Below are 144,179 nucleotides of genomic sequence, written 5' to 3'. Positions count from 1 at the left end.
CAATCTAGTTGGAAGCCTGGGCTACATGAGAACCTATTTCAAGAAATAAAATCCGCCAAACTAGGCAGTGTTCAACTGCACTTGCTACTTTTACAGAGGACCTGGCATGGGTTCCCAGAACCCTCATGGCAGCCTACAACTGTCTGTAATTCCAGTTCCAGGGGATTTTAAAGGCATTTTTCTGGTATCTGAAGACCCCCAGCATGCATGTGATACATGTACATACATGGATATGAGGAAATATCATTTTAAAAATCACCCAGAATGAGTGGTCTACACTATATCCTACTTGCAAAAGGATTTCCCCCTTGAAAATCCTGTAATGGAATTTTACCTGAGAGACTCATCTTTATTATAATCAGTTATTCCTGGGTCATAATTGAATTGGGGGTGGGGAGGCGGAAAACACTCCCCAGATAATTTTTTGAGTTACCAGTTGGGTTCCACAAAGAAGTCAAGTGTGAGGCACTGCAGTCAGTGTCTAACAGCCCTGAACTGATGAATAAGCGAGCAAAATAAGCACTCTGTCCTTCCTGTGTTATAGGGTCACCGGGAAAATCTCATGCTCAGGCCAAGCCACCACATCTCCAAAGGCTTTGGTTAACCTCAGGGTAAAGCTGAACTACCCAGGCCCAGTTTTATGAGGCTTGGCGAATTGGCTGGGTCCCTGTGAGGTCACTTCCTTGCTGCCTCACCCGCCACCCCTCTACCCACTTCCATTCACAAGTCGTGGCCTTTCCTGCACCTCAGAGCTTCTTATCATTGCTCACAACAACTGCTGAGCCTTCACTGGACTCAGGTGTTGTCGCCATTCCTATTGAATTCTACATTGCCATCATCCCCAAGCAACTACTCCACTCATTAGCAGTCACTCCCAAGTCCTCTCTTCCTCAATTTCCCAACAACCCTATTCTTTGTCTTCCTGGAATTACTGATTCCACAAAAATAAAATCACACAAAACATGACTTGTTTCTTGTACTCTTTTCCTTTAACACCGTTTTGTTTTGAAGATTTGCCTATATAATAGCATGTATCAGTAGTCTGTCAGTCTTAACTGCTGAGTAATATATTCCATCTTATGGACATACTACATTTTGTTTGTCCAGTTATCAATTGGTAGGTAGATGTTCCCATTATTTCCTCTTTTTTTTGATATTGCGAACAATATGAGTATTTGGTTACAGGTTTTTTTGTGTGTGTGAGAATGTTTTCAAGTTTTTGGCTTTGTGTTGTTCATTTTTCATGACTGGGATGAAATACCCAAGAAAACAAAATAACAATGGGTTGATTTTATTTAGGTTCTTGATTTGAGATGTTTCAATTCACCATCAGTTCACCCTGTTTCTCTGACATGTACGCAGTGAAAAGGAGCATGATGGAGGAAGCATGGGGTGGAGCAGAGTGACAACTTCTGGGAGACAGGAGGGACCGGGGACAGATCTATACTTCAAAGCCTCGCTGCCAATGTGACCTTTCCTCCAATCAGGCGCACTGCCTAATGGCCTCTTCATGAATTAACCTATACACAAAGTTAGCAGCCTCATGGTACAAACACTTTTTAAAAGCTCATTTAACAACACATGCAGGTGCCATGTTCAGTCACAGCCATCCTTTCTGCTGCTCTCTCTCCTCCGCATTTCCCATAAGCTCCTTCCCTTTCCTAAAAGTCTGCCTTCTTCTCAAGCCATCTCCCTGCCCCTACTCCCAGTACATATGAGTAAAAACACGTTCCACTTTCTTTCCCTTGTCTAGTTAATCTCACTTAACATAGTAAACTCCTGTTCCACTCATCACTTACAAATGACATGATTTCATTCCTCCTCATTAGAGGTAAATAAAGCTCTGTTGTTGACCCTGGCACCTAAGCTGACTCCATATCTTGACAATGGAACAGTGTGTATACACACACACACACACACACAATTTTATGTATATTATAAATGTAGTATGTGCATTATATATATATGTATGTATAATATAAATAGTATGTGTATTAAATAACACACATATTACATATGTAATATGACTGATTTTCTTTTAGTGTTCAGTGATGAGTCTAGAGACCACCCATTTTGTCAAGAGGGAAACTACATTCATACATATGATAGCTGAGGCTTGTCTTGAAATTCTCCTGCCTCTGCTTACGTTCTGGGATTAACAGCCTGTACCACCACACCTGGCTCATTTCCTAAATTTTAAGTGTAATTACATTACGTTTTTAATTTCAAAAAGCATATAAAACACTGATACCAACAACACGAAATGGTTCTTAAAGTCTGTATGGCTCAAGTGGAGATCTCTGATTTCCTTGTCTTCTAAGACCAAACTCACAAATGACTGCTGTCATGAACACTGCTTATGGAACACACTTGCTGCAAATTTCACCATCCTATGTCCCACCAGCCAAACTGGGAGTTTTATAGAGTACTTGACAACAATTTAATTGCTCTTAAGAAAAAAAAAAGACAGGAAATGCCTATCTACATTTAAATTTTCAAAAATTATATATGTATATGCCCATATATGATGGGGGATATCCTTGTGTATATATGTTTCTCTTATTGGTTGATGAATAAAACTGATTGGCCAGTAGCCAGCATAAAGCATAGTCAGGGCCACCAGATGAGGAGAATTCTGGGAGGAAGGGAGAGACAGGCAAGGAGACACCATGCAGTGGAGGAAGGAGTAGCAGGTTTAGACCCTTCTCCAGTAAGAAAAGACCACATGGAAATATTTAGATTAATAGGAATGGGTTAATAATTAAGAGTGAGCTAGCCAGTAAGAAACCCTAGTCATCGTCCAACAGTTTTATAATTAATATAGCATCTGTGTGTTTATTTTGGGCGAATCAGTTGCAGTCCCAAGGAGAAGAGAAACCTCCATCTTCACACACACACACACACACACACACACACACACACACACACACACACACACCAGTTTCTTGCCAGCATGTATAATGTATACCTGTATGTATACCTGTGCACCACATGCATGTCTGGTGCCCTTGAAGGCCAGAGGAAGTTATGTGACTCCCTGGAACTGGAATTACAGACAGTTATAAGCTACCGTGTGTGTGCTGGGAAGTGAACCCCAGCCTCCAGAAGAGCAACCAGTGCTCTTTACTACTGAGCCATCTCTCTAGCCCCTGTGCACCTTGGGACACCATGCAAGAGATGAAAAGTATACTTGTTGCCTTTGAAAGTGGCCCCTTTGGTAGTTCTGCCTGTCAGAAATCACAAAGGAAAAATATAAGTGCTTTAAACTTTCTTTCCTAATTCCAGGAGCCTGCTGATTCCATCCCTGTTTGGACATGGGCTTTGGATAAGCAGTAATCATGGGCATGTCGGTATAATTTTACCAATTAAAAACTTTCAGATTTCCAACACAGTCTCCCTGTCTGGCAGGGAGTCATCGCCCAGGGATGCACAGGGTTGAGAAAATATGACACCCACACGTCCCATGTGATCACAACCCCGGCATGTGCCAAACACAGCAGAAGCTGCTTGTGGAGTCTAGGCTGGAAGGACAGGAAACCCAGGCTGGAAAGCCATATATGTCTACTTCTAAAGGACATTGTCATTGCACTTGCAGCAGGGGCTGAGTTTGACTTCCCTAGCAGTCATCTGCATGCCAGGGTTCCTCAGTAAACCCCAAATCCCCAAAGAAAGCCTGGTCAAAAGAAACATTGTTTCACCAGGCTCATCCTTTGTACTTCACAGTGCCTCCCCACTCCGGTCCATCCCTCTCTTCCCCTCCCCACTCATGTCCATTCCTCTTCCTTCCTTTTCCAGTATGGCCTCCACCTTTCATTTCCCCTGAGGGCAGCTCTCACAAGTCAGTGGGGAAGGGTAGTGGTTAGGGAAAGACACCATAAGCAACAGCTTGTGGGGAAAGCAGGGCCCCTCAGGAAGCACTTAGTCCACTTTTGATAATCCTGACCACTCTGAGGAGTGTTGGGTAGACTTGTGGTAGATCCTTCTACAGGAATATATTGACTATTTTTGTCATGATTAGACTTGGCCTATGTGCAACTGGGAGCGGTGGGGGTGGGGTGGAGAGGGGTGAGGGTGGTGGGGGTGGGGAGACTAGCAAGGTCAAGTGCCATTCTCCTTCTATCACACCAAGGTACACATGCTCAGTGACTCATCGCCATTGGTAGGAAGGAGTGTTGGCTAAGACTTGCACTGTAGCCTACTCTTTTCCCACTTTCTAAAGGACGTCACTATAGTCAGCTTGCACTGAAGGAGGAGAGCTTAGACTCGTACAGGAAATCTGTCCTATTGCTCCCATTTCACGACGGCTTTATGCCTTGAGTCATCATCCATTCGACTTGGTTTTGCTTGCTCTGCCTGTTGATTTAGCATAATTGTTAACCCATGAAAAATTAGTCTGACAGCCTAAGATGTGAAAACTAGAAACACTTCCCTTCTGGGCACTAGTTAAAGAGCTACCGGTGGTTATATGGAATGTTTTACTTCAAGTTAAAAATTTTAAACTAGCTTGGAGATTCAGGCCTCAAAAGGGAAGCGACTTTCAGAAGTCTCTTGGCCGATGAAACACCTTCGTGGGGAAACGTGCTTGCTGCCGCCAAGCCTGGTGACCCTAGAATACACGATGAAAGATGAAAGGAGCGAACTGACTCCCATTAGCTGTCACCTGACCTCCACGTGTGTGTACAAGCCTATGAGAGTCCTTACTTTAAGAGCTAGACCTCCTCCCCTCACCTACAGTTATCTAGACTGAACAACTTTTTCCAAACAGAATTTGATAGAAGTGCCTGTGTGTGGCTTCCAAGACTGTCAGTATGGAAGACCCCATGGCCTTCTTTGTGTCTGCCATGGATCACTTGTTGTGAAGGAAGCTAGCTGCTGACACATACGCTTGTGAGGATCCCCAGGCTGCTCTCTGGGGACAGAACAAGAGCTCCTGTCAACAACAGCAGGGACTGAGGTCTTTGTCAAAGTGGATGAGCCGCTTCCCACCATCTCCCAGACAGCATCAAGCCTGCAGCCTGGGCTGGTGTCTTGACTAGGCTCTGGTGAGCTTCCCTGAGCTTTAAACTATCCAGCCAAGCTGTCTCCTAGGCACTGAAATGTGAGCTGGTGCACACTTGATTTTTGTTTTCAATTGCCAAGTCTTGGGGTTATATGGCAACACATAAGTAATAAATTATAATGTTACATTTATGATATCTAGCAGTGAGACCCTTCAGAAGATCCGACAAAACACCTTTGTAAAAGTTGCTTCCCTGCATATTACAGTGAGTAAATAAATTCAAATTGTAATGTCTACTGTTAGTAGGGCCTCTGGGAGATAGATTAACATGATTCAATGCCTCTGAAGATGACAGCTGAAATGAATACTACACTCCTATTCCTAGGGCAAGAGCCAGAAACAAGAGAGCCTCACACTGACTCCATAATGATATTCCTATCAGCAGTATTTGTGCTAATGAGAAAAGACTCAGAGACCCCAAAAAGATGGAATCGCTAAGCTCGTCTGAATATGGTGCATGTATTATCACTGTTAATTATGTAAACAGTCCGTGTTTAATCCCCAGCATTTCAATAAATAAATGAATAAAATATAAATAGAAGGATTTGTATATTCATTTACATATACACATGTATGCAGCATGTGTATTCTATGGCACATGGAGAGCAGAGAATATTCATTTCCATGTATGTCAGCATTCTATGACATATGGAGGGCAAAGAACAACTTGCCACAGTCAGTTCTCTCCTCCTGGGATTAAACTCAGGTCACTAGGCTTGGCAGCAAGTGCCTTTACCAATTGAGCCATCTCACCAAACCCAGAAAATTCTTTAAGAGCTGGGAGTGGTGGCTCACACTTATAACCCCAGTACCTAGAGGCAGGGACAGCAGAATGGCCAAAAGCTCAAGCCCATCTAGTTTGCACTTCAAAACCTGGTCTCAGAAACAGAATAGAACAAAACAAAATCAGAGCTATACAATCATATGTATAGATAGGTATGTAGGAAAGTAGATAAATAGAAAAGATGGATAGATAGATAGATAGATAGATAGACAGACAGACGGATGATAGGTAGGTATATAGGTAGGTAGATAATAGATCCCTTTTCCCACCATGTTACATGTAAAGTGGCTGTAAAACCTTCTCCCTAGCTACTAGGAAAAAAAAAGAAAAGGCGAAACCCCACCCAGCAATATTGGCAGACCTGACCAATTTTAAAGTGTCATCAAGCAAAGTCCTTCCCTCCTATGTCTCCTTACCTCCACTGCCCTATAAGCAAACAGAAAGACTCAGTTCCCTTCCCTGACTTCCTGCTGGTTGCAGCAGGCAACCAGTTTCCTGGAGGAGGAGCCTTCTACCAGGTAAATCCCAGACTGAGAACACTGGCAAAGCTTGCCATGCAGAAAATTTAAGTTCAAATGGATCAAAGACCTCAACATTAATCCAGCCACCCTGAACCTCTTAGAAGAGAAAGTGAACAACTTGGTATAGGAGACCAATTCCTGAACAGAGCACCGGTAGCACAGACACTGAGATCGACAATTAATAAATGGGACCTCTTCAAAGTGAGAAGCTTCTGTAAGGCAAAGGACACAGTGGACAAGACAAAAATGGCAGCCCACAAAATAGGAAAAGATTTTCACCAACCCCACATCTGACAGAGGCCTGATTTCCAAAAATATGCAAGTAACTCAAGAAACTAGTTACCAGTAATCCAATTAATACCAAATAATCCAATTAAAAAGTGGGGTACAGAACTAAATAGAGAATTCTCAACAGAGGAATCCAAAATGGCTGAAAAACACTTAAGAAAGTGTTCAACATCCTTAGCTATCAGGGAAATGCAAATCAAGGCAACTCTGAGATACCATCTTCCTCCTGTCAGAATGGCTAAAATCAAAAACACAAATGACAGTTTATGCTGGAGAGGATGTGGAGAAAGGGGTACACTCTTCCACTGCTGGTGGGAGTGCAAACTTGCACAGCCACTTTTGAAATCAGTATGGTGATTCCTCAGGAAAATGAGAATCAGTCTACCATAAGATCCAGTAATTCCACTCTTAGGCATATACCCAAAATATGCACATTCATACAACAAGGACAACTGTTCAACTATGTTCATAACAGCATTATATGTAATAGCCAGAACCTGGAAGCAACCTAAATGCCCCTCAGCTGAAGAATGGATGGAGAAAGTGTGGTACATTTACACAATGGAATACTACTCAGCGGAAAAAAAAACAATGGAATCTTGAAATTAGCATGCAAATGGATGGAACTAGAAGAAACCATCCTGAATAAGGTAACCAGTCACAAAAAGACAAACATGGTATGTACTCACTCATATATGATTTTAGACATAGAGCAAAAGATCACCAGCCTATAATTCACACCACCAGAAGAGCTAGGAAACAAGGAGGACCCTAAGAGAGACATACATGGTACCCCCCCCCCAAGAAAGGAAAGGGACAAGATCTCCCAAGCAAATTGGGAGCATGGGGGAGGGGAGAGGGAGTTAGGAGGAAGAGAAGAGGAGAAGAGGGCATGATGGAGCAGGATGATTGAGTCAGGGGAAGAATAGAGGAGAGCAAGAAAAGAGATACCATAATAGAGGGAGCCATTATAGGTTTAAAGAGAAATCTTGCACTAGGGAAATGTCCAGAGATCTACAAAGATGACCCCAATTAACAATCTAAGCAATAGTGGAGAGGCTATCTTAAATGCCCTTCCCTGATAATGAGATTGATGACTACCTTACATGCCATCCTAGAACCTTCAACCAGTAGCTGATGGAAACAGAAGCAGACACCCATAGCTAAACACTGAGCCGAACTCCTGGAATCCAGTTGCAAAGACGGAGGAGTGATGAGTAAAGGGGTCAAGACCAGGCTGGAGAAACCCACAGGGTCAGCTGATCTGAACAAGGGGGAGCTCATGGACCCCAGTCTGATAGCTCGGAAAGCAGCATAGGACTGACCCAGACCCCCTAAATGTGGTGTAGTTAGGAAGCCTGGGCAGTCTATGGGGCATCTGGTAGTAGAACAGCATTTATCCCTAGTGTACAAATAGACTTTGTGAGTCCATTCCACACAGAGGGATACTCCCTCAGCCTAGACACATGGGGGAGGGCCTAGGCCCTGCTCCAAATGATATGATAGACTTTGAAGACTCCCATGGAAGGCCTCACACTCCCTGGGGAGCAAATAGGGGATGGGATGGGGATTGGGGGGGCAAGGGATTAGGGAAGGGAGAGGGAACTGGGATTGACATGTAAAACAAGCTTGTTTCAAATTTAAATTTTAAAAAAATTATCAAAAAGAAAAAGAAAAACAAACAAAAAAACAAAAAGCAAAGAAAACTGTTGTTTATATCACAGGGATGCAAAGAATGAGCGATGGTGGCTCACGGGCTGAAAGCAAGTGTTGCACAGCACATGTGAGGCCTGGGTTTGGTTTCCAGAACCATGCACTTACCATGTTTAGGGAATAGCCCGGTGGATGAAGGAGAAGGAAAGCACTACTGAAGCCCAAGGAGCTCTAGGAACCCCTCAGCTACCCCACCCTCCATCACCTGAAGACATAAACACATGAACCCCTCAGCTACCCCACTCTCCATCACCTGAAGACATAAACACATGAGCCCCTCAGCTACCTCACCCTCCATCACCTGAAGACATAAACACATGAGCACTCCCTATCTGGCTCCATAGGAGACACCCAGTTCAAACAGAAGATAACAGCAATGAACTGACTCAACCAAATAAAACTGGCATTTAGCACGTAGAACGGGTGCCACCTTTGTTATAGATGCTAGACTGGTACACACCAAACTGTGATCAGTGATTGGCTTGGGCTGGTTAGAAGCAACTGATTATGCTTTTTGTTGTTATGGGTCTTCTCATATAACATACAGCTGTTATTTCTATATTTTTAAAAATATGAAGGGAGTTGTAAGGCCAGGCCTGATGGCACGCACCTATAGTCTAAGTTGAGGCTTAAGCCAGAGAATCACTTGGGCTCACAAGTTCAAGATCTCCCTGAGCAACATGGTGAAATCCTATGTCAATAGCAGGGATGGAAATGTAGCCCAATGGTAAAGTGCTTGCCTAGAATGTGCAAGGTCCTAGGTTCGATGCCCTGTACAAAACAAACAAATAAAAGACCAACTACAATGTATAAAACACAGCCATTTATTTACTTATTTTTTGAGACAGGGTTTCTCAGTGTAGATTTGGAGCCTGCCTTGGTGTTCACTCAGTAGACTAGGCTGGCCTTGAACGCACAGAGATCTGCCTGTATCTGCCTCCTAAGTGCTGGGATAAAAGGCATGTGCCACCACCACCAGGTACAATCTTTTATTGAACATGAAATCTTAAAGATTTTTTTTCCCCTCAGAAACTGAGTAATGACACAAGTGCCTCAAAATCTCATACTCTGTTTTTAAATAAGCCAATTAATTATTGTCTGCTCCACTTGAATACTTAGTATGTATTGTGTATGTATACGTGTGGGTGCAGGTACATGTGTGAATTTGGGTGCACGTGTGAGTTCAGGTCTCCCACAATTGCCTATTCTCCTAGGCTAGTTGGCCAGAGAGCCACAGGGACCCACCTTCTCAACCTCCCCAGCTTTGGGGCTATGAACATGTGCTATCACATTCAGTTTTATTATGGGGGTTCTGGAGATTAAACCCAGACCCTAATGGTTGCACAGTAGGCACTTTACCCATCGAGCTAAATTTAAGGTTTTTGATGTTTTAAAAATGTTACCGTGTAAATAATATATAAGAAATCCCTGTTAACTAGAATAATATATTAATCAAAATGATCCAATTCCTCTGGAATGAGGCTGGACAGTCCCAAGTTTGAGAACAACCTAGGCTACCTAGTGAGTTAGAGGTCAGCTTGGGCCACCCAGCAAGACCCTGCTTTCAAAACAAAACAAAAAAAAAATTAAAAAAAAAAAGACCATACAACAACAACGAAAAATTCCAAACCTAGCAGGTAACAGAATATTTGCTATAATGCCTGCCATTGCTCAAATTCCTTCCCTGGGAAACAAACAATGGCTATGGCACTCCTAAGGTGCCCCCACACCAAAACCAGATACATTCTAGGTTTACTCTGGAGAGCTAGTGAGAGCCAGAATGTATTGGGCTTACTTCCGCAGCTGTGGGTGAGGGGTCACAGACAAGGGCATGGGTGGCCTTAAAGCAACCACACAGGAAGGCCTATACCCAGCATAGATGCCTGCATAGACGTCCCCTACCCCTAGTCCTTCCCAATTCATACACTTTCAGCTTTCCCCCGAGACTTATGTGCAATTAAGGCAGAACTGCATACAACTGGTTGGGAGGAGGGGCTGGATACTCTAGGAGGGGCCCATGACCCTCCCAGCCTCTTTTGTGTCAGGGAAGACCAGCAGTCAGTACGCCCAGCTTGATGACAGCTAAACTCATGAGGACGATTATGATAGCGGCACTTTGTCTGAGTCAAGAGTCAGTCCTGTGTAACACCTTCCATCTTCTGTCAGGAATACCAGCTGTCTATAACTTCACAGCCATTTTCCAACATGCTGTAGATTTAAATTTTGAAGAGAATCAGGTTTTATCTTCTTAATCCAGGAAGATAAATAAAGACATGTGGAGTTTTGAATTTGAGAAATGCCACACAAAAGACCCTCAAAAACTGACTTTGAATCAATGCCCTTAGTAACAGGGAGAGGGCACCAGCCCTGTTTCCAGGATGCCGCTCCACCTGCCTCTGATCTTCCAGGTGGTCCTGAAGAAGCTTATAGAAGGGAACAAACACCTGGACCCAGGAGGCCCTGCAGGTGTAAGGTGACACACAGGGGGACTATAGGGTTTTGGTCAGGTGGCACCCGAAGCAACTTAGGCTTCAGATGTCTTTGTCCTGTGCCTAGATAATCACTCCTTTCCCTTCCTCAAAGGATTCTAGGCTGTTCCAGGGGGAGGAACTTCTGTGTGGTTATAGAGCCAGCTGCCTCATGCCTTCCTTCCTAAAAAATCCGAGAGCCTTTGTAAGTAAACACAATAAATCTTCTGGAGAAAGAACAGAGACACAGCCAATTTGGTGTCCCATTATCCACGCTATAGGATATGCATGCCAGCAGTACAATAATAGAGAACACCACACACTGAAACTTCATAACTGTCAAAAACTTTAACAGGTACCAAGTTGTCTTGAGGTTTTAGCTCTCCCTCTGTGGATTCCTAATTCTGCAATTAGCAGACAGGAATAAAGACCAGAAAAGGATGTGAGAGCATCCTTGTTGGATACCCTACTTCCGAAGGACTGTGCACCACTGGAAAGATGGTTCCAGGACCCAGCTTATGGCAGGTCTCAACAGTCACACTTGCGGAACCAGGATGTTATTTTTGTGATAAATGTACAGAAAGGTGGTCCTCAGTTACACACTGCTACAAGGCGCTATTTAGCTGGGAGACACCCAAAAGACAGAGAGTAAAGGACCATTATGCAAACAGGCGGCCCCAGGAGAAAGTTGCCAGCCTTCTGGGTTTCCCTCCACTTGCTGCAACATTAGTGATATCGCGCATTTTAGACCTGCCACCCTGACCTCTCTTACATTTTTATTTATTGTATTGGGGGAGGGCAATGGGACAGGGAGGCATGTCTGTCTCGGTGTGTATGTGGAAGCAAGGGGAAGTGAGCTAGATCTGAACCAGGTCCTCAAGCTTAGTGACTCATGCCTTTACCCACTGAGCCGAATGTCTTCCTGGTTCACTTCTCCTGTCTTGATGCACACATCTGTTACAGTGCTAGAGTGACTCCAGCCACTCCACTTTCACAGCTCCTATCTTTAGCAACCAAAGAGCCCTGGAAGGGAGGAAGGCTGAAATGGTATCCTTAGGGCAAACTAGATGCTCAACAAATTCCCAGTAAAGATATCCAGATGTGGCAGCATGGCTGAAGTTGCAGTTATATAAGGGACAGAGGCAAGGGCATTGTTTGAGCCTAGGAGCTTCGGGCTAACCACACAGCAAGACCCATCCACCTCATCTTTTTAAATAGGGAAAGAAAACCAGCAACAAGAGTCAGCCTGGTATATTTATATGAATTGAAAGTGTTTTCTAATATTCAAAGTCTCAAGGTAAAATCAAAACCCTTCATTTAAACACATGGGCAAGAGGATCAGGAGTTCAAGGCCACCCTGAACTTGAGACATTGTCTCAATAAGAGCAAAAATGGAAATCAAACACTATGATGAGTCAGCACTTGTGAGGTCTGCGCAAGCATTCTTGGATTCTAGTGAAGTGGCCATGCCTACATTTGGTGGCCTTCACCATGAGTCTTCTTTACAGCTTAGATTTGAGCGGTTTTTTGAGGGATATGAGCAACCTCACCAAGAAGGTAGTAAATATGGGCCTCCAGCTGAAGGAATGTAGGAGTGGGTAGGGCCTTACCCCCCCCTTGCCCCATAGGCGTGGTGCCCCTAGGTGCAGGGAATCCAGCGGGAGAAGTCAGCAGAGCATTCCTGCCTGAGCCCTCCCCACCTGGACTTTGCAACATGAGTTCTTTCACCTTGCCCTCCACCCCCTCTTCTGCCCTGACTCCACCCCCTTGGCCTGCCCCAGCATTGTGACCCTGTAAGACAGTTCACCGGGTCAGGTACACTAGACACATGAACAAAGGCTTGAGAGACAAGTCCTGAGAGCCAACAGGGATGTGTTCTGACCACAGAGCAACAGCCAACACTAGGGCTATGTGGAGCTACACACTGAAGTAGGCAAGAATGTGGAGGGACCAACGAAGCTGGTTTCTTGGGAAGGCCAGTATCATCACTCCTGGCAGGAAGCAAGCCCTTCCTGTTTCCCCAGCCCACCCCCTCTCATTCTCTCTCATCTTTCAGAACACTTGGCTTTTACTTCTGGTATTTGGAGTGTTATATTACATTAGTTTGTCTTCATTCCTGATACATATGCCTTCCCCCACTCTTGCTTATTATCACAAGCTTCTCCCTGTTGCAACTCAGCTTTGGAAGACAACTTGGGAGCAAGTCAAGGTAGAAGTCAGCCAGGAACAAATAGTTTAGATTTTTTAGCTTCTATCTATGGAAGAAAGATCATGTCCTGATCATCTTTTAAACCTCACAGCATTGTGTAAAGTATTTGTTGGGTAAGTTGATCCAGTTGTGACAAATATGGTAACCCACTGGTTTCCCAAAGCAGCTGTTCACTGGGTTATTTACATAGATGTCATTGTGTAAACTTTTCATTTTCCCACACCCTCCTCCCCCCACCCCCATTATGTTTTCTGATTTGATTTTCCAGTTTCACCCTTAAGGAGGGGATGAAAAGGCTATGTGATTGGAAATGCTTAAGGAATTGATTATCTTTTTGATAAAATGTGATAGGGCCAGGCACTGGTGGCACACGCCTTTAATCCCAGCACTTGGGAGGCAGAGGCAGGTGGATCTCTGTGAGTCCAGCCTGCTTTACAGAGCTAGTTCCAGGACAGGCTCCAAAGCCAGCCTGTCTCAAAAAACAAAACAAAACAAAACAAAACAAAACAAAAAAAAATGTGATAGGAGTTGTAGACATTCAAATAATACCCATGAGGTTCAAAATTCTATCCCTGGGAAAATGGAGAGAGATGGAGAAAAGAGATTGATTTTAGCAACATCAAGTTAAACTACAAAGAAACAAAGATTTGACAATCATCTAGCCCATTGTGTAAAAACATTAGCAATAATCAGCTGGGTACAATATAATAAATTATAATAATCTGCTGGTCTTTTAATGCAGGAAAATAAACAAAAGAAACAGAAAAATACTTAAATACAGCATCATTGCCACCACACATGAAAGTATTTCCATAAAAAAAGTAATCTCTGATTGAACATTGAACTTTCCAGCCCTCTTTGGATTTACACTCTGTGATTTGCAGTCCTTATTCTTTGATTGCAGCTAGGGACCTGCACCGCTCCATCTTCCTGAGAACTGAACTTGACTCTTCCTGTTAGACATTCAGTACTTCAAGGCTAATATTTAATCTTAATTGGCAAAAAGTTTAGTGCAAATAAAGTTATACTTAGCAGCTTGACACAGTTCTGATGGTTTTAACTCTTTCTGTTTTCCCAGAGTGACCCCAGGCATCTCTTCTTGTGAGTACCAACTTTGACCCTGAACCCTCTAAGAAGCTGTCAGAGATGAAATCATCAGTCATTACACAAATGAAGAACCAAGCTGCTTTTACACTTGGGAAGTTCACTTTGGGTTGGTACAAACAAACAAACAAAAAACAAAAACTAACAACAACAAACACAAACAGGGCCTGAATGGTGTCATTTCTCCAGAGAGTGGAGTCAAGGTCATATCTGATCTCTTGTGTCTGTTTCTCTGATCACTGGCAAAGATACTCAGAGAAGCAAGTCATCAGTTTACACCAAGCAACCATAGATGTTGTTCACAGGAAGGCACAGGACTGGGTAAGTCTCTTCAATCAGATTCTACACTCTCCAGTAACCATTTTCTTTGACTGGTTGGAATGCCAAAAGGCGCATAAAGAAAATGAAGGGACACCATCTGACTTCAAACCTGGTTCTTTCCACTCATCCAAGATTTATTCTGGAGATGAACAGAAGCCAGAGTGCTACCAGCCAGAGAAGAGCATGAGCTGTGTCAGATCCACAAACTGCCTCTCTCTGATGCATCTGTTCCCTTTCTAGTAAGGCCTGGCACTGCCTCAGAAAACACTGTGCATTCCGTGCCTGGACCCTTGGCTGGCTCAGGAGAGAGGGACACTTCCCAGGCTGGAGTGCCTGGCTCTGCTTTGCTCTACATTTCATGGCCCAAACGTATGTATGAGCTTTCAAGAAGTTGAGATGACCCTTGAGGACACCATTTCACTGGCCCTTTTCCTTTCTCTTTACCAACTCCTAGCAGTTTCTGTTTCTCCTGGGTTCTCTCACCTACTTAGTAGCTTGCAGGGGTGGGGGTGCTTTGCCTTCTAGAGAGCCCACCTCAGTCACTATATTCTTCTCTCTCCTTTGGGGTGTGGAATTTCTCATACTGGCTGGCCATCTTCCATTTGTTGTGCTGGGTTTTGAGCAAAGCAGCCAAGGAAGTCTTCCGGGTGACATTTCTAGACATTTCCCGACTCTTGACCTTCCTGGCTGGGGAGGAGCTTTGAACTAAGGGATATACAGGGAAGATGGGTTTGCCCCGGGGTGCACCCAGGAGCTGCCATGTTTCCCCAGTGACATTACTGGTCAGATATTGCCAGGGCTTCTTGCCGCTGCAGTCCCGGACATTCACCCGGGAAGCCAACCTTTGCACTAGCAATTTGATGACTCCCTGGTGGCCATGAATAGCTGCTAGGTGCAGCGGGGTATAGCCACAACTGGACCTCACATTTACATCTAGTACAATCCCTGCCTTCTGGGTTCCAGAGATAAAGTCCTGAAGGGCACGCAGGTCACCATGCTTGGCTATCCAGTGCAAGGCTGTGTACCCTGTCAGGAAGTCTCTGTGCAAAGCCAACTGGGGGTCCTCCAAGAACAAAGCCTGCACACGAAGCCAGGAGCCACTGGCAAGCCTCACAATCCATTCATGTTCCCTGGTATCTAGGGGAACAAGGGACGACCTGTGCTCAGGAGGTCTGTGGGGTATCAAGGCTGCAGATCCATTCCTGCTGGGGACCCACGAGGTGTGTGGCTGACCTGCCACAGCATTAGCGTCTGTCAATTTCTGTACCAAGACAATATCCACCCTCGGGCTGGGCAGGGCTCCTGCCTTGGAAGGTTTCCTGGACCGAGGTGGGCGCCGGTTCCTTTTTAACAAGTCCTCATCAAGATGTTCCTCATCAGAGGAAGATGAGGATTTGGTTCTCCCAGTTCGAGCACTCCTCCTGAGAGACCTCCGGAACCTGGGGGCTGGCCAGGGTGAAGCCTCCTGCGGGTGATCTCCAAGGCTTTTGGCCCCTGTTGGGACCTTCCGAAAACTGGGCGCATTCCCTTTGTACCTGAGGCTCCGCTGGATCCGACTGGGGCTGCCTTCATTTGAAGACACAGACAGGCCCTCAATAGAATCTCTGAGCTCTCCCCAAGAGGAGGTTCCCAGGACAGGTTGCAGTCCCTCTTCGGGGGTTCCGGCAGACTCTTTGTGTTCACTGCTGCTCTCTTCACTGCTGTGACTCTCTTGATCCACAAAGTCATTCAGATCCTGGAGGGACAGCTGACAACGAATGCTTCGAAAGATAGTGGGTGGAGGGTTCCCGGGCCAGAATTCTGAGGACTCATCAGGAACCATGGGGAGGAGAGAATCACAAGACGGTACGAGCTCTGGCAGCGCCAAGTATTTCTCCGAGACCCCAGAGGCGGTTTCCGAGGGTAGCTGGAGGAAGTCGTCTGGCAACACCGACCAGGCACGCATAGGCCCCTGGTTCCTGGCCTCCGGCATCTGCGGATATCTGGCTACCCACTCTCGAGTGCGCTGTTGTTGCTGCTGCTGCTGCTGCTGCTGGGTTGAATGGTTCGGGGAGCCGGCGGTAAACAGCTCCAGCGGTTCACTGGAGGGAGCCTGGAGGGGCGGGAGCGCGGGAGGAGACGTGGGGCTCCCAGCAGGCTCGACGGCGGCCGGAGGCCAGACCAGCGTTGTAGACACCGGTGCTGGCTCAGCCACGGTTCCTTCCCGCAGCCACCCCGGAGCTCCGAGGTCACCCCCGGCAGACGCGGCGGGCTCTGGCTCCTCGCAGGCGGCCGCAGGGTCCTCGAGATCTCCGGGCTGAGGCTGTCGCGTGGTGTCCCCCCAGCCATTCTGCTGGCATTCCCAGCAGCAGCCGCCCCGCATCTCCACCGCCGCACACCTGCCTCTGGTCTGAGCAGCCGCGGGCCCCGGTGGCCTCCGGCTCGGGCTGTCCCTCGGGCAGTGCAGTGCCCTGGCCGCCTCCCGCGCGCTGCTGCCTGCTAGCTCATCGCCACCTGAGCCCACCCGGATCGAGGTATCTACCGGCAGTTTCTGCGCCTCCGGGTCACGCGGGCGGCGGTGGCCCTGCTGCGGTCCCTCTGCAGGGGTGGGTCGCTGCAAGCCCTCCTCCCCGAGCAAGTCCCTGTACCTCCTCTTGAGCACCACATACTTGGTGCCGTCGGGGTCCTGACGCACTGCGGCCACCGAGTTCACGAAGCCCTTGAAGAGCTCGCGACGCTGCTGCAGCTGGCCGGGAGGCACGTGAGGGTCGCGCAGGAAGCCCCTGAAGTGGCTCACGAGCTGGGCGTTACGCACTCGGCCCCCGGCCTGACACAGAAAGTCCAGCAGTGCCTCTTGGCTCAGCTCTCCGGCCATCGTTGCCAGGTCCCTGGTCGCCGGGGCGGCTGTGTCTCGAGCTCCCAGCACACTCCCACTCCGACAGAAACCCGGGCCTGGCGAGTGTCACCTGCGTCCGGGGCGGCGCCACCCGCCTCCATCAACCGCAGAGACCGGCGCTGCCCGCATCCCCGAAACGCTTCGGGTGGGCCGAGGGTCCCCAAGCTCGGGTACCCCAGCTGAGTCCCCGCGCGCAGCCCCGGTGGCAGAGGGCGGCTCCCAGTCCGCCCTTGAGCGACGCTGGCCTGTGGCAGCTAGTCCCCGCAGCGAAAGTTCCCGGGATAGGTCGGAGTCGGTTTCACCTGCGCGCTGGCTACGCCTCCCAGGCTCTGGGGGAAGGGCCCGGCCCGCCTCCTTTACCTCCGCCCTCTGAGGTGTCCCCCAACCCCCGCCACCCATCCTGGGTGAGTCAGGCTGGTCCAGCTGGGGACAGCGTGGGGCGGTGAGGCCAGAACGAACGGCTCTGCAGGAGGCACGGCCTCTCCCGGGTCCGGAAGGTGCAAGCAGGTAGGCGACCGATTGTCCCTCAGAGTGCCCTCCACACAGGAAACAAAAGCTGAGGTCGGCTCCCTCCCTCTCTCCCCGTGGCACAATTTACAAAGTCCACCCGGTTTGGGGCGGGGGCAGGGGGTCCATTAGGCAGGCTCACCACTGTTCCTCTTTCTTGACGCGGTCTGGGGAGTGGCTTGGGGTTCCCAGTGGCGGGATAGGGACCCGGAAACTCCACCTTGATCCAGACCAAATCTGTTTTGGTTCGGAAATAACAAGATACTGGGAAGGTCTCTCCCAGGGCACTGGCTTCAAGGAGTTCAAATACACCTCCCTGAGTCTGTGCTGAGGGCGAAATCACCGAAAACTACTACCCAAGGTTTGTTTGTAGCTTTCATTTTCCTGCATTTTTGTCTTATAGTTATAGCTCAGTGGGAGGGAGGGCGGGTTCACTGTCAGAGACTTTATTGCCTGGGAAGCCAAAATCTACAGGAATTATGTCTCCCCAGCTAAGGTATTTGATACCCAGGGCTGTTTTGTTTTTATTTAGTCTAAGATTTGTGAGCAGAAGAGATTCATTCCATCTGTTTCATACTGGCTTCTTGGTGAAACCTTTGCTCTGAGAATGGAACACGTGACAAAGGTCTGATACCACCCCAGTGTGGATGCTCTCTACTCTAGATCTGTTCAAGGGCTGTGTGGTCCAGCCTGATTCAGCGTCTCTTCAAGACTGGAACTAAGTATTTCCTTAGCATCTTCTGAGGAGGGGAGAGTTAACGCACTCCACTTTCTCGGTAACAGCCGCTACTGCCCTCCATTTCTGTGTGGTTTGGGTACTTCTCCTTTATCTTGAATCCATCTACAGTATCTACTGCAGCTCCAAGCCCCCTCCGTCCTTAGCTGTCCCTTCCAGCCTCTCCCCAACTGTCAACGCAAAGCAAAGCCCCTGTCTCAGCATCCTCTTTGACAGCCACGTTTCGATAAACTCTTTAAAAGAGAGAGAGAGAGAGAGAGAGAGAGAGAGAGAGAGAGAGAGATTTGACACCTCTTCTCCTGTTCTCATCTTTTTTACTTTGTTTTGCAATTCTGAATCTCTCACTAAGAATATCTCCAGCATGTTGGTCCTACAATTGTCAACACATTTTAATATGTTCTTCTATTCCCCCACCCCAGCCAGCACTGAGGATCGATGGAACCCAGGGCCTCACTTTTGAAAGACACTGTCAGTACCACAGACCAATCTCAGTGACTGTCAGATAGGCCACATCCAAAGTGCTTTATTTAAAATCCCAACAGTATCCTGGTACTTTTCCAGGAATGACTTGGAATCCTTGGCTTTAAATTATCTAGGTCAGAAAGAAAGACTGTCTATTTGGGGCAGTTTCTAGAATTGAAATCCAGTAGTGGGTTGACATCAAGAAACGGTTCCGACTGGTGGCACCATATAATTTAGAGGACTTACAGTATATAGTAAAACAAATGTTTTCTCCTAGACCTCAGCTCTCATATTTATTTACTGGTGTTCTGTCTCAGTGGGATTCATGGGTGTGGGAGAGGTCCAAATGGAAATCTGAGGTAGACAAGTCAGACAAGTCAGAAGAAGCTCTCTTTGGTACCTTGCACAAATACATGTGCCGAGTTGCACAAGTGGCCAAGAGGTGGAGTGGAGTCCTGATTTGCAATACTTTAAGACAAGAGGAAAAAGGGGACAGGAAGACTATAAAAGTTTGGGGGTAGAATTATTAGGTCTGCAGTTGGTTTCTGGATACCCAAGTGGTTTTTAGTGTCCTCTTGCTTGTCTTAGGGTAAGGGGATGGTTAGCTGGAAGGCTCTACATCTTCTGTAAGGAAATCTCCCTGCTTTCCTCATATTTAGTTCATTATTTCCAAAGGTATTCTTTGGTTACATTGCTGAGCATTGTTAGAAATGGGTTTTACATATAAAGAAGAATGTGTGCTAGAGAACTCTGTGTTGGTATCAAAAGACCAGAGAAATGACATGGCTTTACATGCTACCTGATTTAGGAGCAGCACATACCACAAGCTGGGTGGGGGAAGTGGGGGGTGTATGTGAAGGAAGAACTCAGGCTCAGCTCAGTGAGTGGCCACTTGCATTTTTTAAAAAAGTGAGACCTTTAACACAGAAGACACTTCTGGGGGGAGGGCTCTAGCTTCACTTAAATATTTTGGGAAACTAGCTGCAAAAATAGCTGCTTGACTTTAAGGTAAAGGGATGCAAAAGTGTAGGAAGGTGGGGGCCAGAGGAGGAAAGGTTAGAGAGAGGGAGTAGAGAGTCCCTCTCCCTGAGGCAAAGCCTTTTAAGAATTTCCAAGAGAGTCACAGCTAGATTAGATTTGTGCTTTAGAAAGATCTGGAGGGCCTAGCAGTGGTGGGGCGCGCCTTTAATCCCAGCACTCAGGAAGCAGAGGCAGGCAGATCTCTGTGAGTTCAAGGTCAGCCTTGCCTACAGAGTGGGTTCCAGGATAGCCAGGACTGCACACAGAAACCTTGTCTCAAAAAACAAACAAACAAAAGCAAAAAAAGATATGGAGGTAAATGTTAATTTGGAATTATGGGTAAAAAGAATATGTATCAGAATGAGTTAAAAAAAAAGAACACAATGTACAGCTGAATTTAACCAACCATCAGAGATATCAAAATGTAAAAATAAATTCATCTTAAAATACAGGAATTTCAAAATAAATAAATACATAAGCCTGGTACATGCCTTTAATTCTAGTATTCAGAAGGAAGAGGCAGGTAGATCTCAGTGAATTAATTCCAGGTCAGCCAGGAATACATAGAAGTCAAGACATGCCAGGGAACTAGTTCTTGTAGACCAGGCTGGTCTCAAATTCCCAGAGATCCGCCTGCCTCTGCCTCCAGACTGCTGGGATTAAAGGCGTGCACCACCAACACCCGACTAAAAACTTATTTCTTTAAAGAAGAAAATATTAGCTGGGTGGTGGGGGTGCACACCTTTAATCTCAGTGCTCATGAAGCTGGGGCAGGTAGATCTCTGAGTTTGAGGACTACCTGAGTGCAGTATGTCGTTACTATTTCTTATTGGCTTAATAACCTTACAAGTAATTGACTATATAAGAATATGTTATTTTCATTTGAAAACTTAGCAAAGTAACAAGGCTGTATATGGCGGTGCACCTTTTTAACCAGGGAACAGGAACAGAGGAATTGTGAGCTGAGACCACATCTCCAAAGTTAAAACAGTGAGTGAAACAGTGAGTTAAACAGGGAAACCACATCTCCAAAGGGAAAAAGAGAGAGGGAGGGGAGGGTGGAGATTGAGTTTCCCAAGGAGGAAGCTTCCAAATGCTGCTGAGATGCCCTGGGAAGAGGAGGAAAAGGTTTGCGTTCAGCAGAAGCTGAGAAAGGTGGACAGATGGATTTAAGGGATATTTAGGAGGTGAATTCAATTGGACTTGGCACCAGAGTCAACCAGGGGATGATGAACAAGCTTGGCAAGCTCCCGAGCAGCTGAGAGATGGTTGGCATCATATCTGCTTAGAGAGAAAATAGAGAAAAGATGATTTGTGAAAATACATAAGGATGGTAAATTCAGCTTGGGGCATACTAAATTTGAAGGGCCATAAGAATAGAAACATCTAGAAGATAGCTGGCAATATAAATTTGGGTCACCAAAGGTATGTCATTCACACCTATAAATGGTCATTTAAAGCACAGGAGAGAAAACTGCTTACCAATATACAGGCAGGAGGGTAGGTGCAAGAGGTCGAAATGGCAGTTCCCAGAGAGAAAGAGGAAAAGTCTTCTGTGGGGACTTGGAAGGGACCCCAAGAGGGAAAGGAACACCTGTGTCTCTGAAGAGCCAAGCAGGACGGGCAGCTTTCTAGAGACACTGCCAAGGCAGATAAGAAAGGAAACAGGACCAGAGCTGGCAGGTTTCTGGGGCTGATCTGGAACAGTGTCAGAACAGTGATAGGGACTGATGGCAGGTCACAGAAACCTGAGGGGCAGTCGAGACAGAGAGTGTGGGGGGGGGGAGGACTGAGCCACTATCCTTGGACAAAAGGGAAGAAGGCAGACTTCGGTACAGAGTACATCATCAAATCACGCAACCTAGCTTTTAAGACAGGATATGCTCTTGCGTTTATGCCAAGGGAAGATCTAGATTGGAGTGAATATCAGATGCAGAAGTGGGGGGTAGAATTGGAGTCCAGGGTTCAGGAAGAGGAGGGAGCCCTGCTCCCCCATTAAGAACAGAGAGACAGGACAAGGAATAGCTCCATGATAGAGCATGTGTCTGGCATGCACAGTCTTTGGCTCCATCCGCAGCCCGAGGACACAGGAAAAGAGAAACAGTAGGAATTGCATTTGGGGGCTCCAGATGTCACTTAGTTGGTGGAATGCTTATGTAGCATGCACAGGGGCTTTGATACCCAATACTATATAATCCAGGCATAAACTTGGCATGACTCTTGCCTGTAAACCCAGCGCCGTGGAGGTAGAGATGGGAGGATCAAAAATTCAAAGTTATCCTTGGCTATGTAAACAGTTTGAGGCCAGCCTGGGCTGCATAAATGGGTGGAGTGGGGCACCTAATGAGAGGGGGCTCCTTGCATTTATATCTTCTCTTCTGCTCTGCCCCCAGCCTTTATTTATTTGTCAACTATTTATTGAGGCTCTGTGAGATGTACATATTAGGGGACTGAGAGTATAGTGGGGAATCAAACAGGCAGACCAACCTTTATTCTCAGGAAACGCAGACTTGAGTGGCAACATATGTAGAACAAACAGAAAAGTCCACTACTGGTAAGTGCTCAGACACAAAGTCAACCGGTGTGAGGTGTGATGAAGCAAGGGCAAGCAGGGAAAGCCTGGCAGACACCACAGTGATGTAAAAGCAGCTGGGAAGGGGGGAGGAGCAGGCTAGAAAGAGCACTCCCCACAGAGATCTCTGTGTCTCTGTCCCTATTTCTCCTTGTCCCTCAAGTCATACACACACAGGAATCTACTCTCGCGATATTAGAGCTTAGACACAGGAAACGGCAGTGGCAGTATCGACAGAGCCCCTCTCCCTGGGAGCCTTTGGGGCCCTTTCCTAGCCCTGGGAGCGGCCTGGCTAATGTAGTAGCTTGTACCTGTACCACTGCAGGCTCTGGCCCCACTCCTGTTTCTCCACACCTCCTCCTCTGTGTCCTCCTCTTCCACTTCTCACAGGGACTTGTGTCTTTTGGGTTATAGCCAAGGCCACACTCCACAAAGCAGTGGTTGCATCTGCTAGCTTGACCTTTAAGGCATTAATCGCAGGTTCTAGGAATCTTAACCCAAGAGTGCCTTTTCATTGCTTTCCTTTCTCTCTTCACCCCAGGTAACTTGGATTTCCTTCAAGATCTGACTCAGCTATCACTGACTCGAGGGATCTACCCTCACCCTCTGTCCCAGCATCTTCTGACTTTAATGACGGTGATTGGGCTTGTGGTATTGGCTGACCACAGTGTGAGAACTAACCATGGGCAGCCATGTCTTAAGATGTGTTCGTTTTTGCATATTTTCTTTTATAATGTATACTTTGGTTTGTAAAATTCATATAACATTGATTCATGTATTGAGCAGCTTTTTTGTTGCTGTGACAAAAATATCTAAGAAAATACCTAAATAGAGGAAGAGTCCATTTTTGGTTCCTAGTCCATGGCTGCCTGGGCTCTGGCTTTGGGCCTGAGGCAGGGCTGAATGTCAAGGCAGAAAGCACATTACAGTGTGAATATGGTTATAACAAATTCAAGTTTTAATTTTAACAACTTTTTGTCTTTATTGATTACATGGCAAGCACATGAATGCCACGGGGTTTCATTTTTAAATGAAGCTATGGGTGGTACTTATTAGTCATCAACTAAACATGTTATTAAAATTTGGTATTTATATACTACAGTTGGCACGTATCGGAGGAGAACTGAGGATACTAATTTAGCATGCTATTAATAAGCCTGGCAGCCCCAAAAGTCCTTGGCAAATGCACTTAGGCAGATAATTGGATTTCCCCCAAATTTCAAAGGCTAATTTCTTTTTTTACACATATTTTTATTGTCTTGGAGAATTTCATATAATGTATTTGAGTCATACTCATCCCTACCCATTTCCTCCTCGCAGACTCATGCCCACCTCCCATTCCTACCTCTCTTGCTCTCCTTTTAATGCTTTTTCCTAAATAGCTAGTTTCTTACCACATAACAGCTATTATATTGAGGCAGCTGAGGTATTGAGTACAGTTTTTATTGCTATATAATTATAAATGGATGCCTGGTTTAGTTTTTTTTTTTTAATTAGGGTATGCAGTGAGAAGGCTTAAGTGGGTAAAGCCACTTACTAACACCTCTTGACCTGAGTTCAATTCCCCAGACCCTCATAGTAAAAGGAAGGAATTGATTTCCCAAATGTTATCCTCTGTCCTGTGCATTGTGCTTTATAGGGGAGCTACAGGGAAAGTACGGTCAACAAACAGGGATATAAGCAGGACCGATGAGAAGCTGCCTGACATTCGTGCGTACATCTGCTAGGACCAGGCTCAGCAAAGAGTGAGTGACAGAAACTAATGGTGACATTAAAATAGAAATCATTTTCCCACAGACCCATGGGCAGCCCAGAGCTGGTATAGCTGCAATTGTCATTTGCCCAGACACCTGCCATTTTATGTTCTACATGTTCTCAAAACAGGGTTTCCAAGCAAGAGTTTAATTTGCTGTTGCAGCATGGGTCATCGTATCTGAACTCTAGCTGGTAGGAGGAAAGGAAGACAGAGAGGAGGACAAAACTGATGTCTGAAAGAAGTTGAACATAGGCAGGGTATTGGTGGCGCATGCCTTTAATCCCAGCACTCAGGGTACAGAGACAGACAGATCTCTGTGAGTTCAAGGCTGGCCTGGTCTACAAAGCTAGTTCTAGGACAAGCTCCAAAGCTACAGAGAAGCCCTGTGCTGAAAAACTGAAAGAAAAAAAAACAAAAAAAGTTGCACATAGCCAGACATAATGGTGCATGGCCATAATGTTGATGTCTGGGAGGCTGAGACAAGAAGATCATGATTTTTGTTGGTTGGACTAGACCACACACCAAACTCCAGCATAGCCTGGAATACAAAGTAAGACCATGTCTCAAATATATTAACTACATTTGTTATATATGTGTGTTATATACGATATATATAAAAGATATGTAAAATGTTTTACATTTTATCTATTATTCCTGTGTATAAAATAGACAGATGTTCATGTGCTTGCACATGTATGCCATAGTGTGTGTGCATGCTGGTCAGAGGTCAACTTCACATGTGGTTCCCTCATTCTACCCTGAGTCCCAGGGATTAACCTGGGTGGTCAGGCTTATGTGACAAGCTAACAAGCCATCTTGCCAGTCCAAGAAAGATACTTCAAAATATAAATAAAAATGAAAAAATAGTATTGTATACAATACTGCCAATTACGTTCCAATGTCCAGCATGTAATCTCATGGCCACATGTAGGTGGGGAGGTTGGGAAGAATAACTCTTTGTTTTGGATAGGCATGCCCTCACTTAAGAACAACAAGTGCATTATTTCAAAACTGGCTTTATCACCTGAAGCAATATAGGCCTTTTGGGCAGGTCCTGTTTATTGAATGACATCATCATGAATATTTCAGGTCTCTTAGCCTCTATAGGGCCCAGACACCTAAACACCAATCACACCCTCTCTGTCATAGTATCACTCCTATACATCTGCCCCATAGGGAGGGGCACTGTCCTTAAACTTTAAGTTTCTGTGGGAGGCATCACCATCATTTTTCAAAGAGACTCTCTGCAGTATGCTGAATCAGGCTTCTTGGATGACCCCTCCCCTCTACCTACACACATGAGACACCAGGTCAGTGTCTGACCCAGGCTAAGCCAAACAAAATCTTTTCCTAGGTTTTAAAAATCAGTACCAAGGAGAGAAGGTTTAGTTCCTAGGTGAGATAGAAGACCTGTGTCATCAAAGTATTGCTGGATCCTCTTCGAGACAGAAGACCCCTTGAAGGTTCTACCAGCCCCAGTGTTGAGCTTGAGGGGGGAGTTGATTTCCAGATCACTTGGAACCATGTGATTTCCAGAGATATTTTTAAGATACCATTATATCTGAATGGTATATATTTTAGATATATATCATTATATCCAAACTGGTATATCCTTATGCCAGTGGTTCTCAACATTCCTAATGCTATATGGCCCTCTAATACATGTTATGGTGACCACCAACCATAAAATTACTTTCATTGCCCTTTTTCCTCTTCGGCTGCCTCAAGATGGGTCACCAGCAGCTCTACTGGAGTCACCTGCAGAAGTCTGGCCAGGGCTCTCGCTCTTGCCGAGTCTGCTCTAACCGCCACGGTCGGATCCAGAAATATGGGCTGAACATGTGCCGTCAGTGCTTCTGTCAGTACGTGAAGGACATAGGCTTCATTAAGTTGGACTAAGCAACCTAGAGTGGATTATTCAAGACTCTACCCAGTGAAACAGATCATGCTAGTCTTTGTACATAAAGAATAAAAAAATGAAGACCTCGAAAAAAATTACTTTCATTGCTACTTCATAACTGTAATTTTGCTACTGTTAGGAATCATAATCTAAATATATCTGTGTTTTCTGATGATCTTAGGAAACCCCTGTGAAAGGGTTGTTAGAATCACCAAAGGAGTTGGGACCCACAGGTTGAGAACCACTACCTCATACACACTACACCATGGAAGAAACCTGAAGAAAATATTCTAGGTGAAAGGTGAAATCTCATACAACTACACATTTTGTCGGATTCCTGCTATATGAAATATGGAAAGCAAATAAATCCATAAACAGGGGGTAGGTTTCTGGTGAGCGATAAGGAGCAGGAGGAGTAAATAATTCTAATGGCTTGTGGCTACATTTTTCCCATCACCTAGCCTTAATAAATTCCCACCATATTAGGTAAAACTAAATAGGCTACATGAAAACACACACACATGTCCATAACTTCAATTTTTAATAATTTCTGTATTATTTTGAATTTATGTGAATGGGTGTTTTGTTTGTATAAATATCTTTGTGAGGGTGTCAGATTCCCTGGAACAGGAGTTACAGACAGTTATGAGCTAGGAATTGGGTGGGTGCTGGCAATTGAACCCAGGTCCTCTGGAAGAGCAGCCAGTACTCTTAACTCCTGAGACATCTCTCCAGCCCCCCAAAACTTCAATTTAAAAAATTTTTAAGTGTATCACACATGTTGTTTTGAACTACAGATTGGCAAATGAATATTGAGGTTTTGGGTTTTTGTTTTCCAACAGGATTTCTCTATGTAGCACTGCCTGTCCTGGAACTCACTCTGAATACCAGGTTGGCCTCAAACTCAGAGAGATCTGCCTGTCTCTTCCTCCCAAGTGTTGGGATTAAATATGAATGCCATCACTACCCAGCAGAATATTGACTTTTTAATATGAAAGCAGATATGTGTGTGCCCATTGTCAATTGTGTGTTCAGGGAGTCTTCATATTGTTATCATGTTCTTTTTAACCCACAGTAAGCTTGAGTGTATGTATGTATATATGTATGTATATGATATTTTTATTGATTATTTGGGAATTTCACATCATGAACTCTAATCACATTCACTTCCCGATCCTCCCAGGCCTACCCCCTGACCCTTGTGACCTCCCCCAGAAGAAGAAGGGGAGGAGGAAGAGGGGGAGAAAGGGAGAGAGGGCAAGCAAGTTTAATTTGTGTTGTTCCTATATTCACTGGATCACGGTCAAACTTCCATGGCCAGCCCCTAAGTGCTATTATTATGATTTAACAAAAACCATCTATACTTGCTCCCTAAAAACCTTGGGAACTCTGAGTCTCTTGTCATGCCTCTATGACCTCTGGCATCAACAGGTGTGTCCTTTGTTGCTCCTACTAAGACCCTTCCTGCCTTGTCTGAACTTGTGCCAAGGCGGTGAATCAGAATAGACCTTTAGATGGGCTCAAAGATGAGCTAGTCACACCAGGAAGGCTGAGAACATAACTAGAGGGTTGGAGTTGTTGACTGCCATGAACTAGTTGCTTTTCTTACCACTGTGACAAAACTCCTGACAACTTAAGGAGGGGATTTATTCTGGCTGATGGTTTCAAGGGATATAGTTCATCAGGTTAATGGAGTGTATCTATCTGTCAGTAGTTGTGAGAACCTCGGGTGGTATCTCCTCCTCAAATTTTAGTGTATTAAAAAGCAAAGAAATGGAATAAGAGCATCCACAAATGATATGTAAATGATTAATCATGGCTGTGTTTTAATAAAACTTTATACACACACAAGCACCACCAGACAGACACCAAATGTCCCAGAACATGAGCCTGGGGGTAACATTTCACAGTGGTATCATGCACCCACTTACACCTCTGGGGAGGGAAAAGGGGTCGCAGAATGAGTCTAGTCACATGGCTAGTAGTTAACTCATGCCATGCAATGTCAAGCTGGGTCATGTCACCTAGGAACAGAGCTGCAATGTGGAGCGGGCTCATGTCACATACCTAGGGAGAGAGCTGCCATCTCTCCTTCAGACTTCACTAAATTGTATTAATATGGGACTGTTTCTAAAGCTGGGCATGGCTCATGCACCTGTTATCCCAGCAGAGGCAGGGGAATCAAAAGCTCATAACCAGCCTCCTCTACATAACATGTTTAAGTCTAGCCTGGGCTGCAAGAGACCCTACCTCAAAATAAAAACAACAATAAAAAGAAAAGAATAAGAAAAAAAATTACAACACAAAACAAGCCTGTGGCTGTTTCTAACTCCCACCTCTTACAACAGGATGGCGCTCAGCACTTGCAGGGTTCTGACTTGGAGCAAGTCCTCAGTTCTGAAGCAGAATGGAGTCCTGTGAGCAGAGATTCAGATCTGTGGGTACAGAGGGATGACTGCTGGGTGCCCAGCTGCTGCTGAGGCAGTGTTAAAACACACTGGGCAGCAAGCATTCCAATGTTCTTGTGAATACTACCAGCAAGAACTTAGATCTTGAGTCCTGAATAGAAACCACTGTGTTACCAGAGACATTTCTTTCTTTCTTTTTTACTATTTTATGTGCATTGCTGTTTTTTTCTGCATGTATGTGTGAGGGTGTCAGACCTTGGAGTTAGACAGTTGTGAACTGTCATGTGGGTGCTGAGAATTGAACCTGGGTCCTCTGGAAGAGCAATCAGTGCTCTTAACCACTGAGCCATCTCTCCAGACCCTACTAGAGACATTTCAAGTGAGATTAAGGCAGTGCTTCTTGACTTATGGGTATGAGACCCCTTTGGGAACTGAAGAACCCTTTCACAGGGGTTACATATCAGATATCTTGCATATCAGATATTTACATTACTACTCATAACAGTACAAAAGTACAGCTATGAAATAGCAAAAATAATTCTATGGTTGGGGGTCACCACAATGTGAGAGCTGTATTAAAGGGTCTCAGTGTTAGGAAAGTTGAGAATCACTGGATTCAAGTATTGCCTTTTTTAAAGGTGTATTTATTCTATGTATATGAGTTTCTTGCCTGACATTTGTTAGTGTTCCATGTGCAAATTTCAATCTACAGTCAGAAGAGGGTACCAGATCCTCTGGAACTGCAGTTGTAGATGGGTGGTAAGCCATTCTGGTTGCTGGGAACGGAACCCATGTCCTCTGCAAAATCAGTAAGTGCTCTTAACCTCTGAGCCATCTCTCTAGCCCCAGTATTGACATTAAAAAATTACTTATTAGGCTGGACAGTGGTGGTGCATGCCTTTAATCTCAGCACTTGGGAGGCAGAGGCAGGTGGATCTCTGTGAGGCTAGCCTAGTCTAGAGTGAGTTCCAGGACAGCCAAGAGTGTTTCACAGAGAAACCCTGTCTTGAATCCCCCCCTTCCCAATTATTTATTTATTTTGTGTGCAAGGGTGGTGTGAGGAGTCCATTCTCTCCTTCCTATATTCCTAAGGATCAAAGTCAGGTCCCCAGGGTTGACAATAGGTATCTTTTCCTACTGAGCAATCTCTCCTGCCCATGACAATTATTTAGAGTTAAGCCATTTTGTTTCATCTTGTTTTTTGGTTTTGCTTTTGTTTTTCAAGACAGGGTTTCTCTGTGTAGCTCTGGTTGTACTGGAACTTGCTCCATAGACCACGTTGGCCTTGAACTCACAGAGATCTGCCTGCCAAGTGCTGGGACTAAAGGCATGCACCACCACCAACCTGTTTGTTTGTTTGTTTGTTTGTTTGTTTTGAGACAGAGTTTCTCTGTGTAACAATCCTATCTGCTTTATAGCCCAGGCTCGCTGTGAACTCACAGAGATCTGCCTCCCAAGTGCTGGGATTAAAGGCATTTGATACCACTGCCATGCTGAACTAAGTCATTCTTAACTACACAAATGCTACAAGGTATACAATAAACTATAACAGCAACAATAAAAACAACTGTCTCTTCTTATTGTTCTGTTGACCCCATCAAAGATAACCAATCTGGTTTACACAAAATTGTTTTGAGGTATAGATCTGGCTGAAGGCTTTGTTAGCCACTTGATTCTGTTTTCTTCCATCCAAGTCTGCGGGGAACTTGGAACAAAATAGCCACTGCTGTAGAGTAACTAGGCTTGCCCCTCTGAGGGTAACAAATTATATTTCCTTCATCAGAAATCTTGCTTACATTGATTCTTTTAGAGGAATTGATTGTTTCCATACTTGCTTCCAACCTCCTCTCCTACATAGTTCCCTATTACTCAACTTGGTAAATTTTGTTTCAGGCCAGGCTCCTGGACCACACCCAACTGAGATAAAAATCAAAGAGGAGGCATTCTTATTAAAGATCTATGTCACAAACTAAAACTAGATTGTTCTCAGAACTTTTAAGACACCAGGAGAGATAGAATAAATAGCAAATTTTCCAAAAAGACCAATTTGAGCAGGGAAACCCTGCTCTAATCCTCACCCCTCCCCTTGGTAAGGAGCAGAAGTAAGCTGATATGAAGGATTCCTTGGTGGCTGGAGGAGGATTTTCTATTACTTTGTTTCCCTGTTCCTGGTTAAAAGGAAAGTAACTAAACTAGCCCGAGGTGGGGCTGGAGGCAGGTTGGTCTGGTCCAGTGCCTGAGTAGCAGGTCTCAGGCTCTGGTTCCATCTGCAGCAGCACACAGAATCATGTCCTTTGGCAAATGCCTGTAACTCCAACACTCAAAGAGTGGAGACAGGGGGATCAGAAGCTTACCTCCAGTCCCTGCGGGAGCATCTCACACTGGGAGATGAAGGGCAGCCAGATATGAGACCCTGTGTACCTGGCTTCTTTTTTAGTCATCAAATCATGACACAGAGGTTAATTATTAATTACAAATGCTCAGCCTAGCTTAGGCTAGCTAGCTCTTTTAACTTAAATCAACCTGTTTCTCTTTACCTATCTTTTGCCTCGGGGCTTTTTACCTTTTCTTTCTGCATAACTTAATCCTCCTGTCTGACTGATTGGCAGCTGCATGGCTTCATGCCCTAGGCATGTCCCTCCCCTCCATTTCTCATTCCTCTCCCAGTCTAGATATCTCCTCTATTTATTCTCTTTGCCTGCCAGCCCTGTCTATCCTTTCTCCTGCCTAGCTATTGGCTGATCAGCTTTCTATTAGACCAATCATGTGTCTTAGGCAGGCAAGGGGGGAAAGAGAAGCAACACATCTTTACATAAGTAAACAAATGCAGCATGAACAATGTAATACACCTTTACACAGTTAAAGTAATATGCCACAGCATAAACAAATGTAACACTTCTTTGTCCAGTTAAAGTAACAACCATGTCTTTAAAAATGAATTAAACGCCTTTGCTCTGCCCATTGCGTTGAAACACACAGTCTACTTTACAGAGTGAAAAGTATTACCAGATGCTAGAATCATAAATAAAACCATTTAAGATATGCAAGCCACTGATCCAAGCTAGTGAGAAATCACTGACTCAGGTCTGACAAATGGGGAGCCTGCACAAGACCAAACTAGACTCCCTTAATAGAGGTGAGAATGGTGTGCCTGGGACAATATATGAGGCCACTGGCAGTGTGTCCAAGACCTAACACTAATGCACAGACTGACTTAGTGGAGCCCATTCTATATGGAGAGACACCTTGCCCAGCCTAGACAAAGGGGTGTGTGTGTGGGGGGGGTTGAGCTGCCTTGGTCCTGCCTCAGTGAGATGATGGGACAGACTTAGACTCTGTAGGGGAGGCCTTACCCCTCTCTGAGAAGCAGATGGGAGGTGGGGGGTTGAAGAGTGGTGAGAGGAGGAGGGGGAGGAAGGAGGGGGAACTGGGACTGGAATGTAAAAAGTAAATTAAAAAAAAATTTTTTTAAAGATACACAAGCCAAACTGTTTAAAACCGGCCTTTAGGACATCCTTCATTCCCACAAAGGAAGGGTATTAGAAATACTTTAAAGACTTTAAAGGGACAAGAAATAGTTCATTATAAGGAAATTACATCTCTCTAGGAACAAGGGCTATTACATATTACCTCTGTATAATCAAATGAAGGACAACACTTTTTAGATTTGAAGAAGGACAAACAGTCAAACCAATTCATGAGGCACAACATAGACTAAATATTTTCAAAATGACCACTTTAAAATAGGTTTTTTGAAAAACTTACTTTTTATTTTCTGAGTACAGTTGTTTTGTGTACATCTGTCTGGGTACGTATGCAGGCCTGGTACCCATGGAAGGCAGAAGAGGGTGTTAGAACCCCTGGAACTAAGGCTACGGATGGCCCACGGTTGTAAGTCACCACGTAGGTGCTGAGATCGGAGCCCAGCTCTTCTGGAAAGCAGCTGCTGCTCTAATGAATGCTCACCCCCAAGATAGGTTTTAAGAAGCTGAACCAGGTGTGGTGGTACACAAGTTTGATCCCAGCACTGGAGAAGCAAATGCAGGCAGACCTCTGTGAGTTCAAAGCCAGCCTGGTATATACTGAGTTCCATGGCAGCCAGGGTTACATAGTAAGAAACTGTCTTTTAAAAACAAACAAAAAACAACAAAAACAAACAAACAAACAAAAAACCAATAACAACAACAACAAAAAACAAAGTAAAGAAGTAGCTAAGGTGTAAAAGGTAGTAAAGGTGTAAAAGGCTGAAGTCCTTATTACAGTGGAACTTGATCTTACTAAATTAGTTTAAAATGCCTTAATATTTGAGGTGTTTTTGTTTATATTTCATTTGTTTGGGGAGTGTTGGGAATTGAACTCATAACACATAAGCAAGCTCTACCTCTGAGCCACATTCCCAACCCTAAACTTTTAATAGAAAACTTACCTTGCCACTGGATTCAAGCAATAGTTTTTTTTCATGGTCATTTCATATGGGAACATAATGACTTCACTGATTTACTTCATCAGACCATAATTGGAAGGGCATAATGACATTTTTTTCTCAACTTAGATTGCAATCAGTCTTGTCATGATGGGCCTTTATAGATTTCCTTTTGTGCAAAAGATGATATCATGCATTAACTTCCTAATATTTTAAAACTACACAAAACTGCCTATAACACCTCTAAAAAATTGTGAACATGAATAAAATTATGCAATTTTTAGCTGGCTAACTGAATAACACTTTAGTTCATCTAAAATGTTCCTAGAGACTATAGTAGTTCATTTATTTTTAATTGCTAATTTAATTTCAGCAGTAACAATTTTATTTAGGAAATGATCTCATAGGAGGAAGTAATAGGCAGCAATAGGGAAAAAAAAAGCAACTATATAGCAATCTTTAAGATTCCATTAGATTTAGATAGGGGATGGAGAGATGGCTCAACAGTTAGTACTGGCTGCTCTTCTAGAGGACCTGGGTTCAGTTCCCAGCCCCTTCAGCTTAGAACTGGTTGTAACTCCAATCCCCAAGGATCCATCCTCTCCTGGACTCCTTGGGCATCAGACACACACTTGGTGCACAGACATCCATGTAGGTAAACTGTCCATACAGAAAAAGATTTCATTAGTTACAGGGTCTATAATACTACTTAATATTTTTTAGGTGCAGTTGCTGTCCCAGGGAATACAGATGGCAGTGTCTATTGTAGGTCAGTTCCCTGTGACCGAGGGCAGAAGTAATGAAAACAATACATGGAGAAAGCCCAAGGGAAAAAAGTTCCTCACTGGCCTGGCTACCCCAGACCCTGGCAGGGAAGACACGGTTGTGTTGACTGTGAAGCCCTTGCATGACCCAGGGGCTTGGCCTTACTCAGAGCAATGAGGGAATGAAGACAAGACAAAAAGAGACACCCGGTGCACTGGGCTCTGACAGAGAAGCAGAGCCCCTTGCGATTGCAGAGTGTTTATCACACACAGCTGAAGAGAGAGAAGGAGGAGGTGGGGTTATTACGTGGAGATAAACAAGGCGGCAGGGCTATTGCATACAGCTGAATAAGAAGGCAGGGTTATTGCGTACAGATAAATGAGGAGGCAGGGTTACTATATACAGCTGGATCAAGGACACAGGCTTAGCTAATCTCAGTAGGAGCAGTCTCTGTAGGGGAATGAGCTTCAGGCTGTAAAGAGCTGAGGGCAGAAAGCTGACGTGGACATTTTTCAGCACAAACTATTCATAAATACCCACATTTGGACCCTGAGAAAGGATTTGCTGTCTTCTCTGAATTTCACCACAGGAGGAAGGCTTTGCTACTTCCTTCTGGGCCCTTGTCAACCACACACATTCACCAGGAACTCACACACTCATGGTTTCCTCTACTCCCTGAAGTGGCCCCTGCCACTTTGTATTGTGAATTTGCTGATATTTAATCACTTTGACCTTCATAAAAACCAGCTTTGAGCACTTAATGCTATGTTAACTCTGTAAGGATAAATCAAGCAGGAGTGTGGATGGCTGAGTCTGCCTCATCTTCTAGGATTTTTTTTTTTTTTTTAAGATTAAAGGCAATTTTTCCCTGAGTAGTCTTTGTTTTCCTTACCTTAAACACAGCCCACACTTCTAATATCTATCTATCTATCTATCTATCTATCTATCTATCTATCTATCTATCTATCTATCTATCTATCTATCTATCCATCCATCTAATCTATCTGTCATCTATCCATCCATCCACCCACCCAACCACCCATCTATCTATCCATCTTCTATCTCCAGCCACTCAGCCATCCACACACATTCACATGACTGTGCAAGAAAAATAGAGCTGGAGAGATGGTTCATTGGATGAAAGCATTTGCAGTGCAATCCTGATAGCCTGACCTTAATCCCCAGAAGTCACATAAAAAAGCTGGTTGCAGTAGGCGTACCTATAATCCCAGAACTGAAGAGATGAGAGCTGGAAATGAGAAAACTATCCTGAAGCTCACAGGCCAGCTAAACTAACTGGAATATGCTGCACCCCTACCTGGAGAAAATGGTCAGTTTTCCAAGTGCCTTTGGGTGGAATGGAGATGGCTGAGGCACCAGAAGTGTCTGTACCTTGCTTTGTGGACCCTTCATCAAGGCAAAGGCTATTTCCAGCTTCCCCTGTGTCTTACAGACAGTACTCTGTAGAGATTCTCCCCTCCCTTTTGTACAGGAAGAAGGCATAAGGTACACAGCGTGTTACATGGCTTCCAAAAGGACATAGTTAAGTGCTTAATAAATGATGAGATTGGAACATGGGTTTTGTAAGTCAGAGTTGGTTTATGTTCTACTATGCATCCTGTCCATTTGTCTTATGTACCCCACTAGTGGTGGTATTATTATTTTAGCCCCAGCAACTTTTGTTGGGTCAAGGGGAACTTGACAGGGTTTTGGTTTTTCCAAGCCCTGGACTAGGGCTTGACAGTGGAGCAGCCCTGGCTGGCTCCTGGCAGTGGCATCAGAAAGAAAGAGATCCCAAGACAAGCCATAGAACCAGCAGCAGTAACAATGGATGCCACTATGTGCATTTTATAAATATGCTCTTTTATAATTACATACATACATACATACACACACACACACACACACACACACACACACACACACACACACACCATTACTGGATGTGTGTTCAGCAAGAACCAAGTCAGGCCAGGCGTAGGTGCACACATCTGTAATTCAGCACTCAGGAGGCTGAGGCAGGAGTTTTGAGTTTGAAGGCAACTTAGGTTACATCATGAGATGCTTCCCCCCCCCCCCAAAAAGACAGTTAGGTTTGCTTCCCCAGCTGTTTCTTTATACAGCTAAGATTCCCTCTGACATATTCCCAATGTCTGTTACAGAGTTTTAGCGACATACATGGTTCTCTTAGACTTAATGAGTGACACTCCAAAGGACTGTTACTATGTGAGCAATACAGCATGGTGACAGGAACTGGACGAAGGCTCTAACACATTTGCCCTTGAATCCTAGATTTTTGGTAGTATTGCTCCTCTCTCCCCTGCCCTCCTCTTGTCTCTTCTTTCAAAAAATATAAACAAAATTTGATGGTCTGTGATTTCTAAAGAAAGATAACTCCTCCTAGAGTTCTTGATGGAGCAAAGCAACACTAAGGCTAGAGTTCGGCGTAGTGGGTAGAGTGCCTGTCTGGCATGCACGAGGCCCGGGAATCTGGGTGTGGTGGCACATACCTGTCATTTCAGCATTTGGGAGATGGAAATAGGAGGCTCAGGTCATCCCCTAGCTGTAGAGGAAATTTTAGACCTACCTGGTGTATGTAAAACTTACCCCACCAAACAAACCAAACATCAGTAAAGCAATTAAAAAAACAAAAACAAAATTTACCTTAACTTTTTATTTTATATAATATTCCATGCCCATTTTTAAGATGAATGTGTGTGTTGGGCTCTTTCGTCACACAGTCACCACCGTGCTGACCCAGCACATCTCAGGGAGCTTATTTGGGTGCTCTTTCCAGGTCAGTCCCTACCCAAGACCCAGGGTCACCACTGTTTGCTTTCTGCTACTATGGGTTAGTTTTGTATTTCTTAAAGTGTCATATAAGCAGGATCATACTCTTTATTTTGAGATCTATCCATAGTTGAATCTCATTGCTGGGTTTGGCTGGGTATAGCCACACAACTTGTTTATCCACCACCTACTGAGGAATTCCAGCTGTTTCCATTGTTTGGCTATTATGAATACTATTATGAATAAAGCTATCATTCTGATGGATTTTTTAAAAAAAGAAACATGCTTTTCTTTCACTTATATAATTACCTCTGAGTGTAATTGTTGAGTCATATGGAAGTATATTTTTAACTTTTTAAGAAGTTGCAATCTGTGTTCCAAAGCCTGCTACACTTTATATCCTCACCAATAACACATCAGTGCCACAGTGCATTCTCGGCTAGTCTTTCTAATTTTCCATTTCCAAGACTACTGATACTGATTTTCATGTCATGTGCATCTGATGTATGTGTTCACATATTCTGACCATTGATTTTGGTTTTACAAGTGGTTCAGGTATTTCTGTGGTTTGAGTCTTTGGTTTTCCTCCCATGGTCGTAGGTGCGTTTGTGCTGCCGTGGCAAATATCCCATCCAAAATCATCTTAGGAGAGAAAGGATTTACTTGGTTTATAATTCCAGGTGACAGTCCCTTATTGAGGGGGAGTCACTCAAGTAGCTGTCATCTCACACCCACAGCCAAGAGCACAGAGAAATGTGTGATGCTACTTGCTTCTTTCTCTCGTCTTGCATAGTTCAGGACCCCCTGTCTAGGGAAAGGTGGTGCCCACAATGGGCTGGGACTTCCTACATCAACAATCAAGACAAATCCCCCCACAGGCATGCTCAATCTGTTCTAGACAGTCCTCCCTCATTCAGGCCTCCAATGAAATGAGCAAGTAGAAACTCCAAGCAAACCATTACTATTGTTGCTATGGTTTTGAGACAGGATTTCACTACATAGGCTGGTTTTGAACTCCTAATATAATCTCCTCATTCATTCAATCTCCTATGTGCTGGGATTATAGGTATACATCAGGCCCCACTTTAGTCCTCCTCCCTCTCATTTCTTGTAGCCTATGCTGGTCTTGAACTTCTGATGATTTTGTCTCTCTCTCCCAAGTATTGAGATTACAGGGTACAGTAATAAGATATGAGGCACAATCTGTCAAAAAGTCTCTTAGCAACCAGCCAGGATCTGCTTCTACTGGCCCAGGCAAGGCTAATGGAATGGAAGGAGAAGAAGGGGATACTGCTATTCACAGGAATCTAAGATTGGGGGCCAAATTAGTGGCAAAAGCAAATGAATTTGGAAGTTAGAGAGATGGCTCAGTGGTTAAGAGCACTGTCTGCAATTCAGAGGTTCCGAGTTCAATTCCCAGCAACCACATGGTGGCTCACAACCATCCATAATGAGACCCAGTGTCCTCTTCTGACCTGTAGGAATACATGCAGGCAGAATATTGCATACATAGTAAATAAATCTTAAAAAGAGGAAAGAAAACAAATTTGGAAAAATGAGCATAATGCGAACATAATTCCACAGGTATTGGTAGATGGGGCCAGAATTATGGCTGAATTAAATAGAGGAAATTTTATATCACTCACTCAGAGGAACAGACATCAATAAGAGAGATGAGATTACAGTGGCCCCATGTGGCACTGATGGGGCTAGAGCAGCGGCTTACTGTAATGAATGAGATAAAGGTGGGAGGCAAATGATTGCTGTCCAAATGTACAGACGTGCATGCTAGAAGCAATATTTAGTATTCACAAAGATTAGCTATAATCAGTTTCTAGGCCCATAGAAAAACAATCCTATGGCTACTGGCTCCGGTAAGAGAGGACTTCTTGAGGAGTGAAAGAAGGGTTACTGACCCAGCTCCAGGGTGGCTGCCAAGGACAGTGGCATCAGGCTGTGTCATCAGACCTCGGGGAGTAAGTGCAATTCTTTATGAGAATCTGTTTTAAAGCACATGCATTAAAGGGTAGCACACACCCACAGAATACAGAAAACTTCCCATAGGGTTGGGAAATTCTCACCTTTAAAAAGAATGCAAATGTTTCCTTTTTTTTTTTTTTAAGTATTTTTTGTTTTATTTATTTTTTCTTATTTTACATATCAATCCCAGTTCCCTCTCCCTCCCTTCCTCCTTCCCTTCTTTTCCCCTTCCCTTCCATACCCCCCACCCTCCCATCCCGTTCCCCGACCACACTCCACAGGGAGGTTGGTACCTTCCAGGAGGGGTCAACTAAATCTGTCAAGTCATTTGGAGTAAGAGCCAGAACAGCCAAAACAACCCTGTACAATAAAGGAACTTCAGGAGGCATCACCATTCCTGACGTCAAGCTCTACTACAGAGCTATAGTTCTGAAAACAGCCTGGTATTGGCACAAAAATAGACAAGTAGACCAATGGAATCAAATCGAAAATCCTGATATTAACCCACAGACCTATGAACACCTGATTTTTTGACAAAACAGCTTAAAGTATAGAATGGGAGGAGGACAGCATCTTCAACAAATGGTGCTGGCACAACTGGATGATGGTGTGTAGAAGACTGCAGATAGATCTATGTCTATCACCATGCACAAAACTCAAGTCCAAATGGATCAAAGACCTCAACATAAATCCAGCCACACTGAACCTCTTAGAAGAGAAAGTGGGAGGTACCTTAGAATGAATTGGTACAGGAGACCGATTCCTGAACATAACTCCAGGGGCACAAACACTGAGATCGACAATTAATAAATGGGACCTCTTCAAACTGAGAAGCTTCTGTAAGGCAAGGGACACAGTGGACAAGACCAAACAGCAGCCCACAGACTGGGAAAACATTTTCACCAACCCCACATCTGACAGAGGGTTGATCTCCAAAATATACAAAGAACTCAAGAAACTAGTCACCAAAACACCCTATTAAAAAGTGGGGTGCAGAACTGAAGAGAGAATTCTCAATAGAGGAAATCAAAAAGGCTGAAAGACACGTAAGAAAGTTGCTTTTTCTTTTTCAAGTCATACTTGCCTCAGAAGGGTGAGTAAGGGTGAAAGTCGTTAGATGCTGACTACTCAGTGCCAACTGAGTGGGAAAGGGTAAACAACCCCTAAGAAGAATGTGAGGGTCATTATAGCAAACCTGGCTAAGCAAGCACACAATAGTTTTAAATGAGGCCTAACTGAATTATCCATGGAAGACTCCACCAAAGTGATTGGAGGATCAATATTAGTCAACTTGGAGGAAATTAAGACATGAGAAGATTGACAAGGACAAATCCAGTCCTTATATCCCTTGAGAATAAAAGCAGTGGGAGCTGTCTGAGAACTGATGGTAAAGTTAACATAGCCAAGCACACCTCAACAGTGAATTTTAAATAGTCTTTACTTGCATCTATCTATTTGTTTTTATTTTTTGGCAGGGCTGTGGATTAAACCCTGGGACTCACTAGGAAATTGTCCTACCATCGAACTAAACAATTTTGTGAGTGTGTGTGTGTGTGTGTGTGTGTGGTGCATGGTGTGTGCATGTGTACGTGACTGTGTGCATCTATGGAGGCCAGATGTTGATATCTTTTTTATTTGTTGTCCACCATACTTCTCTGAGGCAGGGTCTCAAAGCACACATGAGGAAATCAGACATCAAACTGCAGGAGTTGGTTCTCTTCTCCCACACAGGTGCTGAGGAGCAAACTCCAGTTGCCAGGCAAGTGCCTGTATCTGCTGAGCCATCCCTCCAGTCCTAGACTTAAACCGTAACAAGAAATACAGCAGGTATGCCAGTACCCACCTGTAACCACAGCAGACAAGATGTGGAGGCCCGAGGTTTCTGAGTTCCAGGCTGGCCTCAACAAATAAACAACTATTACCAAACAACATAAAAATCATGAAAACTATGAAAGTTCTAGAAAATAGCAGTAAATGTGGCAAAGACTCTTTAACTATAGAACCAAAACCAAAGCATAATCCATAAAAGAAAAAAAAATCACATCTCTGCATTTGCCGATTAAGAAAAGGAAATGCCACCTCTTGGCCAGATAATTTGTAAAGGACAAACCTGTTAGAGGGCTTGTATTGTGCAGCTATGATGATTCTCCAAGCTTACAGGAAATTGTTGTGGAATATTGTTTTAGGCATGTAAAGGTTACATTTGTTTCTACTGCTTTTGATTACGATGCAAAGACGTGTTATATTTGTTTGATTAAATAAAATTAACCTGGGGTCAGGAGGTTGAGACAGCAACTAGCTGACAGGAAGTGGTAGGGAGGAACAAAGTGCTGCTAGGGTTCTTAAGTGGGGGCTGAACACAAGGACAGCCAACTTTTTTTGTTTTCAGGAGGTGGGAGCGAGGAGAGCAGATTAGCCACTTGCTCTTCAGCCTCTCTGAGCTAGCAGGATTTCACCTCAACCTTTGAATCCTGAGTTCCATCGAGGGATTGAGATTTAGATAGTTCCCTTTAGCAGCTGTGATAGAGCCAGGGCCTGAGGAGCACAATTCTCAGCTGGCTGCTGCCCATTTGGCTGAGCTGCTGTTGGTAGCTGTGGAGTTGCAATTTCGGGTTAGATTGGGATAGCAGTTGCTTAAGGTGAAGCCACTGTATTGAGTACAAAACAACAGGAAACCCAATTTAAAAACCCACAGGAGAGTGAATCATAGCAGCTCATGATCACATTTCAGCATAGGAGTTGAGGGAGGAAGAGTTTCACAAGTTTAAAGCCAATCTGGTCTGATTAGTGAGTTGTAGGTCAGCCAAGGCTACATAGTGAAATACTGTCTCCAACAGCCACACAAAACCAACCAACCAACCAACCAGCAAGCCCCAAACACAAGAAGCAAGGGATACATCATTCAAGGAAGTGTATGGTTGGCAAGCAGATGCTGAACATCATCAGGGATGAAGGGAATGTAAACTAAAGCCATCCAAGGGTACAGTGCACACATACTGGGATTGCTAAAGCTTAAAAGACCAAACATACTATATGGCCTGAGAGCTGGGTAGTGGTTACTTCATGCATCAAAATGAGTTCCAACATATTATGACCTCAGAAACAAACCCTAATGCCTCTCAGTTGTCTCTTGAGCCTCCTGTTCCCTAACAATGAGCTGTCTGTCTCTAGATTCAGACATATAAGTGGAGTCATACCATGAACGCTCTTTTGAGATTTTCCCTTTTCACACAGCACGATGTTTGAAAGATCCATTCATGTTCTATGTATCAGTACTTACCCTCTTTATGGAAAAATAAATAGTCTACTGTATGGATACATCATATATTATCTGTTCATCAGTTGATAGGGTTACTTCCACTGTTTGGCTATAGTGTTGAACCCTGTGAATGTCACTGCACCCACTGCTGTGTGGATGTGTTTTCATTTCTCTTGGGTATCTACCTACCCAGGAGAGACATTTCTAGGTCATAGCTTAATTGTGTTTAACTGTCAAGCTGCCTTTCACCATGGCTGCAACAACAGCCCAAAGAACAGTCTATGAAGCATGTGGGTCTCTCTACACAGCCCTGGCTGTTCTGGAACTCACTATGTAGACCAGGTTGGCCTTGAAATCACTGCTTCTGTTTCCTGAATGCTGGGATAAAAGGTCTCCACCACCATGCCCAACTGCCTTTGACTTATTATAGCTGTCCTAAAGGATGTGAACTGTTACCTAGTTGCTATTCCTCTTTGTATTTCCATTTGCTTACATGTTTATAAGTCTTACCACCCTTGTTGAAATAAATTGACAGCTGACAGGGATCTGTTTTTGGATCTTAACTTGATCCCATTATTAATGGATCTATCTTGTATCTGTGCTACTCTGGCTCCTACTGCTTTGTGGTCAAGTTTGAAACCCAGAGTGTGAGTCTTAGAACTTGTGGCTGTTTTGAGTCCCTGAATTTCCACAGGAATTGGGGAGTTAAGTATCAGTTTTTACCAACAGGTGAGTTGAGTTACTGCAAGGGACTGTACTAACTCTATAAATCAGTGTGGAGAGTTTGCCACCTCATGCTTCATGCTTTCCAATTTGTACACATGAATAGTTTTATATTTGTATTCAAAAATTGGAGTGGGGATGGGATTTATCTTATTATGCTTACCTGGCAAACCCTCTGCAAGATCCAGGGTTCAAGTCCCAGTATCTCATTAAAATTTGTTTCCAGAAATATTTTTGCACGTCTTTAAAACCATTCTCCTAAGTTCTTTATCCATTTTGCTGTGAATATAAACAAAAGTGTTTTCTAAATTTTATTTTCATGTCATCCATGGAAAACATGTACAAATACAATTGATTTCTGACTATTAATCATGTATCCTATACATCCTTGCTGAGCATGTTTGTTAGTTTTTTTCTCATTTATTAGTTTTTCATATCCTTAAGATATCCTCTATTAAGTTCATGTCATCTTTTAATAAAAATTCTTTTAAGTCTTCCTAATTTACATACATTAGAATGTTTTATTAGAATGTTTTATTGACCGTCTTAACAGAACACTGCATGAGTCCAGGGTCTCTTGCTTTACTCTAAATGGAATGTAGTGATGGTTTCTAACTCGACCTCTTGCTTTCTTTTCCTTTTTTGACAGTGTGTCACTATGTAGCCCTGTGTATCTTGGAACTGGTTACATAGCCCAGGCTGTTTCCTATTCTATCTTCTTGTATTTGTTTTGTGTCTTTCTCATTGTATCTATATTGTTTCTTATTATCTGTTTTGTGTTTTCTTAATCTTTCTTATACTGTGGTCAAAGTGCTCACATTAGATTTTTAAAAAGAAAGTGGAGAGCTACAGAAACAACCTAGATAACTTAAAGGATAGGAATAAACTATAGAAGGTATAAGTTCTGTCTTTGTGTCTCTTAACTCTAGATTCAAAATTAACAGTGTCAACTCACCAATCTCAGATCAGGTGATCTCTTGAGGGCTCTAAGGGGATGGAATGAAGAGTCTGCCTAGTGCTTTATCTTCAGAAATCTTTTGGAAGAGACAATTTACTTTCTACCAAGGTGTAATTTTCACTTGAAAATCTCTCCAAATAATCAAGGGTCCCACTCAGTCCTGCATGAGTAACAACGTCAAGCATTCAGCATGTATCTTTTCTAAAATAAAAATCTGAAGTCACTTCTATGCTTACTAAGCCTTTGGGTTCTTCACTGCACTCAGGATCAAACACCAAACTCTGTCATAGCAGTCTTGATTGTTCATAGTCTTAGTCCTTGGTTCCATCTCCATCCAATGTGACTCAGCATTTATAGACTATGTAAATATGTATTGGTCACTCAAACTTTTGAGTGTTGCAATGTTGCTAGAATTCCTTTAAAGGGGGAGATACTAGCAACATCTACCTCTTCTTCCTAAGGTCCAGAGACAAACTGAGGCACTACTCTACCAAAATTCACTCTGGAAACCAATGAGCTTGTTGGGGTTCCCTAGTCCACAGGTGAAGCACTTACTAGAGTGTAGGTGCTTCTGTCCTAGAGGACACATTGAGGTGCAATTAAGGCAGAGGTACATGGAAACATGGGTGTGAGTGGCTGGACACTCAGGGAGGAGACTCACTGCCCCTCTGTGAGGGGATGCAAACAGTCAATGAGCACAGTTGGGACGATCTTTTGCAAACAGACACAGTTGAATATCCCAAGATGGCAGTTGTTTGGCTCAGAGGATAGTCCTATACATGTATGTACGATGTGTGCCAGAAGACAAAGACACACTCTTACGCCTAGTTCATGTGTATTATTACTGTGACAACCTCTCAACTGCCCAGTCAATCTGCAACGATGGCTGGCGTGCCTACTGGCATACTTCCTGCCTGTTGGTATCTGAAGTCATATATAGCACTAGTCTCCCTTTTAATTTTAAGTTTTAAATTTGGACAAGAAATTATACATAATCCTTTTATCCCTCCCCCCATCCATACCCCCCTCTCAACCAAGGAGCAAGAAGGCATTGGCTTAGAGTCACAGAGGAAAGGAATTCGTTTTTGAGTGCTCTTGCACAGCACCCATCCACGTGATACCTTACAACCCTGACAAGGTTTTGCCTACTGTGGCCTAAGTAAGGTCCCCATTCTGAAAAGACTTGATGCCTCCAGAACAGAACGTGATCAAAACACAACTTAGTGCAGGCCTTATGTCACAGCCCCTCACTTTTCCTTCACCGCACTCTTCTCTAGGTTCTACCACCAAGGGTGGGGCCACCCTGGAGGCTTCTGGCTCCTCACCCACCTACCAGAACAGCCCAGCATCAAATCAGCCACTGGTGAACTAGCGCTGTAGGGCCACTCATCCTCAGCCAAAGGCTGGGCAGGGCATCTGAATCCTGCAGCCCACTGTGGGTGGGGCAGGAGAGGTACACATTTAAGGCTCCCGGAAACCTGGATGTTTGAAGTCTCAGGACAGACTCTGAGGTGTTCCAGTTCAAACAAGCAGTGTCTTAATAGACCTGGTTTCCCTGGAGGGCGCATTCACGTGGGCTGAACACAGCCCTTCAGTGTCTATTTCCCCGTGCTTCAACCCACCTGGTTTCCTCAACTCAATCAAGTAGCTATCCTCTTCTGGTCATAGGTCCCCCGCGGGAATCTGCAGCGCGTGGCACCCCTCACTGTTTAGTCTATATGGGGTGCATGCACAAGAACCCCACAATTTCGCCCCATCCTTCGCGATGATGTAGGAACTACCCAGTCCCATGCGTCGTTGAGTCGCACCCACTTGTCACCAGCTTTGCGCTTTCGCCTTAGCCCCACACCCCGCAGCCAGGGTTGAGCATGCAGGCCTCCAGCCCCTGGGTCATCGGGTCAGTCTCCGAGGATCTAATGACGTGGGCTGACCTCTCCGGTGATACCGTGGGCAACTCTGGAGCAAACCCACAACGACCTAAATTCTCCAGCAGGCACCCGAGTTTTTCTCCTGTCTCCTGCAACCGGTGGTTGGGTCGTCCACGGAACCAACTACTACAGCCTCTTCCTCTCCAAAAGCGGTCCCCAGCCCGGCTGCACAGCAGCGACGGCTTCCCGAAGCTGGCTTAGTGTCCTTTCTGATGGAAAGCCCCGCAGACCAGCCATTCTTTCCTTGTGGGGCAAGCTCTGCCCTAGTGGATTACCCATTACCCCCTTTAAGGGGGTTCCGCTGTGTGGGGCGTGTCACCAGGGCAACTTTCCTCGAGATGCAGCCCCTGTTCTCTGTCCCTGCCCCACCCCTTAGCAGCTCCAGGTGCCGGCTCTGCGCAGCGCGTGGCAGCCCGGGGTTGGGACCTCCGCGCCTAGGCTTTTACGCGGACTCCAGCATGTGCTGCAGCGGGGGAAGGTAGGCAGCAACCAGGCTTGGGACACCTTAGTGGCACGGAAGAAAGTTACAGGAGGGAAGGTGGCTGACTCTAGAGAGTATCAGCGTGCCTGCTGGCCAGGATTGTGGTTTGCCCACGGCGTTCGGTCGCTTAGCCGGGACCGGGACGCTCCCTGCACCCCCGTCCCGGGGCAGCCAATGGTCGCGTCCAGGCGGGAGGCCATGTTGCTGGAATAAAGCGGGCGGGGCGGCGCGGGCGAGCAGATGCGGCTGGAGGCGCGCGGGAGCCGGGCGCGAGCAGGGCGCAGCCGCGAGAGAGGCGCGGGGGAGGCCATCGGGAATCTGGGCGCCAGCAGCAGCTTGTGTCGGCCAAGAGCAGCCGGGAGCAAACGGAGCCGCAGTCGCGATGGCCGTGGCTGTGGGGAGACCGAGTGTAAGTGCCGGGGCCTCGCTTCCCCAGCGCGCTGATCCTGGGGCTCCGGTGGGCTCCGCTTTGGGGCGCGTGCGGGTGGAGACTTGCGGGGACAAGGAGGGGGCTCTGGGTAGTGGCTGGTGGGGCTGTGGGTGTGTGCATGCGTTTGGGCGCGCGTCTGGGGCGGAGGGGAGCTTGGGGAGTCGGCAGGCTCAGAGCCTACCTGATGCAACAGTGGATCTCCTAGGCGCGCCCCTATTTCGGGGATGCGGGAGAAAAAGGACCCTTCCGCGAGGCTGCCTTTAAAGGGGTAGATTGAGCCGCTGCTTTCCCCAGATACCTCCCTCTCCCCGCGCACACCGCTCGGCTGCTGACAGTGGAGGAAGGCGCCGGCTGTGGAGGGTTTCTCCCGCGCCCCGGGGGCGATCGGGGCATGGGAATTGGGAACCGAAGCGCTGTGTCACACGGCTGTAGAAGCGGGTCCAAGGGGTGGGATTTCCGTGGTGGCTTACACCCGGTGTATTGTGAAATTCCGGACACCCTCAGGCGCCCACCCGGGTGACCCGGCCCTGCCCAGGATGTGGACAAAGCCCTAGACACACACACACACACACACACACACACACACACACACACACACACACACACACACACACACACACACACACACAAGTTTTCAAAGGGCTCTCTTTCGGGGTGGGTGGAAGTCCTGAAATACTCTGCGGCTGGCAGGCCGGGGGCGGAGGTATTGAATGCGGGGCTCGAGGAAGAGGAAGGGAGGGTGGGTGTCTGGTGGAGGAGTGCCCTAGCACCCGAAAGCTGGGAGCGGATGCTCCTATCCCGACTCTGGGCCGGGGTACACGCCACCGACTGCGCCTCTTGGAGTATAGCACTCTGGGTTTGTAACTCCGGAGCCAGCCAGAGCTCGTGGGACTTTTGAGGATGTAGTTCAGGGTCTGCTCCCCAGCCTGGGGTGTAAAGGAGGGAAGGGGCCGTGGCGGTAGCCCTTCCTTTTTATTGAAAGGAGCCAAGCCCAGTGGGAAAGGCGGGGTCCTCTTTTCTCTTTCTCATTCTCTTTGTCGACGATCATAGCCCACTTTTGTCTGGTCTGCCATTGGGGCGCTTCCTGTGAAGTCCTTCTCTGGCTAGTACCCCATCTTCTTTTGCGTTCCTTTGGAACTTTGCTGCTAGCTGCGGGTGGTGGCCTGACATTTTGTAGATATAGAGAAAAGTCTTAGGTACATGCTGAAAGCTACGAAACCCCCGGATGCTCAGACTCTTGGCTCTACCCCATTGCGCTCTCTTCTCCAGACATAAACCTGCACCCATGAGGAGTCTCCAGCCCAGCAGGAAGTTCATGGGGTCAACCTTTGCAGCACCTACCTCGATTTGGTGGTTCGGCTACTTTTGTTATTGTTGTTTGAGATGCTTTTCCACGATGATAAAATGTGCGCTGGTCATCGATAAGTGTTCCTGTGAGTTTTTTAGGCCTTCCAAACTCTGTTACATGACATTGTCTCAAGAATTTTGTCTTCCTCTTCACACAAATTATGCTCTTGTTAATTGGTCCTAGGCCATCATTACTGAGGGGATTTGCATAGTCTCTGGGCTCATCTCTTTAGAAACCAAGGTTAAATCTGGCCCTCCGCACACTTATTTTCAGGGCACAGATTCAAAGAACTAAAATAACAATGTATGTTTTAGATGCATTGGCAAGCGTCTGGGAATGCAAGTATCCTGTGTAGGGGGGGGGGTGTCTTTTTCAGCAACACTTATTGCTGGTGCATTCTTGAGGGTTGGGGGAAGGTGGACGAAATAATCTGCTGCACATTTCCAATAAATTAGTAGGTTCATATCTGCCAGTTAAATCGGAACAACATGTGGGCTTAAGATTTAGTTGTGTGGCTGTGATCATATCCAAGATAGGGTCTGCCAGCCATATGTGAGCTTAATCCTACAGAGTTCTTATGGAAGATCTTTTCATTCAGCTAATAGGAGAGATTTTTAAAGTATGGCTATACAGAAAAGAGTGCTTCTCTATGCATATTCTGTCATTGGAATTAAGATCAAATTACTTAAAACTTAAGAACAAGACACCTCACCCCACCCCGCCTATAGTTGTAAATGAGATGATCAGGGCTGAGCTACAAAGTTGAATAAGGCTTCTGAGGTTATGTGATCACATTTACATAGGGCGGTCTGACTGCTTCCTCTGGGATCTTTTAAGAGTGGCCTCTGAAACTTCTCATTCTCAGAGCAGCTCTAGTGAGTGCAGAAGATTCTCCGAACTCAGCCCTGGACAAGTCTGTGCTGCATCTATAATGTTGAAATTGATTCCAGCCTCCCCTGTCCCTTTATCTGTGCTGGTCTTTAGACAAAAGAAAGGGGGAGAGTCACTCCAAAGTGGACGTACTCATGAATGGCCTTAGTTCTTTTAGAATTCATTAAAAATTTTAAAAAGAGTTGTCAAGGAAAACATAAATCTTTCTCCTGTCTGAACAAACCTGTCCAGAGAGAAGACCTACTTTAGCTGCTCTTGGTTTTAGACATTCTAGAGTGACATATGCAATGGATAACAATTGTGTTTTAACGGACGGACACGTGTATGATAAGTGTCTGGGTCTGTGGTGCTTTTACATTCTGAGTATTAACTGCATGTTCTTGTGTTTACTTCAGTCAGCCACTGAGCTACCTGCTCCATCCCTCAAACGCTGTGTTTCTATATTGTGAAATGTATATATTCAATTACAACTGCTTAAATCTCAAGGCTAAATTCACACGTTTCTTAGGTAGGATATGTTGTTGGTGACCAAGCAAAACCTAAAGTTTAATGTGATGCCATTTATCCCATTTTTAATCTGTGTTCATAGCTTGTCCATTTCCTCACCGACCTTGGCTCTGAGAGGGCCTGAAGCACAGGTGCTATTTTCAGACTGCACCTACTTTAGCAAGGGGGCTTCTCTCCTATGGACATATTTCCAGCTTGAATGGTTTAGTATTTTTGCATCACATCCCAAAGTATCAATTTATCCTGAACAATGTGTGGCAATTACTGCCTGGGAACCGGGCCTTTTGTAGATGGGTGTTCTCTCTTAGGGATGGTATCTAGGTTATAGTGTCTAGGAACTGGAAGGAACTTTAGGAGTGAGGTGGTTTAGTTACTTCCCTAGTGTAGAAACATTGCTTCCTTTTTTCTCTCCTAGCTAAAGGTCTGTTTCAACTTTTCCAGTGGAAATGCCATATGATGTCCTTCAAGACATTTGTTTGTCTTTTCGTCCATTGGGAAATAGAAGAGCAAATTACAAAACCAAGGGAACATTGGTTATTTAATACCACTTTTGAGTGCCTGCTTCATGCCAGTCTCTGTCCCTGGAGTTAGGAACATAGCTGTGGACCATAAACTCCCTTCTGACTTGAAGCAGTTATTTATGTGTGTAATCATTTTTAAAAGGTTTAAAACCGCTATGTGTTAATAAAGTGACTTGGAAACTGGGGAGAAAGGAAGTATGTGCCTGTTGCTGAGGACAGGTAGGAATCAGGTAGCAGGCTTTTCTGAATCTCTTAAGATAGTTTTAAAGATACGCAAGTGTTGTGTTCTTTTATTCTAAGTTGACATTTCTGCAGTTTGAAAATGTGAGGGCAGAAGGAAGGATCTAGATTGATGCGTGTGGTGAAGGATTAATGGAGCTGAAAAATGCTCAGGGAAGAGCTATCTATACAATATATGGACTTTGTGGCTGGGGTGTTTTCTAGAAAAATTGTAACTCTTTAGTCACTGATATGAACTGTGTACATTGAAGACTTTGAGTTGCAAGTACAGCTTAAAGTGCAATAGTGCTTCTTTTAAAACTGTTTGAAAACCAATTAATTTCTTAAAAAAATCTTTTCTCCTGTCTCTGAAAAGTCTTCAGTTCCTTTTCTAGAGCTGAGTGTTCACTCACTGTCCATACACTGCTAGTTCCAGCTGCAGTGGGAACTCCAGGCTTCTTGGGGTTTGTGTGACAACACCTGAGACCTGGTCCTATCAGACTTAGCCAGAGTTAAAAACATTTGAATTGTTAGTTTATGGTGTTTGCAGCATGAGCATGCAGAATCCAGCATGTCATCCCTGGATGTGGAATTGAACCAGGGTCCTGTTAGACTGAATCACCTCCCCAACCCCAAGGATCAACTTTTAATCCTAATGTTGAAAATAATTTTTAATCCTAATGTTCCCTTGGGAATTTTGGGTTGGCACATTAAAGATCAATAAAGTCTTTAAAAAAAATAATCTTTTAAATGACCTTTAGCAATGTGTCCATACTAAAAGAAGTGGGACTCAGGAAACCAGAGAAGGGAACACACACACCCCTGTCAGCTTTCCATCAACTTCTGCAGATTTACTTCCCCAAGTAACCCATGTTGCTTAAACTGCTAATTAGAAACCAGAGTGCCAGCCGGTTGTTAGTGGTACATGCCTTTAATCCCCGCACTCGGGAGGCAGAGGAAGGTGGATCTCTTGTGAGCTCCAGGCCAGCCTGGTCTACTGAGCTAGTTCCAAGACAGGCTCCAAAACAATACAGAGAAACCCTGTCTTGAAAAACAGCAACAACAAAAAAGAGAAAAGAAAAACCAGTGTGCCTGGTTGGCCCTGCCTGATCATCTAAACACTTTTATATTGGATACTTAGTGTTGGGCATGGGCTACCATGTGTCTGTTGGGATAAAGGGATGAATAATGTCGGGGCTCCACGTTGCCAGGATTTGGAGGGCTGGCTTTGATTGATTGCCAAAGCACTAAGCATTTCCCCCATTGAAGATGCCATACTCTGGAGCAGGCTTCAGGCTTTCTTTCTTTCTTTCTTTCTTTCTTTCTTTCTTTCTTTCTTTCTTTAATAGGATCTTCATTTGTTGGGGGGAAGAGGAAAGGCCGAATTTAGATTTTCTTTTCCCCAGTTGGGATTTGTCTTTTGTGGCCTTGGCTACACCTGTCGCAGTTGGGGTCAGTGAAGCCAAACCATTATTTAAGACTCAGCAAATCTAAAGCTTTTATCCTTTTCCCCAAGAGGACCTACTTTGTAATGTAACCAATACCCTCCCCGCCTCTTTTAAATCTAGATTGACAGAAAACACTCTTCAGCTAAACAGTACCTCCCCTGACCCACTCAGCGATGCCTGCAGTCCATCAATGCCACTTCTGTTGGAAATAAAAAAACAATACATGGGCAGGATCCTAAAAAGAATTTGGTGGATGACCAGAAATTGTTTCAGTACTGGCTTGAGTTAGACAGCAGGGGTGTGGTCCCTGGTGTGACTGAAGTCAAATGCTAACTTGTTTCTAGTGTCAGTGCCAGTGAATGAGAGCTGGGTGCTCAAGCCCAGTGGCACGGGAGGTCATGAGGCAGACACTGTCTATCCACTTGTGGGACTGTGGCCCCTGACCGATGGGGAGTGATGTGTAAAAGCAGGAAGGAGTCATCCTCCAAGGAGGTAACTTTGGACCCTACAAGTAGGAAGTTAATTAATATGAAACTTACCTTACCTCTTCTTTTCTTTTCTTTTTTTGTTTTGTTTTGCTTTGTTTTTTCAAGTCAGGGTTTCTCTGTAACAGCCTTAGGTGTAGACCAGGCTGGCCTTCAACTCACAGAGATCCATGTGCCTCTGCCTCCCAAGTGCTGGGATTAAAGTGTGAGCCACCACCACCTGTCAACATTATTTCTTTTGCTAAGTATCATCACTTGGGGAAGACTTTATAATTTTCTTATAAATTGGAAACAGTCATTCTTTTCTGTAATCACTATTTCATCGGGTGTTGATCACTCACTTTTTGTGCACACATGCTGAGATTTTTGTGACGACTCACATGTAGTCGTCACATGTGACTGCATCTCACAGTGACTTGTCTCTTTAATTGAGGTATTAGTCAAGTGGCCGAGTCAAGCCTGTCAGGGCTCCTGGAGCCTGGCTCCTGTCCTGTAAATCCGGTGGTATTGCTTTCCTGACAGCAGGACTGAGTGGGGAAATAAAGTCCAAGGTAGCCATGGACAAGCGTTAGTAAGCTTGTAATAAGTAATAACAAACATGGATGAGCTGAGAGAATGGTGTGTGCAAAAAAATCAGGAAGTGAGAGAGAACCTTTTGAAGAAATCTCATGTAGCTCAGCTGTTAGCATTCAGGGTTGGTGGAGAGAGTGGACTGAAGTGAGAGGTACAAGTTATGTAGCCGTTTTTGTATAGACATGTCTTCCCTGCTGTTACTCTGAATACTTTATATCCTATTCATGCCTTGCTCCCAGACTAAAACATTTCTGACTCTTGGAATTGGAGGAAGGAAGACACTGAAAATCTGCAGACTGCTAATTCCTCAAGGTTAATTTCTGAAGAGGAGGTGTGAGAAAGTGTCAGGAGAGGAGATACCTTTCACACTGAGCCTTTGGAGGAGAAATGTGAAGACTGGGGAACTTTAGCGCAACTAGGATTATTAGGAAAAGGAATGCAAAGCCCACTTGATTCTGTGAGAATAGAAATATGTATTAAAGACTAGCATTTCCTTAAGTTTTAAGACCTGTTCATTCATCTCATTTATGTATTTTTATGCTGTATACATTTGTGAATTTCATAGAGAGTCCACTGAATTTATTCTGGCCTGATTTTGAAACTTAGGAAAAAGTAGCCATCAAATAATCTTTGTGCAGATGAGCTTGTTTTTATTTTTTGAGACAGGGTCTTACTGTGTATGTCATACTGGTCTTGAACTAGGTATGTAACTGCTAAGTAGCACAGTGTGGTCTCAAAATTAGTGATCCTCCTACCTCTGCCTCCACGTACTGGCTGTATATAGTATGTGTCACCATGTCTGGTAGTCTCTTGATTTTTAAGTTAAAATTTCTGTTGAAGCAATTATGTTCGTATTCTCAAGATATACAATACACAGAGTGTGTGTATGCTGTACAAGCGAGGAATAATGTACACGAGAAGTGAGGCATGAGCCATCACACACCTAGCTTGAGGCAGCCTGTTGGTGGGTAGAGCATTGGGATGGTGATGGCTTTTTGTAATGCTGTGGATGAGAAGTAACTGAAGAGAGGGAGGACTTCTTTTTGCTCAGGTTTGAGGGGATGTAGACCATCCCGACACAGAAGGGATGGCGGTGGCCAGCTCCACGGTATCTTGTTCACATCATGGAGGACCAGGAGCCAGAGAATCTGAGCCTGGAAGTGGAGCTAGACCACTTCCTCCACCTAGGCCCTGCCTCTCAAAGCTTATACCACCTCCCAAAACAGTGCTACCAACTTGAGAGTAGTATTCAAATATGTGAACCTGTGGATGACGTTTTAACGTTCAAGCCATACTCAGAACCAAAGCTTTTAGACCAGTATGCACACAGGTCTACCATTTGTATCCGTTAAAGTGTGTTGAGGTAATAAGTTGACTGAGGTTTGGTGGCTTACGTAACAAAGAGTTATTTCTCATTGAAGGCTCTTCTCAGTTCTGTCTGTTTTGACTCCAGCAGCCAGGCTTGCATTTGTGGTGGTAAAGAAAGACAAGCTGAGCTGACTTTGATGGATCACTTTCCCATGAATTTCATTGGCTAAAGTAAATGATCATCCCCAGACTCATCAGGACGAGTGGATAATAGTTTGTTAATCCTTACTTGGCCAAGCTTGCTTGCCATGGGATGGGAGATTGATCCTCCAGGGAAAAGCAGCTAGTATTTTGAATAACAATTGGCCATATTGTGCTAGGCACTGAATCTCCTGAATCCTCAATGAAGCCAACATACGTGTGTGTGTGTGTGTGTGTGTGTGTGTGTGTGTGTGTGTGTGTGTATGTGTGTATGTGAGAGAGAGAGTTAGTAAAGGTTCATTGCTCATTCAGGATACTTGGATTGAAATACTGGACCTTAAAAAAAAAAAAAGATTGTTTAGTGATTTTTTTCCACACTCTCCCAGGACTATTCTGATCGCAGCTGGTCATGGTGGGATGATGGCAAAGTAGTAAAGAGAGCTAAGGAATGGCCAGAGTGAATTGAGGGCCCCGTGATTGTGCCTGTTGTTCACCGTGATATGCGCTAAGCGATGTGGTGACCTTCTGAAAGACCTTCTGTCCTGCTTGCTGGTGGCCCCAGCTTGGGACTTCACTCTGTGGGAAATGGCTGTGAGGCCATTAGGATTTCCAGCTGCTAGACAGAAACATTTCCCTCAAGAGGCTTCCAAAGCAGACCTTTCCCAGCCCGCCTGTCCTGAATGCAGATGTCTCACTTCCTTTCCTTGCTTCTGCCTATGCTGGGAAGCAGCTCTCAGAGCATTTTGGGGGAGACTGCAGGCCCTGAAACCAGGATGCTCCAGCAGGCTTTGCCAAGCTCTGTGACCTCCCGCAGGTTACTTACCTCCTTCTTAGAATAGTAACAGTTCTTTACTCAAAGAGTTACAGATGAAACTGAGTTAGTTCATTCAGCCATGTTTACAGCGACACTTGGGTGGTCTACAATGAACCATAGCTGGTAGGGGGAAAGAGGAAGTGAATGTTATAGTAACAGCCTTTTACTGAAGGCTGGGTTCAAACTTCACACTGCCACCCAGATCATTTTAGCCGGAATTGCACCTCAGAAGTGTAACTCCTACCCCCTTAGCCCACGTTTGGTGTTAAACATTCCTACTCTGAAGCTCATCTGAAGATTCATAAACCCCCATTGTTAGATGGGCTTTGGCCGATTTCTTTCTTTGAATTTGCACCATTGTGAAATCCCACTCACAGTTCTCTATAGTATGTCTTAGATACTTGATCTTTTAAAAAGATATTAATGAATAGTTGGGCATGGTAATGTACCTCAAATCCTAGCTCTTTGGAAAATGAGGCAGGGGAATTATTGTGAGTTAGAGGCCAGCCTGAGCTACAGAATGAGACAATTCCAAAAAAGAAATCTCATAAACAAATGAGCAAATAAATCTGTATATAAGTAACAAGGGATTGTCAAATACTGATATGAGCAGTAAAAAACAAGCAGACTCTCATCACATTGGCAGTGTTTGACAAGTTTTGGGCATGGTCATGTATTCTTAGTCTGGATGTCAAACTTGAGGCAAGGGCCTCTATTGTGTACCTTCCTTCCCTGTAAACATTGGCTGAAGAAGTGAAACTCATTTTCCAAGTGTGTTGTTTAAGACTTGCATTGAATGCGTGTGTGAACCCTGCCTCTCTCTACACAGCTTACCTTTGTCTGTTGCTGTGTGAACCTCAGGTAGGTATAGACTCAGAGCTGTGCTGATGAACCCAGGCTTCACTTTTTTGACCTGTATGCATATTTGGATGTGCAAATAATTCTCATCCCAGAGGAAACCCATGACTGAGGGCATGGTTTGAGACTTTCACTTCGGTTAGTAAGTTGGGCAATTCTGAGGTACGGGATACTTATCTTCCGAGGGCTCCATAATGAGCTTCAGTCTGTATGGGTGATTAGCTTCCCAATCACTGTCCACTAGCTTCTCCTCCTTCCATGTTTCACTCTCTCTAGTCTGTACTCTGGTTCTGCTGAATCCCACCAAACAACTGCATCATGTAAGACTTTGTCTCAAGCCCTTGTGTTTTAAGGAAACCTGGGTGACATAACATTGTTTCTTGTTTGGGGGCTCTTTGACGTCATATGATAAAGGAATCAGAATGTTTCATAATAGCAGGCTGCCTGGGGTGTTAAAATGATGATCAGGGGCCAAGTGGTGGTCGTGTACACCTTTAATCCCAGCACTCGGGTGGCAGAGGCAAGACGGCCTCTGTGAGTTTGAGGTCAGCCTGGTCTACAGAATGAGTTCCAGGATAGCCAGAGTTACACAGAGAGAAACCCTATCTTGAAAAACAAACAAAATGCTCAAGCAAATTGGTCATTTACTAGGTTTTTACCACTATTTCATGGAGGGCAGACATCAAACTTTTGTAAAAACTCGTCTCTGACTGAGAGTCATTTCCATGTTCTCAGGCTAGATGTGTTTGCTTTAGAATGGATGGCATTCATTTAAAACTGGATTTACCTATTTCAGGTAGGTTACATTTCTTATTAGTCCATTTTGGAGTTTTCCCCTCTATATAATTTGCTGGCTAAGGACAAGTAGAAGACAAGGAGATCTTTAGGGTTCTAATCCAAGCCACTCTGATTGCCAGCTCTCTGAATAAAACAGCTTAAAGATCTGACTCATGGTTTTTATCTGTGATATGTAGCAGGACCGCTTATCTTGTGAGCTCATGAGCACAACAGCCATGTCTTGTTAAGAAGATACTATTTCGGAAATTCTCTTCATCTTTCATTCTTTCTCTCCTGCCTGCTGCAATCTTTCCCAGGATTTGGAGTGAGTGATGGAGATGTCTCCTCTCAGGGCTGAGCTCTCGACAGTTCTTAGCCCTTTGAAGAGTTCCGAGTCTCTGCATTAACTGTTGCTAGCCTCTGACTGACACTGAGAGAGCAGCACTAATCTATGGGTCTAAACAAACACTTAGAAAGCAGTGTGACACTGTCCATTGAGCACAACAGTAGTAGCTTCCTCTCTCACTCCCCCCCTCCTTCCCCCTCCTTCCCCAGGGCCTTTGACCACACTGGTCCTGAGCTTTTAACCAGGTGTATAATACCAGGCATGGATTCCTTGCTGTGGGGCAGGTCTCAAGATTGAGCAACTTGAAGGCTCTGGATTAGTTTGTTTGCTCAGGAGTTTTTAGGATAATTGCTCAAATGATCTCGTTTCTGGGCCAGAGGCTGTTTCTGAAATCCTGGAGAGATTCTTAGAAAGGCCATAAATAAAGCAGGCCAATTCATCTGGGCATCATGGTCTCCCCAGTGGTAATAACATCCTTTTGCCCCATCTTTGTTCTCTCTGGTGTGTGTGTGTGTGTGTGTGTGTGTGTGTGTGTGTGTGTGTGTGTGTGTGTGCGCGCGCGCACCCCAGCAGTCTGGGACCACTACCTCGGACTAGAGTTTGTCAGCACCATACCTTTCTGTTTTTGGTCCCTTTCCATCCCAAATCAACTCTTAGTCACCCTTCCCTGAGGGACTGTTGTTTGCATAGTTTGTAGTTGAAGCACATATTCATCTCTGAACCCTCTAAGAAAGCTTTGTTAATTGTTGGTAGGCAGATTTGCCTCTCATTGAGAAACTAAAATTCCTAGGTATTTATGGCTTTAAGCTAGACAGTTAAGTTTTCAGCCATTGAAATGACTAATTACTTTGCTGCAGGCACTTACAGTTTACAACTGGCTTTTAAGCTGTGTGGTTGAGGATTTGCAGCTAAACTGGGTTTTTGAAAATTGTTTTATTTAGCATATATGTTAACTGTACATAGTTAGTGATGTGTTGAATTATGACGTTTACATGCATATATATGATATATTTGGATCATATTCCCCCTAATGCCCCCTTACCCTCCTCCAACTTCTGCCAATCTCATTTGTTTTCCCAGCTATCTACCCTCTTCTGCTTTCACATATATTTTTTACTTTTTCAAAAATTCTTTTTTTCTCTAAAATTTTTTATCATTGTTAAGTGAAATATGATTACATCACTTTCCCCTTCCTCTATCGCCTTCCAAATGTTTCCCCACAAATTGCTAGCCTCTTCCCTGATTGTTATTGTTACATATATGTGTTTATATATGCACACGTGTATAAATATGACCTGCTGGTCCCATTTTGTTGTTTGTATGTATATGGTTTTAGGACTGGACAACCAGTCTCCCCCACCCCCCATGGATTTCATTAGATTTTCTTATAAGCACAGTGAAGAATTATTTACAGCAGCTGTGGCTACATTACTGAAGAAAATCCCCTCCTCCCGTCATCAATTAACAGGCTGTGAATCCTCAGAGATGACGCCTTCTGATCCCCTCCTCACTACATGTTGGGGTGTCAAGGGTCCCCATTGTGTGCAGGTCTTGTGAAGGTAATCAGAGCTGCTGTGGACTTATGTACAGTGGCCATGCCATGTTTGGGAGACAATGGTCCACAACACATCTGCCCTTTTTCTGGCTTATATATTCCTTCCATCCCCGCTTTACCATGTTCCCCAAGCCTTGCTGTGGGTGATAACAGATGACTCACTTATGGCTCAACAGTAAACAATAAAGAAGTGGATGATGATGACCTTTTGACATTCTGTAGTGGGGTTCATGTAGGCACAGTGGGCAATGTTGCAAAACATTGTCAGATCTTTCTCTTTAAAACTCTAAATCTATTCTTTGATAATTTAATATATCTATAAATATATTTTGATATTTATTCACCCCCCCATTACTGTCTCTCATCCCCTTCTACTCCCTGTGGATTCCCCCCTAATTCTTTTCACCAAGTCCCCTTACTGCTTTTGGGTCTTAAAAAAGAAAAAAAAAAAAAACCACTGAGTTTAATTAAGGTTGCTTGTATGAGCATGGGTGTGAGGCTATTTACCAAAGCATGCACAGCTCACTATCAGCTACACTCCTGAAGAAAAATGACTGGCCTTCAGCAGCCATTAACAGTCCACAGCTCTTCAGGCAGGCGTGTGTGCGTGCGTGCGTGCGTGTTTGTTCATGAGTCCTTTCCTTATCCATGCTTCCATGCTGGACATCCTTCTCCTTCTTGAAGAGCTGTTCTTATTCTTCACTGGCTTTTTCTGTTTCCTATTCTTTACATCAACAGATCTGTGCCCCAGCTGACACCAGGCAAGAAGAAAGAATCCTGAACCATAGTTCTTCTCACTCTCCTGCTCAACCTTACCAGATCTAAGGCCAGTCTTGGGCTTTAGGTCTGGCTCCTACTCAACCTTACCAGATCTAAGGCCAGTCTTGGGCTTTAGGTCTGGCTCCTACTCAACCTTACCAGATCTAAGGCCAGTCTTGGGCTTTAGGTCTGGCTCCTACTCAACCTTACCAGATCTAAGGCCAGTCTTGGGCTTTAGGTCTGGCTGAGTTATGCAGACTTGTCATTCCTACCTCCTGTCTGAACTCATTCTGGCAGACTTCCTCAATGACTGTGCTAGCTCTGTGTTTCTATTCTGTGTCCTGTACTATTGTGACAAGCTTACAATGTATCTGATGAGAATAGGCTGAGACTCAAGGATGCCCAGCTTCCATGAGCAGGAGGGTCTTGTGCTATAGTCAGTGATTTTCAGCTCTTGCCTTTCTCTTTGATAAATGGGAATTTGACTTCTTTTATTATGGAATTTGAGCTGTACTTGAAAGCTAACCAGTAGCTTTATTTCCTCTTTGGCATCCCTTTGCAAGAGTATTCTTTGGGTTTAAGGCAGGGTTAGAAGTGACACAGGGACCAGGAGTGGGTCAGAATCTGAAGGGGATGTTTTCAGACTCTGCTGGCTGTTTTACACTGCCCATCCTCTCCACAACACTCTGGCAGCCCAGCATGTGCCAACTGGCTTTGACTACCCCACTAGTAGCAGTAACTGTTCAGCTGAGGGCAACAGGTGCCAGTCTCTTCTTGCAGTTGTATGCTGAGTAGACCAGTTGTCTGTTTTTAAACCTGTTCATGCCAATTGTAGAAGTCATCATACATGCATGGTTTAGTTTTATGTTCAGTAAATCTATGAAATGTGTGAAAATTGACTTGTTTCTAAATTAGATGTGTTAGAAAGATTCAGTAAGGGTAAGAATTTTGCTAAAACTCATGAGTTTAATATGGGTAAAATACTTGTAAAAAAGATGGAGGAAAAGATTTCGATTTATGCTGAGTCTGGGAGCTAGGGAGATGGCTCAGTGGTTAATAGCATTTGCTGCTCTTATGGAGGGAGGACTTGGGTCCAGTTCCCAGAGCCACACTGGGCACATACCCCCATATAAACACATATACATAATTATATATAAACATATATTACATAAATATATACATATTATAAATACATATGCATATATTATATGTAGATATGCTATGTATATAATATATATATTTTGGAGACTAGATCTCTCTCCATAGTCCTGGCTGTTCAAGAACTCACTATGTAGACCAGATTGGCCTGGAACTCACAGATTCACTGCCTTACTGCATCTGCCACTCTAGTGCTGGAACTAAAGAAAGGCATGCACCACTGTGCTCAACAAAGTACATTTTTTAAAAAGCAAAATAATTGAACTCATAAATGATGTCTGTGTGTCTGTACTGGAAGTACAACCTGGACAGACTTGTTCAAATTCTTCTGATGAAAAAGCCTTGGCCCTTTATCAAAACAAAAACCAAACAAACAAAAAACCCTCACAAATGAGTGCATGTTTAGATATTTTGAAGTGAAATCAAATATTTAGGCTATGTTTATTTTTATAAAACATCAATTTTAAGATAAATTGCCCTAATCCTGTCCCCTTGGATAAAGAAACTTTTATGTAACAAAATTATCCCTTTTAACTTCTCTTCCCATATGCTAGCCTACATTGTGTGTATGGCTTAGGCTTTTCCTCATGTGACTAAATGTGGGGGGGGGCATTTGCTTTTGAAATGAATGGCTTTTGCATCTGGAGAGATGGCTCAGTAGTTAAGGACACTGACTGTTCTTCCAGAGGACTTGGGTTCAATTCCCAGCACTCACATGGTGGGTCACAACTGTCTGTAACTCCAGGATCTAGCACCTTCACACAGACATGCATGCAGGCAAAACATCAATGTGCATAAAATAAAAATAAATTGTTAAAAAAGGAGAAATAATGGTTTGTCCTGGGCTTATTATGTCCTAATGCAAATAATTATCAGATTTCTTGTTTTATTATTACATTTTTTGATACAATATTTAGAGATAAAAGGATCCTATTTGATTGACGATTTAGATTAGTCCAGATTATAGGGAACTAGGATTCTAGATGCAAAAATCTAACCTCATGTTGTAAAGGCAGCATTAGTGGTTTTTATTTATTTGTTTATTTTTGTTTTGTCTTTGAAATAGAGTGTCTTTGAAATAGATTAGTCTTTAACTCCTGATCCTGTCTTCATGTGCTCCACTGTGTGTAAGTGTGTGTGTTTGTGTGTTTGTGTGTGTGTGTGTGTGTGTGTAGGTGTGTGCAGTTGACTGCAGGTTCTCTAAGAGCCCAGAAGAAGGCCTTAGATCCCCTTAGCTGGAGTTAGGGGCTGTTGTGAGCTATCCCATGTAGGTGCCAGGATAATTGCTTTGCTATTCCTCCAACCCCTTAATTCTTAATCTTAACCATGGGAAAATTAGGTGTTTAAAAAGGCAATTAGCTTGGGACTGGAGAGATGGCTTAGGGGTTAAAAGCACTGATTGCTCTTCCAGAGGACCTGGTTTCAATTCCAAGCACCCACGTGGCAGCTCACAACTGTTTGTAACTCTAGTTCTAAAGGATCCAACACCCCCACATAGACATTCATGCAGACAAAACACCAATGCACATAAAATAATTTAAAAAAAGCAAGTAGCTCAACATACAATATGTACTTGTATGGACATGTCCTCATGTATAACACAGTTCCATGCACAATGTGCATACAATACACAGTGAAATCAAACAAACATCACTGCAAACAAGTAGGTATAGTGACAGGCTCCAGGCACTTGGGAAATGGAGGGCAGGGGCACCAGGAGTTCAAGGCTATCGTCAGCTAAGTAGTAACTTTGAGGCCTGCCTGAGCTGCAATCTTACCTTTAAGGGGGGAAAAAAAAATTGATGGCAAGAAAAGCAAGTAGGAAGTTATTGTTATATTCTAAAATAGAAAGGGTAGATGGAGAAGATTGGAAGTTGTAATGTGTGATGCCTTCATTTCTCAAACTTGAACTGGAACCATTTTCAGATTTCCTTTTTTCTTTCTTTACATGTACTCTGAGAAAGTCTGCACCTGAATGTGGGCCTTGCCACTAGACAATGTACACATCCCAGAGACTTCCTACCTGAAGTTGTGCAACTGCACATATTTTCCCTGTGGTTAGAGTTCCGCCAGTGAGTGCTTACTTTCACAGTAGCTTTGTGAGTGGGCTTATTAGGTGTTATTCTCAACCCAGTGCCTACAGCTGCTGTGTGGTAGATCAGGATTGAGACATGCTCACTGCAACCAGCTGTGTTCTCAAAGGCCAAGTTGATTAAACCCTCTTACCAGGGTGGGGATACCAGCCATAACTACAGAATAGCTCTGGCTGGTAGGAGTTTTAGAGATGGTGGAAGTATTCTGCTGCATTGTCAAATATGACAACGACATTCACTAGCCTTGTATGGATGGCTATTGTACCCTTAAAATAGCTGTAGAGCTGAAATTTTAGCTTAATGTTAATGTTATTTGCTTTTATTAGATTTACAGTTTGTGTGTGCGTGTTTTGCCTGCATCTACATATATGCTCATGTGCATGCTTGGTACTGGTAGAGATTACAAGAGGGTATTGGATCCCTGAAACTAGAGTTACAGATGGTTGTGAGCCACCATGTGGCTGCTGGGAATGGAATCCAGGTCCTCTGAAAGCAACGAGGGCTGTTAACTGCTGAGCCCTCTCTTCACCCATAATTTAGCTTAAGTTTTAAGTAACTTACATGGAAACAGCCACAAGGGGCTAGTGGCTCCCAAACTGTAGCACAATTTTAGGGGTATATTCTGGGAATAATTATAATCTGATCTTTCTCTCTCTCTCTCTCTCTCTCTCTCTCTCTCTCTCTCTGTGTGTGTGTAATAGAAAGTATAAGGATTATGAGAATGAGCTACCATGACAGCCAAAGCTTTAAATAAAAATTTCAAATATCTATAAGAGTTGAGAATTGTGTGGCAAACCCTTGTGTCCTGTTACCTAGGGCAGTCACTTGCTTATGCCCAGTCTCATGCCATCTGCTTCCCAAAGCATCTGTACACCTCCCTTCCTCCCTCCCTCCTCAAAGGGTTTGAATACATTGGAGGCCTGGATCAATCTCTTTTAAAGAGCCAAGCTAGTGGAGGAGAGGGGGGAGTGAGTGTCGTCAGAGAGGTACACAGTAATCTTCAGAGGATTTTGTGATTTAAACACTACAGAGCATATAGATAGTGAAGGATATAAATGTGACAGGTGATGAGTGCAAAGATGTGTGAGCATCTTTCAACTCCTGCTATTTCGCCACCACTGCGGTCATCGTCATTGCCACCGTTACCTTTATCACCACCATCCTTCCACCACCACTACCATCCTCGTCTATGAAGAGCAAATTCAGCCCCGGTGGGAGAGCCACTTGTGCCGGGCCTCTCTTACCTGTACTTATATTGAACTTTGGGCTTATGCATAATTTAAGGCAGTGAGACACTATTCGGATGCAGTATTTATTGACTGGTACCAGTGCTGAATCATGGAAAGAGGCTGAGGGTCATTTTTAGATGAGACTCTTCAGAAAACTTAGCTCCAAGAGAAGCAGCTTGACCTGGGGTTGCACATGTGCATGTTCTGATTCACCGGGCTAAACCTCCCAGTGCTCAGTCACTCTTACCAAGGTCGTTGGACAGGTGGGACCTCTGAAGGGCAGAGACATCCTGCCCAAGTCTACTTGCAGTATTGTAGACACTTTGGGGGAGAAATGTTTCTACCATTGACAAGTTACAATAGAGTCATCTGTGAGATTGTGTCTGGGAGGTTGAGAGTTTATGCCTATTTCTGGTAGAGTAATTGTAGGAAATGCTGTTTCTAAAAGAAATCCTTGCAGCAAGGACACTGGAGGCTTGTGGGCACAGTGAGGGAAATAGTGTGTGCTCTGAGATATATCGGAAGTGTATTTCCCTCCAGCATAAGCAAGGTGTGTAGCTGAGCTCTTGATGTTGAGTTTAAGCGCTGATAATGATTTTCTTTTTTTTGTGATAGAATGCAGATATGGGTATTCTAAATTTGGAAGCCTGTACCTGCATCTCAGGAGTTAGGGGGATGGATTTGCGATGGCTGGGAACTGGGAACCTTGTAGCATCAGAAACTCTCCCGAGTTCAGGCTAAGTGGTTCTATTGATAGAAGAAGACGCGATGCTGTAGAGGAAGGGCTATGTTGAGGCTGTCAGCTCTTTCTGGAGCGTGGCATGCCCTTCAGCTGCATCAGGGTGCGGTTTCTTTTCCATGTCCCTTTCTCCTGCAGAGCCCAATTTTTGGGTTCTCTTGCCTCTGTGAAATGTTTCTGGGAGACAGAGTCTGAGCTCACCAATTTTATCTGTGTTTACTGACATAGTGGACGCTCAGATAGGACTCTCTCCATTGCTGTAACACATACTTGAGACAGTCAACTTACAAAAAGGAGCAGTTTTCGTTTTCTGTTTTGGAGGTCCCTGTCCATGATGGATTGGTGGATTGGGTCTGTGTTGACAGTGGTAGGTTCCATGTCTCAAAGGTTCTACCATGTCACACCAAGATGGAGACTAAGCCTTTAACACTGACCCTGGGAAGGCAGTCAAGGCTCAGAGGCTAGCCTATTCAATATTTTACTGCTGCTTCCTGAATCAAGATCTGTCATCTTATGTGTGATTGAGTTACTCTTACCTTTACTTGACCGGAGGCCTTTGAATCCATGGCACAGATGAGCCTGAGATTTAGGACGATGCTTCCTCAAATCATCTATGCTAAACTTCCCAGGAAGGACGCCATTAAAGCTTCTAAAATGACTGACCTGATGTAGCAAACACAGCAACAATTTTCAGCAAAGAGGGCACAAGATATGTATTAGTAGATCTTTTAATGTTGTTTTTTCCCCCAGCTTTCTAAATACCTTTATATAGTCTGGATTTAAACTAATAGTAGCACGTCTTGAAAAAGAAAATACATTTGCTTTGTCCAAACCTACTGCTTTTACATTCATACTATTAGTAAAATGAGGCTGGCCTCAAACTCGCAGAGATCTGCTTGCCTCTGTCTCCCAAGTGCTGGAACTAAAGGCGTGCACCATTATGACCGGCTACTTTTTTTTACAAGTAGTTCATCTCAATTATTTGTGTGGTTTTTTTAATTGCTGCATTGATATCATGTATGCTAAGGTTGTGAAGGAGGGGCTAGAATAGAATCATGGCCCAGTGGTTAAGAACACTGGCTGCTCTTGTAGAGGACCCAGGTTCCAGCACCTACATGGTGACTCACAACCATCTTTAACTCCAGACTCAGGGAGATCTAGCTGACACATTCTTCCGACCTCCAGGCGTCCTGCACGTATGGGCCTGGCACACGTGATGCATAGACATACACTCAGGCAGTCTCCCCCCCCCCCCCGCCCCCCACCACACACACAAGATAGTGAAGGAGTCAGCATGGGGTCTGGCTCAGCTCCCATAGTTGACTAAGACGAGTGGTATTATGGGAGGCAGAAAACGTACCAGGAAGGCCATCACTCGGATTCTTCTTCTGCTGTTACCTCATGAGCACATACCCCAGGCTCTGAGGAGAGATGTGGAGGCTGCTAGAGCTAAGACTCAAGTGTTAGAAGATGGACATTTAGATTGGAAGTGAAATTTTCCCTTCTGAAAATTTTGGCAACGTGAAATCTGTGTGTTTGGAAAATATTGTGTGGGACACATGAATACATTAGTAATCTGACTCTGGTAATTTGAAGTCTGATTTTCCCTGGAAGAAATTATTTTTTTTTTTCTTCTTGTATTTCAAAAGAGAAACCATTAAAAATTGACATGCAGGGGCTGGAGAGATGGCTCTGTGGTTAAGAGCACTGCTGTTTTTCCAAAGGACCTGGGTTCAGTTCCCAGCACCCCCATGGCAGCTCGCAACTGTCTTGTACCCTTTTCTGGCCTCTGTGGGTATCAGGCATACACATGATGCACATGTAGGCAAACCACCCATACATGTAAAATAAAAACAAAATGTTTTTAAAAATTGACATGCGAAAGCATTTATTTATGTAGACAGGTCTTGTCTAGCCCAGACTCATCTTGAATTCATTATGTAGTCAAGGATGAGGAACTGCTGGCTGCCATCCCTCTCCACCAAGTGCTAGGACTTCTGGGATGAGCCATGGAGACAGAACACAGGGCTCCTTCCATGCTAGGCAGACATTTGACCAACGGAGTTACATCCCCAGCTCTGAGATGCCTTTAAGAATACCATAAAATTTGAGCAACTAGAGCAGTGTGTGTGTGTTTGACATGTGCTTGTTTTAAATAGGAGCAAAGCAAGTGCTTGAACTGTGATCTGACATCAAATTGGAGACGAGGAATAGAGTTTAGGTATGTTTGAATTGCCTGGCAGTCCAGAGAGAGCCAAGGAGCCAGTCTAGGGTGTGTAGGAGGTGAGCAAATGTGCGCTCTACAAAGCGTGTGCTATATATAGTGAAGGGCTGGACCTCTTTTCCAGCTAGGTCCAATGACAGTTAATGGCTGTTCCTACAGACTACAAATTATTTATGAATCTGGCAAGACAGTGATAGAAAAATGCAAGTGGCTATAGGTACAAGAGAGTCTGTTGCCAAATTCTACTAAGTTGTTAGTTCTGGAACCCAAAGAGGCGAGAGGCCACCTCATCCAGGGCTGTCTGTCCGAGAGCTGGGAGCTGAGAGGAATTGTAAGTTCTTCCTCCTCCCTTCCCTAGCATTTGCTAGGAGGTCAGCATTTTCTGGTTTTCTTGCTTCTTCCTGCCTATTTAAAAAAAAAAAATAAATGTATTGTCTGTCCATGTGCTGTTGGTAGCAATAACAGAGTCTGGGATGAACTAGAAAGGGATTCACTTACTAACTTATTAGGAATGTCTTCCTAAAAGGTTGACTTGGCTTAACACAGTTCTGTTTTTATATGTGTTTTGATACTCTTTTCCCCAAAGCCTGTAGCCTGCTTGCTTCTTTTTTTAATTCTCTCTCTCTCTCTCTCTCTCTCTCTCTCTCTCTCTCTCTCTCTCTCTCTCTCTCTCTCTCTCTCCCTTTTGAGACAGGGTTTCTCTGTATTGCTTTCAAGCTTATCCTGGCACTCACTCTGTAGACCAGCCTGGCCTCGAACTCACAGAAATCCTCCTGTCTCTGCCTCCCAACTTCTGGGATTAAAGGCGTGTGCCACCACTGCCCTGCTAAAGCCTGCTTTCTTACATTTCTGTGATGGAAAAAAAAAAGTTAGATTATCAATAGTAAAATTATGGACAATAGCTATGCATGGGGCTGCATACCTGTATTTGTGTGATGCAAGAAACTGAAGCAGGAGGATCACAAGTTTAAGGCCAGCCTGAGCTTTGCCCAATGAAGACTTTAAAAAGAAGTGGTAGGGTCTATAGCTCAGGGGTTAGAGCACTCGTCTTGTAAAGAGAAATGGCAAAATATCCTACTAGAGAGTTGGGTTTCTTGGAATAGTTGATATTCAGCCGCTCTGTAGCCGAAAAAATGGTTGTTCCATGAGGCTCCCAACATCAGCTCCAGTGAAAGGCATAAGCAGTGTCAGGACGTCCTCTCGCTTGAAAAGTAATTTGGGGTGTTCTGTGTGGCCTTGCCTCTACCCCTTGATGCCCCCTCTGAAACATTTCCAGGGAGAACATCTCTACCCACCCCCCCCCCCCCCGAAACATGGTGCTGAGTCAAAGGCTTTCACTGAATGTAGAGCCGTCTGCTGTCCACGTTATGTTCGGCTTGAAGCAGCTCCCTTGTCTTGAAGGAAAGACTTCGGAGGCAGGTGCTGGACTTTCGTCTCATTTTCCAGGCCAACAGAAGCAGTTGGAAATGGCAGCACTCTGTGTTGGTCAAGAGCATGGTTGGTGGCTTAGTGCGCAGTTGCCAACACCGAGGTCTGGTACTCCTGGAAGGGTTGCTTGTTATTGTAACTAACCTTTTAATTTGGATTTGGAGATGAAGTGGCCCAGAGAGAAGTAGCTCCAAAGACTTCAGACCATTTTCTCTGCTAGTTTTCTAAATGGAGTCTGTTGAATATTTGCTTTATCTGAACAACTTTTGTGAAATGAGTGTCATTTTAGCATTTTGGAAATTAAAAAAAAAAAAAACCCACGCTTGGGAGACATCTTGAGTGCTCAACACTGACAGTTTTGGAAAAAAAATGAGATGTTGTGACCTCCGACTCACATTTCAAGCCTCTGACCAAACAAAACAAATCTCTGACTTTGGGTGTCAAGGGAATTAATAAATGCATGCATGTTCATTTTTCTCAAGAAATTGGAGTGGAGAAGCCCACCAAGCTCAAGTGATAGATGTGAGCCAAGTTCTGTCCAGTCCTTGACTCATCAGATCCAAATGTGGAGCAGCTGAGTAAACACAGTGGGTCTTCACGGTCAGCAGTTTGGAAGCAGGGGCGCATTTTATTTCGCTGAGCCCAGGGGCTTATTGAGGCTATCACTCCTAGCATTTCCAGGCCCTTTGACAACTGGTTAAGATTTCAAACACTAGGAATTTTTTAAACAGGGACTCACCATGTAGCCCAGTCTGTCCTTATGTCCTTGAGCCTTAGACGTGTTGGGATTACAGGTGTGAGCCACCATGCCTGGCTAGGGAGGTGGTGTTGGGGGTGCATGCGTGCGTGCGTGCGTGTTAGTTTGGAGACAGGCCAGGAACTTATTATACTACCGTAGCCCATACTTGCCTTCACCTTGGAACCCTTCTGCTTCAGCTTTTCCCGAGTGCTTGGATCCCAGGCATAACCCAGCTTTCACTCTAGTTCTTAAAAACAATTCATCCTCTAATACTTTCGCATAAACTGATAGACTGTAGAACTATATGGTCTTTTTGTTAGAATAAAAAGCTTCCCAAAGGGATTTCAGTTATCAGAGAGGCAGAATCTATTTTTAACCATCTTAAATTATTTCTGCAAAAATGCCCTTCTATCTTCTCTTCTCTTCAGCTCCCCAAGTGGCTCAGCTCCCCAGGGGCTTGCTTGTGCTCCTGTACACTGCAGGTCTGGCCTGTGCCTGTTTCCAATGTGCTGTCTCTACACATTGCTTTAAGTTCCTTCCCTCTGCCTCTTCCCTGCTTTGCAGGTCCTCGCCCTTCCAGACTCCAGGCAGAGATCACTTTCTGAGTTCTTGTTTAACTTAGGCTCCTGTAATTAGCAGACATTTTGTTATACTATAGTGCTTTCCATGTTTTATTCCTTTCTGCATTTTAAAAAATTCATTTATTTACCTGGGCAGTGGTGACATACACCTTTAGCCCCAGCACTGGGGAGGCAGAGGCAGGTAGATCTCTGTGAGTTCTAGGACAGCTTGGTCTACAGAGTGAGTTGCAAGTAAAGGTTCCAAAGCAATACAGAGAAAACCTGTCTCAAAAAGGAAAATATTTCTTTATTTTATGTGCACTGCTGTTTTGCCTGCCTATGTGAGGGTGTTGGATCTGTGGAACTGTGAGCCGCCATGTGTGTGCTGGGAATTGAACCTGGGTCCTCTGGAAAAGCAGCCAGTGCTTTAATCACTGAGCCATCTCTAGCCCCCATTTCTGCATTTTAAATTCAGTACTGAGTCGATGGCATGAAGGAATTACTTGGTAAGTACCTGAAAATTAACTGCTGTTCCAAACCCAGGTCCCTTCCTGTGTCAGGGAGTTAGGGTTGGAGGACTAACTGGGATGACTTGTTTGGAGAAGGTTCTGGAACTCAGAGTTTGACAATCTGCTGAATTTCTTTGGGGAATTCTGAGGATGTCTCAGCAGGGAGCGTTGAGGACAGAAATGAGTAGAGTAGCAGCAGTGGGCTTGAATTTTTACTTTTTTCGTTTAAGTTATGTTGCCTCGGCCTAACTTTGGTCAATGCTGGGTTGCTCAGACTGTTGACATTTTAATGTCATTTACTCCTAGAATTCAGAAAATACTGCCTTGCCCGGGTGAGGCAATCACTACAAATGGAGAGACTAGTTCCCTTTGATGCTGTGTCCTGGGCCTTCCCCTGGGCTTATTTTTCCTAATAATTGAAATTATATGTATAGCAATGAACCCTGACGCTAGTTTGTATGGAAATTAGCAGGTTGCTTGTGGTATTTTCATTTTTGTTGCTTAATTACCTTCCAGAGAACTGCCAACATGAATGGTAAACGTTCTAGAAATAATAGGGTCGCAGGTGGTTATTATAAGATGTCTGTGATCTCCAGAACAGGGGACCACAGGCTTCATGGGAAGAATACTGTTCCTACTTTACAAGCTTAGGTATCATGTCTGTATCTCATGTAAACATCAGTGCCTGTCAGAGGTGATGCTGAGTTGATAGAGAACACTGTTTACTTTTGGATTGTTTATTGTGGGTGAGACTACTCAGTGTCTGCATTATCTCAGTTGAAACAATAGCCAACTTACGGCATGTACTTATTATCCCCATTTAACAATTAGAGATAGGCTTCAAAGCCATTCAGCTGAAAAGTAGCAGAGATGGCCAGTGCTACGACACTGTCCACACTGTTTCGTTTTTTATATATGAGTTACAGAGAATTTTTAAGCCTGTGTGTCATGTAGTATTTCAAGGTTAGACACTAGATTTCAGAATGACTTGTGTTTCATACATACATACACACACACATACATACACACACACACACACACATATATGCACATATATATTATCAGTGAAAGGAAACATGGCTCATTTAAAAGATTTACATTGTTTTACATGTTTTTCTGGAACGTGTAAAGGTGATGGTTTAGAAGAGTGCTTCATAATTATGATCTTTGCGCTTGTGTAGGTGTAGCACCATGTCAGGAACAGGCCAGGACATTATGGGCTTCATAATACAGTAGCATTCACTTGGGAAAGTGAGGCAGAGAAACCACTTCAAGATGAACATTACTTTGGAGATAATCTGTGATAACACTGTATCATGAAAGACCAGGGAAGAAGAAAAAGATCCTGTTGTGAGGTACCAGGTATAGTTACCCTACCCCATTTTGATGAGGCCCCCCCCCCAAAGTCAGAACTATTCTAAGCTGACATTGCCTGTGGTCCATCTACTTGACTGAACCCCAGCACCATGCAATAAAGGGCCGACCCCACTGCTTGGGAGGCCAAGAACACAAGGATGTCATGAGCTCCTGGGCCAGCCAACTTAGTTGAATAGATCTGAGTTCCAGATTTACTGAAAGATCTTACCTCAAAAGGTACGGATGGGAATGGATGGGCAAGATGCCAGTGTTGACCTCTGGTCTCTAGGTACATACACACATGGGCATATACCCATGTGAACATGTACACATACTACACAGAAGACACAGTATAAAAAAGGAAGTTGAGGCTGGGTAGTAGTGGCACACACTTTTAAATCTAACACTTGGGAGGCAAAGGCAGACAGATCTCTTGAGTTCAAGGCCAGCCTGATCTACAGAGCAAGTTCCAGCACAGCCAGGGCTACACAGAGAAACCCTGTCTCTGGAGGCAGGGGAAGGAAGTTGAAAATTGCTGATGAACTATGTCATATGGAAGGTCAAGCTATGTGTGGTTGGCATTAGTGCCTTTGTCCTATCCATTCTTCATAATCTTTAGGTTAAACCAGATGTGGCTCGTGCCTATTGTCCTAGTGACTGTGATCCCCAGTTCCCATGGTTTAGTGGCTATACTGGACATTTAAATTTATTTTAAACTGAATAGCCCATTCTGTCCATACTTTCCCCTTTCTCATTGTTTGTTGACACCATTCCCTATGTCTAAATATCTCCTGTTTATCTAGGTCTCTTTTCTTTTGTCTCTGCTGTCTTAATAGAAGCCTAAAGCATGCTGTCTTTTTCTCCTTGGCTTGTCCTTTGGTGTCATCTTGAAATCTAGCTCACTTTTTGATGGTCTATTTAGTTGTGGTTAGCTGTTGTACTACCGGCTGTTAAGAACCAAGTGTTCATTCATCTGTGAGATGCCCTGAAATAATAAATTAGAAGCAAGTCAAAGAGGCCTGAACGTGAGCCTGCATCCCAGGACATGAAAGGAAGAGGCTCAAGAATCCAGCCATGCTACAGGGGTAATTTGAAGAAACTTGTACTAGATAATTAGCATGTAGCTCACGGTTAGCCATTGTGTAGGCTGAGCTGAATGGAAGAGAGCAGGGATGGTAGCAAGAGGGTTTTTCCAAACATCTGAAGTTAGCTGTTTGGGGCAGAGACCTCATTATAACAGTGAGTCATCAGTAGCAGCGGGTGGTAATACCCAAGACGCAGCCCCCTGTAAGGAGAAAAGCCACAAAGGGTCAATAATTTGCCTGTTTGGCAAACAAATGTTCCCAGGCTTTGAACTGAGTTTGTTTTTGTTTTTGTTTAACAAAGAAATATATTTACAGCTGTAGATTTGGGTTGTTACATGTTTGTCTGTTGTTGCTATTTTGAGAGTGTTTCACTATATAGCCCAGGCTGGCCTGGAACTTACTATGGAGGGAGACAAGGGTGGTTTTGAACTCACAGAGCTCCACCAGCTCTGCCTTTTGAGTGCCTGGATGAAAGGCATGTGCCACCATTCCTGACTGTTGAATGTTTTAAAAATAAAAATTACAGCCTCACAGTGGAAGACACCCAAACCTGTAAGAGCTCAAGACCCCTTGCAAATTATCTGCACACAACTTCCACATGGCCTCCTGAGCTTTGTTTATTTAGGGTCAGCCCTTAGGCCGGACTTAAAGCAGTGATCCTTCTGGTGAACTGATGTGCTTACATCTTCTACTCATGGATCAAAGCATCTTCATGGTTTCTAGGAAAGTATTGTTTCTGTGAGCCACGGAGCATGTCCCTGGCTTCATGCCAATCATTTTGACCAGTTATTTTACAAAATTGGTTATTTTCTACCTTCACTCATTTTTCTATTAAGGTTGTCAATACCTACCATTTTTATTAGTAATTTCAAGATGTTAAACATATTATACTATTTCTTAATTTTTATTTTCAACATTCGTATTTAACTTGTTTTGAGACAGTCTCATGTAGCCTACATTGAACTTGAGTTCATTGGGTAGCTGAGGGTCGCCTTCACCTGCTGCTGATTCTCTTACCTCCTTGTTCTCAGTGCTACGATTACAGTGTGGACCATCATACCTTCAATCTTTCCCTGACTTATTTGGGTAGGATAAAAAGTAATGGGTTTCACCATGGCATTTTTTTTTTATAGATGCATCCTTATATAATAATTGACTATGCTGCTGATTAATATTATTATTTGCCTTGTCTTCTGCCTTTATATCACATCTATGACCCTGTTTTATTCCCTTTTCCCTTTAAATCTCTTCCTCCTTTCAAAGTTCAGTGTGCATATGCATGTGTGTGTGCATGCGTTCATAGGAGAGAGAGAGAGAGAATTTAGGCCCAAGTTCTGCACGAGAGAATGTGGGTATTTCTGAGTCTGGATGCTTTTCCTTTTTCAATCATTATTGCCCACTCAGATGTTGTACTCTCACTTAAGTGTGGCCCATCAAGACCTCTTCCTCTGATGTGGTATTTGTAAGTTGTCTATCCAAAAGCCCATATCGGGATGAAAACAACTGTGTTGTTTTTCTCTCCTGTCTCTTTTTGTTGCCTTCTCCCTTCTTAATACTTCGCTAAGCTCTGGGACTCTGGCTAGAAGTTGCTCATTGACACTCTGCCAGGTGCAGTGGAGGCAACTGAATGCCCCTTAGGCTTCTGTAGTGTGCTAGGGCAGGAAGGACTTTTAAAGAACTCTCTCCTCCAGTTCTTTTCTTGTACAGAGAAGGAAGCCGAGGCCCAGGAGAATAAATGACCTGCTTATGGCCCACAGACCCAGAACTGAGCCAAATCCCCTGATTTGCTTACACTAAAAATTCAGGCACAGTAGAAGTAAGGTGTTCTAGATAGTCTGGAGGCAAATTCTTGCCGCTGTAACTGATCCTGTTCAGGGGCCTGGTCAATGTCTGCATGAGGGAGCTGGCTGCAGGGGTGGATCAGGTTTAACTCAGGTTCTCCATGCAGATAGTGTTTTGGGGGAGCCACCCCTGGTAAACAATGCAAGCTCTTGAGAAGGCTGTGTAACTACACAGTCTGGGTGCAATTGGGTTGCTTGTGTGGCCCCTCGGCACAGGTAGTAAAGGGTATTGAATGCCTCACAGACAACACAAGGCATGTTTGAGACTGCTGTATGCGCTGTGATTGTGTTGGCTGGGACATTTTTGATTGGTTGGTACACTTTGTGAAGCAAAGCCTGTTTGGGTGTTCTCAAGGCTTCTTGTTGCAACTTCAGTCTACTGTCACTAAACTTAAGAGCATTTGCTAACTTCACTTAAACTAACAATGATAAATTTATTGCACATTAACATAAACATTGTTTTATGGGGGAAAAAAAAAAACTTTTTCCAACCAAGAATGTAGAGTTGATGCATAATGCCACATTTTTGCAAATCTTTTCAGTGGCCTGCTTAATGGAAGGAAGACAGCTGGTCTTTGGGTCAACTTGCCATTGATTCTAATGCACTAAGCTGGTTTGGCTAGAGTACATAAAGATGCAGTCCCTAATAGATGTGAGGCTGGATGATATTGAGGGCTGGCCCCAGGGCCTTACACATGGTAGGCCCTGCAACTCAGCCACACCTGCTAGCCTTAATGAGGTTTGAAGCAAATGAACTCTTGCACCCGTGAAATCTTCCTCAGGGAAGATTGCATTGCAGGGTCACTCAGGAAGAACCCCTAGCCCCTGTGTTCTTGTTCAGTCTGCTGTAGGTGGGGGACACTTCCCATTTCCCACAAGATGACTTGGAAGTGGGAGGTGTGCATTCTGTGATTTTAGAGTTAGGGCATCTGGTGATTGTATGCGGAGAGTGGCCTGTAAAGTAACACTAAGAAGAAAGACAAAATGTGGATGTTCTTTTTTCCTTTCTTTCCCAGAGATTTATTTATTCATTGAAACAGGTTTTTACTATGTAGGTCTGACTGTCCTGGAACTCATTAAATAGTCTAGGCTGGCCTTGAATTTATAGAATTCTATCTGCTTTCTGCCTCCCAAGTTCTGGGATTAAAGACATGCACCATCACGGCTGACCCGATATATCTTTTTATTTATTTATGTGTGTGTGTATGTAGCATGAGTGAGTTTATGTGTACCACATAAGTGCAGGAGCCCATAGAGGCCAGAATAGGTTCTCAGATTTCCTAAAGTTTGAGATACCATTTGGATACTGGCAACCAAACCTGAGTCTCTGCAAGAGCAGCAAATATTCAAACTCTCAGCCATCTCCCCAGCTGCATTCTTGGCTTTCTGGGGCAAGCTTGTGGGAAACAACATGGTAAAGAAAACCAAAACATGGCTTTATTAATTTGACATATAGGCATTTGGAGACAGCATCCCCTGTAGACCATGGGAAATAACATAAAAGCAAAATACAATTTTTTTTTTATTTTTTTTTTTAAATACAATTTTTTTTTTCTTTTTCTTCCATCCTTCTTACAGATGATGAAACTAAAGGCTAGAGGGATGGTATTTCCTGTCTCTAGAGTAGACTGCATCTCAGATGGGTTCTCCCCTACTACACATAAGGCCATGGATTCTGTCTGCAGCATTGCATACACGATGGTGGTGGGGATGTTGATGAAGCTGACTTAGCAGGGTTATAATGGAAGGGCTTGGGGGGGTGGGGTTAGCTGTGGAGTGGAGTGTGGTGGACAAAGGTTTCTTGTTTGTTTGTTTTTTTTTTTTTTTGATGCTCATTTGTCTTGAGATAGAACAACCACACAGTATCATGTGGAATGGGGGGGGGTGGGGGAGAGAAGAAACCAGTATTTAAAGGAATTATGCTTGGTGGAAGGGGAATTTAGAATGTAGGAAAAGGCTCAATAGAAAAGTGTAACATGAATAATTAACACCCAGAGACAGACACTGGGGTTCAAGCTTCAAGCTGAAGATCAGAGAAGCAAAGTAGCCAAGTCACTAGCTCTTACCTCTGCCTCAGATCCAAGGTGCGATCCACTGAACCTCACATTGCATCTCTAGACTGCTATGCTCTCCTCGGTGTGGCTGGAGACATTCTTCTTTTTATACCTCTCAAATCCTGGGGTTAAAAGCGTGTGATCCCAAGTGCTGCGATCACCTTTCTCTGGGACTGGATCAATTTCGTGTAGCTGAGTGTGGCCTTGAACTGACAGAGATCTGTCTGCCTGTGTCTTGGGATTAAAGGTGTGTTCCACTACTGCCTGGTTGTATGGCTTGTGGCTAGCTTCCCCTCCTGTACCCTCAGGCTCAGGCGAGCTTTAATAAATCATAAATGCTATATCACCAAAGAAAATGACTGTTGATTTTCATCAATAAGAGAGCATGATATCACATAATACATGATTTGAAATTTACTCAAGATTGGTTTTAAAAGGTGTTTCCATTAGTTGCACTTATGGGAAAATATTAGTGCCTAAGTAGATGACAACTGGATGTGATTTCCAGGGCCTGGCCAACTCTTGTCATGGTTCTGGAGATCACTGGAAGATCAATGTTCTGTATTGGTACCATAGTGACTGGTGACTTGAACTTTGTCCCCAATTGTGAGCTGCAGAAAAGTGCACAGTAAACAGTGGGAGTAGACTTAAAATGCCTTCAGAAAGGGGGACTACCTAAATAAAATACCAACTGAAACAACTTAAATGAAATTCCACTAAGCTCAGCCTGGCCCAGGCTGCAGGAACTAAGTGTTGGTCAGTGAGGATAAAATATTGCTAGTTACCAAAGTTCTCTTTTTATGTTTATTGCATATATGTGTGTACTTGATGGGAGAACATATGTGCAAGTTAAGGACAACTTTGAGAAGTTGATTCTTTCCTTCCATCTTTACATGGGTTCTGGGGATTGACCTCAGGTCACTGGGCTTTTGTGGCAAGTGCCTTTGTCCACAGAGCCATCTTGCCAGCCCTATAGGTGTTTTGTTTTTCATAAACTCAGAATTGTATAATAGTGTCCCATCAGGAAGTGTGCGCTCACATGTCCAATTTTTAAATACTCAAGCCATAAGCATCCTTCACTTTCCTCTTACAGGATGTGGGGATGGGTCTGGAGATGGTGTCTTTTCCCTAAAGGTTTAATCTTTTCTTTTTTTGGTGTTAGCTTGATGAAGTGGATGATCTCTTGCATGTGGGATGTAGGAGTGGGGAGCACAGTTGTCCTCCCTTAACTGCCCAGTGGGGTTTGGTTGCACAAGTGCGCTCCTTCCTCAGTGAGCAGTCTGTCAGAAGCCGAGGAATTTCCGTGCTTCGGCATTTGGTTTGAATCAGTGGGGACTGCTTGCTGCATCTGCCTTCCTCTGCCCTTCATGCCTCTGCTTCTCCCAGCTTCATTGAAGGATGTAAGGGGCCTCGGTGATGAGGAAGAGTGGTCACTGTGGGTTGCTTAGCTTTGATTTGTGATCTTGAGATTAGAAATTTTATTCCTTTTTTGGTTTTGTTTGTTTTTTGGAAGTGGGGCCATGTATAGCTCAAGCTGGCCTTGAACTCACATTCCTCTTGCCTCAGCCTCTGGAGACCTGGAATTATATGAATGCACTATCATCCTGGCCCTGACTTCCTGCTCTTCTGTGTGAGAACAGTAAGGAATTCATTCTAGCAGTAGCTGTAGACGGAATCTTCTCCCCCTTCCTGCCTGTTGTGACCCTGCCCCTTAACTCCCATTGTTCTCTCCATGTAAGCCCCCAGGTGGCATCCTGAGCTCTGTGGACCATGCTGGAGAGCCTTTACAATCCTCCATCTCACAAGGTAGTGTGATACCCGCAATGGGGCTTTGAGTACTCAAGCTATGGTCAGCATATATCCCTGTCGTTCCTGTTTATAAAAGGCTACCGAGAAGTAGCTTTCTAGACACTCTAGGACTGCTAGTACCATGGTGACAAGGACTTTTGCTGCAGCCTGCTTTTTACCGAATCCTTACAGCTGTTGGGGGCTGAGCGTCGGAAGAGTCCATACTGCAGCCTATGTTTAGCTTGTTCACGCCTCAGTGTGTTTCAGTTTGCAAAGCCTTGCTCACACTTGACCTCCATCAAACGTGCCCGGGGCATTTCAGCCCAGTACCCTGGGCTGTGGGTCTTCTTCATTGCTACTCAGTCACATTTGTTTCTTGTTGGACAAAGCAGGTCATAGGAACTTTATGACGATTTAGTCTCTATGTTCGCTGTCTGTAAACATGCAGCTCTTGTTCCAGATGGTACATATTATGGTATGTAAAGTTCAAAGTAAGATAAATAAGAAACCTGAATTCCTGCTCTCAAACACTCTTCTGGGACCCCGACAAGTCTGAAAACTGAGTGTAAGTGTAGTTGTAAGATGTGATGAATGGCACAGATACAGTGGACATTTGTGAAATGTAAGGAAGTCCGAGATGGTCCCTGAAGAATGCAGTGTTTGGCCAACAAGTTCAAGGATGCACAGCACTTGATATGTGGATGGGACAAACATGGCCTCCTTGGAGATTTGATTTTAGCTGTGCTGTGGAAGGCATGAGTGGAGATAGATTCGGAATCAGGTAACACTGTTTGAAACTCCAGCTCTGCTGTTTAATTGAATTTTGGTTTCCCCATCTGTGAAAAGGGGCCAAAAACATGTACCTCATAGGATTAGGAAGTGGGAAGATTGACTTCAGTGCTGGATCTGGTACTTAGCTATTCCTTGGTGGTGACAGGAGTAACTCAAAGGGTGGGGGGTGCAGCAGCAGCCTCAGGGACCCTGTGTGCTTTTGCTAGTGCATGCCCCGGTCTAAGCTCAGTGGATAGGGGTCTGTGCTGTCTATGGTTGTTTAATGGAAATGTTAGACCCCCCACCCCAACCCCCTTTTTTTCCGCTTTGGATGGTGAAAAAAACCATGGTAGAATTGGGCCAGAAAGATTGTTGCAGAATATTTGTTTACATGGTGTGAAGATGTGTCACTATGATTGGCCTGATAGCTGAATGGCCAATAGCCAGGCAGGAGAGAATAGGTGGGACTTCTGGGATCTCAGCACACAGGAGACTGAAGATGTCAGACATACAGAACAGAGGAGAGGTAACCGAGCCATGTGGCAGAACGTAGGTTAATAGAAACAAGTAATTTAGTAACAAGTCTCCATGTCATTATTTGTGAGCTGGTGACCCAAGGGAAAGCCCAACTACAAAATGTGGCTCAGCTGTTAAGAGCACTGGCTGCTCTTGCAGAAAACTGGGGTCCACTTCCCACCACCCACACAGCAACTCACAGTCATCTGTGACTCTAGTTCCAGGGGACCCAACACCCTCTCTGGCCTCTTCCCAGCACACACACACACACACACACACACACACACACACACACACACACACACACACACTCAATGCTCATAATAGTAAGAACAAAATCCTTTTATAAAGGGTGGGGGTGAGGCTCATTTGTTTTTTGTGAGTGCTCTGGCTTTCATGACCACTTTTTTCAGCTCTGAACTGATTTTTCCACCCTGGTGCCGGATTAGCAGATAAAACATAAGACACCTTTGTTAGTGACTGAGGGGTCCTTCACCGTGACTGAGGGGGCACCAGCATCTCTATCCAGATACATCTGGTTTTCCCGTGTTCTTCAGCGGTCCGTGAATATGTCTGTCACACTGTCCCATGAATTAGTATGTGGTTCAAGTGGGAGGGAAGTTGGACTGGGAAGGATCCCAAGCCTCATTTCCCTACCTTGTGGTTGCAGCTGCAATACTGTGCTAATCCTGCTCCTGGCCTCCACTGACATTAGGCACAGTTGTGGCAAAAGGGGTTTTTAAACTGTGAAACTATGGCTGCAGGAGCATTTTTCTCCATTTCAGATGGCCAGTGTTAACTGCCGGTCACTCCAGCCCTCCTTTCACTTTCACTACTTGGATAATAGTTACTCTGATAAACCACTTGGCAGTGGGAGTGTTTAACGGCGGGCGGGCGGCTACTTGGACCAGTGCCTAAGCCCTATGCTAATTCTGGTCTTTTGTTCACCCTGGGTCGGTTAACTTTCTCACAGGTTTTCTCTCTTCAGAAAGTGGGTGTACAGTGAGGGTCTCCTGCGGAGCTGTATCAGTGCGATACTTCCCTGGAATCAAGTTCTCAGAGGCGCTCAGGAATAGTAGTCGCCCTCATAGACCCCCTAACTTTTAATCAGTTGATCTGAGTATTGCAGGGGAACTGGATGCCCCCTCATTCGGTGAGCAATTGGGGTTCTCACCCATCCCTTAGTGTCTTGTGCTCTAAGTTGGAACCTGAGATGTCACATTTTAGAGCTGATAGGGTTTTTATGGAGTTATTGTTTGTAGAGAAGTTTCCCAGTGTTTCTACTGGATCCCCCATGGTTGTTCAAGAACATTAATCTGGTAATAATGAAAAAATAAAAGTACCTCTGTAAATTTAGGTGGCAAAGGAGGCAGGAGGACACGGTGGGGACATTCTTGTAATCCAAGCAGGCAGCCTGTGAAGACATGACTTGTTTTCCATTAGCTGATCAAGACAAGAAAACCAGCATTTAAAATCACCCAGCAGTAGCACACTTTGAAAACGGTTTGCCTCCCTGAGCATGCTGACATATATGTAAGAAAACCCTTCAACCCGCCTGCTTTCCTAGCCAGACAGGTGCTTCCAAGATGTGCCATTAAGCTTGCAAAGTAGGAAGTTGCCCTTCGGCTACTGAGAGTGTGGGCTCTGAGGGTCCTCTATTTGAAAAGCAGACCAAGAAAGCAAGGAAACCCTTCAGCACATCTGGGAGGACAGGGGTTACAGCTGTAACTGAGAATGTGTTTGCTCTGTCAGGGTCTCTGCAAGCTGTGCTCCCAGTCCCCACCCCCACCCCCACCCCCCACCCCCACGGGAAAGTTTGCATCGAATAGCAAACTATTTGGGTGGCTGCCCAGCCTGGTAGTGTGGGCTAGAGCCTTGGCTAGAAGACAATTCTACATACACTCTAGAGTCCTTGTTCTGCTAGAAGGATGGGAAGATAAGTTCACAGTGCACTGGGTGGGAGAAAAAAAGAGGAATCTTCCCAGGATGCCTGCTCACTCGTGGTTTCTGGATCTTTCCACACAGCGCTGAAGCATGCAGCGGCAGGTCCCGGTGTGTATAAAGGTCCACCGCTTGGATGTGTCTTCGTGACATTTTATTCCAAGAAGCATTTAGCAAACTAAACTGTGAACCCGCTCTCGAGTCCCAGGGTTCTCCTTCTCCAGTCCATTCTTCCTGTGCCTTTGGCCTCTGATCACAGCTGACCCCTTTTATTTGCAGGAGGACTTGGCTAGGTGAACGAACGTCCATTGCCTAGCCCTGTAACCTTTGTACTGTATGTCATCATAAAACACTTGGAAGTCATTCTCTTTTTTATCTCACTGGCTTATTGTCTGAGTAATCATTAGCCCCCAGGATTCCGGTCACATAACCAGCACCTGTCTATTAGCAAAGTTCTCTTGTACTGGATTCTTTCACAAGCAGAGAAGCCACAGCCAGTCAGTCATTGGCCATGTAGGATTGTCACATTCAGTATAAATGATGTGTGTGTGTGGGGGGACAACCACATTGACCTGGGCCAATCTATTTTTGTTATGTCATTACTAATTTCCATCCCGTCTCCAGAAAATTAGTTGTGTTCTTTTCTGAGTTGAAAAAACATTCTTGATTATGTCCCCCTGATGCAGTCTCAGGTTTACAGAACCTTGAGATGGCTCACAATACCAGCTGCCTAGGATACACATACTCGGTAGGTCTCCTAGGACTTGTCACCATGGTGAACAGATTTAATTTTAAATCGGTCCACTTACAAATAGCGATTCCTGATAAAGCGGACCCCAAGTGAGAGAGGTGCTCCTGGAAACTTTCCATTGCTGGCTTTGAAGTGTGTGTGGGATGAGGAGACAGCTGGGGACTGTGACCTTTGCAGCTAAGCACACCCTCCAGTAAGGAGTGGCACCCTCGACCTCCTGGCTTCAGGAACTTGAATCTGTCAGTCACCTGAATGCGCTTGTTTGTAGACTTTAAAATCTCAGCCCAGCTCAGCTTGCCTGTGGTGCCAGCCTTGTGGTCTGCTGAGCAGAAACCCCAGCCCTGGTATCCCGGACTCATGAGCAGTGAAATTAAGAGAGCTAAAAGCGAGTGTGTTCCAAGCTTCTAAGTTTCTGATAATGTGTTACGTGGCAATAAAAATGAGTACACACCCCAAATTTATGCAAACAACCTCTGTTCCATCCTGGTAGTGTTTCACCCAGACCTGAGGCTAAGAAGACATCCTGATGCTTTTACAAGGGCTTGTGAATTTGGGCAGTAATCATTGAGTGAGTGCTACTTGTAGAATAAGGTCAGATGTTGATTTTCATGTTTATTCCCTAAGAACGTATTTATTATGCCTTGAGATATTTTGGGTACAGTCCTTCGATTTTCAGGTGCTACAGTATGTCAGCTTCACTGGAAGAGCTGACTTTGGGAGGAGAAAAGTGGCCAGGTTGTGACTGAAGACCAACCCTGGTACTTTTGTTCCCGACTGCTTCAGAGTTGGCCTCGCCTGTTGTGTCTGAGAGGTTGCAGTCTTGTGTTCATTACCGTAATCACCCCCACCCCCATTTTTAAAAAAGGGACAGGAATAAAAGGCATCTTTGAAAAAGGAAGTGCTAATTTATATCCGGTGATAGAAATGGTGGCACAGGGAAGGAAGTGTCCCATCCATGCTTTATTATTTGCTGATTCATACATTCAGTGAATAGGATATATGAACTAAGCCACAGTGTTTTTGAAACGGGAAATGCTGGGGAACGGATTCATGAACACGGGGAATGGAATGGCGCATAAAAGTTAAGGGGAAAGACTTCAGCTGGCTCCAGCTTCTCAGTCCTCCTGGCGATGCTTTTGGAAACCATTTCTAAAATGCATAGTCTAGCATAAGGCAGCAGGAAGGACCAACATGACCCCAGTGAGGGGACAGTATAGCAGTTGTGTGGTAAGACACAGAGACCTGGTAAGACTTAAGTGAAGTTGGAGTCCCACTGGGAAGCCTGAGGGGTCTGAAATGATGGATGCTCCATGTCATGGGCATCAGCATTCCTGGGTGACTGATGGAGAGGTTGGGACAGCTGCAGCATCTGCCCTTATGCCCACCGTGCCTTTGTAAACACTTTGTGCCTGTTGGTCCTGCCGCTTCCCCTCCCACCCCTCTTCCTCCAAGCGTTATAAAATGTGTAAGCATCTCTGGAATGCACACATGGGCCCTATCATTCCCAAACATGGGACTTTGCTCTCATCAGCACTGTGAGGATTTGTCAGGCTCTTGCAGGCGTCAGTAGAAAGGCTGCGATCTCAGGAAATGTAAGAGACAGCTATCTGTTGTTGTTAATTCTTGGCTTCCAGTTAGATTGGACCTCTTGAGTTTAAACAGACTTTTTGAACGACATTAGGTTTGGAAGGAAAGTTTTGCCCCTGCCTGTGTGGTTTTTTTTTTTGGGTCATCACACTGGGCAGTTATCTGTCCATGGGCTATTTTATTAATGCTCCCCCCTCTGGGACCTGGGGTTGGGAGCCACTGCTGGGCTCAGCACCCTTGGGAGCTCCCGACTAAGGTCTGCCTTCCAGCGTTGTCTTTTGCAATTGTTGTTAAAAAATCTGACTTTGGATGGAATGAAGCTGAAATGCTAGCCCTAGACAAAACATCTGGTCCTGATGATCCATTCAGCTTCGGGTCGGGCGTAAAGACAGAGTGAGACTAGTGTAGTGTTTTCAGGCCCCTTGTGGAAGGCTTTACCCTCAACCCATCTAAGCTCTGCCTCAGTCTTTGCGTGGTGATTCTCCCGGTGCTCTGCCTCTTTTCCTGGCCCTGTGCCAGGGAAGAAGCCAGTTGTGTCCAAGTTCTCATCTGAGAGAGCTACCACATTGGAGGCAGGCTTGGGCAAGGTCTAGTTGGAGGTTAGGGAAAGGGAACACCTGTGAATGCTTGGCTTTCCAAGTGCAGCAGAAAGAGAAGCTAGCTGGTAGATTGCAGCAGAGATATTAGTGAGAGAGCAAGGCAGGAAACATTTGGCAAAAAAAAAAAAAAAAAGCATGGTGGGGAGTGATGTTTGAGGTATTACATCTGGCTACAGATGGGAAAGTCAGGACTGCAGAATCCCACCACTGACCAAATCAGACTATAGAGGGAGGTCTGAAAGGGGCCAAATGTGAACTCTGTTTTTCTCCACAAAGCCTATATAGCTTTGTGCTCTAAAGAAAAAGTTACTTAGAAGTCACCCTTGGGGCTGAAGAGATGGCTCAGCCATTGGAGCCTCACTACCTAAGGTAAAAAGCTGGCCCTTGGAATTGGGGCCGTCACTCAGGGCTGCCTAGGGTGCTCCCAGGGCTGGCGTTTACCACTGGCTTACCTGGCTCTGTGACCTGGGAGCAGGCCCTGGGCATTCCCCTTTTTCTCAGCCCCAGCTCTAGCTGGGCTTCGAAGAGAACCCAACACTGTTTTCTTCCTTTCCAATGCCCCTCCCTTCTCTCTCACTCGTTCTGCTGTGTGTGTGGAATAGTTTCCCTGGGAATTTGCTTGGCTCCAGTCTTTGGATTTCATGGTACAGATGACAAGCAGATTTGCAGACGTTGTCCAAATCACCCTAAAGAATGTGACCCTCACAGTAATGAGAAGCTTGAGATGTTTCCTATTTTGAAAGTCAGCCCAGCAATGCCTCGTCTTGAAAGGGTTCCGTGCGGGCTTCATAGTTGTGGTTTGGGTCAGTAATTCACATTCCCTGCTTTCTTTCCCTTTCACTTGGGAACTGAGCACAGTTCCCTCAGAGCGTGAGCATGAGACTGCCTGTGCTCTCCGGATTGTAGTTGATAGGGTTCACAGAAATGGTCACTTAGAGTACTTGGGGGAAATTTGGCTCTTGAAGTTTGCGAGGTCAGAATTTCTTCGGGTACTGGGAGGCGGCTTAGTCACATTTTGCAAGGGAATCTGCATTTTCTCCTCAGCTGGCTGTCATCTGTACTCCGGAAACAGAGCCATCAAACAGAACTCCCAAAAAGGAAAAGGCTCTCTCCTTCTCCCTCTCCCCACAGGGACATTTTTCTTGAGGGAGGAGACAGCAAAGGAATATGCCCTACTTATCTATGCCTTCCATTCATGCTGTCATATGGGTACGTCTGTGCTTTGCTCGAAGTTGTATGTATGTCCTTTTAGGACTTAAACCAGTCATTTCTGCCTCCTCTCATCTACCTCTACCCAGAGAGATTCCTGGTTTTCACTGAATATAAGTGTGGGCCATATATTCACTGGCGTTAACTGCTTAATTAGTATTCGGAAATACTTGGGACTCATACATGTCTCTACATATGGTAGGTAGGCTGGCAAATTTACTTGAAGCCTGAGTAATTAATTACATGAGTTACAAAGTTGCAAAGCATCCCTTGTTTTCAACTTTCTGACCAAGAGTGTGCTCTCCCCTGCTGCCACACTGCTCCACAGCTACAGGTACTGTTTTCTCACCAGCAGATCCTCAGGCCTGCACGGTAGGACTCAGTAAACGCTTGCTACCTCTGTGGCTGATTGACAGTACCCGCTTGCCCCCTTAGGGCGACATATTCCACAGGTTGTGAGTGCTTTGCATCTTTGCTTAGTGTTTAGCACAAATTACAACAGTGTAAATAGTACAGGATGAATGAAGATGTCAGTAAAAATTCATTCTGATCCCTGATGACAGATAACCAACTCACACATGAGCTGTGGGGGTCCTTTTCAAAACTTTTGTGAAAGACTGAATACAAAATGAACGGTAGAAAGGACAGTTGTGAAGGTGAGGCTGGGACATTCTCTTCCCTTCCTCCCTGTTCCTCCTCCCCTCCTTGATGCCTCTCTCCTTCCTCTTTTCCCCTCCTCCCCCTCCCCTCTCTTTATTCCTGTTTCCTCTCCCTCCCCCATGGCTGGGATCTCTCTGTCTCTGTGTCTCTGTCTCTCTCACACACTCACACACACTCCATTGGTTGCAGTTTCCCAGGATGATTGATAGACTCTCCATCTCTTGTAAAGAAGCTGTCTTGATCTGACAATCAGAATTTTACTCCCTGGAGCTCCTTCCATGTTGCCAAGTGACAGGTGTGGACTGGAGTAAAGTATCTCTTATTTCCAGACAAAGGAAACTTTAGAATTGGAGGCAGATAGGACTGGAGACTTTACTTAGAGGGTCCTTTGGCTAAATTAAATCACATGACTTTACAGCTGGATCTCTATGGTTCACTGTGCACTATGGCAAGAATGCACTCACTGTATCTTACACGCAGAAATCCCCAGTGTGCTCTCTGCACATATAAATTATATGACAAATAAAACTTACATGTAAGAGGAAGAAACCATTCTTGACCTTAAAGGTTAAAAACTGTCTTGCTTTCATACTTTTAATTTGTTTTAATTATAACAAAAACATCACCATGGCAACACACTCTCTTGCTTCCGCCCACTGATAAGGATCAGAGGGTAAGGGCAGCTCTGCTAACCACATGTGATGCTCAACTGTTTGGTTTTAAAGTAAAATAGGGGGATACCACTTGGAATGTGGAGAATAGAGTCCATCTGGGCGCATCAAGCTTGTTAGTCATGAGAGTCTGGGATGGATTAAAATAGGAGCAGAAGTGAGGGGTGGGGAATGCAGAACGGCTTCCAGCCTTGGAGCTGTTGATGCTGTTACACACTGAGTCTGCAAGCAGGAATGCATCCTCCGTGTCCTCCAGCTTCGTAACAGAGCTTCCTCTCCGAAGGTGGATTTTCTCCATGCCAGGGTCCTCGGCCACTCTCCGACCTTCCTTTTGTTCACTCTGCTCTTCTGTTGCAGTTTTAATTTATTGTTTAGTCCAAGAGCTTTGCTCATCAGTTTATTTCCTCCAGTGTCTAACAGCCATCACTGAACCAATCCATTTCAGATTTTAAAACTGGAGCTGTCTCTGCCTCCCACCTCTCTCAGGACCCACCCAGTCCATTAAAAGCAGCCCTGCCAAGTGCTGCATTTTTATTGGTGACAGAACAAAGACAGAAAGCAAGTAGGAAAAAAGGCCGGGGTTCAAACCCACGTCTGTCAAAATAGAATGTGTGCCAACACCTAGTTCTAAACTGTTCCACAGATCCACATTGCAGAGCAGGATGACAAAGCCCAGAGTTGACAGCCAGGTGGAAGGATGCACAGGGCAGGGTGTGGACCACAGTTTGGAGAGATGCTCAGAGCTAGGTGTTGACCCAACAGTCTTTTGTGTTTGTTGTTTTATTGAGATAGGGTTTCTCTGTAACCCTGGCTGTGCTGGAATTCATTCTGTGACCCAGGCTGGCCTTGAGTTTAGAGATTTGCCTGCCTCTGCCTCCCGAGTGCTGGGATTAAAGCTGTGCGCTGCTACTACTCAGCTTTGACACACATTCTTGTACGCACTGTCCTGTAACTGTTTCAATAATGATGTCAGCTGGACTCTTAGAAACTTTAAGATTGTAAACTTGGTGTACGCTCATTGCCAGTTGACCTCTTAGACATATGTACCTTTCTCCTGGAAATGTTCCTGCAAACTGTGTACTTGTTTGTCTCACTAGGTATTCAGGGGACCTCCAGTGGTGCCTCAGATTTCTGCAGCTGAGAGTTATTCCTACCTTCCTCATGTCCCTCTGTTCAGATGGTATTTACCACTTTATCTTCAATAGTATTATCTTTAGTACGACCTATCTATGCTGTAAGACTTCTTAGAGCTGGGAACAGTGTTTGTCAATGATAAAAACAAAAACAACACACTTCTATGTTAGCGATTTTAGTAGCATTTTTAGGTGAACAGGTAATTACATCCAGGAAGACATGTTCCAACAAGAGAAAAATGAAACAGTCAAATTAAAAACTGGCTGTTTTGTATGCTCAAGTTGGATCACAGCTCTATTAAGAATGGAGTGGGCTGCGAATCCACCTAGTAACAAATCTTTACCAGCTGGATTAGCAAAGGGGGTGTTAAATCGATTAAAGTCTTTTAGGCCCTTACTTAGTGGCTTCATGTTGCTACGTCTGTTTCCAAAATGGTTAAAACTAAGCCTTCTATTACAGGCTTCATGTGCCATGGCTGCACAAGTCAAAGTGTGTTCACTTTGCCAAGGCAGTGAAAAATATACTGGAATGGGTTGCCCATTCCAATTCTCAATTTCCATCCCTACGATTGCCAAAGAACTAGGGTTTTAGAGAATGTTTTTGTGGTCATCTTAATATATTGGATGTCTATAGTAACTGAAGGCATTACAGTATCCAAGGCTGCCTGGCAGAATCGTGGATCAGCCCGCACTATCGAAGGCCAACAGCTGTAGACGCTGATTTCTTGCACTCAAGAGTCCTGTCTCTCAGCTTCAGTAGCTGTGCAGCCTTGAGTAAATTACTAATTTCTGTGCCTCCATTCCCCACACTTGTAAGTTGAACTTGGGTGATAGCAGCTATTTTATGCAGTTAAGAAAAACAGCATCAGGGCAGGCAGTTGTGGCACATGCCTTGAATTGTAGCAGAGGCAGAGACAGACAGATCTGTGAGTTAGAGGCCAGCCTGGTTTACACAGTGAGTTCCAGGACAGTCAGGACTACACAGAGAAACCCTGTCTGAAAAAAATAAAAGAAAAAAAAATGGGGGGGGGGGGAGAGAGAGAGAGAGACAGACAGACAGAACAGCAACAGTTTGTTTAAAGCACTTCTGGAACATTAATCACTATGATATGTTAGTTATTATGATGGCCAGAGTATATCAGAAGTTTCTTCTTATTGGAAAGGGCAATGCTTACTCAAAATGTCCTCCAGATTTCCTAACAAAGATGAATTTGGTGGCAACATTTCCGTGGAGCCTGTAAGGCATGGCCATGTCAATATTAGAGATATGAGCCCTTGTAGGTAAAAGGAAATGGGAATTACTATTCTCCAATGGGAAGACACCTGGGTTTGTTCCAGGCACTGAAAGTGACTCATCCAGGTGTCAAGTGTTTCCTGGTGAGATGTAGATCAGTAAGAATGGAGACTTGGACAGCCTAGAGATGACAGGGAGTTTGGAGGGATTGTGGGGACTGAGGCTCCTTTGGCATTGATGTAGAAAGGAAAGGTTAGAGGGGTAAAGTCAAGGCACAGAAGCCAAGGGAGGCTGTGAGAGACCAAGGGGCCGCACTGATGAGACTTGAGGAGTAGCCGCCCCAATCTCAGGTAACCCACTATAGAAACAAGGAGCTCTGGGGACTGCGAGTTAAGAGGACAGACTGTCAGTGCTGTACCAGACTGCAGTACAGACAGGAAAAACCAAGGGAACTCTGGGAAGTCAGGCAGACAGTGGGATGGGCTGTGTGGATGAAATTTGGGAGTCATCCCCTGATGTGTGATAGTGTTGATCATGTGGGGATGTATGTAGTTCTTCAGAGGCCACTAGCCTCAGAAGAGACTGCGTTTTCCGGACGGTGAAGTCTAAGATGAGTGTCATGAGTAGGTCTTCATTTTAGTTGTCTTATGAGTCACCAGGTGAGTTTCTCTGCTGGCTCTTTAGTCATACTGCTTCTCAGCTGGCTCTTTAGTCACACTGCTCCCAGTTCCTGGGCTGGGTGAAGAACTTCCTGTTTCCTTTTTTGTTTGCTACACAATGAACAGTGGGTGACTCTAATACTGGGAAGACTTTGGCTTAAATTATAAAATTTAGAGGTATGTTTAAAATCTTAATATATTTCACAAGACTCTCTAAGGACAAAGGACATAGCTTTAAATTTCAAGACCAGAATGTTTTATAACCCTATATTTCACGTTTGGTTTTTCAATGGGTTTAAAAATGCTCGGTGGGTATGTGGGTGGTTTCTCATGTTTTGGGTAACGGTGAGAATATGAGATGCTGAGCTCTGGGTTCTGGGATGGGAGCTATAATTACTAACCAATGCCTTCCTGGGATTGGTTTATGGGTGGATATTGGGTATCTAACAATCCAGCAAGCCAGAATCCATAGCATCAAGCTCTGCTTTTCCTCTGGAAGTTAAAATTGTGACTGGCAGTACGGGAGCCTAGGCTTGTGTCTTTCCTGGTCTTTTTCCTGCTTTATGACCGTTCACATGTGTGACAGAAGAGAAGTGAGGTGACTCCCTCAAGCCTAGTGCCCAGCAGCCACCACACAGCTGCTATGGAAACATTTCTAAATATAATCTAGGGCTGACTTCACATGCTCCTCCCCACGACTGGGCGGATGTGGTAAACACCCTAAAAATACCTATGTGCTGAACTTGTGGGGTATCAGAAAGGAAGGGGCAGGCAGCACAAAGACTAGGGCTTGGGAACGAGCGCTCACTCATCCTCCAGGGCCCTTGCCCACTGGGGCTGTCTGCAAAGCTGTTTGGTGTGCGTGGTCCATGTTGCTCCACTCAAGGCTAAGAGCTTGCTCTCTAGTCTCGTATTTACTGTTGGCAGGTTTCAAGGAGACTATTCATAGAATGACATCTGTTCTCTAGCCTATTGACTTCAAACCCGCAGCTGCTACCGTACAGGCAAGGGCTTGAGTTTTCGTTATTTCATAAAATCAGAATTTTAGAGCTGCTATGTTCCCAGTCTAGGGTTCATAAAACCATCACCATCTATGAGTCCTAGCTTTAAGGAGTCACATTTCTATGCTTATGTGGTAAACATGGGAATTTAAGAATGGAGCCTTCTCTGGTTACTAAGCAGGTTATTGGTTATTATTTTCACCCATAATATAAAAGAGGAATAAAAATCATTAAGTGATTGTGCAAAGCTTTTTCTGTTTTTACTTAAAAAAAAAAAAAAAAAAAAAAACAAAAGAAAGAAAGAAACTGTGAGTCTGGAGTAGCTTATCTGTTTGGTGAAGTCCTTGTCAAACAAACAAAGGACATGGGTTTAGAACCCCAGCGCCCACTTAAAAATCTGGGTGTGAACTGTGCTGGTAACTACCATGCTGGGGATGGAGATAGCTGGGTTCCTGAAGTTCACTGGCCAGACAGCCCCGCCTGTCTGATGAGCTCCAGGTTCAATGAGAGACCCTGACTCAAAAAATAACATGGAGAGTGACTGAGGAAGCCAGTCAAGACAGACCTCAGGCCTACGTGTCTCTCTCACACACTCACACGTTGTGTGGGGGTTGTTGATAAATGAGTGAGGCAACAATGAGACTTGTTTGTTTCTTCACCCTGATTCAGTGCTTTGAACACAAGGTGATATGGCTAGAACACCTGTCTCCCTGAAGGCTTTTCATGCTTCCAGACTTGAAAAGCATAACTAAGATCCTGCATCGATTGACCATAGGCCAATTCTGTTTCTCAGGAAAGAAAGTCTTCATAGTTGATCTCTAATGCCCCGAGATGGGCTTGGAGTTGTGGAAATGGCCAGCTCTGTCCTCTAGGGCAGATGAGTCTGTCAACTCCTATGCCTCCCCCCAAGTCTCTACCAGCCCACTCTGAGGAGGTCCAGTGTGTGCAGAGCCTACGGGAAGGCGTGCCACTAACCCTGGACAGTAAACGAAGGAGATGGAACTGTTTTGTGTGTAGAAAAGTTTTAAGTACATTGTATTATGGTGGTCACAACAACAGCCCTTAATTGTAGCCCTCCATGTCTTCCTCTGTGAGCATCTCAGAGCCCCCTTTGTCTGGAAGAGTGTTTGCATGTGTAGTAAATAAATGAAACATTTTTCTTGAATGGTAGAAGCCATTAAAATGTATTTTAATGTCACCTGTCATGTATATGAACTAGCCACTTGTAAGAGCTCCTGTTTCCTGGAACTGTACACTTAATGAAGCCCCTGGGAAGGCAGTCTGTTTTTGGAGGGAGGCTGTAGAAGGAGTAGATACTGAAGTTGGCAATGAAGAAGCCAGGAAGACACGGACACCAGGACATCTCTCTATATCACAAGGATCACAGAAGGAACATCTGGTGAAGTAGTTTATGGTCTCTCCAACATTTCTCCTCTTACATTCCAGAATGAAGAACTTCGGAACTTATCACTTTCTGGCCATGTTGGATTTGACAGTCTCCCTGACCAGCTGGTTAACAAATCTACTTCTCAAGGGTTCTGTTTCAACATCCTGTGTGTGGGTAAGTGAAGGTGTCCCCTCTTCTGGGACAGGAGGATGAGATGGTAGTTTATTCCCCATTTACTCCAGTTTAGTAGGGTAATAATTGCTTGCCCTGGGTAGCACCATTATGAAGATTCAGAGCTGTATTTGGTAAGTACGTTGTGTTTTGTAGTGCTACTCAAATTGTCTTTATTTCTGTCATGTGGTCATGCAACTGGTCAGTCTTAATTTTGTTACGAAAACATTTATTGTCTTTTTTCATGGAGAGGAGGCGTTGAACCCTAACTAGACTATAGGAAGTTGAAGGAGCTCAGGTACATACTGGTAAAACATTCAAAAGCCTTTAAGCCAGTAGTTCTCAATCTGTGGGTCTTGACCCCTTTGGGTGTGTGTGTGTGTGTGTGTGTGTGTGTGTGTGTGTGTGTGACATATCAGATATTTACATTACAATTTATAACAGTAAAGTTACAGTTATGAAGTAGCAATGAAAATAGTTTTATGGTTGGGGTTACCACAACACTAGGAACTGTATTAAAGGGTCACAGCATTAGGAAGGTTGAGAACCGCTGCTTTCAGCAGTGTGTCCCTAGGGTCCCTGCTCCCTGACTTCTGTGAACAGTAACCTCCTGGAAGCCTTGTAAAGGCAAGATGAGTTAAACTGACTCTCAACACCTCAGTAAACTTTTGCCCTCAGGACAAAAGCAAACAAAAAATTTAAATTCTGCTTTATTATCTGACCTGCTGTCCTTAAATTGGGATCTAAATTTGACCTTGGTTTTATTCCTCATAGACAAATGGAAAAAAATCTAAAGAGATCTGACTTTACCCTCAGTGTGTGTTATTCATTCCAACAACCCCCCCACCCCCGCAGTGTTCTGCTGTACCCAGGTCACCTCTGGCCTTGCTCTAACCTTCTTTCTTGCTCTAACTACACCATTTTTAAACCAAGAAAGGTGGAAACGGGTGACAAACAATAAAATCAAAATAGGCATCTGTTACCTTGATTAGAAACTGCCCCTGGAACACCCTCACCGAAGAGCAGTGGGCTCTTTATGGTGTGGAGTTTTGTTACTAGTCTCTCTCACATCTCCTTCGAGACATCACTTTGAGATGATCTGTGTGAGCAAGTGGACCGTCCCCCTTTTAAACCTGGCAGAATGGGTTACACTGATTTCCTGGCTGAGTGAAACGAGGTGAAATCTGAAAGGTTTGCCCTCAGTGAGAGGCACACTGGCTCACCCGGAGCAGGGTCAGGCAGCTGGGCAGTGGATGTGTTTCATCTTCTGGAGGCTGTTATGTGTACAGGGAATATGAAAGTCAGCAGTGTAGAATGTGACAATTGGCCAGCACCCTGGGCCAGTTTGTTCTCTGGAACTGTGTTTTAAACTGTGGCTAAGAGAATGGCAGGAAAGATGTGGCCAAAACAGCCAACTCCTACATCCATGTGTTACTATGCACGAGAAAATGCATATTCAAGAAAGTAAGGAATACCGAACTCACTCTCAAATGCTATCTGGAATGACAACCAGCCAATAACTGAGGTGCTCGCTGTCAGCATTTGTTTTGTCCACCCTGTCATCCCCACACCTAGACTCATTAGCATAGTAAGACTCAAATACTCACTCTGTGTTTCTGGTGTTTTGCCTTTCTGTAGTGATCTGTTCTCTTCTCCCAGTTAATGCTCCGTCTCTACTGTGGCCTCCGTGTTGTTCATAGCCTTTCCGCCCTTGTCATTTCCGCCTGTTTAATTCTTTCTGTACACCTTTCCTTTTTCATGCCATGACAGCATGCCAATTATCTCTTATTCAGAGATGCCCTACTTGAATGAGTCTCATATGTGGCACTGTAGCAGCTAGGCCTGGCCTCCAAGGTTGCCTTTGCGTCAGAGGCCAAGCAGTAGCCCAGTTTTCTGTGGCAACACAGGAGGTCACAGGGTAGAAGACGTGGCCTTGCTCGTGAGGAGGGTGTGACTATGGTAGGCACTTTGAATGCTGTTCTCATAGCACAGCCTTAAATTAGAGTCCAGTTGGTGTTTGGTTACATTCTAGACCAGATTCTGAGATATGAGAGAACACCGGATCAGCCTAGTTCATTGTTGTTTTCCTAGAAGTTGGCACAGAGCTGGGTACATAGTAGGCACTGGAAAAATACAGGCTGTATGAGGGCTGATGAGGGAGGAAGTTCTATGATCTTAGATCAATCAGGGGCCCGGGGGGGGGGGGCTAGAGTAAGGAAAATGCACTCGAGCAACATTTTATCAAAGAAATAAACCAGTGAATCAATCAAAGCCAGCACATCAGGCTGCTCATCAGAAAAGGCCCAACCAGAAAGCCTCAGCCCTACTTTACATGGTATTGAGAAGCAGCTGTTATGATAATATAAAGGCTCTAATTACTTTGTTCATATAGTGAGAGAGGGCTACAGATTCTAGAATTTCTCCTTTGCCCATGATCTTTCACCATCTGGGAAGAGATTGCAGCTTCCCTTTGGAGGGGGACTTCAGGACCATTGTCAGGTCGGGTTAGGGATTGTTGACACATTTAATTGAGTCTCAGGGGATATTAAAAAGGTGTGCTTTATGGCTAGTGTGTCTAGAATACTATCTGTTCTCTTGATAATCATGTCCTCACTCAACCGTCATTGCTAGCGACAGGTTTGGTTCCCATAACTCTGAGACTGAATAGAAGAACTGAAGTTATAATAAGAGATTTTTGCTTGGTCCTACCTTGAAGGCCGAGAATCCTCAGTAAGTGGATTCATCCTGGCTTCACATTTGACTCCCTGACAGGTTGATACATTTGTTTTGGTGTCCTTCCCTCTGCTCTATGCATATGAGTAACCCAGAACACACCCTTGGCTTGAAATCACTACAAACCAATAAAGCCATTGCTTCAAGTCCTGTTTAAAATAATCATCATAAATGTGGCCATGAAACCCATAAACTAGTAAGTGTTTGTTATCTCGACTTCAGCTCAGCAGAGGGGAGGAGAGAGCTGGGGGAGAGTAAGAGTGAGAGATGATAGAGAGATAGAGAGCAGAGGTTGGCAAAGATGCCCAGCCATCGTTATAACGGAGTTGTAATAAACGTAAACACCAGGACCATACACATTAGGTTCAGTCTCTAGCTCTGCAACTTTAACCAAGATATTTAGGCGCCTTAGAGCTCTGTCTGCAGGAAACTTCAGTGCCTAGGTGTGGGGGGCCAGGGAGTATAAATGAAGGGCTATGTGGAGCCTCCTCTTGTGGACGTGGCACAAAGTAAGCACTTAGCAGCTTTGGTGATGATTGTTGCCAAAGAGTTGTTCTGAAATATATACTTTTTCTGAACATTAAATCTACTAATGTATCTTTGCTTAAGTAATAAACTTTACAGACACATTCAGGAGGAAAAGAGATAGTTTTTATCCTTGTGTGTACAAAGTGGCCATAGGCAGACTCACAAGTGCTGACTATGTAGGGGTTAAAAATGTCTTCTTTTCCATACTAGGAATCGAACCCAGGGCCTCATGTGCGCCAGGCAGTTCTGCCACAAGGCTGTATCCCCAGCCTTTTTTTTTTTTTTTTTAAACATTTTATTCTGAGGCAGAGTCTCGCTAAGTTGTTCAATGTGTAACCCTCCTACCACAACCTTCTGAGTTGCTGGGATAGCAAGCCTGTACCATCGGGCCTGGGCCTGACTACTAGAAAATATCCTGATCTGTAAGTTCAAGCCCTCTTCTGCGCAATACTTTATGAACTCAGAAGCTTCTCTAAGGAAGTGTTCCATAGGTCATCCATAGAAAGAACTATGTGATTTGCAGTGGAATTTCTGGAGATATTGCCCTCCCTGCCTTTTAACTCAGTTTTGATTTTTCTTTTGTGGTTATATAGGTGAGACGGGTATTGGCAAATCCACATTGATGGACACTTTATTCAACACCAAATTTGAAAGTGACCCAGCTACTCACAATGAGCCAGGTGTCCGGTTAAAAGCCAGAAGTTACGAACTTCAGGAGAGCAATGTACGGCTGAAGCTAACCATTGTCGACACCGTGGGATTTGGAGACCAGATTAATAAAGATGACAGGTATGTTTTGAGATTTTTGGAGCTATAGAAATGGGTCAGGAGATGGGTGGCTCAAGGAAGCTTCCATCCCAGGTACATTCAAAGGCCTAGTCGACTTTGGGTGCAGAATTACCAAATAGTGTTGACGTGACAACTGGGAGGGAGGGTCAAGCCTAATGAGAAATTCAGATCAATTGGATGAATTAAAATTTCCTCTGCATAGAGAAAATTATCTAATTAGGTAATTTATAACACAAAATCCTGTGTGTGCTTGGGTAAATAACTTTTAATTAAAATATGAAATGTTTTCAAACCATTTGGCATGGTGGTTTGTATATAGGTAGATACTGCTCACTACCAGTGGATTCTGGTGTAGTCCATGAAATCTGGCCCTGATTCATTGCATAAGCTTAAAGCTATATTGTAAAACACTGCAGTGAATTTTATTTTGTGAAATAGTAGCCCGTTTGCAAAGCCTCATAAGTGTGGGTCTTCACCGTGAGTGGCATTTGCCTCTCTTTGAGGGAAGCCAGAGTGGGGTGTGCACGTTAACTATCCTCGCAGGGTCATTCTCTTGCTGCTTTCACGGTCTCTGAACCCACTCTTCAATCTTAACTTCAGAATTCTTGACTGTTTAAAATATTCCACTTATTCTCAAGCTGGTATCTGAACCTCCTGTCCAGTTTCCCTGTAGTCTGAAGGAAGCAGGCTTCCTTGCAGTGTGACCAAACCAAGGAGAGATAACCTCATTTCTATCACTATACCTGTGGTATAGTGCCTTATAATTTATAGAAAACCATGAGGCCAAGGCCAGACCATGTAGATTTCATGGTCCTTGCGGGGAGGGTAGCTTGACACAGGCACTCAGGCCCAGGAGGCCCCCTTGCCTCCATCAATAGCAGATGGCTGCCATTCTCAGTGTGGAACCTGCTAGACTTTTAGGGGTTAAGTTCATGCATAAAGTGATTGAAGAAGACTAGAACCATCTCAACACATTTTTGGATAATGACAGCATTATAAGGCTATATCACCCCTCATACTTGTGGGATGTTTTGCTTATAAACGGTGTCCAAGGCAGAGTTTTGAAAAATCCTTTCCTCAAAATTGTGTGTTGGAGAGGATGTGTTCTGTAAAGAGGTGTTGCTAACCTTTTTGTGTAGGAATGTGTGCTGTCTAGATACATTGTAACAGTAGCCAGCAGAAATAAGTAAGGTAGGTCATGACAGAAATACACAATTCATTCTGTAGCTGAGCAATGTGGTCTGTTTTATCTGCAGAGCACTTGAAACACTCTGCAGTAGACATTGTCCTGTGATAACACAGGCAACTCTTACTTCAGTGACAAGGTCTTCATTTGCATATGATCAAAGCAGGTCCATCTATACTCAGCTGGGGAAGGGACAGGCAGGCTCTATGTGTGTGACTGACCTTCCTCTGACTTTCAGTGCCCAAGCACGATGGGGAGGTTGTGCCTGATGGCCATTTTAACCTGAAGTGCAGCACAGTAGGGGAAAATCCTGGGGACCAGAAGAAGGGCACGGGTGCATTGTGGGAACTGGAGACAGAGCCAGGGGCTCCTGTTCCCTGGGCTGTCCAGGACGAGCGTAGAGGAAAGCCTGTCTTGGCTCTTTGCAGGATAGATTTCTTCTGGGAGCTAGGGGATTTCGTGTTTATGCATTCCCTGGCTGGATTCTTGGGCTTCCCACAGGCTTCGGCAGCCTCCGCCTGACATCTTGCTGCAGCCCCATGTGCTTTTCCAGCTTGTAGTCAATACAGCCACTCTTTTTTCTTTTGCTTCACCCCTAGCCAAGACTTCCCCTCAGGCTGGTAGCTTTTCACAAGCTGCAAAATAGCTAAGCTAGCACCCTACAGATCCTCATATCTGCATCTGGAGCCCTCTTTAAGAAATTATCTGACTCATTTGGGTCAAATAATAGTTTCCAAGGAGACTCAGAAGAGAGGAAGTGTGATATTAACCTAACCTAGATACCAAATATTTTTTTTCCTCTTTAATTTCTTTACAACTCTTGCATAACCTTTTGAATGGCTTTCAGAGCTCTAGACCCATGCCTCAAAAGGCATTGTTGACATTTGACTGTAAACTTAAATGACTTACTTATCTAAAAATAGTTGCTGTCTGGTCTGTTTCCATCAGAATATTGGAAGTGGGATATGCATTTTTGTATCAGTGTGTAACCATATAGGAAGAGATGCACTCTCTGTCCAAGTCGGACTTATCTTTTTTGTATTAGGCAAGCTTTATAGCCATAGGCCCAGGACATCAAGAATGTCCCAGTATGTTTATAGACTTGGAACATTATCTGCCTTTGACCTGGCTAGCTAGAAGGAGGCAGGAAGAGGAGCCTGGGAGGATTTCCTGTTATGTTTAAGGCTTGTTGAAGGGCTTCCTTGCTCTGGCTGTCTACACTCAATGGGTGAGGGGAGGGGGTCAGGAGAGGCAAGAACCCATGAGGTCTTGCTCCGTAATTAGAACCAGGTTAGCTTACCCCACCTTTGGGAGATGCCATGAACTATAAGGTAACCAGCCTGAGAAGTGTGAACAATCCAGTCCACTGAGAGAATCCCCATCTCCACCACACTTACAAATCAGCAATGAAGTAGTGTTTGACCTTTCAACTCCAAGTTTCTAGCCAGCTTCCTGGCAGAGGGTTAGAGGTAAGGAAAGTGGTCTTTGGTTAACATAGCAAGAGAAGAGGAAAAACACTTTAGTCATGGAGTCAGTGTGCAAATAATACCATTTTGCAAGAATGATCATAGGAAAAAATTCACATAAACTAGCTTTGCCCTGTAATTTTAGGGCTAACACGTCTCATTTCACTATTTTAATGGCTAGAAGTGAATGAATCAAATTAGTAGTGGTAAGGAATAATCCCTTAAAAGGAAAGTATGTTAAAGTATAATAACTTCTTTGTTCTCTCTACCTCCTAAACACTTGATAGGACGACAATCTAGAGAAGTTTGAATTGGCCACACAGAACACAGACAAGTGTTCTTTCTGTAGCAATGGAAACTGACAAAAGGTAGTTAGGTTTAAGATTTATCTTTCTATAAATACAGATAGCAAGAAGTGAAAGGAGGTTGAGGTACAGTGGAATGTTTGTTTCAAGGGTACTGTGGGGGAGAACAGACCACTAGCTGGCCTGTTTTCCCAGAGGAAACAGTTCATTGTTTCATTCCCATAATGAAACTTTAGCCTAAGGAAATTGTTCTCTAAGAGTCCGTGGCTTTTGTCTGTTTGTAATGATGTAATTTCCTCTCTTCTTTTCTTCTTTGAGGTCCTTTGTCTTCCTCCTCCTTGCTTTAAAAAGGCTCATGCCTTTTATTGATTGGATATTTTGCTAGCGATGTTGGTGGGATAGTTCTATCTTTCACGGACTAGGCCTTCCCTCCATATGCTCGATGGAGGAGAGTTCTTGCTGTGAAGGAGAGGGAGGGGGTCTACATGTTGCAGTGCAGGTTTCTGGCACCCACAGGCTGAAAGTGACAAGCGGGGAGGAAGGGCTCCTAAGGGGCTCGGAGAAACAATTGGAGACATCCTATAAGCAGTTGAATGCATGGATCTGGAGCTCAGCGGAAAGACTGGGTGGGGCTGGAGGTGGAGAGCTCTGACTTGTCATCAAAGAGATGGTCAGAATAAATGTGGTTTTCCAGGACGACCACAGAGGAAGAGAGGGTGAAGGGCTGGCAGGAGTTTGGTAGAAGCAGCAGAAGAGGCCTAGGGGATAGAGAGAACAAAGGACTCAAAACCCCAGGTCTGAAAGTAGTGTCCTCTGTGCAGAGGTGTCCGCCATGCCCCCACCACCGCACCCCTCCCCAGCATAGAGATGCACCAAGACAAGAGTCAAGAAGGGGAATGAGTAGACAGCAGAAACAAGTTTGGACTGAGACAAGGCAGGGACAGCCCAGACTCAGAAACAGGGAGGCAAGGACACATTGTGAATAGAGGTTGCTGAGGAGACAGAGCATCCTGCCACAGTGTTAGGAAACCCTGTGGCTCAACTCCTCAGACATGATGGGCTGATCTGGACTGCTCACTTCCCCATAGGGTGGGGCTCTGCACTAGGGAAGCAGGTACTGAAGAGAGTGTGGAGTTGTTAGTTCTCCCCCCTCTCTCCCTCTCTTTCCCTCTCCCTTTAAAAATTCCAGCCACTTTCCTTGGATTTGCTGCATTCTGTGTTTATGGTATTATGGAATACTTTTGAGGTGCATACTCTTCACATCTACTAGGTTCATTCACTTGTGATTAAAAAGTGTTTATTTTGTTTTATTTTTACCTTTTTAAGGACAGGGTCTCTTATAGCCCAGGCTAGTCTGGAACTTGTGTAGCCTTGATCTCTGCCTTCTTTCATGTACCTCCTGGTACTGCTGGTACTGCTTTGGAAGTGTGTATTATTTTGCTGCCTGGCTTATTTTTGGGGAAAGTGAAGGGCAGAAAGGTTCTGTGACCTGTCCAAGGCCATGGAGTTGAGGGTTATGATGCTTGCTTTTGGGCTCAGGCACTTTGGCCTGAATCCACGGTTCTCTTACACAACCATTTGAAAATAACAAGCATGAGTGTTGTCATGTAAGCTGTGCCTATGTTTCAAAATTGAGAAACAAGAGAATCTTATCAATCATCATCCTTTACATTGGCGTTCAAGGCTAGCTACATATCAAGACTGGCTCAAAACACCTTAAGTAAGGTTCTCGGATCTGGGCGTTGAAAACCTTATTTTCCTATTACTGAATTGTTCTTACGAACTTACAACAGAAAATAAGTTTGGAGAGAAGTAACACCTCGCATTCCTTATAGGTCTCTGTCTTTGCTGCTAAAATGAAGTTCCTCTGATTGGTTCCCTTGGAGACTGAAAGGGTTAATGGGCTTTCCCACAATAATTAACGTATTGCTTTCTTCCTGTAAGAGTGTTGAGGCTAAAATATGAGGTTGAAAATGTTTTTTAAAAAGAATATTTTTCTGCATTCTAGCTATAAGCCTATAGTGGAGTATATTGATGCCCAGTTTGAGGCCTACTTGCAAGAGGAATTGAAAATTAAACGTTCTCTCTTCAATTACCATGACACGAGGATCCACGCCTGCCTTTATTTCATCGCCCCCACAGGACATTCCCTCAAGTCCTTGGATCTGGTCACCATGAAGAAGCTAGACAGCAAGGTACTGGATGCGGCTCCATTCACTCTAACCGTTTCTCTAAGCTGGGTTTTTAATGCTTTCTGTTTTCCTAGATTACAGAGATAGCCGCATGCCACGAGTGCCATAAAAACTTCCTCTGAGTGCTAAGTCATGAAAAGACAAAACTAGCACAGGAAACTACACTTAGGCCTTAATTGGGAATTGGAATGTAAACACCATGTTTATTTGCCCTCCTGAAGGTCTGTCTATAAAGCTCTGGCTGTAATTTGAATTTAGAGTGGTATCAGATTTTAATGTTTTGCCTGCTCGAGGACAGTCAGACCTTTAGATTTTAAAACTACATTTGTCTCAACAGAAAATAAAGTCTATATTTCATTTTTGACCTGGGCTTGCCATGTTTGTTATTACAGCTCTCAAAGGAAGGGGTATCTTTAGTATGATAAAATGATGTCTAATTTTGTAATTAATTCAGTTTTGAAATAAACAGAAAACAGTATGTTGTTTAGATGATAGAAAGGGCATCAAGAGCAACCACAAACTAAGCCGTGGTCCTTTCTCCTAGACTCTAACCCCCCCACTTGGGCACTCAGTAGAGATTCCTACTGGATGGTCAAGGCCCTAGGATGTGTTATTGGGTATACCACCCCCCAAAAAAAAAATGTTTAAAAAGATTCTTTCTCTGCCCGAGAACTAAAACAGAGAAACTATTCAGCAATCAACTGGACCAGCCAGGCTCCTTGGGGTTCCAGCATTCATGGGCATTGGTACCTTACAGAAAGAATCTCTTGAAACATTACTATTATTGTTACTTTTATTATTATTATTACTACTACCACCACCAGAGGGCTCAGCAATCATGACAGGCATTCTTCTCACTCTGTTCAATTCTCTGAACTTTGATTCCGGGAGCTTTGCATTGCCCTGGTGGTGGCAGATGCCATATGGGGAGGACTTCTCCCTTCCGGCTTTGTCCTTGGAAACAGGCAGGCCCTTCTGCTCTTAAGCACCCATTCTGAAGAAAGGAGGGAGGGGGTGGCTCTCTGTCTGAGAGTTCAAAGGAAAAGGGAAAAACTAAGGGCGAACAAACACAACACAAACCAGAGTCCAACTGGAAAGTAGCTTGAACTTTCAGACAACTCAATTATGGTGCTGTTGGAGAGCGAGGTGGCATCTGTCACTGCTGTTTAATGCAGTTTCATTTGTAAAGATGGGGGGGGGGTGAGTTAAGCAATTATGATCATTTTAGAAGATTGTACCTGCCTGCCCATGTGATGGTTGGGTGTCTCTGTCTACCCTGACCATTTGGCAGGGAACCATGACTAGGTGCCCTTGTTGATTCCATGTCAGTCTGAAGTGTGTGCCCAGTTAGTCAGCAGGTGCGTCGGGTTCTGATCAAGCCCTTTCTCTGCTGATCAAGCCCCCTTCACTGGAGGAAGCCTGAGCCCGGTGGGGTTTGGGAGGATGTGAGAGATAGATTGAAGACAAACACTTCGTCAGTATGTCCTCACATTCTGGTTTGTCAGGAGTTTCTGATTTGGCCCTTGGAGAAAAAGGGGTTGGGGGCTGGGATTTAGCTCGGTAGAACGCTTGCCTAGCAAGTGCAAATCCCTGGGTTCCGGCCTCAGCTCTGGAAAACAAACAAACAAAAAACAAAAAACAAAACAAAAAAAACAAAACAAACAAACAAACAAAAAAAAACAAGAAAAAATTCAAATGTGACCAAAAGACTGTGAGCTCCAGAGCTGGGCAGAGTCTCAATACAGATCTCCATAGCATTCACTAAATAAAACCCTGTGCCTATGAAGAAGGAGAAAGCTCATCCTAAACCATGAACTTTAAAAAAAAAATGTAATTTTTGTGGTCCCATCACTCAGAAGGTGGAGACTGGAGAATCAGGCAGGAGTCCCAACCAGCCTGAGCACAGAGAGAAAACAAGCAAGTTGTGTCCTTTGGACAGGGTTGGCTGAATAAGAAACAGCGTCCCACCCTGAGGCTTTGAGCCTGCATTCCTAGGTGCCCTGGGCTCTCTCTGGGCTGTCGGCCATTATGTCAGACTTTGAATGCACCCGTTTTTTGAAGCTGAGACTTTGAAAGTGAGCATTGCTGGTTTTGAGCCAGGGTTCCATGTAGCGCATGCCAGCCTCAGACTTACTGTGTAGCTGAGGATGGCCTTGAACACTTCATCCTCCTGACTCTGCCTCCTTAGTGCTAGGATTATTATGTGCATGCCGCTATGCTCAAGGTGAGCCTTGCTTTTGATACTGGAACTTTTTATGAGATGAAAATGTTGTTTGATAAAAATTGATTTTCCAAAGAAGTAACTCTGAGTTTGGATATTTAAGAAAATAGGTAATTTAAAAATATTTTACTTTATTATTTTTTTTTCTTTTGGCTTAATACTTGACTCTCCCAGAAATTTTCATGTCATCAGAAGAAAGGAAAGGGGACCCTGCATAGTACCCATGATGCTGTGCTTTAGCAGCCCAGCATGGGCATGCAAAAATCAAGCCCCCAAAAGGACTGGCTGTTTATTCAAAGAGTGGACTGACTTCCTTTTTGCCACTGTTTGTCATAAAGTAGAAACACTTCCTTTTACTCTGTAAAGTGGGAGGCGGTCCAGCAGAGGAAATTACAAGTATCAGTGTGGGATTCGAGGAAGTCAGCGTTCAGAGGGTGAGCTAAGATGATGATTCTGTGTCTGACTCTCACATCGTAGGAATGCCTGATTGTCAGCATCACTTGCATCTCACAATGGTACCCTGTAAAGATGCCTGATTGTCAGCATCACCTGCATCTTACAGTGGTACCCTGTAAGGATGCCTGATTGTCAGCATCACCTGCATCTTGCAGTGGTACCCTGTAAGGATGCCTGATTGTTAGCATCACCTGCATCTTGCAGTGGTACCCTTCAGCTTTTGTCTTGTTGCCGTATTTTTCATTGTCTAGTTTTCTTGCGGCGGCAGGATTGTGTGAACATTGACATGCTTGTTTTATAGGTGAACATCATCCCAATAATTGCAAAAGCTGACACCATTGCCAAGAATGAATTGCACAAATTTAAGAGTAAGATCATGAGTGAACTGCTTGTTTTATAGGTGAACATCATCCCAATAATTGCAAAAGCTGACACCATTGCCAAGAATGAATTGCACAAATTTAAGAGTAAGATCATGAGTGAACTGGTCAGCAATGGAGTCCAGATATATCAGTTCCCCACAGATGAGGAAACGGTGGCCGAGATTAATGCAACGATGAGTGTAAGTCGTTAGTCAAATGGGGACTGGAGGGAGGCCTTCCAGACAACATTGCAGAGGGGCTGGAAAAGCCTGTGCTGAGGTCTTCATTGGGACTCCAGCTCTGCCATTGCTGTGAATCATTTAACTAGCCAGTGCCTCAGTTTTCCTAGCTGTCAAATGGGAAAGACAGGCGGGATTGTTTTTGGTTTCTATGAGGAATGAGTCTTCTAGGAATGTGACACTGGTCCAATAGCTCCTAAAAAGCAACTCAAATGAGGGAGCCCTTACCCTGGCCATGTTGGCAGAAACGTGGTCACTGGCCTCTGTGCCTCAGTACTGCCTTCTCCTCTGAGCTTTTCCCCATGCTTTCCTGAATCCGTAGGTAAACCAGAAGGCGAGGGGGTGCTGTCCACAGCAGAGAGGTAGCCATCAGGAGATAAATGAGCAGTCTCAACCCTTTAATTGTTTTCATGACCAGGTCTTATCTATCCCAAACTGGGCTCAAACTCAGAAGTATAGCCAAGGCTAGCTTCAAACTCTTGATCCTCCTGCCTCAGCCTCTTGAGTGCTAGGGTTATAGGCATAAGTCACTATGACTGGACCAGTTGCTCCTCCCCCCACCCCCAGCCATAATTTATTTACCTATTTTAGAGAGTTATAAATTAACTTTTAGTGCACAAAAATAATGGTTTTCAGAAGTGAATGTTATTGTACTTTGCTCACATTAACCCCTACTTGTGGAGAGCTGAGGGAGCCCTGAGTGTGCTATTGGATTCCTGAGGGAACATGTGTCGAAATGGGGTAACAGCATCAAAGGCCAGTGCCTCAGGTCTGTAGGAATGATAGTGCTGTTACCACCCCACTGTTACCCCAAACTATGAGGCTCAGAGGGATAGCAAAGCCTTTCTCTGGTCTAAGTGTGACTGTCGACAGGGTGTGCAAGTACAAGTGTACACCAACAAGTAACTAGTGACTAGCGACTGCAGCTTCTTCCTGAGGGTTACTCATCACTACAGAGACCTCCTCCCGAGATTAGCCAACCACTCCTGTCTCAAGTTAAACACACACACACACACACACACACACACACCACCACCACCACCACCACCACCACCACCACCACCACCACCAACAACAACAACAACAACAAAGAAACGGAATCAATTGTGTGTATGGGTGTGAATGTGAGTATATGTATTTGAGACCAGAGGCTTTGGATCTGGAGTGGTTGTGAGTTGCCCCCAAATGTGGGTGCTGGGAACAGAACTCTGGTCCTCAGTAAGAGCATTGTACTCTTTGTAACTGCTGAACCATCTCAGATACCCTGGACTAGGGAATGCATATATCTTGTGCATCACACAAAATGCCATGTGTTCAACCTGAGCTTTGGATGCTGTCAGATTCTGTGTGGAAGAAGATTCACCTTGGAAATCTTCTAATCCTTTCCAGCAGTGGACAGGGAACTGTAAACAATAATTTCTCAGAGCCACTGCTCACTCAGTGTGAAGTGGGAAGCAGTTTTCTCCCCCACAGCCAGAATGGAGCCATAACTACCAGATAACCCAGTGTGGAAGAGTCCGTTGCCTTGGACACCATACCATCTCTTCTTGAGCTGAGCTGGGGTGCAAGGCTGGATCTTGCTAAAGTGTATTTCTGAATTGGAATTTGTGCATTGAGGAGCCCTCTGAAATAGTTATGGAGTTGGGGGACTCAGCTCAGTGGTCAGCTCATACCTAGCAGATGCAAGGCCTTGGATCCCACCCCAGCTCTGCAAAGCCAGGAACTAGAACAGTCTCGTTCAACAGAAATGCAATGTAAGCTAGGCACAGTCTCTTTAGACCTCTCCAATGTGATGCTTCCATGACAGCCCTTTGGAATCCAGTGTTTATTTACTTCTAATGACCCTGAATCTCAGGTCAGAGTTCCTGTCCACCAGAAACAACTGATCTGCATTCATACGTCATGAAATTGCAGTCAAGAGGCAGACCATGCATTCGTTATTCCTAACATGCTTCTAAGTCCTTCATTATGAAGATGGCTACCTAAGATCGTTTTTCTTAAAACTGTTCTCTCCTTTTTTTTAAGACTTGATTTGAGCTCAAAGCTAAATGAAATGCAAACTCCTACCAATCAATAAACTTAATATTTAATGGGAAGATATTTTGCATTACTTCCCTTTTTAAATTTAAACGTGAATCAATTTAAGAGTAAATGAGGGGCTAGGGAGATGGCTCAGAGGTTAAGAGCACTGACTGTTCTTCCAAAGGACCCAGGTGATCTGACAGCTTTATATAGACATACATGCAGGCAAAACCTCACGGCACACTAAATAACTAAATAAATCTTAAAAAAAAAAAACAAAAAAACAAGTAAGTGAAATTTAAAAGTGATCATCTTGATCCCACAAGCTAAATTTATTTCCAAAGATTTACTTGTGTGTATGGCTGTTTTGTATATGTGCCACATGTGTGCAGTACCTATGGGGACCAGAAGAGGGCATCAGATCTTCTGGAACTGGAGTTACAGATACTTGTTAATCACCACCATGTGGCTGCTGGGAGTTGAACCTAGGTTTCCTGGAAGAGTAGCCAGTGATCCTAACCACTAAGCCATCTTTCCAATCCTCCACAAGCTGTGTTTTGAATCCCCTATGCATGCAGGTAATGGGTGGCAGCTGTGGCAGATGGCATGCCACGAAAGCTGGTCCTTAAAATCTAGTTTTTATTTGGCTGCAGAGAGTACATTTCATGAAAGGCATCTGCCCAGCTATAGGGATTGCCCCATCCTCCTTCATGTGACCACCTTTCTAGCAGGGAGAGCATGTGGTCCTGCTAGCAGGGAGAGTGATGGAGTCAAGGGAGGCTGAGGTTGGGGCTGCTAAGGATGACTTCTTGCTTCTTCTGTTGCCCAACAGGTTCATCTCCCCTTCGCAGTGGTTGGCAGCACTGAAGAGGTCAAAATTGGCAACAAGATGGCCAAGGCCAGGCAGTACCCCTGGGGTGTGGTTCAGGGTATGTCTTGTCATGGGAAAGGGACTCTCAGTGAGTGCCTGTGATGAAATGATGGCCACATCCCCCCCCCCCACACACGTTGTGTAGGGAGGCACCCACATGGTGTAGGTAGAAATGAGTGGGACTGTTTAGCCACCATGGGTGTGAGGAAGAAAGAAATGGTCATCTGGCAGGTAGTCACGCCAAGATGCACGTGCAAGCCCTGAGCCCAAGGCAGCCCCTCAAGATGTGGGGCTGTGTGGAAATTAGCAAGAAGTCCTAAAAGAGGAAAGAGTTCTTCATAGGGAGTTTGAGCCATTTGTATCAGCAGAACATCAGAAAGCTGGGAGAAAGTCTTCCAACAAGAGTGCTCTTGTTTTCTCCTGCTTGCTGGGAAAGTTGTTTTCCAAGGAAGTAATATTTCAGTAAATATCAGGTGGTTGGGAATAGTGGTGGTGGGAATAGCGGTAGTATTTGAATGCTGCCCCGCTGGGTTGGGACAGCACAAAGTGCTGGTTACACATCTGTCTTTGGAGCCACATGTCACCTCAGTTGGGCAGTCAGCTGTACCCCAAATCCAGACCTGTGCACCTGCAAAGTGAGTCACAATCTGCATGGCAGGATGGTCCAGAAGGTACAGGAACGCTTTGGGAAGCTGCTCCATCAGGGATGGATGGAAGAGCCACCAAGACATCCTCTATGCCTTCGAGACCTTGGAGGGACAGGGACAACCCCTCCAGAGTGTCATGTTGATTTTCTTTAACTTCACTGCTGATGGCCTTTTTCCTCTTGGCTGCTTTCTAATAGTTGAAAATGAAAACCACTGCGATTTTGTGAAGCTGAGGGAGATGCTGATCCGTGTGAACATGGAGGACTTACGAGAGCAGACACACACTCGTCACTATGAGTTGTATCGGCGCTGTAAACTTGAGGAGATGGGCTTCAAGGACACCGACCCCGACAGCAAGCCCTTCAGGTACGAGCATACACAGCAGACAGGAGTCTTAGCTCGTGGCCAGGGCCGTGTGTCGAGGTACCATAGAAAGGGTTGTTGGGACTGAGGCTCTGGTAGGTACTAGAGCAGCTCGGTGAGGAGGGGCTAATGGGACAAGTCATCAGGTGCTGTGATAACCACTTTTCATTATCTCTGCTAAGTGATATGGGTGTTGTGATTGCTGCCCTCACTTACCAGTGCTAACATTCAGAGTGCCCAAAATATAAGCCCGAAGTCCTAGTAGTTAGGGAAAAGGAGATGACCTGAATCCTGGCTCTTGAGCCCAAGCTCCTAATTAATTATTTTTGTGGGGTGAGGTGCCTGACCCATGCCCCCACAGGGTGCAGATGCTGGCTAACATTTGCCACATTCATCTGTGCTGAACAGATTTAACTTCCTAAGGCTCCTAGCTTTCAAATTCTCTTTTTAAAATAAGTGTGTATGCGTGTGTGCACACTTGCCCACAGAGGACAGAAGGGGGTGTCAGATCCCCTGGCGCTGGAATTACAGGTAAGCCGCCTTGCATGGATTCTGGGATCCAAACTCGGGTCCTGTGGAAGGACAGCCAGCGGCTTACCCCAGAGCCATCTCTCCAGCCCTCAGGTTCCCGTGTTCTTTCACACTGGTGTGCAGTTCTGACAGGGTCAGAAAGGAAAGAGCTTAGAAAGTTTGTGTATTTCTCACCTCAGTGACGGGTGGGTATGCAAAGTGTGAAAAGGAGAAAAGGCAATTGTAGCTGGAGAGGCAGCTCAGCAGTTAAGAGTGCTGGCTGCCCTAGCAGAGCATCTGGGTTTGATTCCCAGCACCCACATCGAGGTTCATGGCCATTTGTAGCTTCAAAGGGGTCTAATACTATATGCTGGCTTCTTTGGGCAGTGGGTACACATGTGATGCATACATACATTCAGGCAGAACACCCCTATGCATAAAAATAAGTTTTAAAGGAAGGTAGGCTCAGCACCCTAGCAAATGCCCACCTTCCAACAGAGCTTCCCAGTGGAAAGGATAGCCTGATTGGCTTGATTGGAGGCGAGGCTCTTGAGTCACTGATTGGTGAAGCTCTAGTCCAGGTCGCCACCTCTTGGTAGAGAAAGGGATTGTCCAGTTTGAACTTGAGCAGTTTCTTAGTGGGGAATCTCAGTTGGGCTAACATGAGGTCTGTCTGGACTCTGAGCCTCTTCTGGTTAAAGCCACAGTGCCTTTGAACAACCTGTTTTCCATCTTTTATGGCCACTGTGAGGACACTGTGAAATCTACAAGCCATAGATAGAACTGATGGCTGGCCAAAGAACTCAAGGCCACCAATGCTCAGTGAAGCAGACGTCTACAGTCGTCTGAGAAGCCCCCTTTGTGGGAGGAGTTCTCTCTTGGAACCACTTTGGAGAAAGTTCAGTACTTTCTGGGCTAGTTCCCCACACAGACAGCTGCACTCCCATATGCATTTGGTGAGAACAAATATAAATCTCACACAAAGGACAAACTTCTAGCCATTCATCATTTAATCCAGTCTCGTGGACTGTCTTCAGCCAGGTAGGATGTGGCTCTGAGAAGGCAGGTATAGCAGGCCTTTCCGTGCTTGCAACGTATTTCCTGGAAAACAAACCCATAAGATCAAGCCCAATCGAGGGTTATTAAGTCTGATGAAAAAAAATGGCTTTTGTATAGATTATTGGTTTACATTCATATAAGTGGAATAAAGAAACTTCTGTAAAGTTGAATGCAGTGGCCAGATAGTGTGGAGGACCCCTGTGTGTCAGGAGCCTGAGTTCAAGTCTTGGCTCTGCTGCTACTCATGTCTTTAACACATCTGGCCAGATCAGGGAATCAACTAGACAGAGCAGGAGGACTCTCTTTACAGACCATAGAGTCATCACAGCTACCCAGTTCTGCCTGTCTCCTTGGAAAGCATCTTAGACCGTAATAGAAATGGATGTGCATGTCTGAGTTCCAGCCAGTAAAACCTTCCTGGCAATAACAGGAAGGAAAGGGCTGGATCTGTTTCTGTAATCTACCAACACTGGTACTAGGTCATAGCCTGGACACCTAGGTTGTTAGAGGTAATTTGCTTCTCATTGTGTTAAAAACCATTCCACACACCTATGTTCTTTTGAGTTCTGGAATTTGAGGGTTTTGAGGATATGGGATGTTACCTGTACCTGCTAACATGAGGAGGAGCCATTTTTGCCTTTTACCAAGATAGCCTGGGCTGCCTTCCTGCCTATGCAGGCAAGCAGTCCATCCTTCTATCCATCCGTCCCCCCTCCCCCCATCACGCTGCTGACTCTGTTGCTGATATTTTTATTGATATTTCTCACTAAGTCTGCCTTTCTCGTTGGCGGTTAGAGAGAGATGAGTGGAGGAGGGCAAGTCCTCCTCATTAAGCATCACTTGTATGTTATATGCTTTTCTCATTTCCTCATAACTCATTAGCACAGCCTCATCTCAGGGAGGTGAAGGCTACTGTGTCTGAAATCCCTGTGTAGGGGGTGAGAGAGCTGTGTTTACCAAGGTCAGTCAGTAGGGGAGGCCAGAATTGCAGCACTGTCCAACTCCAACACCTGCCATTTCACCTGTGATACTAGACCCGCCATCTTGCAGAACTCTTAATTCTGATTGGTTAGCCCTTGGTGTTGTGTTATGCTTTTGGACGTATTTGTGCATAAAGAAGAAGGAAACTCACTTCATTCATGCTTTAGTGTGGTAAAGCGGCAGTTGCCTCTTTTTGGAATATTGGGGGGGGGGGGAGAAATGACATGACCTGAAATGTATGACGCTGTCTCATGCCCTGTCTTGGTCTGTGGGTTTTTAATAGTCTTCAAGAGACGTATGAAGCAAAAAGGAATGAGTTCCTGGGAGAGCTTCAGAAGAAAGAAGAGGAGATGAGGCAGATGTTTGTCATGAGAGTGAAGGAGAAAGAAGCAGAGCTTAAAGAGGCGGAGAAAGAGGTGAGCTGTGTATCCTCCAGGATGCTGAGACCGGAGGCTTTTTATTAGTACTTTGCAACTGACAGGACCCCACACTGGTACAAGGTGGTTCTCCTTCCCCTTTCTCACAAGAACAGCTTTCCCACCAGACGAGGAAAGCCGGCCAGATACTCCCGCCCCCACTTAGCAGATGGTAAACCGAGAGCCATGAAGTGCAGGATTTTTTTGCAGTCGCCAAGGCTAAAACCAGATCTTGGGTCTCTAGCCCTGATCACGTAGTCTTTTCAGCTGGTGAGTTTGCACAAGTTGTAAGTCTTCAAATGTGAGATTTGGGGTCCGGCCAACTAAGGGAGCTAAACAGTGGACACGTTGCCTTACAGTCTTAGCGGCACCCTACACTCCTGCCCACTGCCCACTCCAATACCTTCCCTGCTATGGGGCCCTCTGACTCCACCTGGATCCCCGCCCAGGCCAGCCTCACTGTTAATATGAATTTTTACTACAGCACTTCCCTCTGGCTCAGTACTCTTTGAAATAATGTTGGCATCTTACCTTGTATTTTAAAGGACTAGGGAAACTTGGGGCTGGGGATGGCTCAGTGGTTAAGAGCACTGGCTGCTCTTTCTCCTGAGGTCCGGGCTTCAATTCCCAGCACCTACACAATGGCTTACAACTGTCTGTGACTTACTTCCAGAGGAACTGGTGCCCACTTCTCATCTCTGTAGGCATGCAAGTGGTACACAGACACACATGCACATGAAAATAGATAAACCTTCTGTGAAGCTAAATGTGCTTAAAATGATTTTGCTGCAGAGAAATGAAAACTGAGCTTATTAGCTGACCTTAACCAAGTGGATGATGGGTTAAAATTCAGACTTTAGTAGCCTCTCCCTTTTGGTTTTTGTTTCTGATTGTTTTTATCATTTGATTCTGAAGATCAAGACAGAGCCTCACACCTGCATGGTAGACCATCTACACTGAGCTATTTAAACATTTAGCTAATATGTATGTATGTGTGTATGTATGTATGTATGTATATTATGTGTGTGTGTATATATGTGTATATACATACACACACATATGTGTGTGCATGCATGAATATGAATGGAAAGAGAAGGAACAATATACTATATGTATGAACACTGTAATCTTTAAAGTATTTTATATGTGTTCATAAAGGCCCCAAAGCAAGAACCTACTTTTGTCACAAGGGTGACTTTGTTTTTAGTCTCATGGTTAATTTTTACTTTTTTCGTGCTTTAAAAAAAAAGTTACATTATTTAAAATTAATAATGAGGGAGTGGGTCAGAAGATAGCTTGAAGGAATCTGTTTTCTCCTACCATGTAGGTTCCAGAGATCAAACTCAGGTCAGGCTTGGCAGCAAGCACCTCACTGGCCATCTTTGTGCATTCAAAGATAATGTACTTTATTTCTGAGTACAGTAATGTATGATGCTAGTTCCAGCACTCAGGAAGCAGAGGCAGACAGATCTCTGGCACCCAGTCTCCATAGTAAGATCCATGGGCTACATGGAGAGACATTGTTTCAAAATACCAAAAAGTAACTAATAAGAACCTTGTTATCATAGAGAGTGCCCAAGGAGCTCAAGTGTCAGGTGCCCAGGACTCAGTATCCTCACCTTATTTTTCCCGTAAGCCACCCAGATCCTTCCTGCTTCTCTTGGTCACTCTCCCCTGCTGTGAAGAGACCCCCCCATGACCCCAGCCACTCTCATGTAAGGAAGCATTTAACTGGGGACTCGCAGTTTCAGCGGTTTAGTCCTTTATCATCATTCGTGCAGGCAGACATGGTGCTGGAGAGGGAGCTGAGAGTTCTGCATCTGGATCTGCAGGCAGCAGGAAGTTCCCTCCCTGGTGACACACTTCCTTCAGTGAGGCCACACCTCCTAATCCTTTCAGATAGTGCCACTCCCTGATGGCTTAGTGTTCAAATATCTGAGTGTATGGGGGGCATTTTTATGCAAGCCACCACTGTGCAGGTGCAGCCACGGACTCCACACTGTGATTTTGCACAAGCCCACATAGCCTGTGCCATTCAGGTTTTTATTCCCGTCTCCGAGCCCATTTTCCTTTATCCCTCCCAGCTTCATGAGAAGTTTGACCTCCTGAAGCGGACACACCAAGAGGAGAAGAAAAAGGTGGAAGACAAGAAGAAGGATTTTGAGGAGGAGGTGAACAACTTCCAGAAGAAGAAGGCAGCGGCTCAGCTCCTGCAGTCCCAGGCCCAGCAGTCCGGGGCCCAGCAAACCAAGAAGGACAAGGATAAGAAAAAGTAAGCAGGTGTCACCCGCCTCCTGGGGACCGCTAACAATCTTCTTTTTGCATGTCTACCTTTCCTACTTACAGACTGGAAACTGGTCTGTTGCCAGAAAAATAAAAGCAAGTATTTTTCTCTACAGTGCAGGGAAGATGACAAGAGGTTTGTAAAGGTATTTTTAAAGGGTACAAGGGATTAACTGATAAATGTCACTGTGGTGATCAAGCAGTCAGGACTGGAGTAGCCTGTCAGCTCTTGTGGCAGCTTCAGTATCAACCCCAGGAGCCCTCAGAGAAGACGGGGGTGGGGTGGGGGGGCTTTCTTTTAATGCCTCTGGAGGCATTCTCATGACTCCTGGTAAAAGAACATTCTAAAATCACAGTTGTTCACACGGTTCTCTGCTCTGTTAGACAGTATGGCGAGCCAGCCAGTGTTATTCCAAAGTGCAGCTGGTGGGTGCTGGGTTGTCTCTAAATTCAGCGAGCCAGGGATTATTTTATTGTGTAACTCAACCAAAACGCATAGGCTAGCAGCCCTTGGCCACCCCAGAACCCCACACAGGGCAGTTTCAATACAGCCTTGATTTCAAGTGCCGAAGGGCCAGGTGCTGCTTGTGTCGTCACTTCCGGTGACACCCTGGCAGCAGCTGTCATGAACTATCAGGAGAGGTGCGCTTCCTTGACCTTCTGTGGTTTGCAGCTGTCCCCTGAGTCACCTCAAAGAGCAGGGTGAGCAGTGTTGTGACAGTAGCTGTGGCTTTGACAAGTGTGGTGCTAGAGATGCACTTGGAAAACTTCCACGGCTCCAGAACAAGCCCTGGGGTGCCTTGCTTCTCTCCAGAGCCTGCTGAGCTAGCACAGCCACCCAGGCAAGCCTGGAGCCTGCTTCATGGAACCTGCTTAAGGGTTCTGGTTCTTCATCCTTAGATGACTAAGGTGCTGGGAGAAAATCAGTCAACTAGGAACAGCAAAAATGGCGAGACTGATTTTTAAAAGACTCCCTTCTTTTAAAAATGTAGCACTTACAACTGAGCTTGCACAGTCCCCAGCGAGTATGTCTGAGTATTCTGCCAACACTGAGTCCTGGCTGGTGCGCAGCAGGCTTACCCCTAAGGAACTGTGGTGTGCCGTAGCCTTTACACTGCTATGGTGACATATTGAAAGCCTGGTAAGTCATGCTCTACACACATTGCTTTTGCAAGCTCTGAGGCAGCTGGAAATGTGTCCAGAGAACAAAGGAGCGGGAAACTGATCAAAGCAATAACAGGAGGCCATGTAGATAGCATATGGTTTTAATTGGGGTTGGTATAGATCCAAGCCACCAAAGGAGTCCAGCAGCTCAAACTGCCTCAATAATCTAGTTCAGTACAACTCTTTGTTGCTATGTGTGTGTGTGTTGGGAAAGCCATACTGAGATTGGCATCCCCGGATAGCAAGCCAGAATCAAAGCCATCCGGCATTGAACCCTGATCCAAATCCTTTATCTGAAAGAAACCCCAGGTTTGTGTTTGCATGTATGATTGTGTGTATGTGCATGGACATGAGTGTGTGTGTATGAGAGGGAGGAGAGAGAAGGCTGCTCATTCAGAGCTTAGGAAGCCCAAAGAGTAGTCTTCCTTACCCTGAAGCATTAAAGTGTGCAGAGGTACAAGTTTTAAACTAAAACCATTTATAAAAGACCAGCAATGTTAAAAAACACTTATTTCATGTATACTGGATGTGCCTTTTAGCATTAAAAATTCCAAGAACAGATGATTATTGTACCTCCATCTAGAAACAGACTTTTTTTTTTTTTTTTTTTTTTGGCTTGGAACATGCTGGCTCATTTCCTCCCCACCCTAGGCTTCACCAGTGTATAATGCTTTTAAAGTTTACATGACATCTGTGTTACAATCTATTTTAGCTTTATTTCTATATTCTCAATTACTATCGATGGTGTTAGACTCGGTTCACAATAATCACCGGGCTTGGTGCCTGGCAGTGGCATGTGTCTTTTGTGTTGCTTCTTAATCATTATCCCTTTCCACACGTACACTTGTATAGTGAAAGCAAAGGCTAGTTGGAACCCTGGATTTAAAAATGAGTGGGGGGGGGGGAACCCCTCTTATTGTCAGTGACAGTGGAAGGTTTTGGCTAGAGAGGACCACAGAGAGACAGTAACCGGGGCAACCAGTGCAGCGCTCTGAGCAGGAAGAGGAAGGCTCTTCCTTCTGGCCATCCCTGCAGCAGACGCGAGGGTCGCCCCATGCCTCTTAGAAGCCAGCTGTGCTGAGTTGAAAGCTTCAGAGTGTGCTCCCCCATCTGCTGTGCACCCACTGCCAGCCTCAATTCACTTTCTAATAGTTTTAAGCTCTTTTTAATTTTTCTATTCTAACAACACACTCCTTTTAAAAAACATAGGTAAGTAGAACTAACCCTGGCCCTGCCATTAGTTGGACCCCACCTTCTGCCATCTCTGACCACCAAGCCACTTTCCTCGTTCGGGGCTGCACTACTGTGGTAGGACTGCCTTAGGCTAAGTCCTGCAAAAAGTGATGGACACAGTTGCCAGGAGGCATTTGCTGTTGAGATGCATGTGACCCCAAAGAGACTTTTCTGTGTCCTCTTTTTAAACTGGCATGTAACGACTGCACTTTACTCGGCCATCTACTCAAGTTTGTTTTTTTTAATCAGTTTGGGTGCATGTTAGGTTTGCCTAAAATTAGCCATGCAGACCCCAGGTTTGGCATTGCTTTGGTCTTAGGAGGGGGGAGAGGGGAAGCTCCTGGCATTGCTGTAGCTCTAACCGTGTTCTTTTTCAGGCCTGCCTAGCTGGACAGTAGCATGCCCTCCTTCTTCTATATTCCAGTTTGCAAGCTACTTTAGATCTCTTCTCCAAGTCACCTGTACAAAGACCCCTTTGGGCTGTTTATTCTCTGACTCCTTCCACAGCCCAGAAGTGGAAGATCAAGTTTCTGTTAAGTGATTTCTGATACTCATAGACAGGAGTTTTGTGTTATTTGACTAAAAAAAAAAAAAAACAAATGAAACAGTGGGTCCTTCACTGGACTGTTTCAAGAAGTCTCTCATGAGTATAAGTTCCATGCACAAGGAGACAGAGCACATGCTCTCCATTCAGTATTCAAGGTTTGCTTTGCTTTTCCTGTAGAATAGCCTTCTTGGGTTTCTTTCCTTTTAATTTCTGTCAGTCCCATAATCATTGCATGAGCATTCGCCATTGGTGAATGCTGGCGCTGGTGCTGGCGCTTCTAATTTTCTTTCCATTTAATTTGTCATCATTTCTAACTTTTTCTGTTTTGTTTTTTTTTTTTTTTTTTTTTTTTTTAACTTGCAGTGCAAGCTTCACATAAAGCCGGCCAAGCCAAGGACATTCCCGCATTCACCTGCTTTGGCAGTAATAGCGCATCTCTGTCGTCTGTGCCGTTTGATTTTGTGTTGCACCCTTCCCTACGTACCAGTAACCCTTAGCTCATTTTGCTGAATGTTGTCGGGGGTAGCAAACCATAGAACAAGGGGATAAACAGCAAACGCTCGTGCAGCTGGACTTTGTTCCTGGAAAGTCGATGATTTGCCTTGTATGCCTGTCCCAAGTGGCAGCAGGAAGCATGTCTTATCACTTCTGTGTCGCTTTGGACCAAGCAGAGTGGTCCTGTACGCCTGATATGAAAACTCACCGCCTCAGCGGCTAAACTAAAACCCTAAGTAGCCATGACAGCAACTTGCATTTTCTTGATTATTCATCTCGTGCTCGCACAGCCCCCGGATTCACTGTCCCTTCTTCACAAGCCAAAGGTGGGCTTGAAAGTATGCAGAATGTTGAGTCGACATCATAGACAGCTTTTTCACTTGTATGACCTTTTCTTTTAATCACTTGGTTATTTGGGCCTGAGCTTGTGGTCTGCTCAGACCCTTTAAGGATGGAGTCTACATCTCTCTGAATGCCTACTCTAAAGCTTTGCAGAGCTGCTCTGGACTGGTGTAAGAAACATGGTTGTGTTCGCCTCCACCAAGGAGTCCCTGACGGCTTTCACAGGTCCAGATCTCAAAGACCAGCTCATTAACTGTTGCTTAGCTAAAGAGTCTTCCACTGTAAGTGGATTCCCACTTACAGTGAGGGGATTTACCCCATTCCTGCCCTCTAGCCCCTCCCCACACACCTGCATTAGCTTTAAGTAGGCTGAGGGGTGACCTGGAGGTTGATTCCGGGACATGTATGGCTACTCCTAATAGAAATTTTCACGAACTGCAATGAAAAAAACCTGCCATAAATACTTCAGATAGAAAATTTGCTATACGCTGTATTTCCTGTAGCACAAATCTGAAAGATGTCCTCACTGAAGGGAGGACAGGAGTGAGCACAGCGCACCATTACTCGAAGTAGAGAGTGAGGAGGCTGGCTGTCAGTCGGCTTCACTTGGGCTCCTGGCTCTTGTTGAGACCCAGTTGTCGCTAAGGAATTTTTCTTACTCTCCTCACTGTGACTGGTTCTGTCTGCTCTGTCTCTTGGGGTCATCAGTCTCCTTGCCTCCCCTGGGACAGCGCTAACTCATGTGCCAGGACATGTCCCATCTGCTTGCTGTGTGAGGGGGGAGAAGGACACATTCTCTCTCCTGTCCACTTTTCCTTCTTGTCATCTGCTTGGCTGCCCCCTGGCTTCTCCTCCTGTCCTAACGTTTCTCATGAACCCAGTCCTCCTCCTGGACATTTCCCTCTAACATCGTGAGTTACACGTGAAAGGGATAAAACATACTGCATCTATCTCCCTTCTGTGACACATGCTTAAAAAAAAAAAAAAAGGGTCCAGCTAGTCCCTATCTGATCCCAGCCAATTTTGTATTGTCTCCTTTTCTTAACCTCCCAGTCATAAGAAGAAAGCACTGGTCTTTCATAAACTGATTTTAGACTTCCTTAGGCAAAGTAAGGAAATTGGCTTCGCCGGGGTGCAGACCAGGCTGGGACAGAAACCACAGAGCAGCTGCTGTAGTAAGTAGCAGCAACCACCTCCCGGCATCTTCACTTGGAGGAGGAGCTCTTAGGCAGACACCGGCTTTGCTTCCGTTTCTCTGGCTAGCTGTGGAGCAGCAGGCTCTAATGGCATGTTCACTAACCAGGGCTGCATTTGCTTCTATGCTGGGCACCACACAAGAGCTTGGGTATTTGTGTGTTGTATGCTTGTTTCAGCCACTGCTTGTGTGAGCATTTTTATTTTTATTTTTATTTTTTTGTGCCTTGTAATAGAAAATAACCCTTTGCATTTGATTTCTCACATCCCTAAAAGCTTTTTAAGATAAGCTCAGCAAACTTAAAAAAAAAAAAAAAAAAAAAAAATCATCCAGTTGCCTTTTTGATGCCAAGATTACTGATTGATTCCCTCCCCCCACAGTAAAATAAATCCTATGGAGAGTCAGGGAATAATAAAAAGCCAAGAGAATCCTAAAAAAAAAGCTTTAAAAAACAAGAACAACCTGTATTGCTTCTAAAACTGATTCCTCCCACTGCTCTCAAGACCCCTGTAGTTTGTTATTGCTGCTCTTTTCTTTTGGTATCTATGCCTTTCTTCACAGTAGTCCCTGGCTCTGCACGGAATAAACGATACTCTCAAATCTAATGGGATGTGCTTTCGGCCTTTGCATGTAAGTACAGGAGTAAGAACTCTGAGATCTTTCTGTTTCTTTCGGATTAGGAAAATGAATGGGGCAGATGAGATTTTCTTTTGGAAGGGGTCCTGAAGGTACAGTCTGAGTGCCCCCTCCCCCCCAAAGCTAAGTAATCTCTGCTGCCACATTTATGTTTTGCCCCATGGTTTATGCTTCCTCTTGCTCTCGGTGGAAGTAAAGTACTGGTTACTGATTGCAGCCATTGTTCTGCATAACACCATGTGGTGGGCCTTTGACTCTGACAATGGCAGAGAGCAACTCCCACTGTCCACTGGACAGGAATCTGGAAAACTGTTTCTGTGGCCTTTCTGATCCCTCAGAGTCTGGGTCCTAGTCTAATGGCCTCTCCTTTGTACTAAATGCACAGTGGCCACGTCCTTTTATTTTTTGTCAGGCATCTTTGGCCTCTCCCTAAGCGTCTTTTGCTCCTTCTGGACCATGCTCCCTGTAACAGTTTCCTCCATGCTTCAGCAAATGGCCAGCATGAGAATTGAGTGGCAGTTCAGGACTGGCTCCCTAGCTGGGGCTTTGTAGTAATTGGTCCAAAGGGGCATCTCTCAGACAGGGGAACCGTTCAACTTGATTTGGGGTTTCTCGTTTCCTCCTTCTCTACTTTGTAACTCACCAGCAACAGCTCTTGCCTCCTCTCTATCCTGTGCTCCTCTGATGGGTAGACTTGGCCCGTCTCACTTTCCTGACACACCCCTAAGTGTTCCGCAGAGTCAGTGTTGAGTTGCCCCATGCCTACCCCTCATCCGCATCATACTGTCTCTGTGTGGTCCATCTGAATCCCGTGGCTTTGCTATTCACAAGTGTGGATTTGTCAGGTGTCAGTTTCCAAAAAATCCTAGTTCCATTGACCGGACACTTCTTATGGGGTTGTTAGCTGAATTACGACCTACAGAGTCTAGTTTGTATGTAGGTATGAAGGGAATTTTTAAAAATAAATTGAAAATTAAGCTGTGAACAGCATTAGAACTTTTGTCTATTTCTTGATTTGAAAATATGCTGATATGCCTTAAACTGTAGTTGTAGAACTGTCATTTTTGCTGTTTGAAGATAACTAATGTTTTCTAAACTTGTTGTGTAATCCTTCAGTGTTAATGCAGAATTGTCATGTATGTAAGCTGCATGTTAGACACTTGTCTTTTTTTAAGAACTAAAATAATTGTATTGTGAAGCATTTCCTTCTGACAAGTATGAAGTGCTGACTCAGCAGCCTGCTGAGTATCGCCAGTGTCTGTTAACATGGTGTGGTGACGGGTGACCTATGCATATATCACTAGTGCCAAGACCTAAAGCGGGGAAATATATTTTTACCCAACCGTTGTTCTGTGTGCCCGTTTGTGAGTTCTTTCCAGTCCCTGCCTGACGTGCCTATGTACACACATGTGCTTGTTACATCACATAAAGAAATGGGGATGGCCTCTGTCTCCTGCTCTCTCGCCTTGTGTGGTGGACTTGAGTGCTGCTGTCTGGTTGGCCTAGCTTCTCTAAGACACTTGCGCTAAGGTGTCCTATAGCTCACACACACCCTCACCACACTCATCCTTCCTGTCTCCCTCTGCTCAGTGCATCCATGATCCTCAGTGTCCAGCCGAGGCACCCTCCCCTCTTCTTGGTCCGGGTGTTCACATTGCCACCACCACACCATACCCCCAACCGTGCTTAGTGACACTGGCCCTTTAACTGACACACTGCCACCTTCACAGCTGGTTGTAGAGAAGTGCACTCTTATTTTTTTCTTTTGCTTTAAAAATCGATTTGAATCTGAACCTTTCTTTTTTCTCTCTGTAGCTTCTTCTTTATGTAGCCAAGTCCTACTCTCCTCTCTTAATGGACAACATTAGAAGAGCAGGAGCTGCCTGCTCACACGAGTTGGGGAAGAGTTACCTCATTTCCGCCATCGCCTCCCGTCCTTTAAAGTCTGGGTCAAATATTGCACTGCTGTTTGTGTTTGTCAATGTGTGTTTACAAACCACACCCTCAGTGGCTACCGAAGTGACTTCAACTACCAAAACTAGTGACGATAATATAAATTAAAAGAGTGAAGTAGAGAACTTGGGCCCAAACCCCGGGTCTCGGGCTGGAATCTTCTTGCTTAGCTGCCTTTTCCTTGAACCTCCTGATCCTAAGACCTTATGGACTGAAGAGAACATCTACCCCACTTGAGGTAGTCACCACCTGTGGAGCAAACTTAGCTCATGGTACCCCCCTGATCTGTATCCCCTGGGCAACTCTTACCAGCCCCATCAGGATTCTCAGCCATCTGCAGGTCAAAGAGCAGGACAACCCTTGCCTTCTGTCAGTTTTGTGGGTTGTTTTGGTTTGGGATTTAAAAAAAAAAAATTTGCTATTGCATGTACAGAGGTGGCTGCAGTTTTTCCTCTGGAACATCCTATTGATACAGTGTTTTTATTTTTCAGCTGACCATCTGCCTCTTGAGAGAAAGAAGTGGGCATCCTTCCTTTAAGTTCAGGAGCCATTTTTTATTTGACTCTGTTACCTGCACCCCATACATAAGCTGTTTGGACAGTTCTGCTCATTTTGGGGGTGGGGGATTCCACCTAGCTAGTCCTGCTTTTTGTATTTGTTATTCAAACTTACTTTTAATATAAAAAATTATGCCAGTCAAAAAGCTCAAGGGGAAATGCATTAATTTTAAGGCTCAAAATTTTGTTTAATATGTTATCTTAGATGCAATTTGAAAATGCCCCCTTTTGTTACTAGAGTTTTGATCTACACATCTTAATTATGTTTGAATTGTGCCAGTGTTGGGTAAATGATTTTCTGCCTCTGGGGCTCAATTTATACTTAAAGATATCTTAAAATAAGTTCTGGCCCCTCCCTCTTTGTGTTTGTTCTGGAGCCCTGCTTTTCTTCCTGTGCATGGTTTCTTTTTTTAAACCATGAAATGAACATCAAATAATGTATATGTGCCCTCCTCAGAAACTTCATCGGTAACAAAGGCTCAATTTGTGTCTTCTCAGAGGGTTCATGTGGCGTTCGCTACACCATCTGCAGAAGGCCTGCTAGGGTGAAAGCGTTTGCACCAGATCACTTAAAACCCACCCACATCCATAAACATGTGTGCCAGTTGAGTGAGCCTGTGATTTCTACCTGTTAGTCAGACTCAAGGCTTTGGTACTTAAATACTATTCACCTCTCAGACAAAAGTCAAGGAACAACTTCCAAATTCCTATGTAGTGCAAAGAATGGAGTTACCTTCCAAATTCACTGTCTATAGCTTTGTTTGCATCTTAAAGTATTTTCATCTCCATAGGAGGTATCTCATGCCACTGGTGTGAGTTGGTCCCCTCCATAAGAAAGGTCTACACTGCACTGATTCCAGGGAAGAGGTCCCTTGGAGTAACTGGATGCATTTGTTTGCAAGCAGCTTGCATTGCTAGAAAGTATTTTCATTATTAGAAAGTATTTCCAAATGTAAGTCAAGTCACTTTAATGGTGTTAGTAGGCGACCCAAATGGTCCCTTCAGTGTACAATGGCAGAAATTCAGTTCCCCTGGAACTAGTAGATGACCCAAACATCCCTTCAGTGTGCAACAGCAATAATTCAATGCTGGGACTAATAGGCGACTCAAACGTCCCTTCAGTATACATTGGCAGAAATTCAGTACTGTCACTGGAGAAAGGAGTGTAGGTACCAACTCTGATGCCAGAATATTACACTGCTATGTTAAATGTGAGTTTATTGTGAAGCCACTAAGTATAATTCACTTTATTCTTAACTTAATTTAATATTAATTTTATACCACAGTTCATTAGTTTTAAAAAGCATTTTGGTTCATGGTTCCAGCAATGTTTAAAAACCAAGTGGGGTAGAAGAGTGTCTGGTTTTATTGCCCTTCCTTTCCTTTGTTCTGGGCCCTAGGTGAGAAGTGTGAGTAGACCACCCTCCTGGGATCTGGGAGTCCAAGCAGGCTAGCTTCTTCAGTGACCCTAGGGACACTATTTGTGGAACTCATTGGCCAAGTACCTCATGGTCTGTCTCCTAAGATAGACTGCCACTCACCTGGCATTTTGTTGCAGGTGACCCCTTTCCTCAAATGTTGACAAAACCGGTGGGTCCTCGGTCCTCCTGTGAAACAAAGCTGAGGACAACCACCAGCAACGATAAATGTGTTGGTTTATGCTAATCTAGACTGTGGGAAAGAAAAACAGAACTGGCCCACTCAAACATGTTTCTGGTGGCAATAGCCTTTTTATTTTTCAATCAAACTTAAATAGCACACAGTTTCAAATACTTATCCAAGTGTAGTCTAGGTGTTCTGCTTGAGACCAGCACAGTACACTAATTAGTAAGAACTATGTCCTCAATCAGTGTATGTTGAGCTGGGACAATTAGAGGAAAAAAGGCATACATCTCAATATGCTTGACCCATCATCCAGTCATTTCAGCATCGATGGTACCAATCATATGAAACTCTTTAGTTTTTGTTTGTTTGTTCGTTCACCATTAACACGGACTATGGAGAAACATTTCTGGATGTCTAATACAATTACTTTGCAGATCGCTTTCTGCCAATGAAGATCAGCAGGGCACTGTGGCTCCTTCAAAGACCCTTGTGTTTGAATGCTTACAGTACACATAGTGCTTTACGTCTACCATCTAACTTCCACATCAGTGCCTAAATGCCCATTCCCTCCCCTCCAGCCTCACTATGCCCTAGTGGTAGCTGTAAGTGCGGTCTGCTGTTGTCTGCAGAGCGTCACGTGAGATGCAGCAATTTCATGCCTGCCTCATTGGTGGTGCCTTACAGTCCACTGTGCAAACCAAATGAGTAGAGCAGAGGCTGTTACTCTGAGCTTGACCCTTTCTTAGTGTATGAGAGGAATGGAGTAACAACACACAAAAAACTAAGCTCAACACATTTTCTCCATGGGCTTTGGGGACAGCTCTCCTAGCTGTCCGTATCTACTCCTCCCCCTTCTGAATCCTGTATTCTGTACATTAGGAGCTGAGAATACAGCCACATACTTACTTGTACTTATCCCTATTGTGCCTCCTAAGCACAGCAAGAATTTGGAGCAAAGAGAAGGGATGCCATGTCTCTTACTCGTCATCAGAGACAAATCTTACTCTGAAAAGTAATAGGGCTCCATTCTCCCACAGGCACATTTCATGGCTGTTTGTTAACGATGGTTTTCATGCTGGAGTGTCCTACTCTTAAACTGTTTCCACTAAATGAACAGCAAGTTTGCTGTAATAGAGGTGTTAGGTTTTCCCCCCATTCTGCTTAACAGTTTGAATCAAGAGTTCTTTTTACCCTTAACTCAAAATTTTTACTATTGCAGATAAGACATTCTTGGTTACCTCTTTTATATCTTTTTCAATGAAAAAGTAACAGCTAGCCCAAACAGTTTATCTCTGCCCTACACATGCGTCTTATATATTAGTGTGTCAAAAACAAAACAAAACAAAACAAAAAAAAAAAAAAAAACCCATAACTAATTGATCAGGAATAGGAAACTCCCAGGCTATCCCTTAATGGTAATTGTTCTAAATGTATGCACTTCACCGTGTCTTAATGATTGGTTAAATCCAACTCAAAGCAAAAGCAGCAAGATTCTGGGATCTGGATGCCTTTCTGTTTGTTTCTAGTCTCCTTTGTGTGACTATACACAGCTCACTGGGGTGCCTGCCAAGTAGCTCTGGGTTTTCTGCTTACCTGAGACTTAGTATGTATGCAGCCATTGTCTGCACCTGAGTGTCTTCAGTCTCAAACCCACACCACCTACACCTTAAGCCATGTACAATATACAACTACAATCACACAGGCCAGTGAGTATTCTGGCAGAACTGAGTGCTAGCTTGGGACCCCAGTGATGGAAGAAAACCAACTGCTTCAAGTTGTCCTCTGATCTCCATCCATAACACACCACGGTACACATATCCATACAGCCCAAAATGGAGTCAAATTATATCTACAAAACATGAGGCTGTATCAGTAGGGACTTAGTAGCCAGATGACCATTTATCTGCTACTACCACAGTCAACCCAAACAACTCAACTTCTCATGAAGTTAAAAAGATGACTTACTCTTTTTCTGGGAGTACCATCTAGTGGCCAGAACTCAAACTATTTTTAATAATGAGTATAGGAGACCTTATTAATAAACATAGCTTAAAGGTTCAAGAATGTGGGAGCTTTCAGAAATAGCACTCCTGTTAGGACTTCCTGTCAGATAAAAGGTGAAAATTTGAGATACTTTATAGATGAACTTCATTCAAAAAACAACCTTCAACCCTCAACTTGTGATCTGAGGAACATTTGGCCAGTACCTTCCCTTTCCCTTGAGAACATGTTGCAGGCCCATCAACAGCTTGAATATTTTCTTCTCAAGGGAGAAGAGAGAGGGTCATCATGTCACTTTGGGCTACGAAGTACAGCTTGCTTCACTTCAGGGTCTTAACACAGAAGCCACTGGATAGTTCTTAAGCAGGCGAACAGTAAACTGGGAACTACAGCTTCTTAGCAGCTTCCCTCAGGGTCACCCATGGTGTATAAGGAACACAAATAAAGCCTTTCTGTTGTGCTTGGACCATTCAGTCCCAGCTCCCCTTACTCTTGTAGAGAAAGCATTCTGCTCTCCACCTAGAACCAACTTCTTACCTTCTTTTAGGTGATGCAGTAACTACCTTCTAATTTCAACTTGCAAATACTAAATCATGGTCCTGCTTTTTCTGAGATTTACATAAATTAGTTACCATGCATGCCCATCCTTTTGACCTCCTTTCTGGAGGATTCCAGGATGATAATGCACCTTTTAACCACAAGGAGGCAACAGATAATTACAAGTGAAGCTCACTCAAACTTCTGAAGCCTGGTAGTCTGCAATGCCAGGAAGTAATCTGAGTAACTGAGGGCAGACAGCCAGTTAAAGCAACCATTGGGTAAACAGCAGGAATATTCTTCACCAAAATTCTAGTGTTTGCTTTTGGTCTCAGGCTGAAGATCTAAGAGTGGGTTTTGAGGGATGACTGGGGCTCTAGATATTCACTAGCTTTAAGTTAAAGGAGAACGGCTCTCAAATATTGCCACTGAATCAAACCAAGTCCACTTGTTTCAGTGTCCCATGGAAATAATACTCCAAGCACACTCTACTGGTTTTTAAGATGTTCTTGTCTCAGCCGCTTTAGTAGCCAGCACCCCAGATGCAGGCCAGCATGTTCACCATCTGCATTAGGAAACTTGGGGGTCAAGCAGCTAAAGTCTACTGTCTTCCACTTTTGCAGTTTTGCACAGATCAGATATTCAGAACCTTAGACTCAAATTTTATACCCACCCCAGTGTGTGTTTAATTTAGAATTGAGAAAGCTGAAAAATCAGGGTATGACTTTATAAAAATGTCTCTGTGTAAAACTAATACCTTGCACACAACTTTTACACATTTTCCTGTCTCTCCCAACTCCCATCCTTATGCTTCCCCCAATTAGATTTTTAAGATCATATAAAATAAGCAGTTAAAAATTTCTAAAAAGTCAGATGTTGACTCGAAGATACTCTGGCTGTGCTAAATTTAAAATCAATGAGCTAAAAATACTATTATGTGGATATAGGCTTGAGCCTGCCCTCACAGGAAATTCCATTAAACAGTTGTTAACTATAAGGTAGGTCCCAGGCTACCAGGAAGAAAATACTAAAGAGCAACACCTTTCACCTTTTATAGTATGGTCAAGAAAGATTATTTTTAGTTGAAAATGAAGTGCCCAAGAAGTCAGAAACCATGCCTTCTCATAAGCAAAGCCAACCAACAAAAACTCCAACAGAAACCAGGATTAAGGACAACATTTTATTGCTACCAGAGGCTTTACCACCAGTACATGGTTTTGACTGCAGTGCCGTCTTCAGACTGCAAAAGGAGCTCAGGGTCCAGAAATCACTCAGAGAAAAACAAGGGGAATAACTTGTTGCCAAGAAAATCCTAATAGCTTACTATAAAGTTGGGTACTGAATTGCATTGCAAGGTACAAACTCAAATCAGGGCTGCCCCAGTATCTAGACAGTTGATCCTATTGATTGTAAATGAACAAAAACAGATTAGTTACAAAAACCAAAGTATACATTACATACATGTTTCTTCAGTGAGCATCTGGATAAATTAACTATAAGATATTCTTTATAACAAATGTCAAAAATGCTCAAATGTCCTAATTACATACCATTTTTAAGGTTTCAGAGAAACAAAAGGACAGTAATCTTATTTTTAAACTAAGAACTGAAAATGAGACATACAAAAAAAGAGAACTTTTTCTATTACCACTGATTCATGGGGATAGCTTCAAAGTGCCCTTTTCAAACTAATGAACTTGAGCCATGGACTAAACATGGCTGCCACACAAAAATAACTTGCTTACTGAATTGCTTTATGAAAAAAAAAGTTAGGGGCTACCTATTCAGTGGAAGTCAGAACACATACATCAAAAAGCACAAAACTTATTAAGCATCTAACAGAGGCAAGAAATGGTAAGAGAAAAATGAGGTCACTGGGAACAAGATTTCTAGCTATGAATTTTGCAACTTCCCTCCCTACACACTGATCTTTATTTTTATTTTTTTGGACATGGGGCAAACTATTATTTTAACAAAGAAAAAACGTGGAACTGACATAGTACAAAGAATGCTTTCTTTTAAATATATCTTGGCTCTTGAGTCTATAAATATATGCCTTTATATTAAATAATGTTGAATTGCAAGTAGCCGCACAAAGGAACAAGGGTGTTTTTCTTTTTTCCTGGCTCACTTCACGCAGTCTGATAAAGCACATGCCTTTCTCTACAGCCTTTCCTGGTTTTCTAGTCTCACTTCCAAGTAGTCAGCACTAGTGTGCACTGGAAGGTAACCCTGACACTACTACATGACTGACACAGGCTGCAAAGGTGGACAGGGAGAAACATGCCCCTCTTGCCTTGATAAGTCAGTGCCACACACAGAACCCACATTCTCTGAAGCATTATCTTCATTGTAGAGCCGTTTGATCCCGTCATAGAAGTCATCCACTTCCATTTCCTCCACTTTGCGTTTAGCAGAGGTATGCTTGCACCCACCAGCAGCTGGGAGATGATGGTAGAAGGCTGTTGTTGTACCTCTGACTGGCACTTCTGGCTTGCTGTTGTCCTTGGAGAAGTCTGGGCCTGTGACAGAGGAGGGATGTAATTCAAACGCTCCTCTGTCGCAGGTCACCAGGGTGTGCTTGAGGGGACGGTAGACATAAACGGAATTCAGAGGCAGGGAAGACTGCAGAGCAGAAAGGTGATGTGCTGCCAGCTCCCGACAGTGGATCAACTGGGAGCTGTCCATCTGGACCAGGAAAAAACAAAAGGACAGCGATCCTTAATTAACAGAGACACTCTTCCTTTTACCAGCCACTGTTCCACCCCGGGCCTTCTCTCGCTTTAGCTTTCTTTCCCCCACATCCTCTACCTCACTCATTGCCCCACCTACAGAGCAGTCTTCTGAAATATGTTTATATCCATGCTTCGAGCATAAATCTGCACTTATGGGCTGGGCACCTACACAAACACAAGCATTCTTTGTTCATTGCTACGTTAGCAATGTCAGTCTATAAGGCCTTTACCAAACTCTCTTGAAGACAGGCACATGACAGTCAATAATTTCAGGAGAGTCAAAAGCAATAGAAACCATTAAACTAGGGGTAATAGGAAGTTACTTAGCTAAAATATTTATGTATTGTTTTAAAACAACTGGAAATGTTAAACAAATCCCATTATTGTAGAAAATAGTAAGAACTTATTAACACTACATAGTTTAACAAACACCTGACCCCCTCAACCTCTTGAACACCCAATCTCCATGGTCATGTTTGTTTCAATACGGCCTCACGGTTACAGCATACAATCATAATCATCTAACCTTGCACCTGGTGACTACAAGACACAGTTAGGCAATGTCACAGTCACCCCTTTGTGTCAGTGTTTCTCAGCCTGTGGGTTATGTGACCCACGCCCTGGGGGCCAAAAACCCTTTCATAGGGGTTGCATAAGACCACTGGAAAACAGATGTTTATATTGTAATTCACAACAGCAGCAAAACTGCAGCTATGAAGTAGCAATGAAAATAATTTCATGGTTGGGGTCACAACTTGAGGAGCTGTATTAAAGGATATCAGCATTAGGAAGTTTTGCCTTTCTATGTCTGCCTTATAGCCCTGTCTGAATGACCTGAAACCATTCCACATTTCTTCAGCGGCATGGCAGCCACACACCCTCCAGGAATTAGGAAGGCTCTCTATAAATCTGACCAACCCTCCCTCCCACACTCACTTCCCAGTGTAGCCCATACTGACATTCTACACTCTGCAAACAGGAGCCTATTTAACACACAAATTGGCCCCTTTCCACTTTTCCCTTGTTTACCTGCTTCTGTATCCTGAACGGTCTTTTCCCTCCAGGAAGCTTATCCTGGCCGTAAAGTAGAGGAGATCCAGTTTTCCCTGTTGTGCATGTACACTTTATAGCATTCTGAAGTTCTTTTTGCTGCTTCTAGCTCAGACTGGCTACCACTCTTGGTTCTCTTGCTCCACCTCCCAGGTTCTGGGATCAAGTGTATGTCCTATCACACCCAGCTCATTTTAGACATTTCTTCCCCATCTTTAACTCTCCACTACACAACAGAAAATCTGTAATACTACAGGGAATAAATACTGCCCCACAAGAACACATTCTATCACTACATATATTCACCATGTTAATCCGGAAGGAATACAAATGTAAAGTGAACATGTAATTCAAGACTCTGGCATCCACCATCTTGTTCACTTAGCCTCCCCTTTGTAAAGACACTATGGATAAGACATTTTAATAGTCCATGTGTGTGCTTGTGCGGCACACACACGGAGGAACATTGTTCCATCAGTCTGGTCTGGGTTTCCCCTTCTACCTTTACATGGCTCTATTAATTGAACTCAGGTTATTGGCTTGATATAGACTAGATCTAATTATTAGCCCAGTTACAGACCCTGCTAAAAACTAATAAAAACAGGTAAGGAATGGGGCTTCCAATAATTTCAAGCAGCATACAAAAGAACAGAGAAAAATCACAATGGAAAAGCACTTGGCATCCCAGGAGAGTAAATGTTCTTATGTTCTAAACCAGTGTTCTGTACACTGATCATGATCCTGTAGATGTACTACAAAGAAACACTCACTATTATCTACGTTGATGAAAAGAGAAATGAGTTATTTTTCATTTCTTATTTTTATTGTATGTGCATTGATATTTTGTCTGTCTGTATACCTGAGTGAGGGCCTCAGATCCCCTGAAATTGGAGTTACAGACAATTGTGAGCTGCATGTGGATCCTGGGAACTGAACCCAGATCCTCTGGAACAGGGCCCCATGCTCTTAACCACTGAGTCATCTCTCCGGCCCCCGAGTTTTTTTTTTTAAGAGGTGAAGTCTATCAAAAAATTGGTAAGCCATTAGAAATTATTTAAATAAATAACATCTATTTGAACTCTACTTTCCATTGGGGTCCCAAAACTAACTTTGTCCAAAATAACACATCAAAATAAATCCTAATATAGCATAATATGAATTTGTCCTTTTAAAATAACAAGCCAATTAAATTATCAACTCTTGATACAGACAAATCCTTGATTTTGCTCTAAAATTTTAAGTATTTAAAATGAACACTCTATTATGAGTTCTGAGAACCTTTACTAACCATTTTATAACTATCTCAACCAAATTTCAATATTTCTAAGTATCCCTTGTCTGCTAAAAGCAACAACAATTACAACAAAACATTGCTAACCATTTAGCTGACCAGGGGAATGTGTCAAGCAGCAATAAAATAATCACATAGGTCCCCACTGAAGAGAGGAGCAGAACAGCATGACACATGTGGGTCCCAGGGTACCCACAAATGGTGAGCAGCACAAAACACTGAAAACACCTGTTGGAATGTTGGGTACCTTTCAAGAGTAACCAAGAGTCCATGGTAGGAGAGTGTGCACTCTAATCCTCCATTGCAGTTCTAAATAAGAACACCTATTCGACCACTGCTTAGCAAAGAGACCAAAGAGACCACAACACAATTTACAACTAATTATTACCTGATAATCAGGGTGGTTAGTATAGGTCAGAAAATGAGCATAGCCATATAAATAAACTACAATAAAAGAGTAAAGAGAAAAATGTGGTCATTCTAGCGTGGAGACCACAGTGGCAATGAAATCTTGACAGTGGGCTGGGTAGAGGGAAGTCTAAGAGGAACAAAACAAGAAGTGGCTTGCCTTTCAAACCAAAGAATGTGTGCCAAGTGTAGGAGCACGAGCAGAGTGAAGACAGAACAAAATGGGTGCAGAATGGGAGGGGGCAGTACTGCCATAGTATGACCTATAGCTTCTAATACCAGAACCTTAAGGCCTTGCATTCTGATTTAAGTCAAGACAGGTGAACTTAGTAAGGACAAGAACTATGCCCAGAAAAATTAGCAGCCATGCTTACACATAAGAATGTCACCCTCCAAGCCATCTCTCCAGCCCTGGACTTTTAAGGTTTGTGTATTATCAAAACAAAAAGGGTTGGAGATGGTCTATGGATAAGAGCACATATTGCTCTTGCAGAGGACTCAAGTTCAAATCCCAACACCCACATCAGGTAGCTACCACCTTTTAGCCTTTACAACCAAGAAGTTCTAAGCCACTCTAATGAACTCTCAAATGACCTAAACTGAAGCTGAGATTAATGAGTTATGTGATTTCTAAGACCCCATCTGGTCAGCTAGGGAAAAGACAAGTTTAAATGAGGTATTTCTTTGAGCCCCAGAACACATAAAAAGAAAATCAGTAACTCTTAGAGCTGTGCACTAGAAAAGGGAAAGATTCATCGGTCTCCATGGATACCAGTTTGCAAATCTAAACCTGAATTCCCTCAGGTGGCATGAGAAGAACAAGGCTTTTAAAAAGTTACTAACACAGCACTATTACTTTACTACATCTGAAAAGAATTTTCTCTATCTAAACTTTTCATTGTACTGAGGTGGTTTATTTTAAAGTGTTTGAAAAATGCCAGTTACAAACTCATTTTTTTATTTTAAGGTGAGGAATGAACCCAGGGACTTCTTTCCCACTGAGCTAAATCTTCAATTCCTCTTAGTTTTATTTTAAAACCATACAGTAACTCTCTGGATTCCATTAAAGTAAAAAAAGAGTAATGAACACAAGTGACGATGATAGCTACCTGTGCTTTCTGAAGCAGTTCAATTGTAAGAGGAAGCCAATCGGGAATGAGTTTCTCCATTTCCAGACTAACCATGGCCAAAGCCAGCATGGATCCTTTGAACTGCAGAAGTTGGCTGCAGGCCATACAGTGGAGTAGCTGCTTGGTTAGGAATGCCAAATGTTGAGACGGGCTCAATTTGGGCAAACTGAAAAGTAACTGAGGCCTAGTTGACACTGCAATGGCATGGAACTAGGAGAGGGGAGAAAAACCACAAAACTGTTATTTAAGGGAAATAACTAAGAAAGTATACATAGAAATAACTTCTTGGATACTATACAAATTTGTAATTCAGTGATTAGATATATTTTCAGACTCTAATTTTTTCCTTGACAATAGGTTCCCCCAAAACCACACAAAATACATTAACAGGAAGCCTCTATCCAAGTTACTGGACCAGAACTATATGCTCAAGTGAGAACTAAAACATTTGGATGTACTCACAATGTGAAGAAAATCCAATGGTGTGGCTGTGTGAAGATCCCAATTCAATTTATCCAGAATAATCCTCTCCATTCTCAAAATCTCAGATGTAGAACAGCCACAGAAACTGTCTCTTGCCAATACCTTTAGTACTGGAATTTTCTATCCAAGGCAAAAGCAATAGGAACAAATGAACTCATTTTCAATATTTGTTCTGACAAACAAAATGTAAACTAATAGAAAAAAATTCAAAAAATAAAATGAACTGGAGCAGTGGCTGTTCTTCCTGAACTTGAGTTCAAGTCCCTGCAGCTACATGGTGACTTATAACTGTCTAAACACCAGTCCTAGGAATATAATGGTCTTTTCTAACCTCTGTGTGTACCAGGAACACAGTACACATGCATATATTCAGGCAAAACACTAATACACATAAAATAAAAATAAATTTAAAAAGATAGTTGATCTTCTAATTCTAAAGCATTTTAGAGGGACAACACATCTAAACACTTAACTGAACCTGTAGTTTATAACATAGCATTCATTTTTAAACCCCTAAAGGCACAAATGGCCAGGCCCTGCTTCCAAACTACTCTAATGGCTGTGTCCAGTCCCTGGAGACCAAAGGAGGCCAAGCTCCACCCTACAGAGAATAAAAGCCGAAGATCAGGCCCAGAATCCCACCAATCTTCCCCAAAACCAGGTCACAGATTCCCATTAATTTCAGGCTACCCTAGAAAGCCCCACTTCCTAAGAAACTCTACATAAAGCCTGCCTCCTGCTTAATTCGATGTTGTATCTCTACAGAGTAGAGGCAGCCAACCTCTGTGTCTCTCCCAATACATCTTGTGTGTGAGGCTTGTTGTGGGGTGTGACTGTGGTATCATTAGCTCCCAACTGCCAGGATATCTTTCCTCTCAGAGCTGTAACGCTATTGGGGAAACTTTTCCCCTTCGGGGTATTAACACTTACACATTTAGTACTAAAGGTTTCATTAAACAAAAATGATCCTCCAAACAAAACCCACCAAAACAAAGAATAAACCTTGAAAGGAGTCATTACCTCATCTTCTTCAACAGTTTTAGCAGCTAGAAAAAAACAGCTGATTGCAATACAATTCAAATATTTTGGATGGGCCTAAAATTTTGAAAAGGAAAAAAAAAGCAACATTAGTGATTATATTGAACTGAGCTTTTTGTTTTTAAAACCTAAATATACATTTAGCTCACAGTTCCCCCAGTTTATATCTTCCTAGGCACAAAAAAAAGTTTCTTTTCTGTTCTTTCATACCAGTCATTAAATAAATGCTGTGGAAAGGTCTGAACCTGAGTCATTTCCAAATTTTAAAACAAAAGGCACTGTCCTCCTGACATCTCTACATCTGCCACAACAGCATGCTCACTAGTGACCTAAGGTTCAACACGCAAGTCTTTGCACAAGAAGCTGTACTTGAGTGTATCTTATAATACTTACTTTTACTGTAGCTAGAAACCTGTCCAAAAGACTGCTTGCTAGAGCAAATGTTTCTGGGTAAAGGTTGAATTGGTATTTGAGTTTGGCCAACCATTGAATTACTTCATCTCTCTGGGATGGAGAAACGTTCTACAAAGGAATAATTAAAAAAAAAAAAAAAAAAAAAAAAAAAAAAAGATTACAAAGATCCAGTTAGTGTACATTTAGAGTTCTCTAAATGCAGGGCTGACAAGACAGCTCAGCAGGTAAAGGGACTTGCTGCCATGTTTGATAACCCGAGTTCAATCACTGAGACTCACAGTAAAAGGAGAATCAATCACTTCCACAAGTTGTGCTCTAACCTCCAACATGTGCTATTGCACACACATATCCACATACACAAAATTTTAAACATTAGGAAATACAAGAGAAAATGCACTAGTAAGTTAAAATATTTTAAGGTAATTCAAAATTGTACTTTAGATGGAAATATTATATGCTATTATCACATTTAATATTATCTGATATTTTTATTAAAATATTCACTTTTCATTTCACCAAATATCTACAATTTGAATTAAGTTCACATATTCAGGAAACCAAACATTTTAATTTTGAAATTTAAGTAAATCACTACTGATTGATAATTTTAAGTTTTCTCAACTCTTGAGACTAATACAATTTCGGAGTCAGGAAATACCCATTAGCTTATCTTAGGAAATATAAACGGACTACCAAATCAAACAGAAGGATTACTTCACTAAAAGCAAAATAATCATTTTAATTAACCTAAATACTATTTTGAACTTTTAAAGAAAGGCTCACACTTTAAAAGGTATAAATATACTTTAAAATAGTAGGGGTTATTTTACTTTTGAGTTCCAGTCACTACTAAACAATTAGTATACTGCTGATGTCAAATTAACAGACTAATCTGTTTCTGAGAACTAATCACAAGGCCATATTAGCCCAGGTATGTCTCAAAGTCACTATGTAGTGAGGGTGACCTTACAGTTCAGATTCTCTTGTGTCCACTCAAGTGCACACCACCACACCCAATTTCTGTACTGCTTGGGACTCTATGCTTCATATGAGGAGACAAACCACCAATGGAGCCATACACCTCAGCTCCTTGTATACCACAAATGTACAATTTAAACACATCAAGTACCAAACTGGAAGAGTGTTTTCAATAAAGGATCATCCTACAAAATATGCATATATACCCAAGCACTGAATTATGCTAAGCCATCCTTCTTTATGAAGTACAATATAGTGATCACAGTACAAACACTTTTCCTAATTGCTGTCAATCTAAGTCAATTCTTTTATCCTACAAAACTGCCTGACAGCTATTAAAATCTTCAATGATGATCTCGGTAGAGTGCAGCTCCTCAAGTAGGAATTTTGGCTACAATTGCTTTATTGTTCTTGGCTTCCTCTAGTGTTACCGGGAGTAACTTTCTGCTCATTACAGTCTTTGCCACTTCGTCTGCTGACATCTCCCATTTGGAGCCCTCCTCCACTTGCTGTCACTTTTCTTGTCAGCTTTGACATGACAAAGTATTCTTCTACATTACCAAACCAAGTAACACACTTACACAATTCTTACATCTAGCTCTAAACTCAGTTATAATTGGTATTTTTGGTGGAGAATTAACATACACCTACTTTCTGGTCAACCCTTTGGGAACAACCTCACAATGGTGAATAGAAATACTAATAAAAGCTGGATAGTGGTGGCACACGCTTTTAATCCCAGCACTCAGGAGGCAGAGGCAGGTATATCTTTGTGAGTTCAAAGCCAGTCTGGTGTACAGAGAGAGTTCCAGGACAGGCTTCAAAGCTACAGAGAAATCTGTCTTGGAGAAAAAAAAAAAATAATAGAGAGAAAGAAATTCTACTAAGACAAAGATGACTTATAATCTGTTTTATTAACTCACTACAAAGTTGATAAGAGTGAAAGTTGTTTATACGCCAAAACTTAAGTCTTACAGTCAGGCAGACTGTAAAATGGTATTAAACCAGAGTTACATATGGTGCTCTGGGGACACCTGGACTGGTATGGGAGTGTAATGAAATCTTCATAGAAGAAAACAAGGTGGGGAAATCATCCGTGATACACAAAGTACAGGAGTCTTGGTGTTTAAGCCCATAGACTTTACTATGCAAACTCGAGGCAGCAACATAGTTAAGCTCTTGTGAAGAGAAAATAAGATTAAGGTGGGTAGAGAATTGGGGGACTGTTACCCAGGATTCCATGATCAAACTAGAAATGAACTTATGGCAGTTTTGAGAATAAAGCTGTCAACCTGAAGGTTCTTATTGCATCGAGTAGCAGAGAAATTTATGTCTCACAGACTATTGTCCAGTTTGACAGAAAAAATAGTCAAAATTTCTTTAAAAGACAGGATCTCATGTCGCCCAGGCTCACCAAACTTGCTTTGCAGCCAAGAGTGACTTTAAACTTCTGATTCTCCTGCTTCCACTACTGGGGTTACAGGTGTGCACCCCACACCTGGTTTATGCAGACTGAATACTAAATCCAGGCCTTCACACATGGTAGACACGCAGTCCAGCAACAGAGCTGCACAAATCACCACTGTCTAGGCAAGAGAACAAATACTAGTCTTACAGCTAGGATCTGGGTTAACTATCAGGTGCTACTAATACAATCTAGTTCTATCCCCTAAAGACCTCTGGGAAGTAAAGGTAGTCTCTTCCAAGTAAGAAGTTGAACACTTAAGGAAAATTCAGCCAGCCAAATAAATTAACATTAAGAAACAAATTCACAAGAGAGGTAGGTAGTGATAGGAAGTAGGAGCTCTTAGGAGTGAAAACGAAAAATGAACAGGAGTCACAAGAAACAGGGCCAGCACTAACTATACAGTCATGTCATAATCAAGAGGGAGAAATAACATCCTAAATAGCAGACTACACCCTTATCTGGTACACTTTAAACAAACATAAAAATTTGAGGAGACTACAGAAGATGAACAGAAGGAACACGTGTCACTTTCTGCCTTAACCTTCATACTATAACAGTACTTAGACTGATCTTCCTTGCGATGCTATTTCATATTCCTGCTTCCATGCTTAGTCGTTCCTTCTAGATGAAATACTCCTTTCCCTATTTTGCTTTATTTATTACACACATACACATACACACTTCATACTGGGCATGGTTCTTTAGTTACAGTACTGCTGTGACAACCAGATCCTGTATGAGCCATGATTATGGAGAGGAAGTAATGAAGTGGTAAGTCAACATTCTGAGATAAGGCAAGCAGCTAAGAGTAAACTGGTAGAGCTTTTGAAAGACAAAATCTGACACTTGAAAAACCAAGGAACTAGTGGGAGCAGGAGGTCAAAGATGTAAAGAGGAAAATCCACTTGGCTGACGGTATCAGTTAGTTTTTCTCAGAACCATTTACAAGGAGGGAAGACTTATTCTGCCCCACAGTTTCAGAGATTTTAGTGGTGGGAACACTGGAGGAGGAAGGGCAGAAAAGGAAGGAGGTAGAGAAGTAAATAAAAAGGATAAGACAAGACTGGATCCAAGAGTGGACAAGATGGAAAGAGGAAGGAGGCAAACAAAAAGGGAGGAAGAAGCCAGGAACAAAATACCACCAAGGTCTGGCCCAGGAAGGCCCCATCTCCTAGTTTCCAGCACCTGTGAGAATGAGGCCACCAGTTGGGGGCCTAAGCTTATATACATTGAGTCTGTGGGAGACATTTTATGTTCAAATTCTAAGACTGATTTTCCTCTTAAAACACTTCTGAATGTTCACTTTTAATAACATGTAAAGAAGTCACATCCAACTGAAGTTCAGCCCTCAATTAGCCTAGTCCTTCCTTGGACTAAAGCAATTAGTCCCAATGCAGTTTGCTCACTGGAGGGAAGACTAAACCCTCTACAGAGGGAAGTACCTCTATGCCACAGTGCTTACTTGGTATATCCTGGTTTGACCCCCAGCACCACAAAGATAAAAAATAACCAAGTCTACACCATTTTTTAAATAACAGAATGTTCAGAATTGAATCAAACATTTATCAGGAGCAACTATAACAAAAACCTAAATAAACAAACCAGGCAATTAGAAGATCTTTATCAGAATAAAGTATTTGTCACACAAGAAATCTCAGTAGAGGGCGGCTAGGGAGATGGGTCAGTGGTTAATTGCTCTATTAGAGGACATCAGGTGGCTCACAAATGCCTTTAACTTCAAGGAGTCATACAAAGCCCTCTCTGAGAGTGTATACACACACACACACACACACACACACACACACACACACACACACACACACACACACACAGTACAAGGAAAAAAACAAAAATTAATTTTCCTACACAAATCAAATACAACCAAAGAGATAAACCTGAAAACTATAGTAACTGGAAATTAAAAACTCAGATGTGCATCTAACAAAAGTTACATGTGACTGGTCAGCTATGTTTGTAGCCTTGAAGAAAATTTATGTCTAGGGATCAGAGAGATGGCCCAGAGAGTGAATAAAGACACAAGGTGACAGCTCTGGAAAAAGAGTTTAATCCCCAAGAAGGGAAGGGAAGGGAAGAACCAACCCCACAAAGTTATCTTCTGATCCCCACACAAATGCTATGATACACACACAGGTGTGTGAACATACCCTAAGTAGATAAATGTAAAAAAAAAAAAAACCTAAAATATAGAACAGAAAATTTCTAAGTCGAAACATATTCTAGTTAAAAGGAAAATGCTAGAAAATAAATTGTCTATCCAAACGAACAGTAAGCTATATTTTTAAAAAGTAAAACTGCAAATAAAGCGATGGAATTCTGACCAAAATAAAACAGAACAAGAAGCAGTATTTGGAAATGAATATACTCCAAGTTGCACGCTGACACTTCTATGCTCATTATCAGGGAAACTGCTGGTAGAGGCAATAAAGCTTTAGAGTTGGGGTGTAGTTCTGTGTTAATAAGTACTTGCCAAGCCCTGAGTTCATTGTCTAGTACAACAAAAAGCAAACACATGCACAATATACATCCAGCTGAACAACAAATATAAGCCAACATCATAATGTTGCCTAAACAATCTGTTTAGGGACAAAGTAAGTCAAAGTCATAGTCTAATTCACTATGCATTAGAGTCTACCCAGATAAAGAAAACACTGGAATGGCAAAACATACATAACATACATGCACTCACACAGAAAATCAGCTAAAAAGATGACTTTGTGGAAGTAAAACCTAGCTTCAGTATGTAAAGGACCATCACTTAAAATACAGATTTACTTACATGGATGGAACGAGAACCCAGTAAGTGGCCAGGGTATTATTTCTGTGTGCATTAAATGTATGCATGTGGAGGTCAGGGGACAACCACAGATGTCAAGGATGCTGGGCAACTCCTTCAAACACCCCCACACACACACACCACCACCACCCGGAGCTCATCATTAGGCTGGCTGGCCACTGGACTCCAGAGATTCTCCTGCCTTTGCCACACCAGTGCTGGGACTACAAGTGTGAACCACCACATCCAGCATTTTAAAATGGGTTCTGGGGAATCAAACTTGGTTCTTCAAGCTTGGAAGGCAAACACTACTGGCTGAGCTACCTCCTCAAACTCACTAGAAACATATCTGAAGTTCAAATTAGGAAAATCCTTGTAATAATTGGAAATTAGAGCTTTTCTAAGATATAATGGACCAAAAAAGCAAAGGAATACTACTGAATTATCAGAGATTGTAACAAAATGTTCCTTTTACTGTACAATTAAATTATGCCTCCAAACTTAATACATACAATCACATGTACGAAGCAGTTTTAAAATACAAATTCTAGAGTCAGCAAGGTGGCTAAGCAAGGACATGCAAGCTGTGCAAGCTTGACTGATCTAAGTTTAATCCCTGGACTCCAGAACCAATTCCACAAACTGGTTGTCTGCATGAAGGGTGTAGTATACCCACACAACAGTAATAAAATCACTGTTGCTACTACAACTCAAAAGGTCTGAATGTGAGGACTAAAACGATCCTTGTCCCTTTTGAGATAAGGTGTTATTCTTAGCCTGCTGGCCTGGAACTTTCAGAAATCCCAAGTGCTGGAATTATAGGAATGCTCCACCACACCCAGCTGAAAACTTCCAAATTTTAAGAAATTTCAGATAATTATGATCTATCTAGTCGCCAAGTAGTTCCTGCACACCTTGTGTTTCAGCTGTCCTTAGCTAAATCCTGTTTTTGAAACCTTATAATGAGATGGCCTAACAAAATCACTTTAAAGTTTATGACAGGACTTCTTTGCAATGGAAATCACTTTAGCAAAATAAATGTAGACTATCTGAAAGTGTCATGGTTTTAAATTTCCCCCTAAATTCACTTAAATGCAACTATAAAAAGACTTCAATTATTCTTTAGAAGAACTTTTCTGTAATTATCAAGAACACAAAATAGACCACTATTTGAAATTAAAAGTTTAACTAAGTTTGCTAACACACACCTGAAACCCTAGCACTCATAGGGAGTTGAAGGCTAGCACTTGTCTGTCTGCAAAGCAAGTTTGAGGCCTCCCTAGGTACTGAGACCCCAGCTCAAAACATCATCAGAAAGTAACAATACTACAGTATGTCAGAAAACAATGACACAACATCACCATCCAGAAAATTCAGTCAATTACCAGGAAATTATACTGTGTTGCCATAAGAGAAGTACAGAGTTCTATGGGGGCAGGGAGGGGAGTCACAAGTGTAACATTTTGCTCAACATTAGGGGTGGAGCTAAAATTTAAAAAGAGCTGTGAGAGAAACACATGGAGACAACTGACCAGAACAAGGAGAAGCTAATGGACCCCAAGACTGATAGCTGGGAATCCTGTATGGGACTGACTCAGACCCCCGAACATGGGTCTCAGTTAGAAGGCCTGGGCAGTGGACCTCTGACAGTGCAACCAGGATGTATCCTGGTGCACAAAAGGACTTTGGGAGCACATGCACCATGGAGGGATACTCCCCTAACCCCGAAGCAGGAGGGAAGACCTAGTCCCTACTCCAAATGACAGATTTAGATGACCCCTCCTGGAAGGCATCACCCTACAAGTGGAGTGGGGGGGGGTGGGAGGGAAGGATGGTCAGGGGTTATGGAAGGGTGGGAGAAAGGGAAAGAGGGAGGGAGGAAGGGGGAATTGGGATAGCTATGTAAAATAAAAATAAAAACAAAACAAAACTGTGAGATGGCCTTGCACTTGCAAGAGACAAGGAAAGGGAAGTAAAAGAAAGTAGAAGCAAGCAGCATAAAAGGAAGCCCTAAAATACTGCACTTTTCTATTTTTACCAGCATGTAACAGTAGAAAGGCCATTCAGTCCATGACCAGGAATTACAAATTGCTCTTTTAAGCTTAAACCCATATCCTCTCTGATTCCCACCAGAGCAAGCCTACTCTTAAGGTTAAAGTATTAAGTAGAACTACTTGGCATACTAAAGCAAGTCCTTAAACGGATGAAATGCCTTCACTAATGCCCTCCCTCCTGTTCTGACTCCCTTTTGTGTTTGCTTAGCCAGTTCTCAGCCCTCTGCTCACCCCAACAGTCACATCTGTCTTGGCAATACACATGAAATTTTCATGTCCTTGACCATGGTCCAGGTGTATTAACCAAAATAATTAAACTAAAATAACTAGAAGAGCTAGGTCAATAAATAATCGGCATGTTATATCTAAAACAATTACTATGCTCTGCCAAGAATGAACATTCAAGGTTACTCTGACCCTCATCCAACTTTTATGTATATTACGATCTTGGTGGGTTTTGTCTTTAAAAATTCTGTATCCCTGAGCTTGTTTGGGAACCAAGAGACTTTTCAGAGGAACAAGCCTGCGCTTGGTCCAACCATCATAGAAGGATAAGACTTTCAATTGGCTTCAACAGAGTGGTTGTCATTGATTATCTCACCACGTGGATCACTCCCAGGTCCTCCCTCTGCACAGTGCATGATCAGTGTGCAGGAAGGGAGGAAATGCCTGTTGACTCACTCCCTGTGGGTGCCTTAACCAGGAGACCTTCAAGGATTTTGTATCCAAGGCTTAAAAAGTTTGTTACCCAAAATAATGAATGCTGATAGCAAGTTGATGCTAAAAACCGGGTAAAATGGAAGGAAAAAGAACTTCCCAATGTTGAAACTCCAATACATGCTTGAAGATCTTTCTAAAGCAACAGATGCAATTAAGGAAGAAAATCTAAGTTAAATTAGAAAATCAAGTTCTTGAACAATATATGCAACACCTCAAGCCACCTCTAGTGTTTTTCAAACTGTCACAAAGGCAAAGGAAAGTAAATTTTCTGGAGTTGCTGCTTTCAAAACAAAACAAAAAAACCTGTGTACATTTTGAGTTTTTTCCAGGGAACTGAACTATTATAAAAAGAAAACTTGTTACCAACTCCTTTTGTACAAAATAACCCATTTGGTTATCTGAAAATATAGGCATTCTAGTCATGTGTGTTAGAGCTGCCTGGAAAAGATTTAGGACCAATGAAGCCAGCTGAGAAGGACACGCTTCATCCTGTAAAGTTGCCTCAAAGCTGTTCACTGTAGGCCAAATTTTCAGCTTTTGAGAGTTGTTGCCTATGCAGGGGTAGGCCTTGGTATAGATGTCTTTAAGTCTTTTGTGATCCTGTAAAAAACCTCACCCCCATTCCTGTAAGTAACCCCAGTTGACCAAGTCTGGACTTTGGTGGAGAAGCACACTTGTATCTGTGTTGTAGCTCCTCAGTAAATACCTGTCACACATTAGCAAGCTTGGTGTTAAGAGTAACTAGTTAAGGGTTTGGTCTCAAGGATTATTTACAACATTCAGATCAGATTTGCAAAATTTACTAGTAATACATTTGGTATCAGGGCCAGCAGGATGGCTCAGCACACGGAGGACCCTGCAGGTCAGACCTAGCAAGCTGTGTTGAATCCCACAGAGTGTAGAGAAAACCAACTTCCACATAAACACTGTGGCACCCACACACAAATAATAAATGTTAGTATTTTATCTCACATGTCCCAGAATTTTCTGTAAACTACTTGAAAAATTTTATTCATCCTTTAACTAAACATCCTTTAGTTTATAGATTGTTTGATAAGAGAACCAATATTAAAGATAACATAGAAATGTTACAAGGAAAGTGATCCATTAATATAACCATGATTATTCAATTTGGAACTTACATTAGTATAAGATTTGATGAATGAATCTACAAGCCACACTTGTATCTTTTTGTGAACAGATTACAAATATTTTAAATTGTGTTGTAGATGTCCTGAATATACATTATGCCAATAGTGCATTTCTAATAAAATACCTATCTCAAGAGAGAAATTACCTGATTTGTAGGCATTTTCGGCACATTGACCTTCCACATCTGGGCTTCCCTGGAGATTGCCCTTTCCAATAGGAAAGACAATCTCTGGTTTTCCAAAGGTCCTGGAAACTTCATGATATCCCTTTGGATCTGCCTGTCACCCAGCTTGATGTAGCTACCTATTAAAATCAAATATAAATAATGTTCACCACTTAATTACAGAATAAGTATAATATACACATTTATAAATGTTAGTACTTATTAAACAATTTTTAAAACAAAGTAAGAATGTTATGAGGCAGT

General features: G+C 43.9%; 3 protein-coding genes across 13 annotated transcripts in view; 1 reads left to right on the top strand and 2 right to left on the bottom strand.

Annotated features, from left to right (window-relative positions):
* Positions 1–14,821: 14,821 nt before the first annotated feature.
* On the bottom strand, positions 14,822–17,479 carry Sowahb (sosondowah ankyrin repeat domain family member B). Its single transcript, XM_051198307.1, has one exon. It carries the CDS (start codon positions 17,319–17,321, stop codon positions 15,003–15,005), a length of 2,319 nt encoding a protein of 772 aa, XP_051054264.1. The 5' UTR covers positions 17,322–17,479; the 3' UTR covers positions 14,822–15,002.
* Positions 17,480–46,242: 28,763 nt separating this feature from the next.
* On the top strand, positions 46,243–122,335 carry Septin11 (septin 11). 10 transcript variants are annotated; one of them, XM_051198234.1, is made up of 11 exons: positions 46,243–46,419; positions 92,032–92,146; positions 95,998–96,193; positions 101,159–101,345; positions 104,420–104,581; positions 107,475–107,571; positions 108,358–108,526; positions 111,357–111,489; positions 113,574–113,761; positions 119,310–119,378; positions 121,829–122,335. In XM_051198234.1, the coding sequence occupies exons 1-10, from the start codon at positions 46,393–46,395 to the stop codon at positions 119,332–119,334; spliced, it is 1,299 nt and encodes a 432-aa protein (XP_051054191.1). In that variant the 5' UTR covers positions 46,243–46,392; the 3' UTR covers positions 119,335–119,378; positions 121,829–122,335. The 10 variants fall into 10 exon arrangements, 9 of the variants coding, with proteins under 9 accessions (XP_051054191.1, XP_051054190.1, XP_051054194.1 ...); XM_051198233.1 differs by lacking the exon at positions 121,829–122,335 and adding an exon at positions 121,200–121,462; XR_007835366.1 differs by having other exon boundaries at positions 46,244–46,419; positions 117,080–119,378.
* Positions 122,336–127,203: 4,868 nt separating this feature from the next.
* The window catches only part of Ccni (cyclin I), a 19,942-nt gene continuing 2,966 nt past the window's right edge, over positions 127,204–144,179 (bottom strand). Inside the window, exons 2-7 of one of the 2 annotated variants that reach the window (XM_051198241.1) lie at positions 143,898–144,055; positions 134,566–134,694; positions 134,155–134,229; positions 133,114–133,254; positions 132,631–132,861; positions 127,204–128,725 (exon numbers count right to left, since the gene is read on the bottom strand). In XM_051198241.1, coding sequence (XP_051054198.1) covers positions 128,279–128,725; positions 132,631–132,861; positions 133,114–133,254; positions 134,155–134,229; positions 134,566–134,694; positions 143,898–144,011 — 1,137 coding nt within the window. In that variant the 5' untranslated portion in view covers positions 144,012–144,055 and the 3' untranslated portion in view covers positions 127,204–128,278. The remainder of the gene's footprint in view (positions 128,726–132,630; positions 132,862–133,113; positions 133,255–134,154; positions 134,230–134,565; positions 134,695–143,897; positions 144,056–144,179) is intronic. The other variant, XM_051198242.1, reaches the window with a different exon arrangement.

This window comes from Phodopus roborovskii, unplaced genomic scaffold (assembly GCF_943737965.1).
Source record: "Phodopus roborovskii unplaced genomic scaffold, PHOROB, whole genome shotgun sequence".
NCBI lineage: Eukaryota > Metazoa > Chordata > Mammalia > Rodentia > Cricetidae > Phodopus > Phodopus roborovskii.
This window is presented reverse-complemented; position numbering and strand designations above follow the sequence as displayed.

What these genes read in the sequence shown, in the direction of transcription:
- Sowahb (XM_051198307.1), bottom strand. Translation starts at nt 17,321, where the DNA reads ATGGCCGGAGAGCTGAGCCAAGAGGCACTGCTGGACTTTCTGTGTCAG.
- Septin11 (XM_051198234.1), top strand. Translation starts at nt 46,393, where the DNA reads ATGGCCGTGGCTGTGGGGAGACCGAGT. An exon ending in TGGCTGTGGGGAGACCGAGT is followed by an intron (nt 46,420 to 92,031) that starts GTAAGTGCCGGG and finishes CTTACATTCCAG; the next exon opens with AATGAAGAACTTCGGAACTT. An exon ending in CCCGACAGCAAGCCCTTCAG is followed by an intron (nt 108,527 to 111,356) that starts GTACGAGCATAC and finishes GGTTTTTAATAG; the next exon opens with TCTTCAAGAGACGTATGAAG.